The sequence below is a fragment of the Ovis aries genome, chromosome 3 (assembly GCF_016772045.2).
Source record: "Ovis aries strain OAR_USU_Benz2616 breed Rambouillet chromosome 3, ARS-UI_Ramb_v3.0, whole genome shotgun sequence".
In the NCBI taxonomy this organism is placed as follows: domain Eukaryota; kingdom Metazoa; phylum Chordata; class Mammalia; order Artiodactyla; family Bovidae; genus Ovis; species Ovis aries.
Window position 1 is genome coordinate 13,554,591 of NC_056056.1, and position 111,521 is coordinate 13,666,111.

The 111,521-nt window shown below is 44.8% G+C and overlaps 2 protein-coding genes across 5 annotated transcripts; one reads left to right on the forward strand and one right to left on the reverse strand.

Annotated features, from left to right (window-relative positions):
- Positions 1 to 25,939: 25,939 nt before the first annotated feature.
- MRRF (mitochondrial ribosome recycling factor) lies at positions 25,940 to 82,329 on the reverse strand. Of its 3 annotated transcripts, XM_004005664.5 has the most exons (7): positions 82,288 to 82,329; positions 76,445 to 76,656; positions 71,091 to 71,246; positions 66,814 to 66,932; positions 60,313 to 60,404; positions 34,903 to 35,062; positions 25,940 to 26,500 (listed from the first exon to the last, which is right to left on the reverse strand). In XM_004005664.5, the coding sequence occupies exons 2-7, from the start codon at positions 76,626 to 76,628 to the stop codon at positions 26,423 to 26,425; spliced, it is 789 nt and encodes a 262-aa protein (XP_004005713.1). In that variant the 5' UTR covers positions 76,629 to 76,656; positions 82,288 to 82,329; the 3' UTR covers positions 25,940 to 26,422. The 3 variants fall into 3 exon arrangements, with proteins under 3 accessions (XP_004005713.1, XP_027822273.1, XP_060269785.1); XM_027966472.2 differs by lacking the exon at positions 76,445 to 76,656; XM_060413802.1 differs by lacking the exon at positions 25,940 to 26,500 and having other exon boundaries at positions 30,351 to 35,062.
- A 71-nt stretch (positions 82,330 to 82,400) lies between these two features.
- RBM18 (RNA binding motif protein 18) lies at positions 82,401 to 106,138 on the forward strand. Of its 2 annotated transcripts, none has more exons than XM_004005665.4 (6): positions 82,401 to 82,528; positions 85,513 to 85,641; positions 95,246 to 95,372; positions 98,300 to 98,386; positions 100,292 to 100,377; positions 104,120 to 106,138. In XM_004005665.4, the coding sequence occupies exons 2-6, from the start codon at positions 85,529 to 85,531 to the stop codon at positions 104,277 to 104,279; spliced, it is 573 nt and encodes a 190-aa protein (XP_004005714.1). In that variant the 5' UTR covers positions 82,401 to 82,528; positions 85,513 to 85,528; the 3' UTR covers positions 104,280 to 106,138. The 2 variants fall into 2 exon arrangements, with proteins under 2 accessions (XP_004005714.1, XP_042101674.1); XM_042245740.1 differs by lacking the exon at positions 82,401 to 82,528 and adding an exon at positions 82,612 to 82,829.
- Positions 106,139 to 111,521: the final 5,383 nt, after the last annotated feature.

A 111,521-nucleotide genomic window follows, 5' to 3' on the forward strand; every position in this document is an offset into this window, starting at 1 on the left:
AGGCCCTTTGCTCCCTCCCCTTCTGGTGTTTTCTTTCACTACTCTGCCTTTTTCCCCCTATTCTGTGGGATCCTACTGTGTGAAGGATCAGGATGAGCTACATAATTTGCAGGGGCCGGTGCAAAATGAAACAGTGGGCCCCTCATTCAAAAATTGTTTAAAACCTCACAACAGTGACAGAAGAGCATTAAACCAAGCACATCCATGGGGCCGCTCATGAAGTCTGTGCACGGTGCAAGGTGTCTGAAATCCAGCCAGCTGGTGCCCACATGGGCGCCTTGTCTGCCAAGGAGATAGTCACCTTTTTCTTCACTTTCTGCTGTCAAGCTGGAGTCCAGCAAGGCCACATCCTCCCAGAAGGGAGCGCCTTTTCCAAAGTCACACAAAGGTACCGTATTGGCCGGTAGCCACTCTGCCCAAATCCTCTGAGAATCATGACCCTGGCACATGAAACATGCTCCTGGACTGCTTGTTGAATGAGAGAAGGGATCCAGAAGATGGACACAGGACACTGGAGGACAGAGATGAGAGCAAAGCCTGGCAAACAACTGGGGCCGATTTATGTTTGATGAATGAGTAAATGAATGACTCAGTGAATGCTGAAGACCAGACATATATCTAAGTAACAGCACTGTAGAATTATGAAGCTAAAAGAGACTGAGTCATCACATCTCAGGGTTTCAAAATATAGGATTCTTCAAAGATGTGAGTGAGTGAGTCAGAGCCGCTCAGTTGTGTCCAACTCTTTGCGACCCCATGGACTGTAGCCCATCAGGCTCCTCTGTCCATGAGATTCTCCAGGCAAGAATACTGCTGGAGTGGGTTGCCATTCCCTTCTCCAGGAGATCTTCCCATCCCAGGGATTGAACCTGGGTCTCCCACATTGTAGGCAGAGTCTTTACCATCTGAGCCACCAGGAAACCCTTCAAAGGTGCAGGGGACTGCAGAGCTGTGGTGGGGACAACAGAAGGGCAGATGGCAAAAGCCAGGCACTCAGGGGTCAGGCCCCCTTCCCACCTTCCACCCTGTTAGGACTCACATTCTGGGCTCCAGTGAAAGCTGTTGTTTGAAGAATTCTGCTGGCTCAGGAAAAGGCAAGAGACTTACCTATTGTCATACAACAGGCTGGAGAGAGGAGGGCAAAGAAGAGGGGTCAGAGCTGTGAGGTCAGAGGTCACCTGGGAGCTCCCAGATGAGTGCCGGCAGGAGCATGAACTTCAGAAAGTGGAGCTTTGCTAGGATGGACCACATCTTGGGTCACAAATCAAGTTTCAGTAAATAAGAAAACTGAAATCATATCAAGCATCTTTTCTGACCACAACGCTATGAGACTAGATGTCAATTACAGGGGGGGGGAAAAAACTGTAAAAAACACAAACACATGGAGATTAAACACTACATTCCTAAATAACGAACAGGCTACTGAAGAAATTTAAAAGGAAATAAAAACATTCCTAGAAACAAATGACAATGAAATCATGATCAGTCAAAACCTATGGAACGCAGCAAAAGCAGTTCTAAGAGGGAAGTTTATAGCAATACAGTCCTACCTCGAGAAACAAGAAAAATATTGATTAGACAACCTAACTTTACACCTAAAACAACTGGGAAAAAAGAACAGAAAAACCCCAAAGTTAGGAAAAGGAAAGAAATCATCAAGATCACAGCAGAAATACATGAAAAAGATATGAAGGAAACAATAGTAAAGATTAGTACAACTAAAAGCTGTTTCTTTGAGAAGACAAAAAAATTGACAAACCATTAGAAACTGGAGTCTTGAACCCAAAAAGTGAGATTAAAAGCCAGACACACCAGCTCAGAGCAGAAATTCAAGGTTGAGTACCAAGCTCAGAGGCCAAAGGGAAAGGTTCAATTCATTGCTTTTATTTATTGAGCACCTACTATGTCCCAGGCAGAGTCCCTGGCCCCAGAATACCATAGCCAACAAGACAAAGTCCCTTGCCTCAACAGGGATCACATTTGGGGTTGGGGGGTGGGAGGTGGAGAAGAAATAAACATTATTATAAGAAAACATAGAAACCCACCAAGTAGAGAGAGAGAAATGACATGAAGAAAATTCGACAGAGTGACAGAGACTGCCTGTAAGTGGGCTAGTTCTTATAGGGTGGTCAGGGAGGGCCTCCCTGAGGAGGTGACATTTGAGCTGAGCTCTGAATGAGCTGGGCCTGCTTGGGATGAGGGGGTGGAGTTGCGGAGTCGCCAGCCTAGAGAGCCTGCAGATCCACACTTGGAAGTCGAGCGGGCTGGGCAGGAAGTCTGGCCCCCTGTAACCATATCCCCAGGAAGGAGGAAGCCAGGAAGGCGCTTTCAGCAGTCGTATTCATCAAGGCCGCCTGCACTAACCCCCAGGCAGCACCAGGGGCTCCTCAGGGCCCCTATCCACCTTTAGCCTCCTGGGGAGGAGGCAGCGAGGGGGAGTGGGGAGGGAGGGCAGCCTACAGTGGGCCCTGGATTCTCTTCCAGACAATAAATGCTTCCAGGTTCCTGGGGAGCATTCCATGGGTCACAGCCGCATCTGATCTCAATTACCCCTGGTGTAGGGTTCCCAGGCTGGGCGGGGGCGGAGTGGAGTGAGGGCGGCTTCTCCATAATCAGAATCTCCTGGCCCAGGGGGTGAAGGCACCCCATAACAGGTCCCCCAAATTCCAGCACTCAGGGACTGGTTTCTCCTCTGGCTGTTGGGTGAAAGGTCTCTGCATTTTGCTGTGTGACCTGGTTCAAGTCACTTAACCTCTCTGGGCCCTTCTGTAAAATAGTGAGGATTCCACCTTTTCCTTCAAAGGCTAGAGTACAGTCCTGGCCTGGAGGGCAAACCTCAGCACTGTGGGCTGGGGTGGGCTGGGCTAGAATGGGGTGGGCTTACTGTTGTTGTTCAGTTGCTCAGTCATGTCCAGTTCTTTGCGACCCCCATGGACTGCAGCATGCCAGGCTTCCCTGTCCTTCACCATCTCCTGGAGTTTGCTCAAATTCATGTCCATGGAGTCAATGATGCCATCCAACCACCTTATCCTCTCTCGCCCCTTCTCCTTCTGCCTTCAATCTTTTCCAGCATCAGGGTCTTTTCTACCTTGATTAAATCTTAACCCTTCTGCAAATACAGCCCCACCCAAGAGTATGCTGCTAAAGTCACGGGGATTATTATCTCTTAAAGGCTCAATGGTAAAGAACCTGCCTGCAATGCCGGAGACACAGGATCAATCCCTGGGTCGGGAGGATCCCCTGGAGAAGGGACCAGGAACCCACTCCAGTATTCTTGCTTGGGAAATCCCATGGACAGAGGAGCCTGGCAGGCTAAAGTCCATGGGGTGGCAAAGAGTTGGACAGGTCTGAGCAGACAAAACAGACCAAGGACAAGCCCCTCTCCGCCTTCCTCAACCTGCCTGTGCCAGACGCTTCACCTTTTCACCCCGCAGTTCACTTCAGCCCACCTCCAAGGGGATGTGAAGATCAAATGAGAAACGAGTGGGAAAGGTGCTTTGAAAACAGCCACACCAGTAACCCTGTTCGTTTGATCGATTTTGAGATGGACAACAACAAAAACTACTGCCCTTCCAAGCGCCAGAAAAAAAAGACCCTTTATTTGCATAAAGGCTGTTGGATACTGTTTCTGTGATGATCTTGAGCTAGTCTCCTCCCGACCCCGCCAGGCCTCAGTTTCCCCATCCATAACAGAGCCTGCAGACCGAGTTCCATCCTGAAAAGGGTCTTTGGGGGCGTTTGTCATGGGAAGCGCCTTTTGCACAAAGGAGTGTCACTCAAGCTACACTGGTGGGCGATTTTTAGTAGATAAAACATTCGCCCTGCAGCTGGGATTTCACCGCCTCCGTTCGGTTCCCAAGGGACTGCGGCGCAAGGCTAGGCTTTCAGTGGGACTAGCAGACTGGAGGGGACAGAGGGGAGGGGTGGGACGCAGGGAGCGCCTGGGTTGCTACGGAGGTGGGCTTCCAGGAGCTTTATTTTCTTTCACACTCGAGGAAACGCAAGCTCGGGAGGCGGCGAGCCGGGATTCGAACCCGCGGACGCCGGGCCGCAGGGGCGGGGTGCATCCCCTGGAGCGGATGCCGGGGGTCAACGGAGCGCGGGGCCGCGCTTCCTCCGGCCGCCCAGGCGGCTGGCCGGCCAGCCGCTCGGCAGGCGCTGCTTTGTCCTTTTATGTTCGCGCGGGGCCGGGAACTCCCTGCCCGGGGCCGCGGCCGGCGAACAATGCGCCGTTTCCTGCCGCCCGGCCCGCCGCGGCCCCGCGCCCGCTCCCCGCCCCGCGGCCGCCGGGAAGTGAGCCGGAGCCCTGCCGGCCGCGCCGGTACAGCGGGTCGCGCCCCGGGAGACGGCGGGGGCCGGGGAAGGGCCGCGGGCGGGGGCAGAGGCGGCAGCCGGTGGGCGTCCGTCCCTTCCCGGCGCACGGAGCACGCGGCTGGCTCCGGTGGGACGGGTCCCCGCGTGCTCAGAGGCCCGGGCGGGCGGGGCACCCAGGGACCCTCTCAATCCCGCACAGTCCCCCACCCAGCTGCCCGCGTGTCTGCAACGCCCGCGGCCTGCGCTGGGCGCTGCGATTCAGCAGGGAGCAAAACCAGAGACGCCCCGGTCTCCTGCAGCTAACAGTGCGGCCAGGGGGAAAGCAGTGAGCCTCACACAGCACTGAATTACTAATATATTGTGTATTTTAAAGTGACATACAGACACTACTCTGTATAAAATAGGTAACCACTGAACACCCATTGTGTAGCACAGGGAACTCTATTCAATGCTCTGTGATCGCCTAAATGGGAAGGAAATCCAAAAAAGAGAGGATGTGTATATACCTATAGCTCATTCACTTTGCTATAAACAGAAAACTAACACGATATTGTAAAGCAACTATACTCCGACAAAAAAATTTTTTAAGTGATACTTTTTTGGGAGAAAATAAGAGACTGGCACGGGAAATTGGGTCTCTTTTAAATGGGTGGTTATAGATGTTTCTGGAGTAGGAAACGGCAACCCACTCCAGTATTCTTGCCTGTGAAGTCCTATGGACAGAGGAGCCTGAAGGGCTACAGTCCATGGGGTGGCAAAAGAGTCCAACAGGACTAAGCAAGTAAACAAAAAAAACATAGATGTTTGGACTTCCTGGTACTTCAACTGGTAAAGAATCCGCCTGCAATGCAGGAGACCCCAGTTCGATTCCTGGGTTGAAAAGATCCCCTGGAGAAGGGGTAGTCTACCCCCTCCAGTATTCTTGGGCTTCCCTGGTGGTTGGGAAAATCCCCTGGAGGAAGGCATGGCAACCCACTCCAGGATATCTGCCTGGAGAACCCCATGGACAGAGGAGCCTAGTGGGCTACAGTCCTTGGGGTCACAGAGAGTCGGACATGACTGAGCAGCTGAGCACAGCATAGATGTTTAGCTGAGAAGGTGACATTTGTGCATAGATACACTGAACATGAGTCATAAACAGACATATACATCTCAAAAGAATACACAATATATCCCATCTGTGCATTACACACACACGCACTGTTTACATTGATGAGCCTATGTACACCCCATGCATAATAAATAATATTATGTGCACACAACACTTTACATACATGTGCACCTATGAGGCCACGTATGATGCAGTGTATCTGTACAGTATGAGTGTCCTCTACACCATATTTGCATCTATATGTATCACCTCTCTGCACACACATTTATCTCCATGCCTCAACCCAGATATCCATCATTCCCGTATTTACATATACTCTTCAGCTCCCCAGTACAAGGTCTGGTGTACAAGTACAGGCTCGTATATATCACATACCTCAAGTATGTGATTTTTCTAGTTTCATAAGCCATTTGTCAATATAATGCATCATAACACTTTAGAGCCAACTCATTGGAAAAGACTGATGCTGGAAAAGACTGAGGGCAGGAAGAGAAGCGTGCAACAGAGGATGAGATGGTTGGATGCATCACTGACTCAATGAACATAAGTTTGAGCAAGCTCTGGGAGATGGTGAAGGAAGGGAAGCCTGGCGTGCTGCAGTCCATGTGATCACAGAGAGTCGGACATGACAGCGACTGAACAACAACAATACATTTATTTACATGTCTTGTGTTCATTAAGTAAAATATATCACATCTGTATATACCTGAGTATATATATTATAAACCTTGGAGTAAATGGACCCCTGTAAATGGATCCCACAAACACACCTACACAAGTCTCTCCCACACAAATATACTGTATCCATACTTCCGCATATTGCCTTGTACCTATTTATACATCCCATACACATGTATCATGGGCAAATAGACGTAATAATATTTACAGGATACTTACTGTGTGCCAGATAGAGTGGCTAGGTGCTTTACTTGGATTGAAGTGAAGTCGCTCAGTCATGTCCAACTCCTTGCGACCCCATGGACTGTAGCCTACCAGGCTCCTCCATCCATGGAATTTTCCAGGCAAGAATACCGAAGTGGATTGCCATTTCCTTCTCCAGGGGATCTTCCTGACCTAGGGATCAAACCCAGGTCTCCTGCATTGCAGGTAGACTCTTTACTGTCTGAGCCACCAGGGAATTACTTGGATTATCTTACGATAACCATGCAAAGCAGGTATTATCTGTTTAACCCAGTCGTTAAAAGCTCTCACCTGCAGTCAGATTGCCTGAGTTTGAATCCTGGCTTCACCATCATTTAAGCTCTGAGAGCTTCCGTTTTCTCATCTGTACAATAGGGACATCAGTTATACTTACTTTTAGGGTTATTGTGAAAAGTCCAATAAGATAATATTAATAATTCATGAAAATGACAGTACTGGGCACATAGTAGGTGCTCAGTGAAAGTTCGCTGTGTTTATTATTATCCATCTTACAGATGAGAAAAGCCAGGCTCAGAGAGGTTAAATGAGTTGCTTGAGATCACACAGTCTCTAAGGGGAGGAGGCACGCCTGGAGCACAGGTCTGTGTGATCACACAGTTCACGTTCAGGCCCTCGAAGTATTCATCATTCCTGCCCCCACATCACACAGTGGGGACAGGCAACACTTACGGCAGGCACACACACCACACAGCCTCCATCTGCTCCTACGTTTTTTTTTTTATTTTCAGATATTGATTTGTCTCTTTTCTTTCTTCCTTTCTTTTTTCATTTTGTCTGCACTGGGCCTTCATTGCAGCCTGCGGGCTCAGTAATCGAGGCACATGGGTTCGGTTGCCCTGTGGCCTGTGAGATCTTAGTTCCCCAACCAGGGATCGAACCTGTGTCCCCTGCTTTGGAAGGCAGATTCTTAACCACTGGATCACCAGGGATGTCCCGGCTCCAACTTTTAATACATACATCACACAGCTCCCAGTGTGTATCTGTCACACAGATGTAAATTCATTCAACAGTTACATATAATCTATACCTATTCACCTAGCCAGGCACCCAGCTAGTGCTGAGGGGCCAGCAGTCAGCATGGTGAACTTGGTTCTTGTTCTCACAGCACTTACAGCTCAGGACCTACAACTATGAACACACACCACATGTAACCTGTGTACCCACAGCCCTGCCATGCACACAGGTCCGCACGGGTAATCCCATACATACAGCCCCCATGTATGAGTCCCCCACACACCTCTGTGCTGGAGCAGCTGCACATGGTCCAGATAGCACACGTGTCATTCACAGGACTCAGGACATCCATACTACATGCTCCGTATCCAGCTCACACATGAGGTCGTTCACACATGGCTGATGCACACACTCTCCTTAACTCGTGTCCAGGTATTACACACACCCAGCTTGTGTCGCTCAGGTACCTGTTCCTCTTTCTGCCTCACACGGGCAGCTTGGGAGGCCCAAGGCCAGTCCCTCTAAGCGGGTCCGGAGGGGTGGAGGTCAGGGCTGTGGGGCTTGGACCCCCATCGCAGAGGAGGAAAGGTGGCCCCTGGCTTCACGGCTGGCGGCCAGGAAATTATAGTCGACACCAAACCAAAGCGGCCCCTTCTCAGGCCAGGTAATCAGGCCTTTCCCGGATTCGGCCTGACAGCTTAAATGTTCTAATTCCGCTGCAAGGGGGCCCAGCTCCCCGCTCCGGCCGCAGCTCAGGCCCCGGCCCTCCACGGTAATTGGACCCATGTTTTCATTACCCTGAGATTAGACAGGTCCCCTCCAGGTCCGAGGTGGGGGGATGCCTGCAGCTGCAGGGGAACCATCCCCGGCACGAACGCATTTACCTGATTATGGAGTTTATTTTATAGCAATTGTCCAGAGTGCTGGAGGCCCCATCCCCCCCGCCTGCTGCTCTCCTGGCTCCAGAGGCCTCTACCAACCCCTGGACAAGTGGTTTCTGCCTAATGTACTGCCACCTCCCCCGACCCTTCAATCCTGGAGTCTCCCCCCACCCCCCACCCAGAGAGATCCCTCTGCATGGACTGGGTCCCTTAAAAAAAAAAAAATCATTTGTGAGTTTGTAGGGAGGCGGAAAGGTAAGAACATTCCAAGAATCTTCTCCTGGGGTACATATAGGGGTAGGATCATACCTCCAGAGCTGTTTCATTTATTCATTCAACAAACAGGTATTCAGGTTCCGTGATAATGGCAATGCCATTGGTGGGTGACGAGGTCCATTCATTCACACAAAGTGGATGCCAGAGAAGAATGTGCATATGGCCACGCCTTCCCAGAGATCTCAGCCTAGATGGAGAGACCTAGATCTCAGCCTAGATGGCAGTTCTCCCAGCATATGATTTCTGCTTAGGTGAGTCTGTGAGAGGTACAGGATGAAACAGTTAAGAAAGGGGGGCCCTGGAAGGGAGGCATTTTAAACAGAAGTCACAGCAAGTGCAACAGCCTGCAGAGAGAGAGAGAACCGGATGTGTCTGAGGAACTGAAAAAGTTGATGAAGCTAAAAGTTTAGGGTGTGCAGGGTCAGCCCAGAGACTGGAGTTAGAGTTCCGGTCACAAAGTCAAAGTCACTCAGTCGTGTCCCACTCTTGAATACTGGAGTGGGGAGCCCTTCCCTTCTCCAGGGGATCTTCCCAACCCAGGGATCACACCCAGGTCTCCTGTATTGCAGGCAGATTCTTTACCAGCTGAGCCACCAGGGAAGCCCAAGGATACTGGAGTGGGGAGCCTATCCCTTCTCCAGCGGGTCTTCCTAAGCCAGGAATCCAACCGGGGTCTCCTGCATTGCGGATTCTTTACCAGCTGAGCTATCGGGGAAGCCCTCCTATCACAAAGGGCCTCCCTCAAAATTGTTTTCGTTTTACCCTGAGGACGTGCAAGCCACAGGAGGGTTTGGGGCAGAAGAGGGAGCCATCGTATAGCGCGTGTGAGCCCGCACTGTGTGCCAGGTGTGGCTCTGAACACCTTGTGTGTAGCAACTCATCTTATCCACACGCCAGCCCCGTGCGGGTACATACTCCAGGACCTCATTCCTGTCTCCACAATGCTATAAGCTTCAGTGAACAAAAGGTCTTACAGACACTTGGTGACCTGAACTAAGGAGGAGACACTATTTTGGTCTTCATTTCACTACCTGGTATGAATATTCATACATTTTGTTGGAAAAAACTGTGAATGAGTTTGATTATGAGCAGTGCCCCCAGGGACTTCCCTGGTGGTCCAGTAGCTAAGACTCCACGTTTCCAGTGTAAGGGGCCTGGGTTCGACTCCTGGTCAGGGAACTAGATCCCGAGTGCTGCCGCCAAGACCCAGCACAGCCAAATAAATAAATAGAAATATTTTTTTAAAAAATGCACCAGGCCCCATGGGGAGGTTGTACAATATACAGGGTGTATTGTATAATAGACTAGACTCAGACACGCTCTGACAGCATTCAACCTGATAGATTTTTAGATAAGGGATTCTGGGCTTCTAGTATAATCTTTATTTTACAGATGAGGAAACTATAGAACTAGGTTAAGTATTCAAGAGCACATAGCAAGGCAGAGTCTGACCACCACAGTACACACCCTTTTGGCTTTTGATGTTCTGAATCGGGGGTCTGGGCCTGCTCCAGGGGTTAGGGGCCCTGGGGTGACAGTCAGGAGCTGACATTGTTCAGCACTCGTTCTGACCTCAGTGGCACCCAGCCCAGTGCCCACAGACACTGTTATCCCATTTCACAGGTGGAGAAAGTAAGGATCAGGAAGGGGAGTCAGCTTAGCCAAGGCCCTGTAATGGAGTCGGACACGGGGCTCCGGTCTGGAGTGGCCAGAAACCCGCCCTTCCCACTCTCTGGGGACTGGCAGGAGGAGGCACACACTGGGCCAGCTGGGGCTGAGGATATGGACCCCAGTAAGAAGCAGATCCACGTCAAGAGCTCCAGGCTGTCAGTCAGGCATCAGAGTCCCCGTGCCCTAGTGCCACCCCAGGGACACCCCCACCCCCAGAGCTGCCTCAGCCTCACTTCTGGGCCATGACTGTGCCTCCATACCCGGTTCCCTCCAGGAAGCCTTCTCTGGCAGGCGGATTCTTGACCGCTGAGCCACCTGGGAAGCCCTCTGCTCCTGACACCTACTCTTATCTGCCTGTGCATCACTGACTCTCAGCAAGTCCCTATCCTCTGACCATGCCCCCACCACCACCTGAGACTTCCCTTTGGGATTTTGCATTTTGCATCCATCCTGAGCACTCTTGAGCACTCACGGTTGCCCGGTTCCTCTCATCTCCATGCCCTTTCCTGTGCCATTCCTGACACCTGGCAATCCTTCCCCCAGCCCCCCTTGTACAGGTTTCGATTTTACGATTCATCTGTTATTTCTGCATTCATTTATCCATAACAAATGCTTTACCACGCGTCTACTCTGTATCCAGCTCTGGGCCAGGTACTTTCACAGAAGTTACCAATCCTCATGCCAGCCTGCCAAGGGCAAGAGTGTTATCTGCATTTTATGGAGGAAGCAACTGGGGCTCAGAGAGGTTAAGTCACTTGCCTGAGACAACCTGGCTGGCAAGCGGCAGAGCTGGGATTTGGCACCGACCTGCCAGCCTCTGGAGCCCAGCCTTCTCCTCGCTATCCTGCGTGTACTAAGGCAGGGAGTCAGAAAGCAGGGCCATCAGAGGAAAGCAGGCCTCTGTGCCTGGGTGAGAGACAGGTGAATTGGGAAAGAAGAGGAGGTGGCGAGGTGGGTGCAGACCAGATTTCCACTGGGGTGAAGGGACCAGGTTCATTCTACAAGGAAGACCTGGAGGGAAGATGAGCAGTTGTGGAGTTGCCATGTGGGGAGCCTGACACAGACAGCAGCTGAAAGATGGGGGTCTGGATAGAATGACCCCCATCTGCTTGGGGAGTCAGCGAGAGACTTCCTTAACCCTGCTGCCCCCACCTCCCAGCAACCCCCTACCTGCCCCCGCCACCGCCAAGCAGCAGCAGAACAGCTCTGTGATGCAAGAGAGATGACTGCTTTCCTACATCCTTGCCCGGGAGGGAAAATGAATGGCCCAACGCTGGCCAGTGCAGAAGGTTCTGAAAAGTTCAGAAACCAACTCCCACCCCAGACCTCTTCCTTCCAGCGGCCACAGCTCTAAGGGAGACAGCCTCAGGGGCTCGCAGATCTAACAACCTCAGCAGCTGAGAGCAAGGAGCAGATACAGCCCGGCAAAGGGACCAGGCAGCCAAGGGCAGAGAGAGAAAGGGGAGGAAGGGATCCAGAGACAGAGGGACAGACTCAAGGCTGAAGACAGAGAGAGCTGGCTGGGTAGGGTGGGGGGAGTGCACACAGAGCTGCAAATAGAAAGAGGAGCCCGGGGAGGCTGAAAAGCAGCAAAGGTCAAACACACAGGCAGTGAGAGACAGATCCCTTCAGCTGGAGAAGAAGGCGCCTCCGTCACTGTGCACAGAAGGACAGGATGGCCAGGAATGGCCCTCAGGGGCAGCAGCCTGGGACTGCGTCTGGAGGCTCTGGCCTCATGCTGTGTGGCCCTCTGCCCTACCTTCCCCTCTCTGGACCGCAGTGGTCCCAGCAGTCACATGGGAGCCATACGGGGCTCCTCTACTTCCATTCAGATTCTTGGATCTCTCTAACCCCAATCTGGGAAGCTGAGGGCCGCGACCGGCAGGGGCCTGAGCCTGGGGCTGCTGCAGCACCGTGGCTCTGGCTCTGTCCATTTCGAGGTTCGTTCCTGTCCATGATAAAGACTGAAGCTGGGGTCACATCCCTGATGCGACAGGAACATGACCACTTGTGAACCCACCTGCCTCTCTCCGGGCCCCTGCACCCTGCACTCTCTGTGCCATGTCTGTGTACAAAGGAGCTTTGAAAAAGAACCTGCCTGGAGGAAGTGAGGTTTGAGACGCACAGACCTCTGTCCTGGCAGACCCTCAGGCCCAAACTTTCCTTTCCCTTCCTGGTTCTTCCCCCCAAGAGAGGTACACAGCTGTTAGCCTTGGGTTCCCTGACCACACACAGCTTACTCCCTATGTTACCCTTCAGCCTCATGCCTGGTATTGAGTCCAGGCCTGGACATTGACCGATGACAGCCACTGGGAACATCTGGAGGACAGCTGGGAGGAGACGCTGCAGGAGGTGAGAAGCCAGCCCAAAAAAAGGGGCCGCAGCAGAGCACAGTCCCCACTGCGGACTCTCGGGTGTCAGGGGGCAAGGGAGCAGAAAGAACGGTGGGCCCAGAGCACGCGGTGAGGTCCACCTGTCAGCAAGGAGCCGAGCAAGCCCGACCAGTCTGGTAGCAGGTAGGGAGCTCTTCGGCCCAAGGAAAGAACAAGCATAGGCTATGAGATGCGTCCCCAGTCGAATGGTAGAAAGGATTCGGTCACCGGATATAAGAGAGACTGGGGGCTTTCCAAGGCCTAGTTCTGAGACTACCCTGCCCCTCAGCCAAAAAAGGACAGACATCAAGAAAGTGCTGCAAGGGGCACTGGCCCAGGCTCCCAACTCCCCTGTCTGCCTTTTATAGACTTTTGTTGCTCATCCACACGGCCAGCCATAGCTGGAGCCCTCCAGGAGAAATGACATGATGACTGTAATAATAATGCTATTAATAATAACAATAGCAGCAGCAGCCTTCCTTGGGTCAGAGCTAACATTTACCAGGAATGCACCGTTAAGGTCCTGCTAGTTGTAAAAAAAAATATATTGTAACAGGTCCACACCAGTTGTCAAGTAGCCACCAGGCATCCTGAGTGGGCCCCTCCCCGCCCAGCTGCTGGGCCTGAAACTCCACATTCCGTTCTCTGCCGGGCTCTGAGCATCCCCGTGCCTCAGCTTACCTGCAAGAACATCATCTGAAGGGGGTGCGCCTCCTAGACCTCGGCATGCCCCCTCCTCCAGGCCCCTCTCCGGAACCTGAGGTCCCCCCCAAGCCCTGGCTCCCTCCCAGACTGGTGCGAGTGCCCGCCTCCTCCGGGGCCCTCTCTGCGGCTGCAAACCCAGCTCATTTGCATGTGGATCGTGCCTGCCACCATGGGTGCTGGGGTCAATTGAAACTCAAGAAAAGAGAAGAAATTTATGCAAAACTGTTGATTGCATTTGTATGTAATGAAATCATCCAATATTCATCTGACTATAGAATCTAATCTGAGAAGAGAACTGAAGGACATGAGTGTCACTGCAAAACCGTAATGAGCCACTGTAGTGATTAAAAAAGCTCTTGAGCCTTCTGAAAATCCAGGCAGAAATAGCGTCTAATCAACTCTGAATATAGGAGGCGAGATTGGGCTGGCGCGTTGCGCACGGCCCGCCGAGGGGCTGGGGGTGCACAGTAAACCCTGGCGGCCGTGGTCTGTGGGTGCCAATCGCCCGGCCACAATCAGCCAAGTCCTCGGTGCACAAAGCAATCGCCGCCTCTCGCCTCGCAGAAGGAGCCCAATCATCGCTGTTGTGAAGAGCAGCTCCAGGCTTCTGTATCCACCTCTAGACTTGGCCAAAGGCCTCTTCTGGGTTCCTTTTGCTCCCACCCTGGGAGGCAGGGAGGGTTTGGGAATCTGGGACACACCTAGGGCCCAGCCAGCCCAAGGAAGGCAGAGGCTCTGTGTTTGGCACTGAAATGTCGCCTCCTCCAGGCAGCATTCCCTGACTACCCCCTTGGAAACTGGCAACCCCCTCACCAAATCTAAACACACAGGGCACTCCCCTTATCCCTGCTTTGTTTTCTTTCATAGCACTTAGCTCTACCTGGCCTTCTGTTACTTCTTTATCTCTCTAACTTTCCCCCTTCTCAAGTAGACTGAAAGCTCCATGAAGGCAGGGACTTTGCGGTTGTTTGTTCACCACTGTGAGGGGGTGGGTGAGAACCATGCCTGACATGTAGTAGCTGCTCAGTAAATATTTGTCACATGAATAAATCAGTTTCAACAAGGAGCCAAATCTATTTATTCAATCATTCAGCAAATACTGAGTATTTGGCACTTACAATTACTGGCACTTACAGCATGCGTCAGGCTTTGTTCTGGCGCTAAGCCTGTATTGGTGAATAAGACTGCCCACTCGGAGCTCATGTCTGGGCAGAAAACAAGCACTGAGGATGCTGTGTATAACCAAATGGGATGGTACAGTCCTAGGGGCAGACTGCTGGCTGTGAGGAACAGGCCATCTGGGGCGGTCGGGGAGGCTGCCTGGAAGCGGTGACGTGAGGTCTAAAGGATGTATAGGAGTTAGCCAGGCAAGATCGGGTCTGGAGTGCTCCCAGGCAGGGGGAATGGCATGTCTCTGATGTGACAGGCACATGGGGGCACCTAACAGGAGTCACAGCCAGAGGCGGCTGGAGCCAGAGCTAAGGAGAGCCTGCTGTGAGATGGGGTTAGACAGACAGTCCAAGTTAAACCTTGCAGTCAAGATCTGGGGGTGAGAATCTGGGCCTTTTCCCTGGAGGCAATAGGGAGCTGTGAAGAGCAGCAGAATGATTTGCATTTTGAAGGGTTCACCACATGGACAATGGGTCAGAGGGGCCTCCACCATAATGAAAGAACGAAGGAGGTGATTCAGTTATCCAGGCAATGGGGAGCTACAGGGCTCTTGAACTGAGCCACAATGGCAAAGGCTGGATGATTAAGATGATTAATCTGGTTTTTTAAAAGTATTTATTTACTTGGTTGCGTTGGGTCTTAGCTGCAGCACGGACAATCTCTATTGCTTTGTGCGGGATCTTTCATTGTGGTGCGTGGGCTTAGCTGCTCCTCAGCCTGTGGGATCTTAGTTTCCCCTTAAAGGATTGAACCCACATCCTCTGAATGGCAAGGCAGATTTTTAACCACTGGACCACCAGGGAATTTCCACAGGAAGGGAAACCTGGTGGGAGGCAGAAGTCAGCCTGGCGGTCAAACATCCATCCATCCATCCATCCATCCATCCATCCATCCATCCATTCAGGTATGTGCATGCGTGCTAAGTCACATCAGTCGTGTCCGACTCTTTGCAACCATATGGACTATAGCCTACCAGGCTCCTCTGTCCAAGGGATTCTTCAGGCAAGAATACTGGAGTGGGTTGCCATGCCCTTCTCCGGGGCATCTTCCTGGCCCAGGGATCGAACCCACGTCCCTTATGTCTCCTACATTGACAGATGGGTTCTTTACCACTAGTGCCACGAGGGAAGTCCATTCATTCATGTATTCCACATTTAACAGATATCTCTGTGTGGACAACAAATTCCACATTCTAATTTATTGTTTCCAGTCTGCTCCAGGTTTGGCTACCAAGTTAACTATTATTAAAATGAACTCTAAAGTTTGGGGTCAATAGATTCTGAGAACCCACAGGACTCTGTGGGTCATGAGTCACTTGCCTAATTTAGGCCTTAAATTCCTGGTCACAACAAACAGGGAACCAAGCAAGATGGTCTCCAAGGACCCTCCCTGCTCCCGAGACCCTACAGTTTTATGTCCCCTGAAGACATAATGACATAGCGGATGAAAAAATCCTGCTAAATGGTAGACTGCCATGGGCAATCTGGGGCTGGGGGATGGGTAAGTGGTCAGGAACTCTGAGGTCAAATCCCAGCTCTGGCACTCACTTGCTATGCTGTTAATGGATGAGTTCGTTTCCCCCTTTTGTACAACGAGGGAGCTGCCTGGAAGTAAGGAGACCTCTGCATCCCCGACACCCAGACCTGAGACTGGAGTCCCAGCACAGCCATCCCGCGACCGTGAGCGAGTCAGCCTTCCAGAGGCCTCCCCTGTAAAACAGGGGCTATTGGGAGAATTAAATTAGCTGACACAGCTTGGCATAGAGGAGTCACTCAGCAAATGGCACCACTGTGACGGGTGGACTCACACCTGCCCAGATGGCTGGGCCAGGACTGGCGGCCTTCCTGTCAGCTCTACACCACCTCCACTGTACCAGCAATTCTGAGATTCACTGGCTGGAACTAGCAGGAAGTTTAGTGAGTAGATTTGGGTAGAAGGAGCCACATGCATCAGTGGGGGCATGGGAGTGGGGACTCTGTTGTAACTCTAGCTTGTGGCTTTGTTAGCAGTGTCACCACAAACAACCAGTTGATGATGGTCGGGTGATTTTCTGGTCACAGTAAACATGTTCACCTCTCTTCTTTCCTGAATATACATATGTGTGTATAAGCCACCCCACACTGTATGTAGAATCCTAGTTTCCCGACCAGGGATCGAACCTGTGCTCCCTGCAGTGGAAGCACAGAGTCCTAACCACTGGACTGCCAGGGAGATCCTCTGAATATTTTTGAATGGCAGCTGCTCCCCTCCCTAGATCCCCATTCTGGAAGCCGTGCTTTGACTATCAGGACCCACCTCCCATCCCCCAGCACCGATCATGGGTTGGATCTGAGATATGAACAGAGCTTGGTGGGTTGCCTCCTTCAGTGATGTGAAGGAGGGTGAGGTTCAGTCTCGCAGCTACCCCGGGTTTCGTGCAAGTCCCATGTGGAAGACTGTCCACGGGAAACGCAGTCACAGAGGGAAACACAGGAGGGAGAGCACCGAGAGCCTTGAGAGCTTGGCATGGGGAGAGGGGCGGGGAGACAACATCTGATTTGAGGGGTGGGTTCCTGGAGCCCTGAGCTGGATCTGGAGGGTAACTAGGATGTCTCTGTCTCGAAGAAAAAAAAAAAAAAGTTAAGTACAGAAAGAAAAAAAAAGCAGAAAAGGTAACAACCACTTCAACCACTTCTATTTTTACAACCCCAAGTTACCATACTGTCAACTTTTCAGCTGTATTTATACATGGAAGATGACATTAGGTGCCCTTTAAGCCACCCCCCCTACCCTCCACCCCTCACCCAAGTAGCAATCTACTGTTATGAATTTAGGAAGTCTCCCCTCACAACCCTCTCTTTAAAAACACAACTTCATAATGCAAAATAAAGACAAGCATAATTTTAAAAATAAATGCTTTGTGTTCGAGTCATTCTAATTTACATGAATGGTGTCACACTCTTCATATGACTGTTTGCTTTCTCCACTGCCTATTATATGCCGAGGGGGCCCAATGCTTACGGAAACATATGGCCCTGACTTGCTGCACTGGATGGATGCACCACATTTATTTATCCCTGGAATGGGTTAGGGTTTCCATGGATGCAGATAATCAAGGGGCAACATTCGAGGCAGAGAGAGCAACAGCATCAAAAACATGGGGATAGAGAAGCTGGGGCTCCATCTGAGGGCTGGCAGGGGTCCAGGGTCGGGGAGCACAGGGCATACAGGGTGGTAGGGGGCTGGGGGAGGCCCCATGCCTCAGGCCCCAGGCCAGGAATCTGCAGTTGGCATGCTGGACATCTGGGACTGTGGGGACAGCCCCCCTCCCTTAGAACCACCGCACTGGCCCCACAATAATTCCACTTATCCACTCTCCACGTCCTCCCTGGGGAGGCCTCTGTTACTCTTTCCATTAATTGTCTCATTAATGACCCACTGAAGTCAAGTACCCATTGTTCTCCAGGGCAGGGGCAGCCTCGCTGGCTTTCTTCCCCCGGGGGATTTGTAAACGTCTTTCCTTCCCCTGCTTTCCTTTGGCAGGCGAGCTTATCTGTCCCCGCAGCCCTGGCCCGGGGCCGCTGCAGCCTCTTCCTTCACCCACACCCTGTGCTACAGACCTGGGCCCCCACCCCCAAGGCTGCCCGCTGGGCTCTCTCTTGTGTCGGCCTCACTCAGCCTCCATCTAGGTATTTGTCTCTTTCCATTCTTGCTTTTTTTTTAAGCCTCTAGTTCTCTCCCCGATTTCTGCTGCTTTCCTTCTTTGTATTTCTCTAGCTCCCTCTGTGTCCGTGTCTCCTCTTTTGGAATGCCTGTTAACTGTCTCGCTGCCACCATCAGCTGCTCTCTCTGGGACCGTCTCCTGCTCCCACCTGCTGCTTCTACATGCGCTTGTACATGAGTGCCTCCTTGTATCTCTTTGTCTCTGAGTGTGCCTCCCTCCCTCCGGCCTTGCGTGCATCTCTCTGTCTCTCTCTGTCTCTTGTCTCCCTCTCTCCTCTCTCTGACTCACCTCTCCCTGCCCTTCCCTCCTCCCTCGCGGGACTCTGAACCCTGATGATTGACTATTGTCCTGTTCCAACCCCTGCCTCACCGTCACTGCTTGTTCACCCACCGGGTCCCCGACACCCACACAGGTCAAACCGCCCCCTTCCCTTCTCTCCCTGGTCACAGCTCCAGCTTCGTGGGGATGACAGCCCTGGGGACGTCAGCTCTAAGAGTAGGCGAGGTCCTACGGCTCCCACTTTGGGATTCAAGCATCTGTACAGTTAGAAAAAATTGAGGGGAGCAACAGAAGGTGACCAACTATTTATTTTTCTAAAGGAGGATTTTTTTTTAGAATCACCAACTGCTTATCGTTCCATTAGAGAAAGAATATGTTAGCACCAATAACAGAAGTAGGAAGAGCAAGATGTTAAGAATGCAGATGAGTCTTTTAGTTAAATAATTTTGTGGAAATGTTTGCTACATTGCTTTTATTTTGCCCCAAATGGGTCAACATGTCGGGGAGCACCAGGGATTCTCTGGCTACGTTTCAAACTTGAAAGCACTGATCTCGTCTAAGCCTCTCCTTGGGACTCCTGGGGAAGTGGAGGAACCTTTATTGAGGACACGTGTTAGTCACTCAGTCACGTCCTACTCTTTGCGACCCTATAGACTGTAGCCGGCCAGGCTCCTCTGTGCATGGCATTCTCCAGGCCATAATACTGGAGTTGGTTGCCATGCCCTTCTTTGGAAAGGACAAAACTAGGACAGGACCTGTGCATTCTCTCTGGCCACTTCAGCACCTCATAAGACCTTTCCAGCCCCTCTGGTCTCTTAGTTAAAATAACGTATTGCGGGACTTCCGTGGCAGTCCAGTGGTTGAGAATCTGCCTTCCAATGCAGGGGACTCGGGTTCGATCCCTGGTCAAGGAACGAACATCCCATATGACGTGGGTGGGGGAACTGAGCCCGAGTGCCGCAACTACTGAACGTACCGCAACTAGAGAAGCCCTCATGCGGCAACAGAGATACCACGTGCTGCAACTGAGCTCCGACACAACCAAATTAATTAACTGATTGATTGATTTTCAAAAATAATGTATTGAGGCAGCCTAGCTAGGGGTCAGACACCAGACTCCCTGTGTTCTAAGTCTTCCTCTGGTCTGCCTCTTTGAACAAATAATTTCACCTCTCTGTGCTTGTTTCCTCAATCTTAAAAGGAGCAAAATAATAGTTTGCAGAGTTGCCTGATACACAGCAAAAACCCAGGATTTGTTTTCCTTGTCAGCCAAGAGCGGGTGACTTTAGCGGAGGCTAGAGCCTGGAGGGGAGAGAAACCACGTGCCTGGGCCGCTGAGAGATCACATCCGGGGTAGGAGTCAGCCTTTGGAGGAGCCACCGCGCTGCAGCCTTTTGGGACTTGGTTTCCCTGGTGGCTCAGATGGTATAGAATCTGCTTTCAATGCGGGAGACCTGGGTTCAATCCCCAGATTGGGAAGATCCCCTGGAGGAGGGCATAGCAACCCACTCCGGGACTCTTGCCTGGAGAATTCCATGGACAGAGGAGCCTGGCAGGCTACAGTCCACAGGGTTGCAAAGAGTCGGACACGACTGAGCGACTAAGCACACACACACACCCCAGGGAGACCACTTTGGAGTTCAGGGGGCCAAGGGCAGCCTGGGATTAGGGAAGAAAGCTTTCCCCCTTTTCTTCCCCACCCATCATGCGCAGGCACCCCAAGTCCAGGACCTAGCACTCTTATCACCGAAGCTGACACTCCAGTAGGAATACAGGAGCCCTCCCCCCCCCGCCCCCAAGTGGCATTCCTGGTAACGGTGCCATCAAGGGGGCCTGAGTGGGAGAGGAGTATGGTGGGTACCAGTGACCATGGACACTCAGGAGGAAGCTGCTAGGAGATGTCCAGAAATTTCCAAGGCTGACTCCGTGGATGAGGCTGGAGATCTGAGTAAGCAGGTGAGTGATTAGAGAAACTCTGGGTTACGATGCAAAGGGACTTCATGTGTATTCAAGTCCTGGCAGGTCTGTTACAACTGGATACCTGCTCTGCGCCCAGCACTACGTTAGTCAGGGGGCCAAAAGTTAAAAAGCACAGGGCTTCTTTTCAAGGGAATTACCCAGGACTCATCTAATGGCAGTGCTGCTCTGCCTCCGAGGCAAGGCCAGAGATCTCAGCAAGGCCAGTCCGGGACACATGCCACATCTATTCCTGGGTTTGCAACCCTCAAAGTGCACCCAAAAAGGAAAGCAGAGTCAGAAATGACAGGACTTATGACTGGATGAACGGGGTGAGGGAGGCAGAGCCCAGGTGGCTCCCGGTGTCCTGGCTTGGCACCTGAGTGGAGGTGGTGCCATTCTGAGAGGAAATGCAGGAGGAGAGCAGGCATGGGGGGGCAAGAGCAATCCAGGTGGGGCCGTGGAGTTCCGGTGCACGAGGAACATTCAAGCGGGGACGCTACTTATGCACATGTAGGGCTAGAGGGGAAGAGGAACAGGTAGGTAAATACATGGTTTTGAGACTTCTCTGATGGTCCAGGGGTTAAGAATCTGCCTTGCTATCGATGTATGGCAGAAATGAAACCAATATTGTAAAGCAATTATCCTTCAATTAAAAGTAAATAAATTAAAAAAAAAAAAATCTGCCTTCCAAAGCAGGGTTCAATCCCTGGTCAGGGAACTAAGGTCTCACATGCCACTGAGCAGCTAAGCCTGCACGCTGCAACAAAAACTTCTGTACAACCCAAGTTAAGACCCGAGGCAGCCAAATGAATTTTAAACAAATTTCTTTTAAAGAAATGAATAGGTTAGTGTAAGGAAGGACATGGGACCACGGCTTTTGAAGGCCAGATAGAAATTCTGCCTACTGGGTGGGGCAGGAATTTAAAGGAGCATACATCAGGCAAAGGAAATAGCCCAAGACAAGACATGGAGGTAGAAGAAAGCAGCACAAAATTTCAGCAAAGCTATCATTCCACTCAGCATAAGCACTGGCTGCCTTAGCGGGGCAGCTGTGGGTGGTGTGTCATAGCTAAAGAGAGAGACTGCAGAAGTTACTGGATGCCAGGGAGAAGAGTTTGACCATAATTCAGCAGCCAATGAGGAGCCATTGAAGGTTTGGGGACAGAAGAATGAAAGGATCAAGGCTATGTTTCAGGGTGATCTGACCTAACACCACAGGAAGGATGAAAACAGAGACCAGAGGAGAGGGAGGGACGAGACAAGGATCATCACTCATTTGTTCATTCAACAAACGGTAACTTCCTCTCTGCAGAGGCAACCCTTTTCCATCTAATGTGAAGGGTTTCAACACCAAACCAGCTTTTGTTAACACTGCACAGAAAGAAAAAAAGAGTAAGTGGGTTCTACTAAACCTAACAGTATTATCAATAAATAGAAATGAGTTTAAGTCATCTATTGAAAGGAGTCTCATACATACAGACAATAGAACATTTTTCAGCATTAAAAAGGAAAGCTATTCTGACACACGCTACATTATGCTAAGTGAAATAAGCTAGTCACAACAAGACAAATGCTGTGTGATTCCATTTATATGAGGTACTTAGAGCAGTTAAATTCACAGAGACAGAAAGTAAATGGTGGCTGCCAGGGGGTGGGAGAGGGAGGCATGGGAGTTGTTTAAGGGGCTGAGTTTCAGTTCTACAAGGTGAAGAGTTTTGGAAGCTGGTTGCACAACCATGTGAAGGTAGACACTCCTAACTCTATGCTTAAGAATGGCTACGACAGCAAATTTTATGCAACACGTACTGTACTACAATGAAAAATAAAGACAAAAACTGAAAAGGCGTTTTAGAAGGGTTCATAGGACAAAATCTAACTTTATAAAAGACATACAACCTAGAACACTGATTCGAAAAGCCTAAAAATAAACGGACAGGAAAGATACACCAAGCAGATGTAAACAAAAAGCAAGCGAGGCCTGCGATCTTGATCTACGATAGGACAGAATTCGGACTCCTGACACTGACTGAGACGAAGAAGGTGTGACTCAGGCTATCTCTGCGGCAAACAACACACCAGCACTTTCACAGAGCAGAAATTACAGGACATGCAGAGAGAGACAGGAATGCTAATAACAGGAGGCTGAACACACCACTTGCAGTCCAACTCTCAGCCGAGGGTCACAAAGTAAGCAAAAATACAGAAAATGTAAACACTGTAATCTACGAAATATATTTTCCATATATATATATGGAGATATACAGATATATATATCCAAGTATAGCGTCCATTTCAAAACTTGCACCCCTCAAAACAGAGAATGTACCTGTATACACACATAATGAAAACGGACCCTTCTTAGGGCAAAAGAGCTTGCAAAGGTTCACCCAGTGATTCCAATGGGAGAAAGGATGTATTGATAGAACTTTGAAAACTAAAAAGCACCAAGCCAAATAGTAGTTACTGATGCTGTCAATACTATTATTGTGGTTATTATCAGTATTCACTTCCGGATGCTTTCCACTCGCTCCCTGATTCTCCAATAGGTTCTAGAGGAGGAATAAATATGTATCTTCACTGTCTCCATAAGAGCTACCATTTCTTCGGCGTTGTCTATGTACCAGCCATTGGACTGTTTTGCATGCAGCCCTTTGCTAGAAAGTTTTCTAATCATTTTATAAAAGTGAGCTCTCTGCTTCCCGCCTATCACCTTCAGGGCCCAGAAACTGCTGGGTGCATTCTGAGTCAGTACTTAATGAACACTTACAAACTGAAGCGTACTGATCAGGGGCCCCACTTAAAAGTTAGATCTGAATCTCAAATTTCACTCCAGCACTTACTATTAATAGCTGTGTGTACCCTTTCTGAACCTTGGTTTTCAAATATGTAAACACAGATAGGAGTATAACCTACAACAACTAGGACTGTTCAGACATTTAAATGTAGTAACACATGTAAAGTGTTCAGCATGGTACCTGGTTTACAGTAGGGACTTAATAAATGGTAGTCTGAGGCTGACTAGGACCTCAAAAAGAGATCAACCTAGATGAGGGGTTCTTTTTTCTCAAAAAAATAAATAAATAGAAACATCTTCAATGCAGTTGAAATTATTTTTTAAAATACCATGGGAGTGATAATAAGTTATATTACATCCTTATTATGGAATACTGTAAGGCAATAAAAAAGGATGAATTTTTTTTCTATGTGTTCACACATGGCTAGAGGGCCATGTGTTGAGTTAAAAAAAAAAACAGTCAAGTTTCAAAACAGAAACAGAATGGTGCACATCCCTGTTTTTCAAAAAATTACACACACATAGGGAAAGGTCTGGAAGTACATACATCTAATTGTTAAAGGGGAGTATGCAATTCAGGATTTGTAAGAGATGTTTCTTTTTAACTTTTTACCTTCCAGTTTCTTCTGTAATTTCCAACACACACACACACACACACACACACACACACACACACACACACACAAGAAAGAAGAAAAAATAAACAGAGATAAAGAAGTTCCCAAATTCTCTTTGGCCTGTATTTTTCATGGGACTTTGAAAGCCATTGAACTGAATAGAGGACGTGGCTAATTTTTCTGGCCAAGTGTAAGAATTTCCATACCCAGTTTTCCTTTGTGAGAGAGAGACTCGAGAAGGGAGGATGAATTGCTTCAGCATCACTCACTCCTCAGCACATCCAAACAGGTAGTTTCCCTCTCGTCCCTGCCACCACGGCAGGCCTGACATGCAGAGTAGCAGAGAAACCCTTTGATAAATGTCAACCGAAATAGAGCAATCAGCTGAAAGCCATTTGCTGAGCCGTCTGACTGCCCTGGGCTCGAGGTTTTCCTTTATTCATTTATCATGATATACGGCTTTGGCCAACATACACACAGGAGAGAAATTGTTGACATGTGGAACCCAAGTACAGAAAATCTTTCATTTTCCCCCCCGTCTGTTCACCAAATAAGTTTTTGTTTATTTAAAGACTACAGAGGATTTGGCTGTTAAGAACCAAATGCCTTTGGAGTGGAGTTACAACATAATTTATCATTTCCTCTGTTTATTAAAAAATCCTGCATCTTTGAGCAGCACATTTGTAGTGAGTGGGGGATTTCGGCCACTCACGAAAGACTGTTGCAAAGCCCCTGCCATGTGGCTTACCCCCCAAAAAATATCTCCCTTGATTGCTATCTCTTTCCCTGTCCCTGCCCCTGGCTGACTTCTGACCGTGTGATGGTTACTCGGGGCTGGTGAATGTGGTTGGACTGAGGACAGGTAAGCGGGGCTGGAGTCTGTGTTCCCTTCTTTCATCTTTGACCTAATTCTGACCTTGAATCCCACTGGCTGTTGTGCAGCATGCTCTCCCAGTACAAGCAGAGGGAGAAGGGCAACCTTTATTACCTCTCGCAGGGGACAGAGTCTGAGGGGAAACAAACAGCAGAAGAGAGTGTGGATGCTGCTTAGAAGGAATGTAGCCAGGCCTTGCTGCCGCCAGAGAGGGTTCCATTCTAAAGGCAGACATCTGGCAGAACTGGAAGAGACCTTCTACTTTCCGGCCAAGAGACCATAGACAGCAACACAGTCCAGTGACCATGCACCTCTCAAAGCCAGGGGCCATGTCTCCCCTATCTTTGTAGTCCCAGCACAGAGCACAGTGCCTGGCACACAGAGGGCGCTCCACCACTTGTGAAGGCATCAGGATGCAGTGGGCAGAGCACAGGATTGAGATCAGGCCTCACTGCGATGCCCAGGTCTGCCCGGTGATAGCTGTGAAATCCCGGGCAAGAAACCGAACCTCTGTGAGCTCTCCCCTCTCTGTAAAATGAGGCTGACAGTGAATAATGAAACCCTCTAACACTTTGGGCAAGTTATCTAATATCGTCATGTCTTAGTTTTCCTACTTGCAAAATGGAGATAATCTACATCTTGCGAGTTTACTGTGAGGATTAAAAAGATTACCCAGAATTGTTATGAATCTAGCTCACGACGGCTAGATTATGAATGAATGACTGAACAAATGAACAAACAAAGGGAAAAGAATTACTGGGGGGAGAACGTAACTTAACCTAGTACCCAAAGATGCACCACAATAAACAACTTGTCCATCAGTAACAGGCAGGTCCTGGGGACAGAGATCTCATTACCGAGTAAATGTTGAGGACAGAGGCAAGAGTGAAAAATGAGAGCAGAACCGTGTGCAGCGTGCAAAGAAAGGAAAAGCAGCTGGCATTTGTTGAGCAGCTACTATGTGCCATTCATTCACAACACACTGAATGCCTACCATGTTCCAGACTATGTTCCACAGTAGTTCCAGACTACTATGTTCCATTATGCCAACTTCTAAGGAAACTAAAAATAAACAGACTAATTATCAAAAAGAATAATTGAGGTTCAGATAAAAGCAGTGGAAAGTGCTAGGAGAGCCAATAACAGGCATCCTAGGTTGGGCAGGGGAAAGGACATGCTCTCCAAGCTGAGACCCAAGGGTGAACAGGACCGGTCAGGGAAGGAGTGGGAGGATGGTAAGGGGAGATAGCAAAAGCACTGTTCCGGATGCTTTACACACTGGTCCTTAGAGATCATGAATCCACACCGATCCCATCATTTCCTCCGTGCTTGTTATTCTTTCCAATTTATTTAGGTTTTACTGTTTGGTGAAAATGGGCAAAGGTATCCAACACGGGTGAAGGCTCACACTGGCCCAAGCAGAGTTCAAAAGTGGGGACAGGGCCTGACTAATTGTCTGAAAAGAAGGCTCCCGAGATGAGCAGCAGACAGCGGCAAGCCTGCCAATGGTCCTGACAGCTTGGTGACGTCATGGTCAAGACAAACGGCCCAAGTGAAGGCCTTCTGTCAGCAAGAGAGCGTCTCTGAGGACCACCCATGCCAGAAGGCCCAGAGGAGATACGGTGGTCAGCGGACAGGAGGAAGAGAATAAACAGTGTCCCACTGGAAGGCCGTCGGTCACTAGGACTGACAATGCAAGGTGACAACTTTCCGTATGGATGGAATAGAGAAGTGCTGATTTGCCACCCATGGGATCCACTAGGAACTGGGCTCTGGAGCACTGCTGGCCCTGGTGGGTTTTCATCCAAGAAGCTCTTTGGTTTTCACGGCCAGATGCCTGTCCAGCTCTGCCACTGTGTCATCGGCCATTTGGCTGATCTGCAGAAAAACAAAATGAGACAACCTGGTAACTGGGGCTGGGAAGGGGAGGGGGAGAAATGTTCTAGAACTATGAAGATTTTCTGGGAAATAAAAAATGGTAACAAAAGCTCATGTGAATTGCATCCCAGACAGGCAAGGAACTAAGAACTTTGTACACATACTCTTATTGACTCTGGACAGGAAGAAATAGACACCATGAGACAGTGTCATGTTTCCATTTTACAGATGAGGAAACTGAGGCAGTTAAAATCATTTGTTCAGGATCCACAGCTGTAAAGTAGCATTGACAAGAATTTAATCCTGGGTAGTCTGACTGCAGAGCCCCCAAACAGTTAACAATTATAACAGTACAGAGAAGTCAGTCTAATCTGTCCCTTAATGAAACTCTAGAATTTCCTACACTTCAGACACTCTGCTATATAAAGCCCTCATGCCAATTGATAAGGAGAATATTAAGATCCCAATAAACAAGCAGAAAAAAAAATCTTGAAAAAAGATGAAGTACATCTGGTTAACAAACATGGAAAATTCAATAGACACTGAAGAAATGCAAATTAAACCAAGATATAATTTAGTTATCACAGTTAACAAAATTTGATGTTGCGGTTTTTAATTATAATAGTCAATACCAGAGCTGTGGTGAAATGGATGAACTCACATATCATGGATAGGAATTCAAATTGATGCAAGTGTTCATATCATTTTTAACCCCAAACTCTCTCAACTGGGAAATTATCACATGAATAGAATCTAAGAAAATGTCCTTAAGTTCTACATGCAAAGATAGTTATCAAAGCTTATAATCAAAAATGAGAAAACTTAAAATGATAGTATATGTAATTGAATACATATAGTCATTAAAAAGGGTTAAGACTGTCTACTTCTCATGGAGAGGGTATAAATACAAATAACATTCCAGTATACAGTTCTGACATGTCTGTTTTATAACAAGCATGGACTGCTTTTGTAATCAGAGAAAAAGAAATAATGTTTCAAGATATTATTTATAACATCATGGAAACATGCCCATGTTACCCTTGAATTCAAGAAAAAAGAATACAAAATGTGTATATACATAGTAGAAATGATCTCAGATATATTTAAAAACTGGAAGAAAACGTGTCAAAATATTACTAGTGATTATCTTTTAGTGATGGGAAGACAGGAAATGTATTATTCATGTCGGTATCTGTCACATTCAGCATAAAGCTTAGTCCATAGCAAGTGCTCAGGAAATATTTCCTAAATGAATAATTATTAGTTTTCTGTGCTTTTCTGTATCCTCCACATTTTCTGTAGGAAACACAAACTCACTCTAAGAACGAAAAAAGAAACAATACAGCTGAGTAAGTGTTGCAAGCCTCCAGTCCCATGTCTAAAAGAGACCTCAGGCAGGAAGCTTTGAAGGGGGCAGTGTGGTACCCAGTTCTGTGTGCTCAGCAGCACAGCGGCTGTTTGACATCTTTATTTGCAGACCACAGGCCTTGGCCAGGAACTGGGAAATAAATGCCCTGGAAAGGATATCAACTAAAAAGGATTTGGAGCAATTGGTCCCAGGCAGGGAGACAGCCAGACTCTTACCATAGCAACAGCTGCACAGTTTGGAGGAGGGGAGAGCAAAGCTGCTTGGGCTGCCGGGCACTCCGAACAGGACCAGCTCAGAGTGGCTGCCTGGGATCCTCGCTCAGCTGGCACAAGCCCCTGAGAGGCTTCCTGTGCCCCCACCTCGAGCAGCCTCCTTGTGTGGGGTGTGGCGTGGTGCCCAGCAGCACTCCAGCACCCGCGTGCTGGTAGCATGAGGCAGCCAGGAATGAGGGCTGCAAGCCTCCTCTGGGAAGATGGCGTCTGAGGACAGAGGCTGGGACTGAGGGGAGGAAGGGCACCTGGAGGAACTGGCTGGTAACACGGTTCTGGCTTCAGCTCTCAGTGGGGCGACAGGGTGCCAGTCATTTCCCCACCCTGAGTCTCAGTTTCCTTATCTCTCCAATGGGGAGGTGAGTCCCTCCCTCAGAAAGGAATTGTGAGGGTTAAATAAGATCATGAATATGCAAGTATGTTTAAACTGGTTATTTGCTATGCAAATGTTGCTTGTGTTACTCCGATTTTTACTATCACTTTCTGACTTCTTTTTAATTTAATCAATTAATGAAAATATTTACTAACTCTCTGCCATATTACAGGCACAAAGTGCCCTTGGGGACAGTCCACCTGCAAGTTCATCTTTTCCATCTTAAAATAACAATGATTAAGAGCAAGGATACGAACAATAGCATCTATTTACTAAGAGCCAAATGCTGGGCTAAAAACTTTACATGCGTTACTTCACATCATGTTCAAAATACAGAAAATACTATTATTATCTCCCTTTGTTGTTGTTCAGTCGTTCAGTTATGTCCCATTCTTTGCAACCTGATGGACTGCAGCACACCAGGCTTCCCTGTCCTTCGCCACATCTCAAAACTTGCTCAAACACATGTCCATTGAGTCAGTGATGCCATCCAACCATCTCGTCCTTTGTAGCCCCCTTCGCCTCCTGCCTTCAATCTTCCCCAGCATCAGGCTCTTTTCCAATGAGTCGGCTCTTCGCATCAGGTGGCCAAAGCATTGCAGCTTCAGCATGAGTCTTTCCAATGAATATTCAGGACTGATATCCTTTAGGATTGACTGGTTTGATCTCCTTTTAATATTATTTCATCTGATAGTTGCACAACAGTTCACACTACGCAGAAGTGTTTTGTCCTCTGTGACTTCATTCAGATCCAACAACCTCACATACCTATACCATAAGGCAGATGGGACAGATATTATCCCCATTTTACAGAATAGCAGACCAAGGCATGGGATTTTAACTGACCTGCCCGAGATCACATAAAAAGTCAGTGATATGACTGAGCCAAGAACCCACCCACCCTTGACTGCCAGTCTGGTGCTGCTACTCCCCTTGCGGAGCCCATAGCACCCGGCCTAGCCCTTCTTCATTCAAAGGAGGCTGTGCTCCACTCATTAAAACCGTCCATCCCTGTCCCACAGTCAAAGTCACAAGGTTAGGGGAGGAGCAGGATGGACAAATAGGACAAATGACTATTGAAGACCAGCCAGCACACTAGCTGCTTTTAAGTACGCTGTGTCACTTGGTCCTCTTGCCAAATCCTGTGAGACAGGCATTATTGCTCCCACTTTACAGATGAAGAGACAGAGGCTCAGGAAGGTGAAGCCATTTGCTGACCTTAAAAGCTGAGACGGGAAAGAGCTAGGATTTGAATTCAGGCCAGTCTCCAGAGCAAGAGCTCTTTCCACTACAATATGCTGCCCCAAAAGATGATGACATCATCCGCGCCATCACTGTCATGCTCATGACCGTCATCATCAACGCTGGCTCCTTATACGTTCAGGAAAATGAAAGGGAGAGACGGAAAAGTGAGGGAAGTCCAAGAGCACACTGTACGCGCATGGGGCAGAGCTGGGCAGCGCAGCTCAGAACACCCACAGTGCCGTGGGGGGGGGGGGGTCTCCCGCCCAGTGCCTCACTCAGCCCAGCCCGCCTGCCTGCCTGCCCGCACAGTCTGCTCGGAGCCCTTCAGCCCCACTAGCACCCAGCTCCACTTCAGAACGGCTGTTTCTCAGAAAAAGGGAGCAGTGAAAGGATCTTGGCTAAATTTACTGGTGGTTTCTGCCAAGTGCTTTAATGTTCAGCAGATCCACTTGTAGCAAACTGAAGCAAAGGTGAAACAGCAGGCTGGCAGATGTCAAGAGTCCCAAGTGGGAAGACCCTGGTCCTTTTTCAGCAGAGCTGGCCTGGGTTGGGGGTTGGGAAGGCTGTGGGGAAGAGGTAGAGGTCAGACATGACTGCGTGGAGAGAACATACCACTGAACCGTTTTATTCTTGTATACCAAAGATGAAACACTTTTATAATACAGCTTTTTAAAAAATCTGACCTCAAAAGAATTTTGGAAAAAGTTTTAAAAAAGAAATTTCACAAAGAATAAAATTACAATTGTTCATAATCCAAGTGACCATTAATATTCTGAAGTAAATAAGCTGCCAACCTTTTCACACACATGAAACTTATAATAAATTAACTGTGGCTGTAAGTGTTTTTATGTCTATATATAAAGTCCAGTGAATGGATCTAAAGCAAGCGATTTTACTACTATCAGGAATGTAGACAGTTTTCAGGTTGTTGTTTTTTTCCAGCTGCACCACACGGCATGTGTGACCTTAGCTCCCTGACCAGGGATGGACGTTGTGTCCCCTGCAGTGGAAGCGTGGAGCTCTAACCACTGGACCACCAAGCAATTCTCCCCAGTTTTCTTTTATACATAATACATCAATGGACAACTCTGTAGATAAGATTCTTGATAACTTATTTTGGATAAATCCCTAAGTTGATAAATCAGAAATGTATAGGTATATTATCCTCTAGCAAGGTTTACGGATTTATAGAAAGAATAAATCTTTTCTGCGGAATGTGGAAGTAAAAGCAATATTTCCAAGGTAAGCAACACTTTAAGTTCACATCAAAAATGCTAGGTTCAAATGTCAAGGATTAGAAAAGGCCAAGAATTTTTAAAATACACAAATTCTAAACACCCTGCAAGTGATTTAGACAGTACAAACTAAGAAGCTTAAAAATATGCATTTTCTTTGTGCTATAATTCCACACATGAGACTCTATCCTAGGAAGTCATCTCAACAAAGATCTATGTATAAAAACATTCACTGCAACCTTATTTATAATAACAAAAAAGTTTAAACAAACTAAATGTCCAAAAAGAGGGCTTATGAAAGTGAATTACGGTATAACCACAAGATGGACTATTTTGCAACCATCAGAGTGTGGCTGTTTACAAAGAGCTTTTTAAGAAAGAAGAAGAAAATGCTAATAATGCCAAACAGAAAATAAAAAACCGGATAGAAAGTTGTTTGATCACGTTAAAAGCTACGTAGTTAAGTTCCCAAGTTCCCCTGGCAGTCCAGAGGTTAAGACTCCACACTGCCAATGCAGGGGGCGTGGGTTTGATCCCTGGTCAGGGAACTAAGACATCACATGCTGCCCAGCATGGTCAAAAAACAAATATAACAAATAAAGCATATGTTAATAAATAAACTACCAAATGTTTTGTAAAAACTAAGTAGTTGAAAAAGGGGGAAAAGGAGAAATATCCCCAAATCCAGGACTATAGGGTGAATTTTCCCCATTTTTGAAGTCTTCTGAATTCTCTACATTTTCTACAATGAACCTATACTGCTTTGATAATCAGAAACAAAATTTAGAAATACATTTTAAAAAGCTTTTTGATAAAGCAGCAATCAATTCCTATCTTGCTTACTTAAAAAAATTAATAAATAACAACAATAAGAAAGCACACCCAAACTCCAGATTGATGCCTTCCATTGGGGAAAAATGAACAAAATAAAGTGTGCACATGGCTGTCTCCTGAATATTTTCTTACCCAAACTTTTAACCATACGACAGTAATTTAAGTTATTAACAACGGTAAGAGCTAATATTAAAGTGATAGCATCTTAAATAATAAAGATTATTGCACTGGATGTATCATGTAATACTGTATCTAGCATGACCTTTTTTCTTGTAATATTCCATATATGTTTACAGAGATAACCTTGAAGGCCTACACCAAAAATGTGAGGGGAGTGCAAAAGGGTTAAACGAGGGGTCAATGTTTATGGTGATGGATGGAAACTAAACTTCTGGTGATGAACATACTGTAGTGTATACAGAAGTTGAAAAAGAATGTTGTAGAATAATGTATACATGAAACATACAGTGTTATAAATTAATGTTACTTGAATAATTTTTTTTTTTTTTTAAGAAAACATTGAAAAAAAAACAAGTGCCGGTTATGTGATCGTTCTTCTTTTCCAAGGAACCTGGGCTCTGGTCCCTGAGGCAGAGGCCCAGACTTGCTCAGAAGGGCATCAGAGGTTACAGGCTCACCACCAGAAAGCTACAAAAAGGCCAAGTGGCTGCTAGAGTGATGAAATGCCCTGGGAGGTGGACAAGGAGCTGGCCCAGCTGGACTCTTACAAGGCCTGGTGAGGGCTCAGCAAAGGCAGGCCAGTCTACGAGTCTCTTTGAGCTAATGCAAGGCAAGAGGAGGCTACAGAGAGGGCAGGAAACGAGCCCTGAGGGGCTCAGTGTCAGACACTCTCACAGTGCTTCTAGCATCCCCAGCGTATCCCTTCACAGCAGGAATTCCAAATCCCTTTTCACAGAAGAAACAGACTCCAAGAAGTCAAGTCATTTGCCAAGGTCACATGACATCAAGTGTAGAACCACCTCTTTCTAACCCCAGTGCCATTACAGGGGTATACTGCCATGCTTCCGGGTCACTATCTTTCCTGTTTTTCCTTGTCTGGGGAACCCTTCAAAAATACACATTCCTAAGCAGACTTACTGAATCAGAAAATGTAGGAGGCCCAGACATTCATCTAAAATTCTTCCCTGACTCACTGTTGGGCCTGCTCTATGACTAGCATTCTGTTAGTCCAAGGGGAAGGAATAGTCAATTTAGGGGGTCCTCATGACCCCCTAACGACTCTCCTGGCCTCCCCATCTTCCCTCTTTATGCCCTATCCTGCCCACACTCCTGTTCAATCTTTATAACATAATGCTTTTATTGTGGATGATGGAGGCTTTGGGAAAGCCCCTTATAATGTTTATTAGCTAAACATTCTGTCTCCTCAATACTGGTAAATCATCTTTCTGTCTTTTTTTTTTTTTCCTAATCTTTCTGTCTTAATTACACGGGTACCACACAAGTTCAGGCCATCATCATTTCCTGGCTGGATTCCTGCAGCAGCCTCCCAACTTCCAGTTATGCCCCTTACAATCTGGTTTCCACCCAGCCACCATAGTCAACCTTCAAACACAAGTGTGATGCTCTGCTGTCTGAAAATATAATCATTCAAGGGAGTCATTGCATCAGAATCACCTGGGGAGCATTTTAAAATGCAGAACCCTAGGCCCCACCCCTGACTCACTGACTGAATCTCTGGAACAGGGGCCCCATATAACCATATTTTTGTTAGCTCCTCAAGTGACTCTAATGCCGTGACAGATTAGATTATTGCTCAACAAGTATTCACCCCCACCCCCAGACCTCCATGAACATATATACTTTCCCTCCACAGTGATACTGGGTTTGGCAGGTAAGATTTGCCTGGCCAGTGGGATGTGAAAAGAGTAGGTGCTTAAAATGTACTTGAGTAGATTATGCTCTTGCCATCTGCTGTTGCCATGAAAAGATGCCCTGTGAAGCCTGTTGACTCCAGAAGATTGAGAGAGATGTAGAGCTGACTTGAGCCCCATCCAAGATCTGAGAAGATGCGTGCCAACTCACTTCAGTTGTGTCCGACTCTGTGCGATGCTACGGACTGTAGCTCGCCAGCTGTTCATGGGATTCTCCAGGCAAGAATACTGGAGTGTGTTGCTATTTCCTTCTCCAGGGGATCTCCCCAACCCAGGGATTGAACCTGCATCTCTTACATCTCCTGCATTGGCAGGCGGGTTCTTTACCACTAACGCCACCTGGGAAGTCTCAATGGCTGAGCCACATTGAGCTCAGCCTAGAACAGCTACCTCCCAGCTGACCCACAGAGACAGGAATAAGAAATGCTTGAAATATACATCACTGAATTTCGAGGTGGTATGCTATGCAGCATCAGTGTGGCCACAAATGACCGATAAAGATGCAGAGCCAACATGGGAACCTCTGGACATGTTAAAGTTCAAACTCCTCAGCCTGGTATAGGAGACCTGCAATGAACTGGCCACCGTCATCTCTGCCCTTCTGTGTCATCCTGGGTCGAAGCCACAGTTATCTCACTGAACGGTGCTCCTTTCCACCACCATACCTTTGTACATGCTGTTAACCATTCCCCCTTGTCTCTGTTTCACTCCAGTTGCTCCTTTAAAACTTGTTCAAGGGCGCTTACTCAGCACACTAAAAACAGGGCCAGGTCCTCACTTCTCAGCACCCAGACAACCAAGCACAGACAGGAGAGCCCTGGAGTACAGGCTCTGAGATCAGTCTGCTGGGTTTGGATGCTATGGCTACCATTTACCAGCAGCGTGACCTTGGGCAAGTTACCTCGCTCCTCTCACCACCCACCCACCTCACTTTGCAGTGACAAGGATAAATTAAGTGTTGTAAAATGCTCAGAGTAGAGCCTGGAACACAGTATGGTCAGTAGCTTCTTCCCCTCCTCTGTATTTCCAGGGTCCAGCACGGGGCCAGGCCCAGGACAGACTCGGCCAATGCCAATCATGTCAGTGAAAGAACTGGGGTACCCTGTTTTCGTTTTCTTCACTTGAGATGTGAACAATGATTTTCTGGGTCAGATACGTAAACATGACATCTGTTGGCCACAGTACCTGTTTCTCTATGAGCCTAATGGTGTCCTCGGAGGCCTTGTCCTTTGATTTCTTCACCTTATTTATTGCGTTGGTACGAATCTTCCGTAAAGAGTCTTTGGCCTTGTTCGTGTTCTGTTTAGCCAGCTTCACCAGCATTTCTCTGTGCTCCCGGGTTACTCTGATAAAAGACAAAAAAAAAAGTTCAATAAAATCATCCCATGTATGAACTGCCTGCCAAGAATTCAACATCACTTTATGCACTAGCTCAGCAGTTTATAACTGTACTCTCCGTTGCTGGAAGATCTTCACATTCCTGACACACGCCCAGGAGGATGTTCAGGGTCAAGGAAGGTTCCTGGTGAGATAACTGAGGACAGCCAGTAAGTGTGCTGCTTAAAATCATGAGCCAGAGAGTCTAGGCAGCCTTGAAGTTAAATCCTGGCCATGCCTCTTACTGGATGCATAACTGACTTCCCTTCCTCAGAGTTCCCATCTGTATAATGGGATTGTCAGTACCTGACTTAAAGGGGTGGTGTGAAGATTATGGGATGGTCTGTGTCACTTGTCTAGCACTGACCCTGGCACATTTTAAAAGAAAGCAACTATCAGCTGTAATTCCACCCCTTTCTCTCCAACTAAAGAAAGCAATGCCAATGAATGAGATGCTGCAGAAACAGCACCATCTCTACACCTCTAAATCATCCAAAACAAATTAAGTAGTAACCTTCAGAATCTTAACTATTATCATGACAAATTACTTGTGAATCGCTTTAGCACTGACCCAGACACAACACATGAGAATACTGTACCATTTAACTTCCATGAAGTACCCATGAGAGTGTCTGGCATACTAAAAATGCTTAATAAATGTCAGTTATTTTAACTATTAATATCCTTATCATAATAACAACAGTGAGCACACTGAAGGCCTATTATAAATCCCTGGGACAGGCACTCTAGAACTTTTTGCCTAAGCTGACCCTTACAACTGTATGAAGCAGTTATTATTCCTATTTTACACTTAATCATCGCAAAAGCCAACATGCTTGTCCCGCCTTGGTTTCTTGGTCGTGTGCACACTACTACCCGTCAGGACCAGAGTGCTGGTTGTACCAAGTGTGCGACGATGAAGGTGACAGATCTCTGTCCTGCTCCGAGGGAGCTTAGCTAGGCAGAGAGCTAAGTAAAGAGACTTACAACAGAGCACGTCTGTGTCTGGGGAGGGGTCAGTTGGGGGAGGGAAGACTTTGCTGAGGAAGCAATATCTGAGCGTGGCTCTCATTAGGTCTGTTCGCTGGTATTCTGATTCTCATTCCTTCCAGGAGGAATGCACGTCCCCTCCCCTCTGAAGTTTGGTGTGGCTGCACAACTTGCTTTGGCCAATGAGATGTGAGCAGAATGGGCGTCGCCTTTATGAGCCCGCATGCGCTCTACCACATTTGCCCCTGCTGGCTTGCAGTGCAGGTTGAGAGGGCACTTCCGTCAGTTTGGGTCCCAGAGAGACAATGATGAACAGTGCCCCACTTGGCATGAACAAGAAATGTTTCTGTTGTTTGAGGCATGGAGATTTGGGGGACTACTTGTTACTACAGCACTGCTCATCCCATCCTGACTAATAGCCCACAAGGATCTAAAGAATACATGCAAGTTGCCAGGACTGGTAGGGATTTCCAGGAGGGAGAAAAAGCATGCACAAAGGCTTTAGGTTACCAGGAGACTGAGGTCGTATGAGGAACCAAATGGACCACAGATAACAAAGGACAGAGTAACCAGAAAAGAGGCTGGAAAGCCATATCATAGAGGGTCTTATAAGATCACAAACTCCATTTTACAAATGAAAAAGCTTGGTATCTTACACAAAGCCAAACCTACACTGGCCTGCTTCAAAAGCCAATAGTCTCAGTATGAAAAAAATGCTCTGCCTCCTGAATCCTGAACTGGACACCACTGGCATATGGTTCCTGACCCTTAAGTCAACATGGTTCTGGCTTATGAAGGATAATCCCAAATCCTGGGTATAAGTGTTCCATGTGAAACAGTGACAAATAGGAGTTAAAGATTTAGTGGCATTTACCTAGTACTTTTTCTCTGATAGGATGAGAAAAAAAATGAAAGCATTTTGAGACAGGTCAAGCTGTGAAGATAAAGTGGGCAGCTGAGTGATAAATAAATCCTTCTGGATCCAGCTATTTGAATTCACAAAATTCTCAAATTCTCAAAATATTCTCAAAATGAAAATAATCCTGACTCCTACCAGTACTAAACCCCTCAGTGCTAGGTGAGTACCTTATTCCCTCACTGAACCTCACAACAACTCATCAAACTAGATTCTAAAACCCCCATTTTCCAATGAGGAAACTGAGGCATTAAGTAACTTGCCTGTGGGCCTGAGTGACAGAACTGGGGTTCACATCCAGATCTTTCTAGCCTGCGTTCTCCCCGCTACTCCAGGCTGCCTACCTCTCGCAGTCTATTCCAAATAAATCATGCGCTGCTGCCATTACTTCTGCTTCCAGGCAGAAAGCTTTTTTCAAAGTCAGTAATACGAATCTTGGGACTGAAAAGGACAAAACCACCACGTCAGGAGTTTAGGGATTTGGATCAGATCTTGTTACTTTTATGGTTTTTAATTCATTGAACAAAAATCATGCTGACATGTTTAGGTCTCTTTTTTGTTCTGCCAAAGCATATGTCAGTATAAGGAAGGAACAGGAAAATTAAAACTTGATCCGCTGATTCAAAAAGCTTAATCCTGCTGAAACACTAGGAGGGGCAGAAAATAAATGAATCTAAGTCTGTCAGAAACCTCTTAAACTTCTCTGCAGAGAAGTATTTCAATCTAACATTTCATATATAATCTGAAATAGCTTGCTTTCTAGACAACCTTTAAAAAAATAAAAAAATGTATCTAACCAACTGTTTTTTTTACTACACTTATATTTTACATGGAGGGAAAAAAAAAATCACATGTTCAAAACTATACAAATTGGGACAAAAAATCTTGAGAGTAAATGGCTACATAAAGAAAACAAAATCATAATATATGTAATTTGGCCTTAATAAAGTATTTTTATATTTATTAATGAAAATGTGACACTATTACACTATTGACACCAGTTTCCACACATTGCAGTATTTAATTATTGACATTGACAAAAACATGTCAGTTTCAGAATGCAAATACAGAGGCAATAATCTAAGAAAGTGGGGGGGTACAGTGAGGGGGGATACAGTGAGGGTAGGAAGGTACAGTGAGGGTGGGGGGTACAGCGAGGGTGGGGGGTACAGTGTGGGGGGAGGGTACAGCGAGGGTGGGGGGTACAGTGTGGGGGGAGGGTACAGTGTGGGGGGTACAGTGAGGGTGGGGGGTACAGTGTGGGGGGAGGGTACAGCGAGGGTGGGGGGTACAGTGTGGGGGGTACAGTGTGGGGGGTACAGTGAGGGTGGGGGATACAGTGTGGGGGGTACAGTGAGGGTGGGGGGTACAGTGTGGGGGAGGGTACAGTGAGGGTGGGGGGTACAGTGAGGGTGGGGGGTACAGTGTGGGGGGGTACAGCGAGGGTGGGGGGGGTACAGCGAGGGTGGGGGGTACAGTGTGGGGGGAGGGTACAGTGAGGGTGGGGGGTACAGCGAGGGTGGGGGGTACCACGAGGGTGGGGGGTACAGTGAGGGTGGGGGGTACAGCGAGGGTGGGAGGGTACAGTGTGGGGGGAGGGGTACAGTGAGGGTGGGGGGTACAGTGTGGGGGGAGGGTACAGTGTGGGGGGTACAGTGAGGAGTGAGGGTGGGGGTACAGTGTGGGGGGAGGGTACAGTGAGGGTGGGGGGTACAGTGTGGGGGGAGGGTACAGTGAGGGTGGGGGGTACAGTGAGGGTGCGGGGTACAGCGAGGGTGGGGGGTACAGTGTGGGGGGAGGGTACAGTGGGGGGGGTACAGTGAGGGTGGGGGGTACAGTGTGGGGGGAGGGTACAGTGAGGGGGGTACAGTGAGGGTGGGGGGTACAGTGTGGGTGGGGGGTACAGCGAGGGTGGGGGGTACAGTGTGGGGGGAGGGTACAGTGTGGGGGGAGGGTACAGTGTGGGGGGAGGGGTACAGTGAGGGTGGGGGGTACAGTGTGGGGGGAGGGTACAGTGAGGGTGGGGGGTACAGTGAGGGTGCGGGGTACAGTGAGGGTGGGGGGTACAGCGAGGGTGGGGGGTACAGCGAGGGTGGGGGGTACAGTGTGGGGGGAGGGTACAGTGAGGCGGGAGAAGGGAGGAGGGGGAGGGTACAGTGAGGGGGGTACAGTGAGGGTGGGGGGTACAGCGAGGGTGGGGGTACAGCGAGGGTGGGGGTACAGCGAGGGTGGGGGGGTATAGTGAGGGTGGGGGATACAGCGAGGGTGGGGGGTACAGCGAGGGTGGGGGGGTACAGCGAGGGTGGGGGGTACAGTGAGGGTGGGGGTACAGCGAGGGGGGGTACAATGGGGGGGTACAGTGAGGGTTGGGGGGAGAAGAGAAGAGGGGGAGGGGGTGCCAGGCACAGGAAGTGCTGAGAGGAAGAGTGGCATCTGCATGCTGGTTCTGGGTGGTGCTGAGCTGAACGAATCCGGAATACAAGATCGGAAGCAGTCAGGGTGACGGAAAGGCTCGGTTCTGAAGTACAGTCAGAACTGTTTTATTCCTATATCTATCACTCAGAAGCTGACTCAGAAGCGGGCAAGCTACTTAATCTCTCTCCGCCTCAGTTTCTTCATCTCTGAAGTGAAGATAATGAAAACACCTTGTCCGGAGGACTGGGAGAAGCAGACACGACATATATAAAGTACCAGTAAAGACAGCAGCATATAGTAGTAGCCTTGAATAAATGATAGCATCTATGAATGTTTTAATCAAACACACTTAATTACTTCCTCATGAAACAACGAGGGCACATCTGTTTTAGAAAAGAAACATACTCTATTATGGAAATATTGTAATGCCTTTCCAAACCAGTGATTAATACATCTGATCATCTCCATCTCACATTCACGGGGTTCTGTGAGCTCAGGCTAGTTGTATTTCAGGCTCTCGGCTCAGCCAGTTGGTTCTGAGCACCCGCTCTGCACTTGGCCTGCATTCACTCATCAAGCATTGGCGGGGGCCCCAGGGTTCACTGCCAGATCCTGGGCCAGGCTGAGGAGCGCCAGAGATGAGGGAGGCCTGGTCCAACTTCTCCAGAGGCTCAGTCCAGCAGCGCAGACAGACTCATCAACCACTGCTGAGGAAGAGCACTGCTGGGATGGAGGGACAGGCTTTCTGCAGGAGGAAGGAGCATGTGGAGAACACAGCTCATTCTGCTGTGAGGTTCGGGAAGTGCCCTAGAGATGCATAGCAACTCACTGACTGCAGAAGACAGAGCACTCCGGGCAGAAGCGCGGGAGGAGACAGGGGTGAGGCTAGAAAAGGGGGCATCGAATTTGTTCTGAAGACCTGGGGTTTTCAAATTCTTCTTTAGCCAGAAAACTCTGGATTCAAAGAAAATCAAGGCAGACACCCCACTTATAAAACAGAGAGAAACTGAGTTCTATTAATGAGGGGAAGGGCGCTAGCAGAGGAAGGTGCTCCAACCTACCCTGACACCCCTCCACTTCTGCACCTGGCATGTACTGGCTGAGTGACCTTAAGTAAGCGATTTAAACTCTCTGAGCCCCGGTCCTCTCATCTGGAAATAGGGACTGAAAATAAACAGAAAGACCCAGCCTCTACCTTTCAGAGTTCTTGTGAGGATAAGGCGAGATAATATACAGAAAGTGAACAGTAAAAGCATGGTAGGAAATAAACAATCAGAAAACGTAAGCTGCCTTTGTGGCTACTGCTGTTCATGTTTGGTAGCTAGTGCGTGCGTGCGTGCTCAGTCGTGTCTGACTTTTCGTGACTCCGTGGACTATAGCCCACCAGGCATCTCTGTCCATGGGATTTTCCAGGCAAGAATACTGGAGTGGGTTGCCATTTCCTCCTCCAGAGGATGTTCCCAACCCAGGGATGGAACCTGCATCTCCTGCATTGGCAGTTGGAGTCTTTACCACTGAGCCCCCATGGAAAGCCCAATGGCAACTACAGAGGTATCTTCAAATAATGAAGAGTTTATTCAAGTTTTTATCAAATGAGAAATGACAGGGCAAACAATCTAGGCTCCTATAAGATGATTTTTTTGAGATCTGATTAGTAATTTAACATTTGTCTTTCTGGTATTAATTTATTCACTTCGTTTACAGTTCCATTCAGCAGCTATTTTACAGGGCACCTGTTGTGTTCCATCCACTATGTCAGAGTGAGTTTACAGTCTGGCAAGGAAGGCAGTCATTAAACAAATACATGCATAGTTAATCAATAAGCTACAGTGGTGAGAACCACGGTAAAGACATGAAGAGCTCTATGAAAATAATAAGCAGGGGGCTGACCACACTCTCCTGTGGGACTCCAGAAGAAAATGTGATGATATTTAAGTTAAGGGATATTTAAGTTCAGATGAGTATGAGTGGAGAAGCTAGGCGAAGGTCATTCCCACCAGAGCAAATGGTCCATGTAAAATAAAGGCCTTATTCCAGGTGAGGAGGGTCCTGCTCTTGGGGAACTGAAAAAAGGCAGTGTGGCTGCAGCACAGAAAGCAGAGGAGAAGGCCTATACCCAGAGAGGAGGCTGGCGAGCCTGGCAAGGGCAAGACTAGTACGCAGGCCCTTCAATGCCACATTCTGACTTAGCAGATCCACTGACGGATGAATGGACATTTACACTGGGTAGATACACTCAGTGGAATATGATTCAGCCTTAAAAAGGCAAGAGAATTCTGCTATAACATGTATAAACCTTGAAAAGATTATGCTAAATGAAATAAGCGAGACTCAACAGAAGGCAATGGTATCCCACTCCAGTACTCTCGCCTGGAAAATCCCATGGATGGAGGAGCCTGGTAGGCTGCAGTCCATGGGGTTGCTAAGAGTCAGACACGACTGGGCAACTTCACTTTCATGCATTGGAGAAGGAAATGGCAACCCACTCCAGTGTTCTTGCCTGGAGAATCCCAGGGACGGGGGAGTCTGGTGGGCTGCCGTCTATGGGGTCGCACAGAGTTGGACTGAAGCGACTTAGCAGCAGCAGCAGCAGGACAAACATTATATGATTCTACTTATATGATATACCTAGTATAGTCAAATTCACAGATACAGAAAGTAACACAGCAATTACCAGGGACCTGGGGGATCTGGGAATGGGGACTGTTGCTTTTAATGGGTACAAAGTTTCAGTTTCACAAGACAAAAACAGTTCTGGAGATTGTACAATACTGTAAATGTACTTAATACCACTGAACTGTACATTTAAAAATAACTGAAATGGTAGAGTTTTAAGGCAAGAATACCAGAGTGGATTGCCATTCCCTTCTCCAGAGGACCTTCCCGACCCAGGGATTGAACCCTGGTCTCCTGCATTGCAGGCAGATTCTTTACCACTTGAGCTACAGGAACGTCCTATGTATATCTCACTACAACTAAAAAAAAAAAAAAAAAAAAAAGAGTAGACTGTTTCTAAGACCAACACAGAGTATCACAGATGTCTGAGTGAAGCAGAAGTGAGGTCAGACTTGGATTTTGTGCAGAGACCAAGGTACCAACCAGATCTAAGCGTAAGGCAAGAGTCTGCCCAGAAGCCTCTTGGCAGGCGGACAGAGAGCTCATGACTGGCCTGCAGCAGCCTCCCAGTTGAGTGATGAAGAGAGCAGCCTTTTCCGCTGGGGTCAGAGATCCTCCCAGCATAAGGCAGGGCTTCAGCTGAGCTGGCAGGGTCACGCTTTGTTTGTACAAACCCCACCAGGCGGGTCTTCCAGGAACATCCTGGATGGGGGCCTTCCTGCAGAACTCCTTGAGTGTGTTCCCATGAACAATAAGCTGAGGGGCATGCCCCGCCAGCAACTCACACAGCAGATACTGAAACGATACTTCCTATGGCTTCAATGAGAATGGGACATGTGCAAAGACACTCACCAGGGGTACATCAGAGGAAGCTATGCTCGGTGTGGCAACTGTGGTAAAAACCAGTTATAAGATGTCAGACTTCAAAAGCCTCCTTGGTCACTTAGAGGGTAGAAAGGATGTGCTTCAGAGCTAGGAAACCTCAGCTGGCATCCCTGCTTTGCCACTTGCTGGCTTCAGAACCGTGTGCACACTGCTGGACTTCTCTGGACTCAAGCCTCCTTGCATGTAGAGCAGGAGGAAGAATATCACTAAGAGGGCGGGAACAAGGATTAAAGGAGATGACAGCGGCACAGGCTCAGCACACCACCAGTGTGCACACACTCCAGCACACACAGGGCAGACGCTTTGCTGTTCCAACCGCAGAATCTCCAAGGCTGGGGGACCACAGGATGTGAGCGGTCGGAGAGAAAGCAGTCAGAGGACGGAGTCACGAGCAGCTTAGGCTACTGAGCAGTCGGTGAGCCGCCGCGGGACGGGACGGGAGGAGAGGAGAGTGGGCCTGGGGGCCCCGGGAGACAAGAGCTGGGCTTCAGAAGCCCGGGACAGGCTGAGGGAGAAGAAGGGAGTCGCACTTCCAGGGAACAAACAGTCTGCGTAAACACATCTCTGACGGCTCCACCGAGAGAACCCCTGATGCCCGTCTCCGTGATGGGCTGCCTCCCCATATAGCAGCATCGGCCTGCAGTCAGCAGCAGTCGCAGGCCCTGTTTTACTTTGCTGGTGGGCGCTGCCCGATGCTGTGGGGCTGCTGGCCCTGAAGGAAACGTGTTTGTTTGTGTAGTACTGCCAGACTTCCTACACTCCTAGGGACACGATTCTCTCTCCCCTCTCTCCTAGCCACCCCCACTGCATACTGCACCCCGACCACAGCTCACCAGCCTCTAACAGGCATGAATGTGTTTCATAAAGACACACAGCGTCCCTCTAGTCCAAAGAAAATCATACACCCACTTTGGAAAGACTTCTACCATCAGCAGTACCATCGATTTTCTCTGGGGACATATAACTGGGCACCTGCTTTCAGAGGCCTGTCCTGTGACCGAGGCCTGGCTAAGCAGACGTGCCATCCTGAAATATAGCCCAGCATGATGGAGAGAGAGAGGAAGTTGACGTCAGGGGTCACAGCTCCACATTCCGAGCTGAGTGATCAAGATGAAGCCACTGGTTTTCTCCTTCCCTGTCACCCAAAGGTTGGAAACCCAAGTTCAGGGATTCTTGGAGGTAACTCTCCCTTCTGCTCTCACGTACAGGATAACACAGGTGTGGTGGCCAAGGCTGATTTCCACCCCCAGCTCTGCCACTTCAAGGCTGGGTAGCTGTGCATGACTAGTTTTTCCTCCCCAGATCACAAGGAAGCATTCACAAGAACAGTCTCTGAAGCCACACAACCAGGGTTTGAGGCCCCAGACCTATCACTGCTTAGCTGTATGGCCCTGGGCAAGTCATTTCACTTCTTTGCCTCAGTGTTCCCATCTGTCAAATGTGTTTAATACAACTAAGTTAATGAGACTGTTGCAAGGATTAAGAGAGTTACTAAATGTACTGGTCATGGGGACATGCTCAATAAACACTATCTGTTGTTTTCTTACCTGTAAATGGGGGCGGAGTGGGAGGAGTGATAAAAATGTTACTTTTCTTCTTCCACAGTCAGGACCAAATGAGAGATGATGGTTGAAGAATTCTGCATACATGGGTATTGACTATTTTAAAAGCTGTTCGTCAGATTAGAAATAACAGTGAAGTTTCCCACTGAGAGATCAGAGCCTAGTGGCTACAGGCCCAGGGTCTAAGAAAGATGCCTGTCCCTCCCCTCACTCACCGTGTGACACTGGGTGCAGACACTCCCTTCCCTTATGACTTGGCACCCTCAGGTGTGAATGGGGGAAATAATACACCTGCCTCTGAAGACTGCTATGAATATCGTGGTTCATGTACAAATAGCAGCTGGCACAGCAGCGGGCACCCTGGGCTATTACTGCCCTTACTACATGCTAGGTCTTGTCCCCAGAGCTAGGGATATAGCGCGGGACAGAACAGATGAAGGGCCACCAAGTCACACTCAAGTAAAGGGGAGAGAGGGCACCCGCAACTCTGTAAACCGACACTTAAGTGCTACAAAGAAAATGAAGCAAGACCGGGAGAGAATGAGGAGCCTCACTATGAGGACAGTAAGGGCTCCCTGATAACTGCCTAGCCCTCTGGCCCCAGTGCCATCTGCTCCCCTTCAATCAGAGTAACAGCGACAAACATTTGCAGAGCTCTTTCCATGTGCCAGGCTCTGAGGGGATGCACGCTTTGTGCACTGAGTGAACTTTTGCATCGTTCCTGTGACATTACTGGTCTTATTACCTGGTTTCTGAAGATTAGAAAAACGGAGGCTTAGACAGATTGAGTGACCTGCCCAAGGCCACAGAGGTTCCTGGAAGACCTGGGATCTGAGCCCAGTGCAGCCTCACTTGTGAATCTCAGCCCTCCCTGCTGGTGCTAGACAAACCTAAGCCACTATTCTTACCAGCTGCAGTGACACGGACTCACCTTCACCGAGACTGCTTAGACAGAGTTCACTGCTACTCCTCCAGCTCCCCAACGAGCCTAAACACAGTGGGGAGAGAGGAGGAGGGGGTCCCTAGGGGTCGGCCATGGGACGGGGATGACCTCAGGCGGCCAACTGCCAGGTCCTGTCAGCAGGGGCAGCACACACAGGGTGGACAACAGGGGGGTGGAGGGGGGAAGGAACCCGTCCTTTCAGGCGCAGCTTCTGCACAGGTGCTGATGGCGCTTTCTGCTCAGCACATGATCCACTCGATTCCTGACTGCACTTTCTTACATGTTTCAAACGGAACATCTGTGCAGGGAGGGAGCTCCCATTCCACACAGTTGGGATCTCAATAGTAGAAGGCGCTTCTAAAGACCCACAGGCTGGGTGAGGAGAAAGGGGGCATCCTGTAACTGCACAGAGCTCGCCAGGCCTGGAAGGGGAGACGAACAATGGACTGGACATCCACCAGCCGAATAAAGGAATGAGCGACCCTGGAGAGCAGCAATGAGAGCAGGTGGTGGGCACGACAAGGGCCAGAGAAGCAGCTGCAGTTGCTCAAGTGCAGATGATGGCTGCTCCCACCCAAGTGAAGTTACTCAGGCGGTCTCTTCTGATTTTTTCCCTCACCATCACTAAAGGTCTGTATGTGTGTGAGCTGTGTGAGGAAAGGGTATTATCAATATGTCCAAGGATATGCATATGAGACACACTCTCCCTGGTTCAAGATCCACACAGCGATGCAGCAGCTAGAGAGAGGGGCTGCAGAGCGAGAAGAAGGGCGGAGGGTTCCGGTTAGCAGCCCAGAAAGCAAGGCGATAGTGTGGCAAGAACAGGGGCGTGGAAACAGACAGACCCGAAGTGAGACATAACCCCTCTGCTTACCAATCTGTAACTCTGAGCAAATTACATAACTTTCTGATCCCCCGTTTCCTCATCTGTGTTAACACCCGTCTCAAGACGGTGTTTCTCTGTACACACAGAAACAATGAGATCACCATGAAAAGATGTACGGAAGGTTCTGTTGAGCCAAAAATAAATAGATAAAAAACAAGCTGTGGCACAGCAGATGGCAGAAATTTAATCCCACTTATGTAAACTGAATATGTGTGTGTGTGTGTGCACCTTTTAAAATCTGGTAGGATATTTATCAAACTTACCAACAAGTTACTTCAGGGAAGAATCCTTGAGGTGCAATAAAAGAACTCTTTACTTTTCTGCAGGACTTGAATCTTTACACTAATGTGTACTATTTTTATAATTAAAGAGATGAAAGTCATATATCTAATAAAAGACTAGTATTCAGAACATATGAACATCTCCTACACCTCAGCATAAAAGTACAAACAATACAGTTTAAAAATGAGCACAGGACCTGAACAGACATTTTTCTAAAGATGTACAAACGGCAAACAAGCACACAACAAAATACTCAACATCACTAACATCAGGGAAATGCAAGTCAAAACTACAACGAGACATCACTTCCTACCCACTTAGATGGTAATAATAACAATGACGACAACAACAAGTACTGGCAAAGAGAGCAATTAGAGTACTTCAATATTACTGGGAAGAATATGAAATGTGCAGTCCCTGTGGAAAAGTTTGGCAGATCTTCAAAAAGTTAAACAGTTATCACATGACTTTAGCAATTCCACTCATATGTTTATACCCAAGAGAACTAAAAGCATGCTTGCTGCTGCTGCTAAGTCGCTTCAGTCGTGTCCAACTCTGTGTGACCTCAGAGACGGCAGCCCACCAGGCTCCCCCATCCCTGGGATTCTCCAGGCAAGAACACTGGAGTGGGTTGCCATCTCCTTCTCCAAAAAAAGCATGCTTATAGCAGCATTATTTATAATAGCCAAAAAGTGGAAACAACTCAAATAGTCATCAGCCTGTGAATGGAAAAATAACATGTGGTATTATCCACTCAGTGGAATATTATTTGTCAAGAAAAAAGAATGAAGTATTGATTCATGCTACAACATGGATGAACCTTGAAAATATTATGCAAGTGAAAAAAGCTAGTCACAAGAGACGACATACTGTGTGAATTCATTTATATGAAATGTTCAGAACAGGGAAATCTATACGGACAGACTAGTAGTTGCCTAGAGCAATCCTTATGAGGGTGATCTGGGGTAAAGTAGGGAGTGATAGCTAGTGGGCTCAGGGTATCTTTGTGAGGTGATGAAAATGTCCTAAAACGAATGTGGTGAAGCCTGCATAACTCTGACTATACTAAAAATCTTTGTAGTATACCCTCTCAGTTCAGTTCACTTCAGTCGCTCAGTCGTGTCAGACTCTTTGTGAACCCATGAATTGCAGCACGCCAGGCCTCCCTGTCCATCACCAACTCCTGGAGTTCACTCAGACTCACATCCATCGAGTCCGTGATGCCATCCAGCCATCTCATCCTCTGTCGTCCCCTTCTCCTCCTGCCCCTAATCCCTCCCAGCATCAGAGTCTTTTCCAATGAGACAACTCTTCGCATGAGGTGGCCAAAGTACTGGAGCTTCAGCTTTAGCATCATTCCTTCCAAAGAAATCCCAGGGCTGATCTCCTTCAGAATCGACTGGCTGGATCTCCTTGTAGTCCAAGGGACTCTCAAGAGTCTTCTCCAACACCACAGTTCAAAAGCATCAATTCTTTGGCGCTCAGCCTTCTTCACAGTCCAACTCTCACATCCATACATGACCACAGGAAAAACCATAGCCTTGACTAGACGGACCTTAGTCGGCAAAGTAATGTCTCTGCTTTTGAATATACTATCTAGGTTGGTTGTAACTTTTCTTCCAAGGAGTAGGCCTCTTTTAATTTCATGGCTGCAGTCACCATCTGCAGTGATTTTGGACCCCCCAAAAATAAAGTCTGACACTGTTTCCACTGTTTCCCCATCTATGTCCCATGAAATGAAGGGACCGGATGCCATGATCTTCATTTTCTGAATGTTGAGCTTTAAGCCAACTTTTTCACTCTCCTCTTTCACTTTCATCAAGAGGCTTTTAGCTCCTCTTCACTTTCTGCCGTAAGGGTGGTGTCATCTGCATATCTGAGGTGATTGACATTTCTCCCGGCAATCTTGATTCCAGCTTGTGTTTCTTCCAGTCCAGCGTTTCTCATGATGTACTCTGCATATAAGTTAAATAAGCAGGGTGACAATATACAGCCTTGATGTACTCCTTTTCCTATTTGGAACCAGTCTGTTGTTCCATGTCCAGTTCTAACTATTGCTTCCTGACCTGCATATAGATTTCTCAAGAGGCAGGTTAGGTGGTCTGGTATTCCCATCTCTTTCAGAACTGTCCACAGTTTACTGTGATCCACACAGTCAAAAGTGGGTGAATTAGACTTCAATAAAGCTGTTAAAAATGCTGCATGCCTACCTGGCTCTTGTCACTGAACAGTACTTGTCTCCCAGGTGGAAAGCTCAGTGGCAGATAGCATGCCTCGGTCTTCTCAGCTAGGGGACAGCAGTTCTGCACCCCGCCCCCATAACAGTTAATAGTCACCACACACAAGAGGTCATGGGAACACTCAACAGCAGTTAACTTGATAACAACGATTTTAAAAATTACATTTCTCATTGAGTGGATTTCTTTCCTTTCTTCACTGGTGTCAGACCTGCATCATGAGCTAAAGACTCTTCTTGCCTGCTCCTGCTCCTTCTCCCCTTTATCCTTCACAAGAGTTTCTCCCAATACCCCTCCAGAAAAGTAAATTTTGCTACTACCCCATTTTACAGATGCGGAAACTGAGACTCAACGAGTTGAAATAACTAGACTTCGGCCACACAACTCATTTTATTGATTCTCTTCTTCAAGTTGTTCTGACCTTGGCTCCTCCAGGTATCAACTCCACTCTCCCTGGATGCATAGCAGTTACCCCTATTTATTAACTCAGCCTGGGAACCCTGCCTCCCTGCCTTATGACCTTGCGGTCCCTAGAAAAACTTGGGAATCATCCATGAGAGACTCTATATCAGCATAAGCTGCAAAAAAAAAAACACTTCGGAAAGAAAACCCAGGCTAGGAGAACCACAACCCAGGGTCTTTAACTGTTACCTGGTGAAACTGCCTGGTCCAGTCACAAGAAGAATTCTCCGCCATGCTGTCACCTTGGAATAAAGTCTGAGGGAGGAGCCCTGCCTAGGCATAAGGTCTACCACTGCTTGAAGGTCAGGAGGAAAAGTAGCAGCCAACTGTGAGGACTTGGGGAGCAGTTCAGTGGGCAGGGGCTGTCAAGAAGAGTCAAAGCCCCTTGGCCTTTCTAGAAACACAAAGCGAGTCTCATACCACAGGCAGGACTAGTCATTGGATTTTCTTCTTTTGGATATACCTTCCAGGAGGTCTTGTTCACCATAATTCATATTCAAAGAACAAACCAAGTGCTCATTAACAATCAAACTACAGTATTCCTGAGCAACTTAAATTCCAAGGTAATTACAACATAATGACTCAACTCCTCCCACCCCCAAAAATGGAGGAAAAGACAGGGGAAAAAAAACAACAACAACAACATGGGGTTGGGAGAGGGGTTAGTGAGGAAGAGAGGGAAAGAGACTGTTAAGGACTAAAAGAGCAATCAGCAAACAGAAAGAAAATATCATTGGTTTTACTACCAAATAATCAGAAAAGAATGTTTTCAGTAACTCCTTAACCAGGAGAATTAGATAATAACAAATAGTATAAGAAAAGAGAATTAAAGTTTATGACACATAATATTCCATATAATATCCCATTACTCTTCAAAAAAAAAAAATCATTGAAATTATGCCTGTTTTACAGATAAGGAGGCTGAAGCTTCCAACAATTAAATGATTTGCCCAAGATCACTACAGTGGGCATGTTTCAGGAGCACTGTCGGCCAATGGTAAGTCTCCTTTAACGGACCATCTTCGCTCAGGAGCATCCTGTCAGTCCGGCAGAGTCCTCAGAAATGCACTGCAGTGCATCATCTTCTATGCAACCCTCTTTTCCATTCTTTACCAGTGGCAGACCTGTACCCTCTCTTTCACAGGATTCTGCCCATAAAGTTCTCACACATGTAATTCTGTCCTGGTGTCCGCTTTCAGAGGACCCAAGTAGATAAACCCAGAGAATGATAGAACGGGAACTCGAACCTAGGTCTGTCTAAGCCCAAACCCCTTGTGTTTTCTTTCCTTTATACCCAGAGACGGCTACTGCTGCTAAGTCACTTCAGTTGTGTCCGACTCTGTGTGACCCCATAGACGGTAGCCCACCAGGCTCTGCTGTCCCTGGGATTCTCCAGGCAAGAACACTGGAGTGGGTTGCCATTTCCTTCTCCAATGCAGGAAAGTGAAAAGTGAAAGTGAAGTCACTCAGTCGAGTCCAACTCTTAGCGACCCCATGGACTGCAGCCTACCAGGCTCCTCCGTCCACAGGATTTTCCAGGCAAGAGTACTGGAGTGGGGTGCCATTGCCTTCTCCACCCAGAGACTAACTGATAAATAAATCACGTGAAATCCAATGACTGATTCTCAGGCTTTCTCTTCTGTGATCCATCAGCAACATCCAGTGCAGTCCTTCCTCTAAGACACTTCCTTTGGTTCCCAGGATCCCACACTCTTTCAGAGCCCTCTGGCCACTTATTCTGTCTCTCTGGCTGGTTCCTCCTCACCGTCTTGACCCACAAACCTTGATGTGGACTGTCCAGGGCTGTTTCCAAACCCTTCTCTTCACTATCCACATTTATTCTCTAAAATAATCTCATTTAATCTCATGGCTTCTTCTCCATATTCCTGCCTCCCAGATTTCTCTCTCGAGTCCACATCCTTGTCTGAACTATAAACTTACATACCTAACAGCCTACTTGACCTCTCCACGTGGATGTCTATTAGCATCTCAAATTAAACACAGGATAAAACCTGGTCTTCTCTCACACCCACTCTGTCCTCCCACATCTGTCCTGTCTCAGTAAATGGCAACTCTATCCTTCCAGTTGCTCAGGTCAAAAACCTTGAAGTCATCTTTGAGATCTTTCTTCCTAAATTTACAATCTGTCAGCAAACCCTGGTAGCTTTTCCTTAAAATGTGCCCAGAATCTGACCACTTCTAACCAATCCCATTGCCACACTAGTCCAGGCACTAGACCTGGATTACTAGAATAGCTCCCAACTGGTCACTGCTTTCACCCTCACCTTCAGACAGTGTAATTCTCAAAACAGCAGCCAACATGATCCTTTCAAAACCTTAGTCAGATCATGTCCCTCCCTAGCTCAAAACCCTCCAATGACTTCCCATTTCACTCCAAACAGAAACCAAAATCTTTACAAGGGTCTATAAGAACTTATGATGGCTAATTTTATTTATTTTAATTTTTATTAGGGTATAGCTGATTTACAATGTTGTATTAGTTTCAGGTATACAGCAGATGGTTAATTTTTTGTGTCACAGTGGTCCCAGATATTCAGTCAAACATTATGCTGAGTGTTTCTCTGAGGATGTCCCGGATGAGTGGAACATTCAAATCTTTAGACTGAGTAAAGCAGACTGCCCTCTCTAATGTAGGTGGGCCTCACTCAATCACTTGAAGGCCTGCAAAACACAAAAATAATACCGAATTCCCCTGAATAAGAAGGAATTCCTTCTGCCCAACTGTCTTCAAACTGCAACAATGGTTTTTTTTTTTTTCCCTGCCTTTGACTCAAACTGAAACATCAGCACTTCCTGGGTCTCCAGCCCCCTGGCCTTTAGACTGGGAACCACACTATCAGCTCTCCTGAGTCTCCGTCTCCCAGGATTGCAGATCTTGGGACTTGTTGGCATCCATAATCGCATGAGCTAATTCTTTACAATAAATCTTTTTACATATATACTCTATTGGTTGTTTCTTTGGAGAACACTGACTAATAAAGACTTTACATGATACTGGCCTCCCCATTTCACTCTGATCTCAGCTCCTACTTCTCTCCCCTCTCGTGTTCTGTACAGCCACTGAGCACTCTTACTATGTTACTATTCCCTGAACACCCACCTCAGGGTCTTTGCACTTGCTGCTTCCTCTGCCTTAGTGATGAATATAAGCATAGTTTGCTCTCCCATGTCCTCAGTTCTCTGCTAAATTATCACCTTCCCCTGAAGCCTTTGGTGAATACACCACTTAAAACTGCACCACCCCACGACCACCACATATAATGTCCTTTATTGCTTTTCACTGCTTTATTTTTCTCCACAGAGAGAAAAATGTGGCCAGCTGACACACACACTATATGCGTGTGTTACTGTCCATTTTCCCAGTGAAAAGTGAAAGTTACTCAATCGTGTCCGACTCTTTGCAACCCCATGGACTAGACATTCCATGGAATTCTCCAGGCCAGAATACTGGAGTGGGTAGCCTTTCCCTTCTCCAGGGGATCTTCCCAACCCTGGGACAGAACCCAGCAGAGATTCCACAAAGGCAGAGGTTGTATCTGGCTTGCTCACTGTTGTAATTCTCCATGTCTAGAACTATGCCTGACACATAGTAAGTGCTCAATAAATATCTGCTGAATAAGTTTATAAATATCCTAGAAGTTTCATATTTCAGCATAACAATTTTATATGATCATAAGAGCAGTTAAAAGGTCACCTGGTGCCAGAGGAGGATAGGGACTGACTTGTAAAGGGGCACAGGGAACTTTCAGGATGACTGAGCTGGTCTACAGGTTGACTAAGATAGTGGTTACAGGGACACATACATTTGTCAAAATTCATTATCATGTACACTTGAAATGGGTCCATTTTTTTTTGTATGGTATATCTCAATATAGTTGACTTAAAAAAAAAAAAAATCCCCAAGTTGTTTATATTCCAGACTGCCTCCACACCAAAAAGTGGTGTACAAATTCACTTTTAGAGTATGCATCCTGGTTTGAGCTCTGGCAATTATGCTCCACATGGTGTGGGTTGGTATATAATTAAACTTTAAAATACTAATTGCTGCCCCTTATTACAAAAAGAAAAAGTGCTCTCAGAGGTCCACAGATGTTAAGAATAGACTTTGAAGTCAAGCAGACCCATATTTAAATCCTGCACAACTCTATCTTTATTAGCTAGATGAACCTGAACAAGTTATTCAAACTCTCTTGGGCTTACTTAGCTCATGTACCAAAAAAATAGGGAATGACAGAATGACCTACAGAATGCAGTATAAGGCCTAGAATATAGTTTGCACTCAGTTAAGCAGTTACGTTGCTTAGTGTTATTATCAACAAGCAGTGAGCCAGGAGAGCCACTGAAACATCGATGGGGTTTCCTAAGAGAGTGATGTCAAGTTTGGGTCTGTGGACCGCGGGAGGGGTCACTCAGGTGTGTTGCAGATGTTCGCTTGGCCCCGAAGTGTCCATGTCTCCACGAAGCTCAGCAGTATGCAGCACACGAGTGCAAATAAGCACTGTGACAATCAAGGAACAACACTTACACCAAGGCGCCCCGCATTCTGTTCACATCTCCCCCAGTTACAGTCCCCCATTTACCACTTCCCACCTCGAGCAGAAGAACAGGAAGATCCTTAGAAGATCATTACAACACCATTAGCAAAAAAGAAAACAATTTAACCAACCAAGGTATTCAACAACTGGCAACTATTTAGTGCTACAGATGACAGGCAAACACTATGCAACCCTTAAAAAGAGTAAGGAAGAACTCTCACCAGAGAGCAATGGCACATTAAGTTAAAAAGGGAAAGTGCAGAAGAGTGGGCATAATATAATCCTATGTCATCACAAGAAAAATGCAGAAGGAGATTTAGATGTGTGTCTGAAGTTGCATAGAAAAAATCTGGAACAAGGTGCTAAAAGTTGTGCCCTACGCAAGGGGAGTATGGGGGAGAATGGATACATGTATATGTATGGGTGAGTCCCCTTCACTGTTCACCTATCACAACATGTTTTTTTATTATTATTAATTTGTTTTTACTTGGAGGGTAATTGCCTTACACTATTGGTTTCTGCCACACATCAAGATGAATTAGCCATAGGTATACATATGTTCCCTCCCTCTTGGACCTCCCTCCCACCTCCCACCCCATCTCATCCCTCTAGGTCATCACAGCGCACTGGATTTGAGCTCCCTGCATCATACAGCAAGTTCCCGCTGGCTATCCATTCTACGCGTGGTAATACATATGTTTCAATGCTACTCTCTCAATTCACACTGCCCCCCTCCTTCCCGCACTGTGTCCACAAGGCTCTACTCTATGTCTGCATCTCCACTGCTGCCCTGCACACAGGTTCATCAGCACCATCTTTCTAGATTCCTATCACAACATCATTAATCGGCTATACTCCAAAACAAAATTTAAAAATAAAAGTGATCCCCTATGGAGAATAGAATGGAAGTATTTTAATTTTCTATTTAATCCTACTTAAAGTAAAACCAATGCAGACACTGACAGGAAATAATAAAAGAGGAGGACAATCCAGGAAGGAGGCAGCTTCACCGGGGAACAAGTCGACCCCAGGTACTTTAATCTCTTCAGTGAATTCATGATTCCTAACAGTTTTATTTAAAGTCAGAGATGAACTCAGCGCTCTCAAAACAAAACAGTGTCATTCTACTTTGCGTGGTTTTCTCATCAATATTTGGTAAAACAACTAGTAAGAGAGTATTTGTTTGTTTGTTTGGGAGCATAAAGAAGATGTGAATGGGCTGGGGGCCTGACCAAAACAAACTCCTGCTCAAAACTTTTCAGGGTCCCTGATTAAGAAATGAAGAACTGACATACCAAAACAAGCTGCTACCAGGAGGCAAGAACAGGGGAAAAGGCAGGAAGCCTTGTGTTCCATCCTGCTTCCGCCCCTAGGCAGCCCTATGACAGTGGGCGCTGATTCCTGGGAGCTTCAGGTCTCCCATCAGGCAAGTGGGCATAACCTGACCTCGGAGTGGTATTATGAGAATGCAGGGAGAAACCCTCAGGCATTCAGCACAGTATTTCCAGGTATTAAACCTATAGTGCAGGTGGTTAATAAACAGGACCCAGAACTTGATGACATAAATAACAAAAAGAGAAGAAAATATTCCAGTGAATCTTGATTACCAGGAATGTTCAAATAGTCCATCTAGTTGATTGACTTCTCTAAATGGGACAAGACCGGCCAGAGAAGAAAACAAAACCCATATACATTGTCAGTGGGGGCGGATGTAACCCAGAGCCGGGGAGGCCCAAGGTCATCTTACTGAAGACAGCCAGGAGAACTTGCGCAGTCACACAGCTGGACTTGGAGAGGCTGTGAAAAGAAAGCCTGGTGATAGGAACCACCCAGGCTCCAAGTCTGACCTGTTATTGCTTTAGGATTTATCTTCTGCCTTCTTCCCAAAAGGATCAGAGGCAGATTGTGGGAAGAGTCACGTACTCAGCAGACTCATTTAAATAAGAATATGAGAATCAGAGGAGTGTATAGAGGGTGAGGTACCAGCTGAGATCCGTTGCAACTGAAAATAAAACTTAGCTCTGGGCATCCAGACTGAAGGCAGAAAAGCAAACCGGTAGACTGTCATTAGTGGAAGAATCGTAATCAACTGGGAAGGTACATTTTTACAGACTTAAACTTGAAATGTTACCATCAGAAACCAATCCTGGGAATTTATGCATTTGATTACCTCCCACCTCCCAGACTCCTAAAATAAGCTTTAGCGTGCTGTTTTCCTCCTCACGGGTTTGCTGTGTGACCTGGAGCCAATGCCACACCTCCGGGTATCTCAGGTTCCCCATCCTTTAAAGGGAGGGATGCGCCTGCCTATTTATGAAAAGGAATGAAGGAACCTTTGTCAGCATTAACTGAGTGCATATTAACCTTCAAAAGCCTTGTGTACATTATCTCACTGAAATCTCCCAATAACTATAAAAGGCAAGCCCTATAAATACATTACAGACGAGCTCTCTGAGATTCAGAGAGACAGAGACAGCTGATACTGTCACAAAGCTAAAAAGTGGAAGAATCAGAACTCCATTCCAGGCTTTTGTGTTACCAAGGTGCAAACTTAACTGTTAGACTTTTGCACTGCTTTTGTGTATCTCAAGCACGTAACAGTTCCTGGCATATAGTAGGTACTCAGCATACTTGTTTCCTTCCTCACTCCTTCCTTTTCTCCTGAAGTAAAATTATGTATGTAAGGAAGATTGTATGTCTACTGAAATATTATTAGTATCTTTTATTTATACAGTTTCTTTTCCTTTAAGGAGATCACACTACTTAATTTATTTTCTCTACTAATTTCACCAAAGATCTAGCTATCATTGTGTATTATATCATTTATTTTACAAATGAGGAACTAGAAGGCAACAATCTGCTAGGGTGACGTGCCCAGAGTCATATGGAAGTCACTGCCAAAACCAAATAAAAACCTTGGTCCTCTTTACATCTAAATCAGCCTTTATCCTCTCACATGACACAACCTACATAATAAAGAACAGATCATTCATTTTTTATCTGGAAAACTACCAAACGTATAATTCAGTAAGGGGCCCCATGACCTTACCACCTTGTCAAAGGGAAGAAAGTATATAAAAAATGAGGTTTGCAGGAGCAGACGGATTTGGTCCGTCAACTTTCTCTTGGATTACACCCATTAACCAACATAAAATAATGCAAAATATAATGCAACAGATCCCCACGTCTTTGGAAATTCAAGTTAAACTCACTGATCTTTCAAAACTTATATACAATGCACAAGGGCAGCCATTAACTCGAGTGGGGCTGCAGAGGAGTACATGATGTCAGCGAGTTCTCTGAAAGAAACATATGATCCACAATTGGGCCACTCTAGAAGAATCCAAGTCAGCAACGAGCATTTAGGGACATCAATTCACAGCATCACAGCATTCTGGAGCTCCAGAAGGGACCCGGCAGACCACTGAGAACAACGCCTTCATCTTGTGCATGAAGAACCTGAGGCTCGGGGCGGCGGGGGGAGCGGGGGGCAGGTAAGTGGTTTTGCCAAGATTGCACAGACACAAGAGCAAGAATGAAAAAATTAGGCTGCTGACTACATCCATCCCACTTGTGAGTCATGCTTCTGATGGCCACGAGTACACCTAGCACTTTCCAGAATTACCCACCTATACACTGAGCACAGAAGAGCCTGAAATAGGGTAATAGAAAAACTCAGAATTCAAATTCTGGCCATGTGATCTTGAGCAAGTCCTTTAATTTCTGTGAATTTTAATTTTTTTCATCTATAAACTGTAGGTAATAGTAAACTCCACAAATAAGCTGCCAGTAATATAAACAATGGGCCCGCACAGTCCTGAGTCACACAAAGGCCAACATTAGGTCCACATACAACTGGGAACACCCAGCACAGAGGCTGGCACGTAACACGTTTGTAGAAAATTTGTTAAGCAAATCAATGAACTAACCAAGCAAACAAGTACCGGACTTGAACTCGGGTCCATTTGCTTCTTATATAGCTCCCAATTCATATGATTTCAAAGCAGAGTGTTATTTCTGACTTACAGAGGCCATTTTCTGGCAAAAAAAGCAGGAAGAAAAAAGGTCTGCAGGGAAGTTCTTGGACTCTTCGGTGCTGCTGTTAATTCTTGCTGCTAGCATGGGTACATCCTGAGGCTCCAGAATCAACTAAACCTGAGCTTCAGCATAAGCTGTGTGACCTCAAAGACACACACATTCTCTGAGCCTGAATTTCCACACCTGGGGAAAAAAATCTACTTTACAGAGGTGGTATGACAAACGCAGTGATCCAGATAAAGGAATACAGAACGACGGGTGGCACATGACAGGTTCACACTCCACTTCCCTCTAGTTACTGGGGAGCTTCATTCATTCCTTTCACTTAGGTCCCTGCTCTGATGTCACTTCCTTCTTGAACATTCCTACCTACAAATAAAACCCATAACACTGACTATCCCCTTAGCCTGCTTATTTTTCTTCATAGTCCTTACCATCCCCTGACATTATGTATTTGTTTACTGTGCCTGTTGTTGTTCAGACACTAAGTTGTGTCAGACTTTGTGACCCCATGGACTGCAACGCACCAGGCTTCCCTGTCCTTCACCGTCTCCTGGAGTTTGTTCAAACTCATGTCCACTGAGTCAGTGATGCTATCCAACCATCTCATCCTCTGACACCCCTTGCTCCTCCTGCCCTCAGTCTTTTCCAGCATCAGGAAATCTTTTCCAGTGAGTTGGCTCTTCCCATTGGGTGGCCAAAGTATTGGAGCTTCAGCTTCAGCATCAATCCTTCCAATGAATATTGAGTTGATTTTCTTTAGGATTGACTGGATGGATTTCCTTGCAGTCCAGTGGACTCTCAAGAGTCTTCTCCAGCACAATTCAAAAGCATCCATTCTATGATGCTCAGCCATCTTTATGGTCCAATTCTCATATCCATAGAGGACTACTGGAAAAACCATAGTTTTGACTATACAGACCTTTGTTGGCAAAGTGATGTCTCTGCTTTTTAATACATTGTTCAGGTTTGCCATAGCTTTCCTTCCAAGGAGCATGTGTCTTTTAAAATCATGACTGCAGTAACCATCCACAGTGATACTGGAGCCCAAGAAAATAAAATCTGTCACTGGTCAAACCCAGGTCTCCTGCATTGTAGGCAGATTCTTTACCATCTGAGCTATGGGTTTCTTTACTATGCCTACCTGACTATAAAATAAGCCCCAGGAGGATGGGGACTTTTTCTTGTTGGTGCTATTTACTGTTCATCTCAACAAACAGGAAAGGGCTTGGCATGTAGTTAGGGCTTAATAAAAATATTTTGTTGAGTGACTGAATGAATTCAACACTTACTTGGGGTTTGCTGGGCTTCCCAAGTAGCGCTAGTGGTAAACAACCCACCTGCCAAGATGTAAGAGAAGTGCGTTCAATCCCTGGGTGAGGAAGATCCCCTGGAAGAGGGCATGGCAACCCACTCCAGTATTCTTGTCTCAAGAATCCCATGGACAGAAGAGCCTGGTGGGCTATAGTCCATAGGGTCGCAGAGTCGGACGCAACTAAAGCGACTTAGCACACACTAAGTCCTAGAATTAGACTACTATAGTGGCCTCCCAACGATACTCTCTGGGTCCACTCTGTCCCCCTACATTTCATCTGTTAATCAGCAGCCAGAGAGCTCCTAAAAAGTCAACATCAGATCACTCCTCTGCTGAAGGGCCTCCAGTGGCTTCCCACTACAATGACAGCAAGCCCACGCTACTCATCAGGGCCTGTAATGCCTAGAGCATGGGCCTCTCACCAATCCATCCCCCATGCCACCACTGAGAGACAATGGCTTTCTCTTCATCAAATATGCCACGGTCTTATCATTTTTCTTTTTTAATTTAAAAATAAACATACACTTTATGCCTTTGAAACTCTTCAGTTCTATATGTTTACATAACTAACAATATTCTGTTCTTTCTTATACCTAACATTTTTCAATAAGCGAGGACTTATGGGAAAATGACTCTTCCAGAAATTTGGGTTAGAGATTACAAGTGTCGAAGTCTTTCCAGACTCAGGGCCTTTGGGCTGTCTGTTCCCTCTGCCTGGAAAGCTCTTCCCCTAGGCTGCCTTGTCCTCATCACTGAACTGTCGGCAGAAATGTGACCTCCTTGTGAAGCTGTCCCTGCCACCATCACTCTCAGCAAGTTGCTCTCTATTGGAACACACTGCCCTTTCTTTTCTCACAGCATTTCATTATCTGGAATGACTTTATTTATGAGTCCTATCTTCCCAATAGGAATGTAAAATACATGAGGACAAGAACTTTGTCAGGTTTACTGCTGCATCTGAACAATAAACTGGATCTCAAAAGATGCTGGAGCCGGCCAGGGTGAGAGATACAGGTAAAGTACGCCATCAGACTAACAGTATCATGGAGTGTTGGTTTCCTTCCAAAGATAGCTGCCCCATTACATCAAAATATGTGAATGTCAGCCAGACTTACTTGGGAATGGGTACCCGAATTAGCGTCCCCTCCACTTCTGGGTTCAGATTCATTCCACTTTCTCTTATAGCCTTGATAGCTGCAGCTGTACACTGAAAACCAGATCAAAAGGTAAACAGAATTAGTAAATAATTATTACCAGATGCAAGCCCTCTGTCGATAACTGGCAACCCATCTTGGCAGAACATGGAAACATTTAGTTCTGTTACCAGTAAGATCAGGAAGTTACATTGGTGTAGAGTGCTTTGATCAAGCTGAATAGCAAACTATGTCCACTCCTGGTACCAGTGTATTGCGGGAGGGAAAAAAAGCATAGAGGAAAAAATAAAAAGAAAACAGCTCTGCTTCTTTGAAAAGATTTCAATGGTTTGAGGCAACGCAGATCAAAACCACAATAAATTCTCAAGGGAGGGGGGCTGGTCTGTGCAAAGATTGGTGTAAAGACAGCTGAAAGACTTTATACATTAAAAATTCCAGTTGACATTTTACACTCAAAATATACCAGTGCCGACTGGAATGAGTAAATAAATTTAACTCACTCACATCTATGCTCACACCAACCTCACTTGTGTTTTGGCATGAGCAATGAATCTCTGCTGGTGTGCATGCCAAGAAAGGAAGCGTGGAAGATCTCAGTTCAAATCCCCACTCTGCTAACCATGTGACCCTGGGCAATAAGCTTGACCTCTCTGAGCCTCCGTGTAGTAGTCTGAGACCCTGCAGTACTGTACCTCAGGGAGGATTAAATGAGGGACAGGAGCCATGCATCACCCAGGCAAGGGGCGCTATTACATAAGCATATTCAATAAAGAGAAGAACGCACAAACCCCCGAAGAATGATGAGCTGATGTCATTGCTTAGCTGATGCACTGCTGTCTTTCTTTTCCTCTTTTTTTGTGCCTGTACCATGAGGCATGCGATGTCGGATCTTATTTCTCCTGAATAGGGATCGAACCCATGGCCCCTGCAGTGGAAGTGCCAAGTCTTAACCACGGAACTGCCATCGAAGTCCCTCTTTGTTTAAAAAAAATTTATTTCATCAAAATATAGCTCTTTTACAATGTTAATTTCTGTTGTACAGCAACATGATTCCGCTATACACAAAGATATTCTTTCTCACATTCTTTTCCATTATGGTTTCTTACAGAACACGGAGTATTGTTCTCTGATGCACTGCTGTCCTGAGGTCCATCCGGGTCTCTTCTGACACAGCCTTGCTCTCTATCAGGCAAGGTGGCACACTGGTACACTGCCGTCCCAAACTGCCTTATCTCAACCTTAAGCAACATTATAACCACACCTGGTTTGCAATTCTACCGCATAAGAGAAGGCAGTGTGGAAGAGAGAATTCCATTGGCATGACAATGTGCCATTCATGAAAACAAGGCCCCTGATTTTCAAAAGAATTTTAGGTTTGACCAGAGCCAATCCATATCGCTTGGATTCAACAGAGCCAATTCCCAGCCTTGAGTTCCTCCCTAGACTTTCCGGTTTAAATAAATGGGGTTTGTTGCACACCTATTTTATTTTTTCAGGTTGGGTTTTGTTTTAAGGGAGTGCCTAAAAAGCTCATCCATTTCATGGTAAAATGACCTGAATTCTACAGGGACATAAGATGCTATTGTCAGGTCAAAAAGACAAACCAGCCTTCCACAAGAAGACAAATCATGCCCCTGGGCTACAGAATTTAACTGTGCAGCCACTGCTTAAAATGAGAAACTCTTAAAATGTACCTCTAACCACAGACTACTGGAGCTGGAAGGGATCTCAGACATAACCAGTACAGTCCCTTCCTTATGTGTGCAGGGACCTGCTGGTAAAGGTCACAACCCTACCCAGAGACACAGTCCCTAAAAGCCAAGAGCAACGGAGTGAAGACCTGGCCCATCACGCTTCCGGTTACTGGCAGTGTTAAGAGGAGGCTCAGCTCCTCAACTCTCCATCCAGTGACGTTCCTTAGTCTCTCTTACCTCCCAGATCCACTAGCTCAATGTATTCAGTAACTATGGCACAGGGAATTTGATTCTTTTTTTTTTAATAGTCAAAAAGAATTTGGAACTAGGTCTGGTGTATAAAGCGTATGGCCAAGGTAAATAAAAGAGCTGGATAAATAAATGAAATTTTCCTCTACAAGAGAACTACCAACTTCCTTAATAAAATGAAACACAGACTTCTCAAGTTAAACATAAAGGGAGGGGCTTCCCTGGCAGTCCAGAGGTTAGGACTCTGCACTTCCAATGCAGGAGGCGCAGGTTCTATCCCTGGTCGGGGGAACTAAGATCCCACATGCCTCTCAGTGTGCCCAAAATATAAATAAATAGACTAATTAATTAAAAATAAAAATTTTTTTAAAAGGGAGAATCATCACTTTGAAGGACTGACCTGATTTCAAGACTCCTAATCTTTTTCTGAAGCTTTTCACTGAAGGAAAGACTGGTGACTTGGCTGGACCACCCCGCCACCACCACCACCTCCACTTTCCCTCCACAGTCTGGCCCAAGTGTTGCCACACAGCCTGCCTAGGCAAGCATGGGAGCACCCACCGCTGCTTCCAAGCTGGGCAGGAGCTACAGCTCAATATTTACACCTTCACTGTCCAAGGCTCAGTGCCAAGGATGCAGTGATTGCTCAGTAGAAGCTTGCTGAATAAGTAGATTAATATGTATATTAAGGCACTGGCTCAAACCTGTTAGAAAAACTCCTCATGTTTATACCCCTTCCCAAAAGCCTTATTTTGTACCATTTTATACCTGTTCTGTGTCCTTTCGCATGCAGAAAAAATGTGAACCAAGAGTGGTTTCATTTGAAAAAAAAAAAAAAAAAACCTACTGAAAGAGGTAGTTCTGAAATACATACATTTTAGTTTGATATGGAAGAATACAGAAACTCAGGGAATTACCGTCATTTTCCCAACATGACTTCTGACCTATTCATGGTTCAGACAAAAAAGCATGCATTTCTATCACATTTCCATCTCTTAGCCTTTACCCCTCACCGAAGAGATGCCCACCAGCGCCCCAGTGCAAACAGACGCCCTCCAATGGCAACAATGACCCACTGGTTGTGGCTGCTTGGAGTACTGTGTCAAGAAAGATCACAGATCCCATGTGGTGTTAGGCAGGACCGAGTGCTGTGATCAATTAGCAATGTCTGCTATTACTGCGTGCGTGCACGCTCACTCAGTAGTGTTTGACTCTTTGGCACCCCAGGGACTACAGCCTGCCACGCTCCTCTGTCCATGGGATTTTTCAGGCAAGAATACTGGAGTGGGTTGCCTTTCCTCCTCCAGGGATTCTTAAACTAATAAATCCAATTCATTCATGTCTATACTCACATCTTTGTGCATGTGTATGCTACAGGACAAAAGACGATGAAATTTTTGTAGATAGGTGAACAAGTCCTTGACAATCTGGGTTCAAGTCAACAGCTGATTTGCAGAGACTCAACAAAAATACTTGTGGAATTAAGGAACACATGGTGAAAGGAGCACAGGATTTAGAGTCAAACAGACCTAAGCTCAAGTCCTGGCTCTCCTGCCACAGCATGAATCTGTGGAAAAATTCTACTTTCCTAAGCCTCAGTTTCCTCCTCTAGAAAACGGACTTAAGTCTAACTTTAAAGAGTAGCTGTGCTGATCACAGGAAACAAAACACGAGAAAGCAATGCCTAGCAGCCCTGTACACACTCAACCCATCTTTCTTCCTTCCACAGGAGCAATAAAAGAGCCTGCAGAATTTTTTTTTTTTTCCTCATTTGCCTTGCTCAAATCATGCTGTGGTCTGTTTTTGTTTTTGTTTTTTTTAAACTCCCTACTTTCCCATCATTAAGTCTAGCTGCAGGCAAGTTTATGGAAGGTAGTAACTTGTGTCTATCATTTATCAAGCAGGACACATGCTCAACAAATGCAATGCAGTTTTTTGTCCTCAATGCATTTAAAAAGATTATGCATGTAAATCTGTATTGTGTCTCTACGGCATGACACAGAAATGCTCAGGTTTGAAAAGAAAGCCAGGCACATGTGAAACAAAAAGGAAGTATATAAACACAGAGAGGATTAGCTCAGCATTTTGAAGCTATAAACCTGGGCACTCCATGGACAGCTTCTAAACCAGAGGAAGGAAATGTTTAGTTAGAGCTATTTGTTTAATATATACACCAGATGAGATAAAGGAATTCAAAAGACAATGTAACTCACACTTCCTCACTCTGTCCTTGTAAGGAGCCTCTCTACTAAGGTTAACCGTAGATGTGTTTTTTTTTTTTTTTCCAAAACTCACAGAATTTCAACTTGGAGAAATGGCAAAGATGCCTTGCTTGGAAAAGGAAGATATATTCCAATTTCCTAAGAAAAAATTAAGCTGTTAATACCTCCTCCTGCCTCCTAAGATGCTCTGGTGGCCAATCAGGTGCTTCTTCTGTGAATGCCATTTGCTATTTAATAACAGAAGTGGCTGGCTCTGAAAAGCAATCTGCCTGATGAGGTCTTCAAGCTGCGTAATTAGGAGGCTGTTCCCTAAATTGGCCCGCGGTGCCTGTGGGATCAGATGAACAAGGCGGAGAGGCCTCAGTGGTTCAGAGGGGCCAGAAGGGGAAAGAGCTAACAGTTCCCTTTCTGTCCATTTCTCTGCTCCTCGGGAACACCACGAATGAGTGCCTCCCTTCCATCAACCTAATGACAAGTATTCATCCATTTGAGGGAAATTTACTGGGTGCGTCCATGTGTCAGGCATGGTGTTTGGTGCTGGACAGAATGAGCAAGTTGGATGTGATTCCCACATTCCAAGCTTATGATCTAATGAAAGGGAGATGGAAAACTAAGATGTAGATAAGTGCATAACTGTTAAGTACAACGAAGAAAAATAACTGTGCTGTATAAAAGTGGTTAAGATAGAGGAATAATTGAGATTTTGCGTGGACTAGGAAAGACTTCCCTGAGAAAGCAATATGAAAGCTGTGGTCCAAAATACGGATAGTAATTAGCCAGACAAGAGTGATCCATGCAAAGGAAATAGCATACGCAAAGGCCCTGAGGATATTAAGGGTTTGAGGAACCGAAAGGCTCGTGGGCAGAGCAGCATGCAAGGGTGACAGTGCACGAGAGTGGGGCGTCTGCAGGGACAAGCAGGGCCGTTTCACACGAAGCCGTCTAGGCCACAGTCATCTCCTTAAGGATTACTTGAAACCGCTGATGAACTCAGTGCCCGGGAATGACATAATCAAAGAGATATTAATATCTTTACAAGTTCTCTCTGGCTGAAGTATGGAGAACACGACAGGGGAGAAGTGAGTAATACCCCCACAAATATGGGCACATCAGCTGCAAGAGCCCCCTGATTTGAAAGTCTACTCATATCAAGGGCTTACTCTTGTCTCTAACCCAGTTTTGTCAAATTCAGCAGGTTCAACTTTGGTGTCTGTCTTTGGGCTAGAATTACTGAAAGAGACCATCAGAATAGAGACTTCAGATGCCTTCATCTCACGTGAACAGATGAGGAAATGGAGACCCAGAGAATGACACAACCTACATAGCCAACTGGCGAGAGGTGGGACCACATTCCAGGTCCTCAAGGAGTCCCAATCCAGGTCACTTCTTACTGTACCAGTAAGGAATAGCCTATTTATCTTCCTCAACCAGACTTAAAATCACAGCCTCCAGGTTGCAATGATCTAATGCAACCCACCTTCCAGCCCTGGAAGCACTGTGCTCTGGGCAATATCCCAAACGAATGTGAGTTCCTGGAAGGTCTGCTCCAAATAGGGCTTCCCTGGTGGCTCAGACGGTAAAGAACCCACCTGGGTTGGGAAGATCCCCTGGAGGAGGGCATGGCAACCCACTCCAGTATTCTAGCCTGGAGAATCGCCATGGACAGAGGAGCCTGGCGGGCTAGAGCCATGGGGTCACAAAGAGTCAGACACGACTGAGTGACTAAGCGCAGCACAGCACAGCACTACTCCAAACAACGTGAAGGTCATGAACTGGTGGCCCACGGGCCAAATGTGGCCCATCAACAGACTCTGTCACAGACTTAAAACACACCAAAAAAGGGAATTAGTTATCAACATTCAGCAAAGATAGAAATTGGGGCTATTGGCTTCTTCTGTAAATAAAAATCTTAGTATCTGGTAGTATCTGATTACCAGGTCTACATTTCTGCCTGGGAAGGATCAGCAGCAACTGGGCAAAGGCTGCTCCCTTCAGATAGGGCACACACTCTACAGTTTACCCCTGCCCCTCCAATTACCCCACTGCCACTCCTGTTTGTCTTAGCTGGGACCTGTGTCAGTATTCAAATTACTTGCCTGGACTCTATAGTGTTTGAGTAAAATAGAAAAGGAATCTAGAAAGAGGAAGAGAGCTTTTCTTATCCTTAAATTCCCTTTGTTATGCCTTGTCTCTTGTCTCACCCCAAAGTGAAGGGAATACTTCCTCCTGACTCGCTGTAGTCTCCTGCATTACAAGGGAGACCATGGAGAGGGAGCCCTTGAGCAAGGCCACCTTACCTCTGGGAAGCTGGCCATATTCACCAGTATCAGCTGTGGCGACTTCATGGAGATCTGGCTGATCTGGTTGAGAGCAAGCTTCCCATCAGCAGTCACCACAGTGATATTATCAAGGGATCCTAAAAGGAAAATTAAAATTAGAATTCAGAAGGACTTTTAGTAACCTCACATCTAAGTCTCTATCAATTCAGATTCAACTAATGTTTAGAAAAATATCAATAACCTCAGATATGCAGATGACACCACCCTTATGGCAGAAAGAGGAACTAAAGAGCCTCTTGATGAAGGTTAAAGAGGAGAGTGAAAAAGCTGGCTTAAAACTCAACATTCAAAAAATGAAGATCATGGCATCTGGTCCCATCACTTCATGGCAAATAGATGGGGAAACGCTGGAAACAGTGACAGACTTCATTTTCTTGGACTCCAGATGTTTACAGAAGCAGTGGTGCCGTGTGCTGGAAAGAGCTTTGAAATGTTGACAAAACTAGGTTGAAATTCCTTACCAGCACCAGAGTGGCCAACAATCCTGATTTGCCTGGTCCTGCATGGTTTCCTGTGACGCAAGACTTTGAGAGCTGAAACTGGAAAGTGTTGGTCACCCTTCCAGCTATGTCACCATTTACTAACATGAAACCTCAGGCAAGTCAGTCACCTTCTCAGTACCTTGGTTTCCAACTCAATTAAAATACTTTACAGGATTAAAGTGCCCATTACAACTCAATATAAATAAGCAAATATACAATAGACACACACAAAAAATAAACATAAAAATAGGTACCTCTTACTTAGCCCTTTTCACAACTAGCCTGTAACACTGTATCACTATATCCACTTTACACCAGAGAAAAAAACTTGGGGAAGTAAAATGAGCCAAATCACAGAGCTAACAAAAGGAAAACCCAGCAAGAGCCAGCCCCAACTTAGGTGTGCTTACTTTCAACTCTGATCAAGTCTCTTTCCCTTATCAGTGGGAAACTTGAGTTGCACCATTCAGGAATCCCCAGGGAGCTTTTAAATTTAGATTCCTGGGTCCCACTCACCAGAGACCCTGATTCTGTAGGGGCTCAGGAGCCTGTGATTTTGGGGGCGCTTATAGTTTTCTTTCAAGATGACCACATGATTCAGACATGCAGCCAGGTTTGGAACTGTTACCCCATACCACCTCGATTTTGGCATTTAGACTCCCTTTAGGAACAACAACAACAACAACAAAAAACCCACCAATTATTACCACTTCACTGATACCCTGGATCTGAGCTTTGTCCATATCTGAATTAGGGAAAACCTTTGGCAAAGTTTTCTTGTCAAGAAGGCAAGTATATTGTTATAAGACAATAAAAGGGGCATTACTCAAATTCCCTGATTTCCTATGCAAATGAGAACTAGAAGAAAACTTTACCATTCATTTTAAGAATCACTCCAGAACAGCTCATTCTGACACACTGTGTGGGGGGGGCAGGGGCGGGGGTGGTGGTGGTGATAGAGGTGTCAGTCCAAAACAAATTGGGAGTTGTCCTAGCAAATTGTTAGGATAATGCAGTTCCACACTACGGCCCGAAGATCTGATCTGAAGCACAGTACTCAACTCAATTCAATGCCATCACAAGTTAGAAGGCTGTTGACGCCACTGGCTTCAATCTGGAAAAGTCCATGATTCTGAAGACCAATGACCTGGGTTCAAATACCAACCCTGCCACTTCCTGAACTGTGTGACCTTGGGAAGGTCTCCTCAACCTTTTGGGCGTCTGTTTCCTGATTTCTAAATGGGGCATTAAAATCATACTTATCTCACTGGGTTGTTATGAGAGTTAAGAGTTTATGGAAAGCCCTTATACTGTCCTGGCATATACAAGGGCCCAATACACGCTATTATCATATGTCTCAACTTTCCCCTATATTTTAACCAAACTAACCTACTTACAGTCTCTCTAATAACAGTCCATTCTGTCTTGCCTTAGGATCCTCAGCATATATTTTTCCTTCTACTAAGGATACCCTTCTATGCTCAGATAACTTCTGCTCACTCTTGAACACTCAGCTATCATTGCATCTAATCTCAGAAATCCTGTCTGACCTCTTAGATTGGATTACAAATCCTTTATGAGCTCCAGGATCCTACACACAAATCTATAATAATGATGACCCATCTTTACTGAACACTTCCTAGGGCAAGACATGGGTCTAAATGCTTTCTATAATTTATTTGCTTTTATTATCACAATAAACCTGTGAGACAGTTCCACCATTTTACAGATGTGGAAACTGGGGCACAGAAAATAACTTGTCCAAGGTCACAAGAGCCCTTAATGAGGCCTGAATTCAAACCTACACCTGATCAACTCCAAAGTCATGATCTTCACCATTCTGCTTTGCTTCGTGGTTTCACACGTTGGTTTACTTGTCTATCCCTACACACTAGGATCTAGGCTCTTGGAAGATGGAGACAATGTCTTTTCTCTCTGAATCTACAGCACCTATTAAACAGCGCGGAATAAGTGCTTAATAATGCACTGATGAATAAATAAACATATGTATGAATGAATGAATGAGAGGACAAGAATGAAGAAACAAACCTGTATTTTAGACAACTATTAAAAGCAATCAATTCTGTCTTCAATCTTGGAGACAGAAATTGCTGGTAGACAGACAGAGGTATAAGTGGAAAAGTGTCTGCTGGTTCAGATAGTACTGAAAGATGATATGAAATAATCTGGCAAAAAAAAAAAAAGTAAAATAAAATGAAAGACTGGCTAAGTTCAGCCTGTTTCACCCAGTCTCTTCATGGCCCCAAGTTCTACACAGAATGCTGTAGAAACATAACCCTGAAGAGAAAGAAGCAAAGAGGAAATGCCAGCGGGAGGCCTTTTGAAAATGGATCTTAATTCAGCCTTCCTGATTTGCCGTAAGAGCCTCTACCACAGAAGTCCCAACGTGGGCTTTTCACCATGCAGTCGTGGTGGTTCCCATTCCCCAAATCCTTATCGACATAAGGCATCAAATCCTTTTCCCTCAATCTGTCCCCAGCGAGCATCTCCCTCAGCCTCACTCCTGCCCCTCATTTTTGCAGAGGTTAACATTTAACAAATTACACTCCCAACCTCTTTCCAGGCCCATCATCTTTTTAAGTTCAACAAGAGTGGAGCTTGCTGGCCAATTTGAAGTATCACATTTCTCCCTGAGCTCCTCTCAAACTGCTCTCTGGTTTCAGCTGCAGAATGTTAACAGGCCAGAAAGCACAGGGGAGACAAAGCACTTTATCAGCTTCATACCTAAAATAATAAGCAAATTTAAAATAAACAGTTGGGAGAGATTGAATGGCACGCTCTACTGTCAGCAAAGGCAGAAATGCCCCAGTCCAGGGTTGACAAATGATAGAACGGTCTTCTGGTTTCACATTGGAGCTCATCTCTGATGTTTCTGCTGATGTTTATAGATGGAGCTATAGATTTTTCACTTAGTTTTCTAAAGAACAAGTTCATGAAATATTTTCCAACTTTCTTATGAACTATCCCAACCAAGATGTGAGCGGGAGCAGCCCCAGCTCCCACAGATATTTTCCGAGGGGGTCCAGGGCTTGACTCTAGGATGATGACAATTTCCAAAAGGCCAATTTAATAGCAATTGGATTTTTCCTGCCTGCCTGCACCATTAGCTGACAACTCACTTCTTCCATCACATCTGCAAACAGTTCTCCTAGACAGTTCTGACATTTCCCACTTAGAAAAGCCATTTTCAGGAAGTTATTAACCCAAACGGAATCTTCCTGGTCAAGCCCAGGGGTATAGAAATGTCTCAGGTGGGCATGTCTGCAGCCAGCTGGTCCCCAGTAAGGGATAAGAATGGCCAATTCGGACAAAAAATGGACAAATCAGACCAAATATTTCAGTTACTATGAGACTAAATACCTACAAGTTTTTAGAGTACAGTAATAATTAAAGTCCCATTTTCTGACAGTATGATTCCATGAGAGCAAAGATCATACCTATTTTTGTTTACTGTGAACCAGCACAATGACTAGTCCACAGCAGACAAGTATTTGCTAAACAGATAAATGCAGTGTTAATACATGCTGGGCACTGTACAAGAATCATTACACATGCTACCTCACTTATTTTCATTCCCATTCCAAAGCTAGAAGGTGGGAATTAGACAAGGAAACTGAACACGAGAAGTAAAGTAACTGCCAGTGGTCACCAATTGATACGTAAAATCCAGTCCTGCCAAAGCAATGTTCTTGCCACCGTGCCCCTCTCGGAAACACAGGTTCACTCACTAACCTGGTGACGTCCTTATGCTGACAGTCTTATTGAAATTATCCTTGAGTGCTTCTATCACAGACTTCATTTCTTCATCTACTTCTTCTAAGTTGATGATATCCTCAACCAAGGCAGTGTTAAGATTCATTCTGGTTTGGGACTGTCCTTTTCCTTTAGCTAGAAAGTCAACATTCAATGAATTTAAAAGAAAAAAAACAGCATAAATAGAGACAATAAACAATGAGTTAAGGAAACGAGAGACACAGAAAATATATTAATTCATTTAAAACTGGATCCTAAAACAAGGCCATGCAAAGTATCTGATGGCTGGCACAGACAGAAAGAACAGCAGCGGTTTAGCAACATCAACCACCATCAGCGGTAGTGACAATGGCTTATATTTTAGAAAACCAACAATATTGAGAACTGAGTAAAATTCTAATTTGTATCTAAACCATCATAGTGATGTTTCATAAGCTATACTATATATATGCATAGCTCACTCCCATGAGTAATACAAATATTCTTACATTCCTTTACGTAGGGTGTGGGAAGAGAGAAAAGAATAAAAACATTTAAATACTACTATCTTATACTTGTTTATTTATTAAATATGCCATATTTACTGAGATCATTCACAACAAATTTCATTAAACACCCATATACCATATTACAATCTGCAATGCAATTTCAAGTACATTCTTATATTAGAATTCAAAGCAGCTCTTTGACATAGGAAGAACAGAAATTATTATTGCTCCCATTTTACAGATAAGTAATCTGAGGAACAGCTATTTAAATGTTTTGCCCAAAGTAACCAACCAGTAAGCAGCAGAGTGATTTTTTTTTTTGAACATTTATTTGCTTGTGTCATCATCTTGCTTGAAAGCTCTGAAGTTAACAGGCTAACGGCTTAGAATTTTCAGAACTGATGAAAGAGCTGAATTTTCAGATTTAGAAACAGTTTCAAACAGGATACTAAAAGCAAATTCATACCTAGACATTTTGTGAATGCAGAAAACCAAGGACAAAGAGGCTGTGAAAACAGCCAAAGAGAAAAGACAAATTACCTATAAAGGAACTTATGCCCATCAGTATCAGAAAGTTATATTAAGACTAATTCACATACAAATACAGACTCAAAAGCCCTAAATTAATATTAGCAAACCAAATCCAGCAACATACAGATTATGGAGCAAGCAATGTATGCGCACATTACACATAAGAACAATGAGGGCTTATACCAAGAATGCAAAAGTGGTTTAACATCAGAAAAGGCTATCAATGTAGAGCCACCACATTCATAGACTGAAAAAATTTTTTAAATGCTCACTCAATAAATGCAATAAGAGCACCAAAAAAAAAAAAAAAAGAAATTAATACCCATTCAAAACAAAAACTCTCAGCAAAACAGGGACAGAAGATACTTGCTTAAAAGAGAGACTACCAAAAAATAAAGCGAACATAATTCTTGATGTTAACACATAAGAAGTATTCACTATAAAGTCAGGACTAAAACAAGGATGACTACTATCAATAATCACTTTTACTCGCACATAGCTGATTTGCTTTGTTGTACAGCAGAAACTATCATAATATTGTAAAGCAATTATACTCCAATAAAAAATCACTTTTATTAGAATTATATTAGAATTCCTAGACAAAGTAGTTGGAAGGAAAGGAGAAAAGGAGGGAAGAGGGATGGAGGAAAGAGAGAAAAGAAATAAAAGGCATGAGGTATATAGATTGGGGAGGGAAAAACAAAGCTATCATTAAATATAGGTATTTTAATTATCTACATAGAAAATCCAAAAAAATACACAACGGTTCTAATAAAAGAGTGCAGCAGAGTTGCAATATACAAAATCAATGTACAATTATCAAAAGTATTCCTATTCACCAGCAACCCAACAGAACACATAATTTCTGAAAGACATAAAGCAATGACTCTTGCAAAAAATAAAATAGAATATATTTTTGAGGCAGGGGAAAATTTCTTAAACAGGAAAAAAAGAGCACTGCTAATAAAAGAAAAAGATTGACAAACTGGACTACATTGAAATTAAGAACTTCTGTTCACCCAAAAAAAAAAAAACCATGAAAAGGTAATCATTATCAGCATTACATATATATGCAAAAGTCTTGTCTTTAGAATACATTAAAATTCTTACAAGTCAATTTTTAAAAATCAGGTCGATTTTTTTAAATGGGCAAAAGACTGGAAACAAAGAGGATATCCAAATAACCAGTAAACAAATGAAAGGTGCTCACTATCACTATTCACCAATGAAATACAAATTAAAACCATGAGATATAATGGCACATTCATTAGAATGACAAAAATTAAAAAGGCTGACCATACCAAGTGTTCACAAGTAGATAATGGGTAATTAGCAAACAGAAAACTAAAACACCCTGGGGAGGAGAGTAGCCTGACATGGCCACTCTGGGAAACCACATATTCTGAAACTGAACTGAGTTATATACACATGACCCAAGGCTCAGGAATCCTTCCTCCTGGTACACACCCAGTAGAAAGGCAAACTTATGGGCACCAAAATGCATGTTCACAGTAGCATTATTTATTTTAGCTCAAAACCGGAAGCAACTCAAATATCCATCGACTACAGGAAACATACATAAATCACGGTAGACACATTCACTGGGACACTGTAAAAAAAAGTAAAATGTACCAACAGCTACTACAGACAACAACATGGACAAACCTCACGGGTAGGCTGTTATTAAAAGAAGCCAGGCATGAAAAGAATCCATTCTGAGTTCAAAAGGGGCAAAACGAAATCTGCAGTGTTGAAGTCAAGAGAAGGGGTTGTCTTTTGAAGGGAGAGACTTGAAAAGGACAAGAGCAAAGCTTCCAGAGTGCAAGCGATGTCTATATCTTAATCTGGGTGATAGTTACATGGTTGTATTCACTTTGTGAAAACTCACTGAGCACTGACAATTTATGTACATACTTTTTCTGTATATATAACTCAAAAGTTTAAAAAACATCATATACCAAAGTGCCAAAAAATGATGATAGTCTAGAAATAAATCCAATTGAAGAACTGTGTAAGATCTGTAAGGAGAAAACCTGACAATATGATTATAAACGTTACAGAGAAGAGAAAAGGCCAAGAAGAATAATAAAAAAAAAAGCTAGTGTGTTCTGAAGGGAAAGATCTGTACCACCAGATTCAAGACGTTATGACAGTGATTCAGGCATTAGGGAATTTAGTGCAGGGAGAGATGAGCAGTTCAACACATCAAGAGCTCAGAAATAAATCATACATATGAAGAAACATAACATACGACAGAGGAGGCATTACAGATCTGGGAGTAAAGAAGAGTTTTCCCTAAGTGAGGTTAACTTCCTCGGTGGTCCAGTGGTGAAGAATCCACCTGTCAACGCAAGGGACACAGGTCTGATCCCTAGTCCAGGAAGATCCCACACGCCGAGGGGCAACTAAGCCTGGGCACCACAAATACTGAGCCCATGCTCCACAAAAAGAGAAGCCTCTGCAGTGAGAAGCCTGTGCACTGCAACCAGAGAGGAGCCCCCAGTCGCCTCAACTAGAGAAAACCCAGCGGAGTAACGAGGACCTGGCACAGCCAAAAATAAATAGACGTTAAAATAGTTTAACAAATAGTAAAATAAATAGACTTTAAAACAGTGAGGTTGACACATTATTACTCATTTCCAAAAGAAATAAGATTAGATTCCTCATCTCATATCATATTCAGAAATAAATTCCGTTATGGATTAAAGACCCAAATATGAAACGTAAAAACCTTCAAAATATTTAGAAGAAAGTACAGAAGAAGAGATTTATGACTTTTGGATAGATGAGGGTATCTTAAATAAGGCCGAAAAAGCACAAATGATAAAGGAAAGAACTGAAAAATATGACTGCATTAAAACTGATGTTCAATGAAAGATATTATAAAGTAAAAAGGCAAAGTAGATACCCATAACATATACATATTGACAAAGGATCAGCATTCTTAATATAGAAAGAATCCAATAAATCTAAAGGAAAAAGCCAAACAACCAACTTTTTAAAGAGGCAACCCAAGAAGATAAAAGTTGAATATGCAATTAAATATGAAAAGATTGCAGCTACCAGGCGCACTAGATGCCTGCAGTGCGGTGGGCACAGGGCCCCGGATTCCAGCTCTGCCACTAACTGGATATGATCACAGGCAAAGGTCTTACACGTGGACCTCAGCTTCCTCACTTGCAAAATGGTGAGACACGAGGCTCACTAGGTATTTAGAAGAATTTCTCCACTGGGTAATTACAATTCCTTCAATGGATAATTTATAAAGATCAAATTAAATTATTAAATGTATGTGAATTTAACAAATATATAAAGCAACCTACACATCAAAAGTTATTACCATTATCACTATTAAGTGAATATACGTTTGCTATGCATTAATGCTTTTCCAGCAACTTGTTAATTTTCCTGTTAACAGGAAAGGAGAAGGTCTGTGTGAAACCTTAAAAGAAAAGCAGTGGGGAAAAAACATTCAGTAGCATATCTCAAGGATCATCCTGGCGAGTGAACTCCCACGCCCACAGCTGCAGGTATGAACAGCAGGTCTGCCTGACAATGTTCTGTCACCCATTTGTTCCTTCAACAAAACTTTTTAATATATACTATGTGTCAGGCCCTGTCTGCTCCTAAACAAAAGACATGGACTGGAAAAAAAAAAAAAAAAAGACAGAGGTGGAGAATTTCCTCACAGGGTCCAGTATGGAAGACAGAACAATAATCAATCCTACAATTAATTAATTAATGAGTGCTTTGCTAAGTACATCAAAGATAAAACAACAGTGTGCACAAGTGCGTGTAACAAGGGAACTGACCCAGCCTAAGAGGTCAGGGAAGGCTTTCCTGAGGAAGCGACATTCAAGCTGAGACCTGAGTTATATCAAAGTCTCATTCTTGGATGACACAAGCCATTAAGATCATCCATCTAAATCCTCGGCTCTCATGCGTCCTCACCCAACAAACTTCTGCTTTTAATTTTACTTCCAACACAGATCTTCCTGGAAGGAGAAAATACATTGATCCCTATCCCAAGTATTCTGGCTTGCTTGGCACTTACACCTCTAATTCTAAATCTAAAACAAAACAGTCATTTTCTGAGCTGTGGCAACATATGGGGCAGCATGGAAGTGGGAAAACAGACCCTCAGCTCTAATACCATATCTGTTCCTGTGACCTTTCAAGCCTATCAACTGATCCACCTGAGACATCACTTCTTCGTGAGGCACAGGGAGAAATCAGAACATCTCTGAGATCTCTTCCAGCTCTGATCATTCAAGGGCTAAATATAAGACAGGGGTGAGGAGGTCACGTCTCTACCTTTAGCTTTCTTGGTAGCAAAATGACGGACTGGTACGGCGGCATAGGCCATGCACTGCCCACGGTCATTCTGTCTTCCTCTCACTGTCTGCAGCGTGACTTCTGAAACAGGTCTGGTCAAGGCTGCAAGGGAGTTGCAAAAGGCAGGGTGGACCAAGCGGAAGCACCTTAAACCCGAGGCCATGACTGAAGACAATCCTTGTGAACATTCACTAAAAAGAACAAGACAAAACGGAGATCTAAGTAAAACAGACTCTACTGTTAGTGCAACTTCAGAAAATAATCTGTACCAGTTAGCAAACAAATCCTATCAGCAGAGCCTACCAATCCATTTTGACTTGTGTGCTAGGTCAGGGGTTCCCAACCCGTACCAGTTTGTGGCCTGTTAGCAACTGGGTGGCAGGACAGGAGGTAGGCGGCAGGTGAGCCAGCAGAAGCTTCATCTGTATTTACAGCCACTCCCCAGCCCTCGTGTTACCGCCTGAGCTCCGCCTACTGTCCGATGAACTGCAGCGTTAGATTCTCACAGGAGCACAATGAATGTAACGTGCTTGAATTACCCTGAAACCATCCCCGCCCCCTGCCCAGCTCCGGTCAGTGGGAAAATTGTCTTCCACGAAACCAGTCCCTGGTGCCAATAAAGGCTGGGGACCGCTGTACTAGATAACTTAAATACATTATCTCCAGCCCTCCTCCTAACAGCTGTACAAGGATGTATGATTAGCCCCATTTTATAGGACAAAGAAACTAAGGCTCACAGAGATTTAAATATCTAGCTCACAGTCTGTAGGACGCCAAATCGCCACGCTCTTTCCACTACAGCAAATGCCAATTAGTACACAGGGAAGAGAGTTAAGTAAATGCATAGCAGCCTAAATCCTTAATGATGGTAATTAAACCCTTACAGGAAAAAAAAAAAAAAAAGCACAAAATCTTGATAAAGTTACACTATAAAGAGTAATGGCAGAGCACTGAAGAGAATTTTACATAAAATCATTCAACAGGCATAAAATGACTGGAAAATTCACACAACAGCATTTAATTAAAATTTTCTTTGGTTCCTTATGCACTGATTACCAATTAGAATGCACTTTAATGTGAATCTGAAGCATGGCTGAGGTTTGAGGTCTTCCATGTAACAGAACTAAAGCTCTGGAAAATGCCACCCTCCTCGGTGTTAACACATGTTACACACGATCCTTCTGAGGTTTTTGACTGTGGAAAGATGCTAAAGCCTACAGCTACCCCTAGGATAGAACAACAATTCTAACTTACGGGCAAATCTGGGACCTCCCTTTTGGCTCAGTGGTAAAGAATCCGCCTGCCAATGCAGGAGACACAACTTTGATCCCTGGTCCGGGAAGATCCCCTGGAGAAGGAAATGGCAGCTCACTCCAGTATTCTTGCCTGGGAAACTCTATGGACAGAGAAACCTGCTGGATCCATGAGGCCGCAAAGGCTCAGACACAACTGATCAACTAACACACACACACACATTACAGTCTGAGTAAGAGCATGGGCTTTGCAGACAGATCTAGAATCCAAGCCCATCTCCACCGTTACCCAAATGCATCTGAACATCACTGCACCTTGACTTCCTCAACTGTGATAAAATGGAGATAATTATAGTTATTTCTTAGGCTTGGGAAAAATAAATTAGTTAATGTAAGTAAAATATGTGGCCCACTGTCTAACAGACAACAGGATTCCCCCCTAAAGAGTATCTATTGACACCTATCACCTTTCCTTTCAAAAACTTCCATGCCAGAGTCAGACACAACAAAGAAATCTTACATGTCATTACTAAAGTACAAGGAAGCCAAGAGTCAATCATATCTGGATACGAATTTCAACTTGTGGCTATTCATTTCATTTTCTGGGCATCATTTTCCTCATTTGTAAAGTGAGAAAAAAAAAATCCAGTTTTAAAATAAAATGAAGTAGTGAACGCATGTAACAACCAAGTACAGCGCTGGGAATATGGCACCTGCTCTAATTATTACTTATTAAGAAAAGCAAATGAGTTGCACAAAGGTAAATAATTTCTCCCGATGGAATTTTTAATAGCAAGAGATGCTAGATTTCAATGATCGGTGCATGATGTCAGTAAAAACAGATCTAGATAAGAAAATAAAAAATGTTTCCTCTTTTTAATCATTATCAATAGCTACTATTATCAGAGGTCAGGCCCAGCCTGCTTGCTTTACCCATAGTATTCATTTAATTCTCTCAAAAATGCCACAAAGAAAAGTATAATAATCTCCTCTTTATAGACGTAGAAACTCAGCCTCTAAGAGACCGTCATTGACCAAGAGGCTGGACCTAATACCTTTGCCCTGTAGCAGCAGCACTGTTCACAGATTTTGCCTCTAAATGAGGTTTCTATATCTAGGTTTTTGCCTAATACAGCCAATGGCTAACCCACACTTATATCCAAATATGGCTGTATAATGAGGTGATTTTTTTTTTTTTTTTTAATCTACAGGGTCTCAATCTGGCCATTCCATTTAAGACAGGTTTCCTGGTGTTCCTGTTGCAGGTCATAATACCAATCCACAAAGCAACAGGAAATCAAAATGGGTTAGAAATAAACAACCTTTGACAGAAAACTCAATACCCAAAAGCGGACTCAGTACACATGAACCGGAAGACGGCTCTATAAATAAACCACATTGCTGAAATGCTTAAGACATAGATTTTAAACTGCACAGAAGTCAGGAAACTTCAAAGTGGAAATTCAATTAAGGCAGCCCCTTGGACTCTTTACCTTAAGAATATTCATATCAGCACTCAGTTCAGCACAAAAGTAAAGACAAGGAAAGGAACCATCATGCAAGCCCAAGTATTCTACAACAAAATTAACCTATAGTCGGAAGAAAATGCAGCAGGAAACATCTGACCTTTGGATGAAGTCTTGAACTGAAATGTCAGTTTGCCCACTTACGAGCAGTGTGAACTTGGGGAGATCAACCTCTCTGAGCTACAGTTTCCACCGCACCTTTTTCATGGTGATATTAATGAGCCTTTAAAAAGGTAATTATAACAATAATAATGAAACAATAGCTTATAATTTTATAGTAATAACTGTGCCAGAAACAGTTCTAAGCACTGTATTGCATACATTAACTCATTTGAGCCTCAGAATAATCCTGGGAGATAAGTACTTATTATTATCCCCATTTTATGGATAAAGACACAGAGGCAAAGATAAACAATTTGCTCAAGATTTTAATTCAGGCACTTTTGTTCCACAGTCTGTGCTCTTAAGCATTATCCTATACTGCGTACATAAAACAGTGCAATTACTGGCATTATTTTTCAAATTGTTTAAATATTTTTTTAAAACTACTTGAGGCATGTATTCTCTATCCAAAGCTGAGATTCTCAAATCTTGACTTTTCCCACTTTTCATAGAAGGTGCATTTTTACTTTGGAAAGAACTAGATGAGGAAGACAAAGTCCTAGCTTATCCACCATTTCAGCAACCCCTACCAATTCAGTTGTATATTAGTTCATAACATGCAGATTCTTATAATATGGGTGTGCACACACAGGTCCTTGTTGTATATAAAATACTTTCACATGTATTACCTGATTCCCACAATAACTGGGCAATGTTGTGATTACCACTCACATTGTACAAATTGGTAAACTAGTCTTTCATTTCCTTGAATAATTTCCTGAGCCAGGGTCTTCAAAAACACTGTTGAATCTGCTTGGAATGATCTTCCCTCACCTTGTTAATGAACTTTTCTTTCAGACTTCAGGTGAAGTACCACTTCCTCAGAGGATGCTTTCCTTGGCTGTTTTCTCTAGCCCAACAGGTCAAATGTCCTATATTCCCTTTTCTTAGTACCATGTACTTTTTCATGGCACTTACTTAAACAATATCAGTTTATATTTGTGTAATTACTTAATCTGGCTTCCTTGGTGGCTCAGTGGTAAAGAATCCGCCTACCAATGCAGGAGATGCGGGTTCAATCCCTGGGTTGGGAAGATCCCTCAGAGAAGGAAATGGCAACCCACTTCAGTATTCTTGCCTGGGCAATCCCATAAACAGAGGAGCCTGGCGGGCCACAGGCCATAGGGTCACAAAAGAGTTGGACATGACTTAGTGACTGAACAATAATTATCGGATCATTGTCTTATTCTCTCCGTAAGAACTGACTATAAGTACTACAAGGATTAAACTATGGTTGTCTTGTTCAAGGCTGCATCCCCAGTCCCTGGCACAGTTCTGAACACAGGAGACACTTAATAAACGTGAAGACTACATGAGTGAAAGTCTAGATTGTCCTTCCTCAAAGTCATATTGCTAGCACCAAAACAGAAATCAAAGCCAGAGACAGTAGGTCCTAGGCTCTACTCCCCAACACTGCTTCCATGATCTCTTGGTTTGCCAGACTTTTCACTTAGAGGTAAGAGGTCATGTTCTTCTCTAAATTCAGCAACAAGTGAAGGCATTTACAGTATCTGACTACAGGCAGGATCATGTCCCTGGCACAGCCAAAGGAAGGCTGTGACACTGAACAGGTGGAGAAACAGCTTTTGTCTAAGGAGGTCTGGTTTCTGATACTCCTAACTCATTACTCCCTGCCCATCATCCTTTTTAGAGTCATAACTACAGTGAGTTCCCTACATACAAACTTGTATGTATGTAGGGAATGCTTGTTCATAAGCCTGATTTGTTAGTAAGTCCAACAAAGTTAGCCTAGATACGCACCTAACACAAGCAGCTATATACTACTATACTGCAATAGGTTTATAATACGTTCCCATCTTTGAAAGTTCACAACTTGAAGGTTTGTATGCAGGGAACTTACTGTACTTTGTATTCAAAAAGCACCTGTGGAAGCTGACCTGAGACTTCTATTAAGTCATTTCTCCTACCCAGGTTTTCTTTCCTCAACTATAGAGGGTCAGACCAGGTTTCATTCTTTCTAACTATGAAGCTTCCCAAGATTCTGAGAACGCAATAGGGTGGGTGAAAGAAAAAAATGCAACAAACTTAGAGAAGACCTGGGAAAGAGTGCTGGTTCCAGCACTTCATAGGTATGGAACCTTAGGTAGGTCAAAATCTCTGGGCCCCGATTTCACCTGTAGATGACAATACTATTCATCAGGGTTAGCGGGGCGATCCAATGAGCTAAGAGTTGCAGAAGCACTTTATAAACATAGAAGGGCAATCGAAATGACAACCGTCTTGCCACTGGAGGGCACAGAGTAATGGTTAAAAGGTGAGACTTAAATTTGGGCGCCATCACTCAATCCGCCTATAGTGTAGGAGACCTGGGTTCGATCCCTGGCTTAAGAAGATCCTCTGGAGCAGGGAAAGGCTACCCACTCCAGTATTCTGGCCTGAAGAATGGACTGCATAGTCCGTGGGGTCGCAAAGAGTCGGACTAGACTAAGCGCCTTTCACTTTCACTTCCCTCATAGCGATACGACCCTGATTTTATTTCTCCGAGTTTGCGTTTCTCCAGCATACGGGATTAGGAAAAAAAAAAAAAACCTATTCCCACAGGACTGTTCTGAAAATTAAATATTCCTGCCAGTTAGCAGGCCACTAAACAGCTGCTACTATTTAGCAGCCCGGCTGCTATTTAGTAAGCCCGGCTCTCATTCTGAAGGTCCCTAGGTGATGAAATGAGCCCCGCCCCCAACCCGTGAGACTCGCTCGGATCGACAGGTTCCGCCCTGAGCCGTAAAGGTCAAGCCGGATTTTAATGGAACGCATCGGGGACGGTGTTTAGGCCCCCTTAATGTATCCCAGAGGTCCCTGAAGAGAGGTCTCCGGGACCCGGACCCCGCGCCCGCCTCCAGGCTGTGCTGAGGCCACTCACCAACTAGCGCCCAGGTTACTAGGAAAAGACTCGCGCGACCACGGCGGCGGCGGCGGCGGCGGCGGCAGCGGCGCGGGCGTCGTGACGTCACGGGGCGGGGCGGCGGCGCGGGCGTAGTGCGTCACGGGCGGCCTGGCAGCTTGCGGCGTTGAGGTGTATACGCCTTGAGAGGGCCGTCGGGCCGCTGAGTCGGGACCTGATTCGGGGGCATGAACAGAGGGGACGACGCCGAGATCGCGAGGTGAGTCTGGCCGGTTCAAGCCCCTGGCACGTAAGCGCCAGCCACGCGAGGGGTTCCCTGGAGGAGGCTGCCGTAACGAGACTGCTTCTCAGGCCCCGCCCCGGATTGTCCCGCCGCTGGCCCGGAAATAACAAGCCGAGTAATGACCCATCGCATCTGGGAATTTCGGGCGAGGGATCGGGAAACGGGGATTCCAGGCTTGACCCCACCGTTACCGTTAGCTTTTTAGGAACAAGCGCCTTTGCTTCTCTGCTCTTCAGTTTCCCCAGATGACTGTTCGTCGATTCCAGGATAGTTGTAGGTCAGCGTGGTGCGGAGAGGGGGCGGGGGACGAGGGGAGGTAGATGGAAAAGCGTTTTGTGAACTCTTAATATAAGAGGTTGTCGCCATTGCAGACCCAAAGGATTTTGATTGTCGTATGCCATTCTGATCGCTTACCATACTTTACCGTTCCTAGGAAAGTCCTGTGCTGAGCTATCATGCATGTTGTCGTATTTAAGCCTAATAACAACTCTTAAAAGATAGGGATAATCATGCCCCTTGTAGGAAGAAAGAAGAATCTGAGGCTCCGAGTGGGGAAGTGGCTTGCTTCATTCATTCATTGGGTGACTACTGAGCACCAGCCAGGAGACAGGCAGTGTGCTGAGTGCCGGAGATGGAATCCTCAAAATGGGCAAGGCCCTGCCCTCTAGTAGCTTACATTCTAGTGAGGGAAGGGAAAAGTGAAACAGTACATGACACATTTAACTGGTATTATATGGAAAGAAAAAGGTAGCTATCAGAGACGAACAAGATGCCCTGCTCTATGAGGGAAAACTTTTCTAAGGAGGGGGACATTTAAGGGGTGATCATGACTTACTAAAGTCACAGAATAACTGGGTGCAAAAGCCAGGATTTGAGTGCCTATCTTTTGGTCCTATATCCTGCACTCTTCCCACAAAAAATGGTTGCCTGGTGTGATATTAACCCCCGTTGGTATTGTTCCTGTTTTTAGACATGAGAAAATCAAAAGGTTCTATTAGTCAAGTTTCATCTCAGATGTCATCTCCCACAGACGTCTTCCTTTGCCCCTAATTCTAAAGTAGTCCATTCCTCCTTGTCATATCCCTCTGCTTAACTGTGTTTGGAGCACTTAGCACAAATTACATCTTGATTACTTATTTAGCTTTTGTCTTGTCCTGCTCCTCTTCCAAATATAAGCATCTAGAGGGCAGAGACTGCTTGTTCACTGCTCTGTCCCCAGTACAAGGCACTGCCTGGAAAATAGAGGCTCTGTAAAAATATTTTTTGAATGAATGATCTGTAAGAAAGTAAAAGAAAAGGAAAGCAGGGAGAAGACAGAATGTTTCTCCTCTCCAGTTTCCACACCTGGGATTCTATTCATGCCTGTTTTACCTTTCTCCCAGGAAGGAGCAAGAACTGTGGCTTGTTCATTTCTGTGTTTTCATAGCCAAGGGGTTAGCAGTTAGTAGTTACTTGACAGACAGAACAGAACAGATTGAACACGAGAGTGAGAGAGGAAGAAAAGCACCCTCATGTAGGTGTATGTGTGTGCTAGTAAGTCATGTCCAGCTTTTTGCGACCCAGTGGACTGTCATGTCTGACTCTTTTGAGAGCCCATGGACTGTACCCCACCAGGCTCCTCTGTCGATGAAATTCTCCAGGCAAGAATACTGGAGCGGGTTGCCATTCCCTTCTCCAGGAGATCTTCCCAACTCTGGGATCAAACCCTTGGTCTCCCATATTACAGATGGATGGATTCTTTACCATCTGAGCCACCAGGGAACCCCTGTGTGGGTGTAGATAGACACATTTAACAAACAATTACCTGAAGGTTACTATGGGCTTACTGTGTGTTAGCCTGTATAAGCTGTGCTAAGATAAATAAAAGTAATGGCAATGTTTGATATGTCAGCAGTTGTTATTAAGATACAGCACTGATCTCGGAGGCCCTCCTGGTTTTATATGACACATTTTCTGTACCAGGGAATTCTAAAGTCTGGCAGAGCCTTCCATCTTCCCAGTCCTTTTATTTTTTTCTTTCTCTGCCATATTAAGCATTAATTAATGCTTGATCTTACGTCTGTGGTCTCATTTTTGGTCTTCTCAACAACTCTCAAGTTATGAGCAGGGCGAGGTGTACTATGTAGAGATGAGGATACTGAAGCTAAGAGAGAAGTGGCTTCCTATGGAAAAACCAAAAGTTGAAACCCATCTTTCTGAGTTCAAGGTTCTTGCTCTTTCCGTTACTGTCTCCATCATAACCCTCATCCTCCTTTTGTGACTGTGCAATGAGACATTTCAGGAACTAAACCTAGTAATATTTAAGGTAAAATTAATTGAATGCTTCCCTAGGTGCCATGACTTGTTCTTAATGTTTTTGGTGTACCACCTCAGTGAATCGGCCCAGCTCTTGATTATCCCAGTTTTACAGATGAGGAAACTGAGGCACCAAGTGGTTAAGTAACTTGCCCAAGTTTGCAGAACTAGTAAATGGGGGGCTGGAATAACTAAGGAGAAAGTTAGTCTCTTCTTCCCAGTGTCTCCCAAAATATTAAACATTGTAAGAGCTAATTGATTACTTACTGTTGTTCTTCGTACCCATTCTCTTAAGTGTCATTAAGGCTCTCTTTCTGGTGGTTTCCAAGGTTTATTTTGGGTGACAGTTGTTGAACTGGTGTATCATGTAGCAACAGAGACTTTGGCCTCCCGCCCAGTCAGCCTCTGGCTTCAGAAGAGAAAAACTAGTTTCTGCACACAGAACCACACCCCTTTCATCTAAAATGGGAGCTTTTGCTCTCTGGCTGCTGGAGGAGCTGTCCCAAGGGAACTGGTGCTGGGGCCCTGGTTGTGGTATCACTGAGGGCTTTGAAGGGCTGCGCAGGACATGCCCTCCTTGAGTAAATGTTTGTTGAATTGAGTTCGAAGCGTCTTGTTCACAAAGTGTTGCTCCTTTCCTGTCTGAATGTTCACGTTTCCTTTAGTATTTCATAGGGATTGATGGAAGCAGAAACCAAAACTCTTCCCCTGGAGAATGCATCCATCCTTTCAGAGGGCTCCCTACAGGAAGGGCACCGGTTATGGATTGGCAACTTGGACCCCAAAATCACAGAGTAAGTCTGATATCTTAACTCATCACCTACAGAATTGGGATGCTCCTGGTGATGATATTCAGAAGAATTTTCAAGGGCTATTGCATATATTTTGACCCTGTTAGTTTTTTTTTAATTATCTTTAAAGGGAATGTGATGCTGTTTTAGCCTGTTATCTTGTCATTTTTCTAACATTTGGACGCTTCTACTGCAAAGGCACAAACTTGAATACCCTGTAAACCATATATTACTTCTTTTTCCTGCTTGCCTAAAAATGTTCTCTTAGTTTCAACTATTTTGAATCTTTGTACCCACTGACGAGGAAATTATATCCTAGAACCAGCCATGGGCATACTTTTGTTACCTCAAATGAAGGAACAAGCAGAAGTGTCAGTATTTTCACAAAATAGCAGAGAGATACAACTTGACTCTTAATTCGTGTTCAGCAGCCATGGAACCAAGGAAATTCATAAGGGATCTTAGAAATACCCCAGTCCCTTTGGTGTTCATTCATTCATTCATTCATTGAATGATTTGAATGCCCACTGTATGCCAAGTGCCATGCTAGGCATTTTTCAAAGTTTTTAAATCTGAGGAGCCATCTCTTGTTAGGCATTTTTCAAAGTTTTTAAATCTGAGGAGCCATCTCTTGTTAAAGTACAGAACCTATATGTAGAAGAAAAGCTTGAGAGCTACTCTGATTGAAGGGAGGACAAGGTGCTCCCCATGCCTTTTGACAACAGCCACCCTTGCTTGGCGGAGAAGGCAATGGCACCCCACTCCACTACTCTTGCCTGGAAAATCCCATGGATGGAGGAGTCTGGTAGGCTGCAGTCCATGGAGTCACTAAGAGTCAGACATGACTGAGTGACTTCACTTTCACTTTCTTACATTGGAGAAGGAAATGGCAACCTGCTCCAGTGTTCTTGCCTGGAGAATCCCAGGGATGGGGGAGCCTGGTGGGCTGCCGTCTGTGGGGTTGCACAGAGTCGGACACGACTGAAGTAACTTAGCAGCAGCAGCACCCATGCTTGGGCAGTCACTTACAGGGCTCCATGGACGACTCTTGAAAAACCTCTGATCTGTTCCATCTCTTTTTATCAGCAGATGAAACTGAGGTCCAAGAAATGGAAGTGCCTTGCCCATGGTGACAAAACCGATTGAATTGTCTCAACTCCCCACTGTTTCCATTGTAGATACTGTAGTGGAAAGGAGTCTCTAAGCAGAGAGAATTGAGAGATTTTTCCTTAAGTAGGGACTGGTGGTGGTTGATGGCAGGAGATCAAAGGGGAGTGGATTGAGCTGTACAGGGTCAGCACTTAAAGCAGGCATGGGGTATATCCTCAGTGCTGGAAGTAACTTCCTTGGGGATGGTGTTTAAAACATAGGGAGAAGAGACAAGGGAATCTGCTTGTTTGAGTCTGAGGGTCAGAGGAGGTGTATAAAAGGGTTGGGATTATAAGAGAGGAAAGAGATGTAAACTGATACATAAGGATCATGACAGTGTTCGGTTTCTTAAACCTGCTCAAGCTCAAAGTGGCTCAGTGTAGGTGTTGTTGGTCCCTCTAGGAAATGCGGTATTTACGATGTGTTGCCCCTAATTATGGTGCCTTGGTCACCAGGGCCCTTCAGTATAGACTGCAGTTGTTTTGGCTCTCTTTATGGCTTGCGGCCTTGAGGATGAATGTGTGAACCTGCCCAAGCTCTCAGTTAATGAGGAAATTAAACAGAGAAGCCGTTTCCATCATCTAAAACGCAAGCTGTGAGAGGATGCTCCCAAGAGTGGTTTCCATTCCCACCTCTGCTTGTCTAAATGGAAATCTGGAGCGTGGAAACAATGTCCATTGTTTTGGCTGCGATTCCCTGTAATGATACTCTTGTTCTAATTGTATCCTGCTGCTTGTCAGGAAGGTTCAAATGGGCAACTGCCACCTCACTTTATGTCATAAGTGGGAGTATATGAGCGTTTTCTTTAGTTGGAGCATGAACAGGAACACTGCATCAAAAACTCTTCCCCTGATATCTCTGTTCTTTTTATATCCATTACTCAAGATATCAAGGACCAGACAACAAATCCGGGCCTTGCTGGCTCCTCCTGTGGGTTCCTACCTCTGTATCACCAGAGATCATTTCTACTGTCTTTCATCTGTGGATTCCTTATCTTAAAACATTTTCTCAATTAAACAAACTGATCTATTATAATGTCTTCTTAAAGATATAACTGCCAGTCGTAACTTACCAAGTGCTTAGTGTGGCTTCATTTGGTATACTTAATTACAGCAAAGAAACCTAACATTGTAGTAAGGTAGGTCTTATCTTGTAGAAATACATGATCTTCTTACAAGTTTCTGAAGTACATAAACTTCCAGATCCTGTTCCTTTCAAGGTGGGTGATGATGGACCTAGCCTAATTATTAAAGTACAGTTCAGCTCAGTCGTGTCCGACTCTTTGCGACCCCATGAATGGCAGCACGCCAGGCCTCCCTGTCCTTCACCAACTCCCGGAGTTCACTCAGACTCAGGTCCATCGAGTCAGTGATGCCATCTGGCCATCTCATCCTCAGTCATCCCCTTCTCCTCCTCCCCCCAATCCCTCCCAGCATCAGAGTCTTTTCCAATGAGTCAACTCTTCGCATGAGGTGGCCAAAGTACTGGAATTTCAGCTTTAGCATCAGTCCTTCCAAAGAAATCCCAGGGCTGATCTCCTTCAGAATGGACTGGTTGGATTTCCTTGCAGTCCAAGGGACTCTCAAGAGTCTTCTCCAACACCACAGTTCAAAAGCATCAATTCTTCGGCACTCAGCCTTCATAGTCCAACTCTCACATCCATACATGACCACAGGAAAAACCATAGCCTTGACTAGCTGGACCTTAGTCGGCAAAGTAATGTCTCTGCTTTTAAATATATTATCTAGATTGGTCATGACTTTTCTTCCAAGGAGTAAGTGTCTTTTAATTTCATAGCTCCAGTCACCATCTGCAGTGAATTTGGAGCCCAAAAAAATAAAGTCTGACACTGTTTCCACTGTTTCCCCATCTATTTCCCATGAAGTGATGGGACCAGATGCCATGATCTTCGTTTTCTGAATGTTGAGCTTTAAGCCAACTTTTTCACTCTCCTCTTTCACTTTCATCAAGAGGCTTTTTAGTTCCTCTTCACTTTCTGCCATAAGGGTGGTGTCATCTGCATATCTGAGGTTACTGATATTTCTTCCGGCAATCTTGATTCCAGCTTGTGTTTCTTCCAGCCCAGTGTTTCTCATGATGTACTCTGCACAGAAGTTAAATAAGCAGGGTGACAATATACAGCCTTGCCGTACTCCTTTTCCTGTTAAAGTACAATCATTCTCAAACATTGAAGAATGTTGAAACTTGTGTGAGCATGTGGTACCCAGCTTATAGTTCAGTCTCAGAAAATATTATTTGAACCCAAATCTCTAAAAGTTCTGATGTCATGCTATACAATTTTTCAGAGCAGCCTCCAGTTTTTGTAGTTAATTGGACACCACCACAGATCTCTCCTAGTTCGTGCTGTTTCCCTCTTGACAGACCCTTCTTATCTCTCTCTCCTACACAAGTCCCTACTCTGTCCCATCCCTCTTCCTATTATCGTATACACTGATTGAATGTCCCTCCTACACAGATGTTCTCTCACTTCTTGTTAGAAGACAAGTGATGGTATATATTTACCATCATGAGTGGTTGGCAGTTAAAGCAAAGAACCTTTTCTACTCAAGTTATTCAAAGTTTGCTGCTGCTGCTAAGTTGCTTCAGTCATGTCTGACTCTGTGCGACCACGTAGACGGCAGCCCACCAGGCTCTCCCATCCCTTGGATTCTCCAGGCAAGAACACTGAAGTGGGTTGCCATTTCCTTTTCCAATGCATGAAAGTGAAAATAATTCTTTTCATCCTACATGTGTGTGCCCAGTTTTAATCCGAGTCCTGTTCAAATTACAGTAGGATGTCCATCAGCCTGTTCTCAATAGAATGTGCATTGCTGACTGACTGTGAGCACTCTGATACTCTGTTTACACTGTAGCCTCAATACAGACCCCTTTAGGACTATGTTCCATGCCAGCAGTGTCTGTGTAACGATCTGGACTTAAGGGAATGATGACGTACTCTTAGTTTTGGAAATAGCAGGTTGCATGCCTCTGTTCATTCCACTCCATTCTGATTCCTCTCAACTATACTATGTCTGATATTTCTTAACCTGTAAAGTAAGACTGTTCAACTGAATGTCTTCCAGCTCTAATATGTCATTAATGTCTCTTTCTTAAGCTTGTAGAAATCTTGTGATGCAAGTGGAACAGATAAATGTTTCCCTGTTTTGTAAGTAAAGAAAGGTTAAGAGTTGACTCAGTTCACTAAAGTAGTTAATGATAGAACTAATTTCCCACTGCCTAATTTAGTGACCTTTACACAAATAGTTTAACAGTCCGCATAATTGGACAGTTGTAACCAAAAGCATCCTAGTCTAAGTTTTTCAGTGTAAGGACTTCTTTTAAATGTTACGGGGCACAATCTTAACTGTAAAGGAAAAATAACAACTTTAAACATCACTACTAGTGCCTTCAGTAGAGAAGCTGAACAAGTTACTGTCTTTAGACATTATCTGTTTTCCATACCATGGTTTCTTCTGAAAGGGTTAATGCTGCTTTCTTTTTCAAATACCAAATGTACTGTATAGAAAGCCAAATTAATAGCCACTGCATTATGCATGAGAAGTATGAAAGAACAAAGTCAGCTGAAATTGTAAAAGAAAGGACATTCCTGATGGAAGGTGAATCATAACTAAAAGAATACCAGTACTGGGTGAGTAGAACATCAGGAAGACCTTTTTGACTAAGACCTCTTGTTAGTCACTCAAGTCATATCCAGCTCTTTGCAACCCCATAGACTATAGCCTGCCAGGCTCCTCTGACCGTGGAAATCTCCAGGCAAAAATACTGGAGTGGGTAGCCAACCATTCTCTTCTCCAGGGGATCTTCCCAACCCAGGGATTGAACCCGGGTCTCCTGCATTGCAGGCATTTTCTTTACCATCTGAGCCACCAGTGAAAGGGGAATTTTAATACTAAATGATAATGAAAATACTAGTTGGAGAGAGAGAATGCCATCAGATTGAGATAGGATCTGTAAAATTTATTCAAAAAAGTTTGAATTTTACGCATCAATGGAAGAGACTCATGTGGGTGTTTGGCAGGAAACTGACATCGTGAAAGTGATGTTTTAGTAGGAAAATCAGACACCAGTGGTAGGATGAACAGGAGGGGCAAAGACAAAGATGCTGATTAGCTACAGACCTTCCATTAATATCACCCAGATAGAGACTGTGATCTTGGAGACCAATGGGTGGAGTCTGAGAGATGAGGGAAGTAACTAAAGAGGAGCCAAGAAGAGCTGAAGACGATCACATTGTTTCTTGCCTGAGAAATGGAAAAGCATAATGTCCACATTGGCCAGTGGAATAGCTGGAGAGGGCATAGTATGTGGGGAGGAAGAGGTCAGCCTAGGGTATATTAAGTAAACTTAAAAGCAGAGGAGAGGCACCTGGGTGGAAATGTCCTTCTAATGCAGACTTTCAGAGCTAAATGCAAGGGATCATAAATTCGCGAGCGTGTAAGAACCATACTTCCCCCTGAACACAACCCTGATTCTCCCAGCTCTTTCCTTATATTCCCATGCTGCTGCTTATGCTGACCCATGTTTCTTCTTATGGTTTGGTTTGCATGAAACAGCCTTTACTATTTGCTTATTCAAATTGGAAACAAAGTAAGACCATTTAATAACATAGGGCATAGACTATAGAGACCCACCACATAGTAATTTCTATAAGTTCATCAGTTCAGTTCAGTTCAGTCGCTCACATGTCAGGCCTCCCTGTCCATCACCAACTCCCGGAGTTCACTCAGACTCACGTCCATCGAGTCTGTGATGCCATCCAGCCATCTCATCCTCTGTCGTCCCCTTCTCCTCCTGCCCCCAATCCCTCCCAGCATCAGAGTCTTTTCCAATGAGTCAACTCTTCGCATGAGGTGGCCAAAGTACTGGAGTTTCAGCTTCAGCATCATTCCTTCCAAAGAAATCCCAGGGCTGATCTCCTTCAGAATGGACTGGTTGGATCTCCTTGCAGTCCAAGGGACTCTGAAGAGTCTTCTTCAACACCACAGTTCAAAAGCATCAATTCTTTGGCGCTCAGCCTTCTTCACAGTCCAACTCTCACGTGCATACATGACCACAGGAAAAACCATAGCCTTGACTAGCCGGACCTTAGTCAGCAAAGTAATGTCTCTGCTTTTGAATATACTATCTAGGTTGGTCATAACTTTTCTTCCAAGGAGTAAGCGTCTTAATTTCATGGCTGCAATCACCATCTGCAGTGATTTTGGAGCCCAAAAAAATAAAGTCTGACACTGTTTCCACTATAAGTTCATAGTTTTCTCTAAAACAAATTGGGCATTAAAATCAATCTTCAGTGTCATTTCGTTGACTTCCCAGTACCTACAGCATCGCATTAAATTCCCTCACTTAGCACAGGTCTTTCACAACCTGTCCCCCTGCCTGCCTGTCAGCCTCCTCTCTTACTGTGTAAGAGCTCACACCCTCTGCTGATGGATTGGTCTTTTTTGCCATTGTTTCTTCGCACAGGGTATTCACTAACCACCACCTTCTCTGTGCAGTAGGTCCTCTTCATCTGTGTGCTCACATACATACCTCTGTGTGCAAGCTTCATTGTTTGACTACACATCTCTCTCCTCGAACCAGAATGTTGGGCCTTTGAAGACAGAGACCTAGCTGTGTTATCTGGATAGTTAGTCCAAGTACCTAGTACAGTTTTTGACACATTAGAGGTGTCTGTTCTAATCCAGTTCATACAGATGAATTCCCTCCGTGCCGTCAGGCAGGAAGGCCATTTTAAAAACCCATTTCAGACCACACTAATTGCGGTGCAGAAGTATCTGTGGGACTGGTGTACCAGTTCTTCAACTCCTGAGGCTGCAGGGCCCACATTTCATTAAGTGTAGCAGGGCTCTGATGAGCAACGGGCCCTCCTGTGCTCCGATAGCAGATGAAAGTGCTTGCAGATGTGAAAGCAAGAGTCTTCAGGCTTTTTTCACTATCAGAGCTTGCAGCCCCCATCTCCAGGAAGCAAAGTAGTAAACACTTCATTCCTTTTGTTTCGGTGTTCCGACAATTTCAAGAAATTATCAAACAAGAAAAGAAATCCCGGAGAAGTTGAAAGACACAGACCTAAGCAGATGTTCCTGGAATCTTAAGGTCGCTCTTCTCGGGCAGAATGCATTTGTTAGCTTTTCAAAGAATAATCTGTCAGAAGTTTTTTGGTTTTTTTTTTTCCCTGAGTAAATTAAAATTCATTTCCTAGGAAATGCCGATCACCTTACCTTCCTGCTATTAAGCAGAATGGAGCTAATGAAAAGATGGCTAGCCCACAGTGGCCTTAGGTTGTTTTAAAAAAATCAGGTTTGACCCACCATTCATGGCAACTGGTGCTGCGTTAAGGTTTGAATGGGTGTAATAGGTGGAAGATGCAGCTGTGAATGAAAAACCCAGAGAGATTCTTCCAGCCCATCTGTCTATGCATTTGAGAGACTTACTCTTGCCGTAAGCATGTTCAGAAAATCAAATAAAACCAGAAATTTGCACTTTAGGTGTCTCCCTTGCCCCTAAAGAATCACCTCACATATTCTCACTGGCAGCTGAGGTGTCGAGATGGAAATTAAGAATTTGGAAACTAGAGGGTTACGGTTCTTTTCTTTTTCAAAACAGGTCTAAAGACCAGATTAATATCCACAATATGCCTTGGGATCCTTGCATCCTGTCCCAAAATAAGACCTGTATTATGTCTTCCCTGCTCCACTGTGTCAGGCACCTGATCCAGGATAACGGGCTTGCTTATTGGTGTGCATGAGTCTCAAATTTAGTGTAGCTTATGATCCATTTCATATCTTTCTGCCTCCCAAAGGAGATTCATACTCAAGAATAAAATCTTGATGAGTTTCTCCTAGAAAACAATGTGAATATAAATGCGGCTGTAACGACAGCTTTACTGACTCCCTGTGGGGTAGAATTCCCAGTAATAACAGATTTAGCATGTGGGCTGATACCTTTTTAGTATCACAGGGACAGCATTGTTTAGAGAAAGCCTTGACTCCATTTGAATAGCGCGGAGGATGCCAGGAGGAAGGCCAAAGGAAAAGGAAATGGGAGAGCGGTTGGTTTGTCTCACCCTCACATCAGATGACAGGAAGTCGGGATTGAGATTGGCCACAGCAACCTGTTAAGGCCACATCTGTTTGAATAACTTAAAAGCTCTATAGAAACCAAATAAGTTTTAGGGAAAGGAATCCAAGAAGAGGGTGAGGGGCAGAGTGGCAGTCGAGAGCTTGGGGTGTACCTCCTGCCAGGAGTAAATGTCTTTCTTACCCATATATATTCTCTATTCGACCACACATGAATTGTGTTAAAGTAGCAGAGGTTGGGGAGTTACCCACAGTGGGATGATCTATAGGACCAGCCAGATTCCGGGCCTTCCCGGAGCTGGTAGCTCAGCTGGTAAAGAATCTGCCTGCAATGCAGGAGAACCCAGTTCAATTCCTGGGTCGGGAAGATCCCGTAGAGAAGGGATAGGCTACCCACTCCAGTATTCTTGGGCTTTCCTGGTAGCTCAGACAGTAAAGAATCTGCCTGCCGTGTGGGAGACCTGGGTTAGGAAGATCCCCTGGAGGAGGGCATGGCAACCCACTCCAGTATTCTGGCCTGGAGAATCCCTGTGGACAGAGAAAAATGGCGGGCTACAGTCCATGGGGTCACAAAGAATAGGACACAACTGAGCGACTAAGCACAGATATCCCTGCTCACGTGAGACCGGCCTCCATCATGTTGCAGTTCCACACGGTCCTGTCGTTCAGTTGCATCAGGGGTGGAAACTCTTGGCCTCCATCATGTTGTGGTTCTACATGGTCCTTTCATTGAGTCGCGTCAGGGATAGAGACTCTCAAGCACTTACGGAAGTGCCACTTGCTGTGGTTTGGCTTTTGGCAGAGTTTGTCTCAAGTGCAAGTAGGAACTCATGATTTACTGTGAGATCCAACGGGGAAGTCTTCCGGAATTGTTTTCTTGTTTGTGTGAATGTGTAAGTGTTACTTTGTTTATTTTTGAGGTAGGGTTGGCTTTGGGAGTGTGGGTGTGTGTTTCTGATGGAGTTACAGTTATTCACAAATACTGTGTCATTGCCAAGAAATTAAAAATAAATAAATCGACACTATTTTTGAACTTTTCTCCTAAAAAAGAAAAACAAATGGTGCTTGTGGGCCAGACAGCTGTTAGTTAGGTGTGGTGGGTTTTTTGTTTGTTTGTTTGGTATTTTTGTGCTGGACAGATGCAGAGCCATGGCAGTTCTAGTTCCCATTCCAAGTACAGGCAAACAACTCTGGTTGCCAGATAAACTAACGGTGCAGTTTGGAGGAGAGCCGGCAAGGCAGGGGAGAGGGGTGTGAGGTTTTTGTCCCTGGGGTGAATTATCTCCTGCTTTTATCTTGCGCTCCGGCTGAATGGCCAGCCAGACCCCCAGAGCGTCTCAGGGGCTGTTCTTTCTCCACAGATACCACCTCCTCAGGCTGCTACAGAAGTTTGGCACGGTGAAGCAGTTCGACTTCCTCTTCCACAAGTCAGGTGCTCTGGAGGGACAGCCTCGAGGGTACTGTTTCGTCAACTTTGAAACAAAGCAGGTAGCTGAACTTCTCCCCCTTGCCCGGTGCTTAGCCTCTCGTAGTTAATCTTTGCAGCCCTCCTGACTGCTCGAATAGCAGTTCCTTGTGGGCAGGAGCCATGTCTGACTCGCCCTCATATGCTGGGCTCTGAGTCCTAAAGGAGACCCTCAGTCAGCAGCCGAGTTAGCGGCCAGCTTTCAGAGTCTGCCCTTGGCCGGCTGGAAGGCTGAGGCGGCTGACCTACTTTCCTGACCAGATGCTTTGGGGTGCCCGCACTAAGCACATGGATGTCCTCCTCCCTGTTCTCTTTTGTTTGGTTCTTTCGTGGCTGGCCAACAAAGCCGCCTTTTCTTTCAGAGTTTGGCCCCATGGTGCAGAAACCCTCCCTGTCTGTGGTGAGCCACCCACAAACTCTCTTTTATTTTGATTTCTTAAAAATGTATCCTCCTCCTCAATGTCTCTGAATAAATGTGGACAAGTTTGAATATACACAGAGAAAGAGAGCGCCAGCTTCAACCGTGGTGTGTCCACGGATCTACTATTAAAATGTAGTCCTGAGAGTGGACGTGTGTTGATAAAGGACTTGAATTTGAATGTTACTAAATATAGAGACACTGTTTATAGTTCTGTGACTTTATTAGTGATATGTGAGAATGTTGCCTAGTTTCTGTTTTATTAATGATAATTATATTCAGATATTTTTCCTATAAAAGTAATACTTGTTTCTTATAGATGAAATATAGATAAATTTCATATATCAGTCTAAAACCCAGAAATAATCAGTTTTCAACATTCAGTTATAGATTTTTCTAGTCTCTTCTGTCTTCACATTCACACACACATATACATAAAATGGCAAAAACACATGTGCACAATTTAAAAGAACACATACATGTACAACTCTTAACACACAAATAGGATCGTGTATCCTGTTTACCACTGAAAGTAAATTAAAATTTTTTCTGTTATCCGGTACATATCAAGATAACATAACATTCTGTATCATATTGTGGTTTCACTGGTATAGCTATAGATAGATGTAAAAATTTACTGATCTATAATACATTTTATTATTTGGACCTCAGTTTAAAAACTAATCAGCATCGTCTTTGATGACTGCATAATATTTTATTCTGTGAATATGTGATAAGTTACATATCTAACCTCCAAATGTGTAAGCAATGTGGTGAACATCTCTAGCTCTATATGAATATTTACTGTATTCATGGAAATGGAGTGGTTGTCAACAAAGGCCATGAATTTTTTCCTTAATATGACTGCCAAATTGCCTTCAAGAAATTACATGTCAGTATGTTCTGAGACTATCTGAGAATATCATTTGTCCTATCAGTGCTGGGGATTTCTTAAAACTTTCCTCTAATTTTTGCAAATGTGATAGGCAGTACACGATACATTATTGTTCTAATTATTCAAGGCTTTTTTTTTTTTTTGAGGGAACTATGCTCTACATAGTTCATATTTTAAAATACTTAATTCTTTCCTGATGATAGTGTGTGTTGAGGATTTTTACATGACCACTAAAATCATTGGTCATGTTGAAGATAGATGTTGGTTTAAAAACACTAAACTGGAAGTTACAGAGATTATTTCTAGCTCTTTTATTTGTTAACTTTGGGCAAGTCTAATTATTTTGACCTCAGTTTTAATCTAAAAATGGAAATTAAAAATACACACCCTCCTTACCTTTTAGGAAGTTGAGAGAGTAGGTGAGGGTTCATAGGAAAGCATATTTGGCATTTAATAATACTGTTGGATACATGAATTTTGGAACAAGTTAGAAAGATAGGAAATTATTTTTAAAACTATTTATCACCTGCTGGCTTCTTATGACTATTGATGCTACAGAATTAATAGTGTCATATAAATTCTAGCTCACTAAGTGAAACTTCAAAGAAGAATAAAATATCTCCTCTGTCCCTCTAACACTGCGTGCCATAGTGAGGCACAGATGCCAGTGAGTATCCACAGTGGGTACTGAGATATCTGTTGAATATCATACTGGCAAGACCCAGAGGAATAAGAATCACTGGTAAAACCAGACTAGAATGTCTTATGCTGAGGCCTCGGACTCCCCTTGTTCCTCTTCCTGTTCCTTAACAGGCTCTTCACTCCCAGTAAATGTGGGTAACACTTGGCCGAATGCCTCCTGGATACAAATGGAGCAGAGGAGGCTTGGCAGGATGGAAAAGTACAGCCAGGCTTCCTGGGAATGTCCTCGAGTGCCTATTATCCAGCCTCAGGAATTCCTTTCAACCTCGTTGCTCCCGTATCTGATGGGGAACGGGTCAGGGAACTTCTGGCTCTGAAAGCCAGGTGCAGAGATTGGCTCACACAGATACCTTGCTCATAGCCTCTTTGACTCACTTCTGCTTTTTCCGGCCTGGTTTCCTTCACTCCCATATCCTTTGAAGCCCTGTAGCTTCACTGTAGCTCACTTTGGATTCAGAGTGTATCGGCCCTGGTCCAGGCCAAAGTGTCAGAGTCCCCAGGAGGAGTCCACTTTCTTGACGTAGTAGGTGTTACTCTAACTTACAGAACTGTGTAGAAAGATACCACCCAGTAGGAGCAACACCGTTAGCTGACGTTGGTTGAGGGCACACCACGTGGTCCATTCTTTACATGTGCTCTTCTCCTCCTCTGACCACTTCGGAACAAGCAGTATCCATATTTTGTAGGCGAAAAAGCTAATATCCAGAGAGATGAAATGACCTGTTAAATATTATACTGCCAGTAAGTGGCAGAGGCAAGATTTAAATTTTTGTTTGAGTTTACAAAAAGTCTCAGACCCTTTTTATTATTCTGCCTTTTTTTTTTTCCACTTATGAATCCTTTGCCACTTGTTTACCAAAACAGTAAGAAATTCAGCCATCAAAGCTAGTGAGACATTTGAGTCTTCTACTGACGTTAATCCCTTTCCTGAACAGGAAGCAGAACAGGCCATCCAGTGTCTCAACGGCAAGCTGGCCCTGTCTAAGAAGCTGGTGGTGCGCTGGGCACACGCTCAAGTAAAGGTGAGTCTAACAGGCTAGAAAGACTGCATCAGCTTGTCCTAAATGAGTCTTGGAAAAGACAGTTGTCCACGCGCCCATTTGCATCCCAGCCTCTGCACATCTGGAACAACCACACGCTGGTCTCCTTGTATTCACCATGTGTGTTGCCAGATTTTTCTTTTGAGAAACATCTCAGGAGGGATTAAGTTCCTTCGCCGTTTCCCTCCACATACCCACAGATTCTGTTTTCGATTGATTTTTCCATGTGACTGATGTGTCTACTCCTCTATCATTTTTTTTTTTTTTGGTAGGGGTTCTTTAGGGGAAAAAAATGTATTTATTTTTTAAATTAGTTGCTTTAGGCATTATTAGACTCTTCCCAGCCTCTCAGTTCTGTGGCAAGTTTGAATTGTTTATTCTAAATACTTGAGAAATGGGTAGTTTGTAAGAGTGCTTAAAGCACTGGCATTTCCTTACTCGAGAGATTTTGAGTTATTTGTGGGATTTGCAATGCCTGTATTGACTCCAAGGCCCAAGCAGTGGTGAACTGCTGTGTTTATCTCCTAGTTATTCTCTTGGGAAAATGTGCTGGAAAAGCTACAACCATTAAAAAAGAAAAAAGAAGAAAAGAATGGTATTCTGTTTCAGCCAGCACAGGTTAAGTATGCGTTTACACTGGAGCAATCCACAAAGTTGATTCTCTTCTTCCTGCACTGTGGTCTTAACAGACCTGCCTACAAAGGTTGGTGACAACCAGATTTGGAGCCTCAGTCTTTATAAATGACCGTGATGTTTGATCAGAGACTCCACCCAGCAAGCTCCCCAGAAAAGTCCCCAAAATAAAGACATTTGAGTTCAGTGTCGAAGCTCAAAAACAGATCGCAGATAATTTGGATCTTTATGAGTATTTCAGGATTTCAGGTAATCACAGAGCCTTCTCAATCTCCAGGAGCCATCACCATAAAAATAGAAACAACAAGGAGAATTTCTAAATGCTTTTTTATTCAAAAGAAAATCAAGTCTCATTTGCCAGACTGGCTATCATCTTCTCATCCTGCATCTCTCTAAAAAGATCTGCAGGAGAAATAAGTCATGCTTCGTTCTGTCTTTCTTTTGAGAATCTCTGTGCCCTACATGTCTTTTTGACCAGAGACTCCTCATTGCTCTTTAACATTGTATTTACCTTTTAAAAGAAGTACATAATTATCTGGCATCAAATAAACTGTACTTTCCTGGAGAATGTTTTCTGTATCAGTGGCTGAAAGCCATTACTAGTTCTCTTCTCCACATAAACCTGTGAAGAGTTGAATGTTATGGTTGTTACTTTGCAGCAATCAAGCAAACTTTAAAATGCTTGGAATAAAGTGAAATAACTATTGGAGGAAGTGATATGTGTCAGAATCAGAATGTGAGAGGGCATTCCTGCTGTGTAGCTGTACCAAGGTTGAAATTCTTTCTCCACCAAATAAGGAGGATTAATGTGTAGATGGGAAGCCTCATCTAAATTTCTTTTTCTACATTTATAACCTTTATGCTAAAGCTGGACTTCTGCATTAATTCTGAACACAAAGCAGACCTAAGATTGTCTAGAAATAATCTAACAATGGGCTTCCCCGGTGGCTCAGTGGTAAAGAATCTACCTGCCAATGCGGAAGACTCGGATTTGATTCCCTGGGTCGGGAAGACCCCCTGGAGGAGGAAATGGCAATCCTCTCCAGAATTTTTGCCTGGGGACAACCCATGGACAGAGGAGCATGGTAGGCTACAGTCTCCATGTGGTCGCAAAGCGTCAGACATGACTGAGAGACTGAACACACATATTGTCTAAGGATACACTGGTGAGATTAGGGTTTCTGAACACATGCATTACAGTAAAGGGCTGGTTTCTGCCTGGGTGGGGTAATTTGCCTTTTTTCTTACTTTCAGAGATATGATCACAACAAGAATGATAAGATCCTTCCAATTAGTCTTGAGCCGTCCTCAAGCACTGAGCCTGCGCAATCTAACCTAAGGTAAGAAGGTGTCCTGTAGGAAGACAAAAGTATTGCAAGAGCTGGAGCCATTTCTTCATTCTGGCACTAGAAACCCTTCAGACCCTTTAGAGTGGAGTCTACTAACTTTTGCCATGCTGAGAGATGTGTCCAGTTAGTCTCCAGAATATATACATGTCACCTCCCTCCATACCCCCAAGAGTGTGTACCAGCTATTTATACAGTTCATACACACAGAAGAGGCTGGGTATACCTACCACATACCAGCTATTATACTTGGCACTGGGAACACAGAGGTAAATCAGATACAGTCCTTGCTATAAAACAAGCATTTTAATAAGGCCTGATTATCTTCAACGTTTGTCATTATACCCTAATTCCTCCCCAACTATGAGTTCCTTTATACAGAATTTGGGTTTACAGCACTTTAATTTTATCTACCATTTCAGCAAATGTAACAGTTTTGGTTCCAGTATGTACAAATTGTCAGTTACTTCCTTGGAGTTAATTCAAAACAGAAGGAGTTGAGGGTTGAATAAAGAAAGGGGAAGTTTAGGGTGAGCAGAAGTAGAGGGGTTGTCTTTGCACCATAGCCTAGGGAGAAATGTTAATTAACAAGAACAAAAGCTGAGATTTATGGAGCTTACTATGAAGCAGGCTCTGTGCTAAACACTTTACATGCTGTATGTCACTGAAGTATAAAAATTCTGGTGAAAGTACTTTGTATTCATTTTATAAAAGAAGAAACTGAAGTTTAGGGAGGTATCTTGGCCAATATCACGCAGGTCGAAAATAGCAGAGCACAGATTCAAAGCCAGGTTTACTGAGCTTGAGAATTCAGTCTTTCAGTTACTGCTTGCAAGAAGCTCCAGGCTGTCAGCGCAGGACTGCAGTTCTAACACCTCCTCCAAGAAAGGGCAAGACATGTGAAAGAGCACCAGCCTCTCATGCGTCCCAAATCAACACGTCATAGAGTCAGGAAAGTGATACCTGTTTGGACAGAGGGCTAGGGTTAAAAAAAAAACACGAAAACTTTTCTGTATATTATCTGCACCGAACAGAAGATATTTACAAGCATCACATTAAACTGCAAGGAGGGGTGATCCTGAAATGTTCCCAGAAGTAATAAAATTGATAGTTAATTTTATATTTACCAATTTGTCTAATATCATTGATGTTTTCTTAATTTTGTGCTGCTTTATTTTGTACTCCCCCAATTTTTTTTTAATTAATAACTTCAATAAGTTCACTAGGAGCTTATTTCAGCTGTCCTGTTTTCCCCTTAAGATTAAACCTCCTCAGTCACTATGGTTTCATGGAGGTTTTCGTAAATCTAACTCCTCTTGGGAACAGACAACTGCATTGATGCTTGGTGATCTCCATGGTACTGTGAATGTGTCTTTCATTTCTTTCACTCTTTGTTCTTTTTACTAAATGATCTAGCCTGGTGTTTTCCATTTATCTTTTAATCCAGAGAACCTCAGCTTACGTGTTTTGATTAACATCTATACCTAATTAGAGAAGGTTGTTTTCCCTGGGTCTCATACAGAACGGATGGCTGGCTGTTAATTTTCCATTAATGGAAAAGGTGTGGAATGCATCTCAGTGAGACTTCAGAGTTCTTTTTTATGGCAACTAAGTTTTTTAATTTTACGTTGCCCTCATAAAATCTTGAGTATATGCAGATATATGCTTTTTGAGGATTTCTTCAAGGCTATGTATACATTCCCTCCCAAGTTTCTATCCCTGACTGTAGACTGTTGACAGTGTCAAAGTGGAAACTAAAGGAAGCCATAGGCCAAAAGATACTCTGGTTGAGTGTGTTGCATCCTGATCTAGGGATAGTGGTGTCCTTGATCAGAAGGAAATTCCTCACAGCTTCTGCAGTGTCTCCTCACCCCTTCTCTCTAATACATGGCTACTCAGCTCCCAGCCTAATGAAAAGGAAAAAGCAAGGGCTTTGATGATAAACTGGGCTTTGAGTCCTGGCTCCACCGTCTGTTAGCTATGTGAACCTTGGGTGAATCACTACCCTTCTGCATTTGTTTATCTATAAAATGTGGTCCGTGTAGTCAAAGTTATGGTTTTTCCAGTAGTCATATGTGAGAGTTGGACCGTAAAGAAGGATGGGCACCAAAGAGTTGACATTTTTGAGCTGTGATGCTGGAGGAGTCTCTTGAGAGTCCCTTGGACTGCACAGAGATCAAACCAGTCAATCCTAAAGGAAATCAACCCTGAATATTCATTGCAAGGACTGATGCTGAAGCGGAAGCTCTAATACTTTGGCCACCTGATGTGAAGAACTGACTCATTGGAAAAGACCCTAACGCTGGGGAAAATTTGAGGGCAAGAGGAGAAGGGGGCAATAGAAGATGAGATGGTTGGATGGCATCACTGACTCAGTGGACATAAATTTGATCAAACCCAGGGAGATAGCGATGGATAGAGAAGTCTGGTGTGCTGAAGTTCGTGGGGTCTCAGAGAGCTGGACATGACTTGGCTACTGAACAACAACAAAAATGTGGTTGATAACCCTTGAAATATTATTGCAAGGATTAGAAAACAGTATAAGTAAAATGCTGGGCACACTTCCTGGCTCATTGTAAGTACTCTGTAAATGATAGCCTAAACACATTTGTCAGTAAAAAGGGACTTCGTAGAATTTCCGGGATGTTTTTTCCATTATTATTCAGTGATTCAGAAGGTGGTACTGTATAAGAAAGAGTTCATAGTATGGCTCTGGAGTCCAGCTGTATTCAAATCTCAGCTCTTCCACTTTACTAGCTATGGGCACTAACCTTTCTGTGCCTTTTTTTCTTTGTCTACAAAATGAAGAATATAACCTACATGAATTATTTCTTCCATTTTTTATTGTGGTAAATAATATAGCATTTACACATAATATGGCATTTACCATCTTAACCATTTTTAAGTGTACAGTTCAGTGGTATTAAGTACATTCATAAGGTACAACAATCACCACCGTCCATCTCCATAATTCTTTCTCTCTTGTAAAACTGAAGCTCTATACCCATTAAACAATCACTCCCCATTCCCACCTCCCCCAAGTCCCTGGCAACCATCATTCCACTTTCTGTCTCTGATTTTGACTGCTCTCTTAAGTACTTCATGTAAGTAGAATCATACGGTATTTGTCTTTTGTGCCTGGTTTGTTTCATTTAGCATAGAGTCCTCCTGGTTCTTCCATGTTGGAGCATATGTGTATACCACATTTTGCTTACCCATTCTTACTTCAGTAGACACTTGGGTTGCTTCCACAGTTTCTCTGTTGTGAATAATGCTACCATGAGCATGGGAGTACACATCTCTCTCCCTCAGACTCTGCTTTCAATCCCTATACAAATCATCTTTGAGTACCTACTGTCTGCAGGTACTAAGGTGCTGAACAGTGTTGGTGTCTGAGGTTTAAGTGTAACAATATACAAAGTATTCCTAACAGTGTCTTACAGAAAAAGCTTAATAGATGTTTCACCCTTGATCTCTTTCCTAAAATAAGAACAATTATTTTTGTGGGGTTTTTTTTTTTCTCCCAAACAGAACTGTATTCCTTTTGTTGTTCTTATTTATTTATTTATTGGCTGCACCCGGCAGCTTGTGGGAAGTCCTGTTTTCTATGAAATGTTTGTGTTTGAGTGTCTCGTTGCTTCTCTGATATGCCTGAGAGCCACAAAGAAGATGAAATACATAGGTATTCTCTGAATGTACGCAGGCCCACCCTGATGCTCTGCTGTCCTTTTTCCAGTGTCACTGCAAAGATCAAAGCCATCGAAGCAAAGCTGAAAATGATGGCAGAAAATCCTGATGCAGAATATCCAGCGGCGCCTGTTTATTCCTACTTCAAGCCACCAGATAAAAAAAGGACTACTCCTTATTCTCGAACAGCTTGGAAATCTCGAAGATGATGGTTATGAATGACTGCTCTCCACACCTGAGGCCCTCTGCCTTTGTACTTGTAGCTGTGAGCAGTACTACCCGACAGAGCAGCCACATATTAGCGTTTGGTAACATAACATTTTTGGATGTCCTCCTTATGGATGTTTCTTCCCTGAAGTATGTGTGGAATTGAGCATCATCCAGAATAAATAGGATTTTATCCAAAACTGTGACTTGAATGCTGGGATGCTCTAGTTGGCTCGTTTGTTTGGATTTGTAACTCCAGAAACATTATATAGTGTGCCAGAAAGAAAGGGAAACACAAAGAACGTTATCATTCACATCAGGAAACTTAATTTATTAAGAGCTGTCTTTTAAAAAAAAAAAAAATTTTCTGTGCTCAGTTGTCTTTATGACATAAAGAAAAAGTAAGAAAACAAGGAGGGAAGTAAGAAATTTTGAATCATGCTCGAAACTGCTGTTCCAGAATTTTCTGTGGAAATCCCTCCAACTGGACTGAAAAGAAAAAGTTCTTGGCAAAAAGAGCTGGTTCTTTGAGCAAATGTTGTGGTAATCTGTTTAAGAATTATGCTTATTGTTTCAAAATCCCAATTAGGAAAACATGGTGTATATCTTTAAAAAGTGTTTGCGTCGACAAAACTGTAGACCGAAATTTAGCACTTTGTACCACAGCAGAAGTCCTGTTTGAAAATCCAACTTGTATTCTATCGTGATCATTTTTTTAAAAAATCTAAATATTCCTGCCTTCTATAATACCAAATGTCATTATTAGTGTGGGACTTTTAAAGTTTCATTTATCGCATGAGATTGTTTTTAATAGCATGAGAATGTTCTGTTTGGAATTATATCATGATCAATCTAAGTAGAAAAGCTGGTATCTTTGAAAACTTAAACATTGCTATATTGATTCTCTATCAAACTTACACCTTTATTAATAATTGTGTAGGGGTCTGAGTAGAAGAAATTGTCTTGTGTGGGGTGCGATGGGGACACACAGTGGACACGGAAAGTCAGCGGAGCAGACACTGCTCTGGCACCAAGATTGTAATGACCTCATGTTTTATGTGGTTTATAAAGGCTTGAAAGATTGCATGACTTTAAAACAATTCTTCATCTGTAGAACCTACTTCTCAGATATTTTTTACCACTTTGAACATTTTGAATACAACAACAGAGGAAGAAAAACAACCGATCTGGGAGTCTGTTTCCATCAGCAGCGTTGGTTGGTCATTTTGGTGCCAGGTGGACAGACTGTTTCACTGGGCAGCACCATTGCTTCTTTAGCATATAAATCATTTTGTTACTTCAAGGTGCCACTCTTAGCGATTACAGCTGTTTACTGTCATTGTTCCCAGCAAGAGGAGGCTCTCATTGTAGGAGCTTTAAGTCTTCCTATGAGCAGAAATGAATTTAAGACACTTGAACCAAAACTTCAGCATAGTCAAGTGTTTTAATTCACAGAAGTGGTTCAGAGAAATTCCTATCACCTTTCCCAAGGTAAAACTTTCAGATATCTTTCAGTGTTATTCTGCCTGCAAAACTCAAGAGCTCAGTGTTAGATGCAAGTAACTTTCCTTCTGTTTGGGGGATAGTTCAGGGAGGCGGGAGCCTTATCTCCCATTTTTCTGGTGACTTCTCTATAGAATTCACCATTTTACCCTTGAGGTCCTCTAAGAGTTATGGTGGAATAGGACTTAATGCAAAATAAATAGTCTTCTATTTTTAATAGGAACTTAGAAAATACTTAACTTTGGATTATCTAGAGTTGTTTTCTTTAGAAACCAGAGCTATTTATTTGTATTTAAAGCAATGTTTATTATTTGTACCGATTCTTACTCCTTTGTGTGAATAAATGCAAGACAGTGTCTGTGGTTGTGTCTTCTCTCGTCCATCTCCTGCACTAAAGACTGCAGCTCTCTAGGAGGCTTGTTCCTCCTTTGGCCATGGAGGTGTCCAGGCAAGATGCTGCTTCTAAGTGCCTTCTCTGATCCCAGAGGCAGGTCTCTGCACCCTTTCTGCTTGCCTCCTTCTGTTAGAGATGAGTAAAGAGACTAGCTGTTCTCACTGTACATCTAACTGTTCCCAAGAAAGTTGTTAATGGAAGGCCCCTGAAGTAGGAAAATGTGTTTGGTCCCTCTTTCAAAGTAGGGTTTCAGAAGAATAAAGGTATGTGTTATAAATATGCTGAAAGCAGTTTGGTTAAAGGTTTGTTAAATATGAGTGTTAACTTGGTAAACTCCTTGTTATGAGGTTATCTGTACTTTAAAATTATTTGTGGGCTTACTGTTTTTCTAAAATTATGTCACAGTTTTGATTTTTACAAGAGTGAAGAATTGAGAGGCATATCTCCTTAATCTCGGCTCTTCTTTATCTCTAGCAAAATATAACCCTAACCAGTAGACCTTCTATAACTGGAATCTCAATATTAGGAGGAAAAAAATCACATGAAAGATTTTTCAAAGCATATCAAAAATCAACAGCAGCAGCTTTGTAAAACCAGATATTCTAGAACTGTTCCTTGTCTATTAAGGCATGTACAGATACTTTCTAAATCACCAAATATATCTACATTTTTAATACTACTGTATAAAAGAATAAGATTAATTCTTACCTTACAAGTTAATGTTAAGTAGTTCCTTTATGTAATCATTATGTCCCTAAAAATGATTTCATTCTACCATATTTATCCTTGATGTCTCTTTTTCTCTCCTGTTCCTTCTACCCAGTCCTTGAACAAATCCTGTCAACTCCACATTGAAAATACATCTTGAAAAAATGTTTAAAAACCCTCATCTTGAGTCCAGTCATTTTACTCTTGCAGTACCTGCCTAATTATCTCCCAGCTTCCACCCAGTGCCTCCACTTTAACCAAAGCAGTCCTTTCTCCATCTGAGCATGTCAGTCCCTTCCATGGGCTTTCTGTCACACCTAGAATAAAATCCAAAGGCCTAAATGACTTGTCACTGACAACCTGCCTGACCCTGTAAGCCTCTTATCCCTTTTGTTCACTGTGCTTCAGCCTCATGGCTTGGCTATTCCTTGAGTGCTAGGAGGTCCTACCATGAGGCCTTGGCATTGGCTGTTCACAGAGTCCATTCCCTTATTTGTTCAAGTCCCTGTTCAAAGGACCATGTTCAAGAGGCTACCTGACCTCCCTATGTAAAATTAGCTCTGTCACTTCTAATCACTCCCCATTCTTCATTTTCTAAATAGTCCTTGTCACTACCTAACATCATATATGAAGTTACTTTCTCTTGCGCTTGCTGTCTCTTTTTTTTTTTTTATTAGAAGGTAAGTTCCCTGGGAGCAGGAACTTCTATTCACTGCTATGTCCCAACATTGAAAACCATGCCAGGTAGGGACTTACTTGAAGTCCAGTGATTGGGACTCTCAAGTTCCCAATGCAGGGAGTAGAAGTTCATTCAGTGGTCAGGGAACTAAGATTCCATATGCCACACAGTGAGGCCAAAAAAAAGAAAATAATGCCAGCTGTGTAATAGATGCTTAATAAATATTTGTTGGTGAAAAATCATAATAGTGGTACTTGAGAACTGAAGGGTCTTGAGAGGCCCTCCCACATAACCTCCTTACTGTCCAGATGGGAAAAGCACAGAGAGACAAAGCAACTTGGCCAGGATCACGTTGTTAATAGGAGAGCATTAGATAGAATACTAGACCAGTGTTTGTTGCGTCAGCACACTGGCCTGTGCCCTCTTTTTGTACAGCCCACAGAGCTAAGAATGGCTTTTACATTTTTAAATGGTTGAGGAAAAAGTCAAGAATACTATTCTGTGACACATGAAAATTAGATGAATTCTGAATTTCAGTGTCCATAAATAAACTTGTATTGGAACATAGCCATGTCTATTCATTTACATATTGTCCGTGGTGATTTTCCCACTACAATTACAGAGTTTAGTGCAACAAAGATTGTATGGCTCACAGAGCCTAAAATATTTACCATCTGGCCCTTCATGGAAAAAATTTGCCAACCCCTGCTCTGAAGTTTATTCCATTCATGGAAATGTCGTTCTAAATCTTTTTGGTGTCAACAGTTCCGGTGTTAAAAGCAAATCAAAGCAGCACAGAGGCAATAAAATGGTGTCAGTTCCTTATCGCATCTGCGGACCCATTTACGTCTCATCTTTTGGGATGGAGAGCCGGCTGTCCAAGCCTCACAGCATCACTGTACTGAGAGAAAAAAAAAAAAAAAATATATATATATATATATATATATATATATACAACTGTAGGCTAAATTCCCTCATCCTACAGGTGAGGAAACTAAGGCTCAAAAAGCTTTGGCATTCAGTGTGGGCTAACCAGGTGGCTGGTAAAGAATCCACCTGCCAGTGCAGGAGACACAGGTTCAATCCCTGGGTCAGGAAGATCCCCTGGAGAAGGAAATGGCAAACCCACTCCAGTATTCTTGCCTGGAAAATTCCATGGACAGAAGAGCCTAGCGGGCTACAGTGCATGGCGTTGCAGAGTCAGATGGGACTGAGCAAACACACACACGCACACACAAACCTGAGTTAGACCTCTAGCCCCAGCTGTGCGAGCAGGTTAGTCGGGACTCAGTTCAAGTAACAAAAAACCTACTCCAGCTACCTTCTGGTAGGAAACTTATTGGCTCATGGAAGTAAAAAGTCCAGGTGTTCAAATGATATGGTCAGAAATCTGTCTGTCTCTTGATTGTGTTTTCCTCTGGGTTGGTTTCATTCTCAGGCAGGCTCTCCTTAATGGTCTCTGGAGAGAGACTTGAATCCCAAGTTAAAAAACACAGACCTGTCAGAATTTCTTTCTCTTAGGACATGGGGCTACATTGTCCTTCCTCTGCTTTCAGTCTGACTTGGCTAGGATTCCTGATGATACAGAATGGCATTTTCTTTTTAATGTGCCCTGTGACCTTTCTAAGATAGAAACAGAATTTAAAATTTAACCTTGAAAAACAAAATTAAGTTTTCCTCCTCTGGAAAAAGGCCTCTCTCCCTGCTGAAAAGCTTTCTGGCCAGCAACTTCATCAAAAGGAAAGTGGGTCATTCCTCAAGCATCTACACGTGGAAGATGTATAGAGGGGAGGCGCAGTCCCATACACCACTGTGTGCCTTGATAAAGGGAAGCTTTGGGAGCTGCAGGAGTGCAGGAGGTGGGTTCTTACTCAAGCTGGAAACGGAGGCAGGCTCAGAGATGACTTCCCCGAAGAAGCAACACCTGAACAGAGCTCTGAAGGCTGTCTACACACAAACCAGGCAGGTGTGAGAGAAGTGTTGAAGGAACAACAAAGCCCAGTGAAGTGATCACTAGAGCTAATCATAAAAGGAATGAACACACCCAAATATTCAATGGGTATTCATTGGAAGGACTGAAGCTGAAGCTCCAATTCTCTGGCCACCTGATGCAAAGAGCCGACTCATTGGAAAAGACCCTGATGCTGGGAAAAACGGCACGAGGAGAAGGGGGCGACAGAGGATGAGATGGTTGGATGGCATTACTGACTCAATGGACATGAGTTTGAGCAAACTCCAGTTTCTTGCTGGGAAAATCCCATGGACAGAGGAGCCTGGTGGTCTACAGTCCATGGGGTTGTAAAGAGTCAGTCATGACAGATCGTACATGCATGCACACACATAGAACCATATATAACTTATATGATGTAATATATGATTCTACAAATATACAGCTTAAATATGTAAAGCTTATTTAGGAAACTGGATGTGTTTCACTCACTGGGCACCCATCCTCCATCCTGATCCAACCCTTCTTAGTCCTAGCCTGCCTCAGACTTATCCCTTAGGATGTCACCGAAAAGTCACCTCCTCTGGCATGCCATTTCTAATCCCCACCCGCTAAGCCGAGTTCAACATCCCTCCTCTTTGCTTCCTTAGCCCGGTGCTCCCCTTCGTGTAGCACCTGTCCTGCTGCATTGCAAGTGCTGTCTCCTCGCCCTGAGGACTGCGCCTGTCATGGTTGACTCTGTCTCCTGTGCCCCGCCGGGAGCCTGGCACAGAGTCAGAGCTTCATAAATATCTACTGATGCTAATTTACCCAGTGGAAGTCAGAACCAGAAGAGGACGGAGTGACTTTGTGATCCCAGCTGCTCACATGTGCAATACACCCTGAAGTCTAAAAACTCTTCCACGCCAATCATCTCATTTACTCACCTGAGGTTATTGTCCCCATAGTCTAGGAAACTGAGGTTTGGATCAGTGAATTGTCTAAGTTCACCCAGCCAGGAAGTAGCTGGGCTGGGATCTGACCTCAGGTCTATCTGATTCCAAGGCTATTGGTCTTTCCATCACTCCCACAGTCATCTGATTCAAATAACACACCCTTCACCATGAGGACACCAAGGCCAGGAGAGGTACATAGGGTCATGTGGTCCGTACCCCATTCTGTGCTCTTTCCCCTACTCAAACAGGAAGTGCCCAGGAAGGTGATGAGATGAGGATGGGGGCCTGAGCCAGGGAGGGCAGTCCTGCCTGTATATTTTCCCATTGCTCCTTCCCATTTATCACAACCTGCATGTTTAAATTTTGTATTTAGTATTTACTCTGAAATGCCTTTCATCTGATTTTTTCCCCCTTACTCACCAATTTAGCTGTCAGAGTAAATAAATGTGAAGTTGGGTCTCCAGCCTCCCCCAGCTCACATTACCTTCCTAGAATTACTCCCCGGCGGGGCGGAACCACTGCTGGGGGCGCTCCCACAGAATCATCCAGTTACTAATGAAGTCTGTCTTTAAACCCAAATCTTGGACCATGATTCAGGTGGAGAAGGACAGCAAAACTCACCCCAGGAGGGGGGCAAGCGGGGATGACCACATCCTGTTTCGTGACCAGGAGAAGGACTGAGGTGAGAAGCAGAATTCATTATACACCTAGGATGCTTATTACATTGTACATGTAGGATGCTGAGGACATTATACACGAGGACTACTTACAACGTTATACATGTAAGGTGCTTCTGCAGAGCCAGGAATAGAGGAAACACTTTTGAAATATTCGTCTTTATTACATGGCTAATTGTCACCAAAATCCTGAGAGGTAAACACTGTTATCTCCCTTTGGCAAGTAAGGAAACTGTGGCTCAGAGAAGCTCAGTGACCTGCCCACAGTCTCCCATGAGAAGGACTTGAGGATCCTGATAGAATGTATTGACTTTGCACATCCTGATTTTGCCAAGGTCAGTCCTATCCGGACTCTCTTTCCTGCTGGAGTCAGGAGTTGTTGGAAGAGATGTATCTTCCA

Excerpts from the sequence above, each read along its gene's own strand:
- MRRF (XM_060413802.1), bottom strand. The coding sequence starts at position 76,628 with ATGGCCTCGGGTTTAAGGTGCTTCCGCTTGGTCCACCCTGCCTTTTGC. Across the intron at positions 60,405-66,813 it reads ATATGGCCAGCTTCCCAGAG|TGTACAGCTGCAGCTATCAA; the intron begins GTAAGGTGGCCT and ends TCTGGTTTTCAG. Across the intron at positions 35,063-60,312 it reads ATTCGGGTACCCATTCCCAA|AGTAACCCGGGAGCACAGAG; the intron begins GTAAGTCTGGCT and ends GTCTTTTATCAG.
- RBM18 (XM_004005665.4), top strand. The coding sequence starts at position 85,529 with ATGGAAGCAGAAACCAAAACTCTTCCCCTGGAGAATGCATCCATCCTT. Across the intron at positions 95,373-98,299 it reads TCAACTTTGAAACAAAGCAG|GAAGCAGAACAGGCCATCCA; the intron begins GTAGCTGAACTT and ends TTTCCTGAACAG. Across the intron at positions 98,387-100,291 it reads GGGCACACGCTCAAGTAAAG|AGATATGATCACAACAAGAA; the intron begins GTGAGTCTAACA and ends TCTTACTTTCAG.